The sequence below is a fragment of the Pan paniscus genome, chromosome 20 (assembly GCF_029289425.2).
Source record: "Pan paniscus chromosome 20, NHGRI_mPanPan1-v2.0_pri, whole genome shotgun sequence".
Taxonomy (NCBI): Eukaryota; Metazoa; Chordata; class Mammalia; order Primates; family Hominidae; genus Pan; species Pan paniscus.
The window spans coordinates 12,730,386-12,871,846 of NC_073269.2; the positions used below are offsets into that span (position 1 = coordinate 12,730,386).

The 141,461-nt window shown below is 51.5% G+C and overlaps 2 protein-coding genes across 8 annotated transcripts; one reads left to right on the top strand and one right to left on the bottom strand.

The window, feature by feature from the left end:
• The first annotated feature begins 4,332 nt into the window (after positions 1-4,332).
• Positions 4,333-15,209, top strand: CCL25 (C-C motif chemokine ligand 25). Of its 2 annotated transcripts, none has more exons than XM_008962360.4 (6): positions 4,333-5,178; positions 5,351-5,473; positions 8,637-8,754; positions 8,851-8,984; positions 10,322-10,441; positions 14,591-15,209. In XM_008962360.4, exons 2-6 carry the CDS (start codon positions 5,401-5,403, stop codon positions 14,596-14,598), a joined length of 453 nt encoding a protein of 150 aa, XP_008960608.1. In that variant the 5' UTR covers positions 4,333-5,178; positions 5,351-5,400; the 3' UTR covers positions 14,599-15,209. The 2 variants fall into 2 exon arrangements, with proteins under 2 accessions (XP_008960608.1, XP_057156478.1); XM_057300495.2 differs by having other exon boundaries at positions 10,325-10,441.
• A 333-nt stretch (positions 15,210-15,542) lies between these two features.
• Positions 15,543-101,596, bottom strand: FBN3 (fibrillin 3). Of its 6 annotated transcripts, none has more exons than XM_063599822.1 (65): positions 101,391-101,596; positions 100,948-101,025; positions 99,282-99,465; positions 99,072-99,154; positions 98,087-98,185; positions 97,803-97,898; positions 96,852-96,947; positions 93,908-94,105; positions 93,685-93,810; positions 89,788-89,940; positions 89,517-89,699; positions 88,369-88,512; positions 88,171-88,290; positions 87,945-88,070; positions 84,784-84,906; positions 83,355-83,630; positions 83,036-83,089; positions 81,133-81,258; positions 80,919-81,044; positions 78,609-78,728; positions 78,364-78,501; positions 78,193-78,243; positions 77,795-77,920; positions 75,688-75,912; positions 75,369-75,494; positions 73,137-73,265; positions 71,111-71,236; positions 69,680-69,805; positions 69,383-69,505; positions 68,888-69,013; positions 67,743-67,868; positions 64,181-64,303; positions 63,867-63,989; positions 63,277-63,402; positions 63,064-63,186; positions 61,849-61,971; positions 61,445-61,606; positions 60,383-60,451; positions 58,265-58,390; positions 55,685-55,810; positions 54,845-54,994; positions 53,109-53,180; positions 49,593-49,718; positions 49,185-49,310; positions 48,746-48,871; positions 48,267-48,383; positions 47,678-47,806; positions 46,748-46,867; positions 43,785-43,910; positions 42,417-42,569; positions 42,212-42,277; positions 41,863-41,988; positions 40,385-40,504; positions 40,150-40,272; positions 39,408-39,542; positions 38,540-38,665; positions 37,688-37,894; positions 35,546-35,671; positions 33,669-33,791; positions 33,314-33,430; positions 27,606-27,734; positions 27,394-27,513; positions 25,387-25,621; positions 24,388-24,538; positions 15,543-18,614 (listed from the first exon to the last, which is right to left on the bottom strand). In XM_063599822.1, the coding sequence occupies exons 3-65, from the start codon at positions 99,446-99,448 to the stop codon at positions 18,273-18,275; spliced, it is 8,430 nt and encodes a 2,809-aa protein (XP_063455892.1). In that variant the 5' UTR covers positions 99,449-99,465; positions 100,948-101,025; positions 101,391-101,596; the 3' UTR covers positions 15,543-18,272. The 6 variants fall into 6 exon arrangements, with proteins under 6 accessions (XP_063455892.1, XP_054958785.2, XP_054958784.2 ...); XM_055102810.3 differs by lacking the exon at positions 100,948-101,025 and adding an exon at positions 93,425-93,550 and having other exon boundaries at positions 101,391-101,475; XM_055102809.2 differs by lacking the exon at positions 100,948-101,025 and having other exon boundaries at positions 101,391-101,534.
• Positions 101,597-141,461: the final 39,865 nt, after the last annotated feature.

Below are 141,461 nucleotides of genomic sequence, written 5' to 3' on the forward strand. Positions count from 1 at the left end.
GTGCACAGGGGACATACTCCAGGATAGATCATGTTAGACCACAAAGCAAGCTTGAACAAATGTAAGATTGCCAGGCGCGGTGGCTCACACCTGTAATCCCAGCACTTTGGGAGGCCAAGGCGGGTGGATGACGAGGTCAGGAGATCGAGACCAGCCTGACCAACATGGTGAAACCCCGTCTCTACTAAAAATACAAAAAATTAGCCAGGTGTGGTGGCGGGTGCCTGTAGTCCCAGCTACTTGGGAGGCTGAGGCAGGAGAATGGTGTGAACCTGGGAGGTGGAGCTTGCAGTGAGCCGAGATGGTGCCACTGCACTCCAGCCTGGGCAACAGAGTGAGACTCCGTCTCAACAACAACAACAAAAAACAAATGTAAGATTGCAATTATATCAAGTAGCTTTTCTGACCACAGTGATACGAAACTAGAGATCAATAACAGGAGGAATTCTGGAAAATTCACACGTGAGAAAATTCAACAACACTCTCCTAAACAACCAATGTGTCAAAGAAGAAATTAAAATGAAATTAAAAAACATCTTGAGGCCAGGTGCAGTGGCTCACGCCTGTAATCCCAACACTTTGGTGGCTAAGGCAGGAGGATCACCTGAGGCCAGGAGTTCAAGACCAGCCTGGGCAACATAGTGAGACCCCCCCCCCCCGCCGCATCTCTACAAAAAATAAAAATAATTAGCCAGGCATGGTGATGCTCACCTGTAGTCCCAGTTATTTGGGAGGCTAAGGTGGGAGGAACACTTGAGTTGGAGGCTGCAGTTAGCTACGATTGTGCCACTGCACTCACCCTGGGTGACAGAGGGAGATCTGTTTCTAAAAACAAAATAAAACAAACAGAAACAACAACAACAAAAAACCTGAGACAAACTGAAATGGACATACAATATACCTAAACCAATGAAAGCAGCAAAAGTGGTTCTAAGAGGGAACTTTATAGCAATAAATAAATGCCTACATAAAAAAGAAGAAAGATCTTTCAAATAACCAAATTCTCTTTAAAAAGAGGTAACTGGAGGCTGGGCATGGTGGCTCAAGCCTGTAATCCCAGCACTTTGGGAGGCCAATGCTGGCAGGTCACTTGAGGTCAGGAGTTCGAGACCAGCCTGGGCAACATAGTGAAATGTAGTCTCTACTAAAAATACAAAAATTAGCCAGGCATGGTGGTGGGCGCCTGTAGTCCCAGCTACTTGGGAGGCTGAGGCAGGAGAATCGCTTCAACCCAGGAGGTGGAGGTTGCAGTAAGCCAAGATCGTGCCACTGCACTCCAGCCTGGGCAACAGAGCAAGACTCTGTCTCGAAAAAAAAAAAAAAGAGGCAGCCGTGGGTACAACAGGAGTCCAGGCCTGGCAGATGGGGCTCCTGGGGTGTGGATTGCTCCCTACAAGACTCGTGACCATGCAGGGCGGTGGGGGCTCATCAGAAGCCAAGAGTCTCATTAGGGACCTGGAGGCACCAGAGTTCAGGAGAGCTGCAGGCAGCTGGGGTCTGATATGCAAAAGTGACTACAGGAGGACCCTCACTTCTGCCCATAGTGTTCTCCCAGTGCCCCTGAGCCTTTGCCGATGACCTCCCAGTCATCTGCTCTATGGCGCTTCACCATTGGGGGACTGTCCTTTTCTTCACAGTATTTAAGAAATAAAAATTAGATTTTCCTGGCCAATAAAAAAAGTAAGTAACTTGACTTCTCTGACCCTCAGTCTCCTCCTTTGCACAGTTGGGCCAATGGTGAGCACCCAGGAGCATCCTTCATCCCACTAGAGGTGCCTGCCACTGGGTAGGGCAGATGTGGTGGTGGCTGGTGCAGGCTTCCCAGAACATCTCATCACCCCTGCCCACCACCTGGCCACTGCAACCAACTGGGCTTGTCTAGAAAGACACCTGCCTACCCACCCAACCCTGCAGGCTCTGGGGTATTGGTCTCTGAATTTAGCTAAGCTACAGGATGGAGACCACCCTCAACTGCTCCCATCATCAGAGATGCAGAACAGAAGTCGGTGGGGGGGGGGCACTTGTTCCCCGCAGCTGTGCTGATTTCACACTGGTGGAGAAGAGGACCCTTGCTGATAGCGGACTGCTCTTTTATTTTTTTATGAGATGGAGTTTTGCCCTTGTCGCTCAGGCTGGAGTGCAATGGCAAGATCTTGGCTCACTGCAACTTCCACTTCCTGGGTTCAAGCAATTCTCCCGCCTCAGCCTCCCAAGTAGCTGGGATTACAGGTGCGCACCACCATGCCTGGCTTTTTTTTTTTTTTTTGGTATTTTTAGTAGAGATGGGGTTTCACCATGTTGGCCAGGCTGATCTCGAACTCCTGACCTCAGGTGATCCGCCCGCCTCGGCCTCCCAAAGTGCTGGGATTACAAGTGTGAACCACTGCTCCCGGCCGATAGCGGATTACTCTTAATGCCCCCAGCTGCTGCAGGAGTGGAAGAGGCCAGTCCAGCCCCGACTGTGAAGGTCTGGCCTTTACTCAAAGCAACTGTGGTCCTCAGAACTCCGGGTTTTAACTCGGGGCCTGAACTCCGGGATCATCCCGTTTCTTGCTCCAACCCCTGGGTCCCAGGTCCCCAGCGCGCCCACCCCAGTGCACCTTGCATGCTGGTCCCTGGAGGACCCCCTTACTGGGAACCCCTCCTCCCCGTGAAGGCTGCCGGTGGGACAAACAGTGAGGGGTGACGCAGGGAGGGAGACTCACGTTGGGGACCTCCCCCAAGTCTGGGTAACACCGTCTTGGCCGCGGCCCGCGGGTTGGGAAGGTAGGGGGCAGTGAGCCGTAGCGGAGAGGCTGGCCCCAGCCCGCCACGCCGCTTCCCCACGCTCGCAGCCACGCGGAGCCGCGTCCCGGTCCAGCCTCACCCACCCAGAGCAAGAGGCGGAGGAACTGGAACAGCGCCCGGGCCCGTGGGCTGCCACTGGCCGCAGCAACGGGACGGGTGAGAGCACCTGCCCCCGACGCGTCTTAGCTGCTCTGGTGGGGCGGGGCTGACCGTGCAAGCCCCGCCCCAGTCTAAGCCCCTCCTACAAAGCCCTGTCCCTTACCATAAGCGCCAGCTGACAGGCTCCGCCCACTGTCTTAAATCCCACTCACTCTGCCCTGCCCCTGACTCGGAGCCATATACCAAGCCCCGCCCATAGCCATAAGCCACGCCCACCCAGCCCTGCCCCTGGGCTCTAAGTGTCATTTATCTAGTCACGTCCCCGGCTAGAAGCCACACCCACCAGGCCCGGCCCCAGCTCTAAGCCCCACTCACCCGGCCATGTGGTTTGGGACAGGGAAGTAGGCTAGGGGCCGCCGCCTCTGGGCTCCCAGTGGAAGGCAGAAATGAGAAAGGAGTTTAGGGTGTGATAAATACCCACAGAGGTCAGATGTAGCTATGGATGCAGGCGATAAAAAGTTTAAAGCAATCAGCTGTGCGACCTCTGCAGCGCTCCTTTCGCCCTCCCTAATCTTCACCTCGTGTCTCCCCTAGTCCCTGTCTCCTGGCTGGGTCCTGCTGCCCCAGGGAAAGAAGACATGCCTTCTCCCATCCTGGCTAACACGGTGAAACCCCGTCTCTACTAAAAATACAAAAAATTAGCCGGGCGTGGTGGCGGGCGCCTGTAGTCCCAGCTACTCGGGAGGCTGAGGCAGGAGAATGGCGTGAACCCAGGAGACGGAGCTTGCAGTGAGCCAAGATCGCGCCACCGCACTCCAGCCTGGGCAAAAGAGCGAGACTCCGTCTCAGAAGAAAAAAAAAAAAAGACATGCCTTCTCGGTGAATGTTGCTTTGCTTCCTGAGGGCATGGCTACCCGGGGCTCCTGGCTTTTCTTCCAAAAACAAAACCTTTCTTCCATTTTTTCTTTTTCTTTTCTTTTCTTTTTTTTTTTTTTTGAGACAGAGTTTCACTCTTGTCGCCCAGGCTGGAATGCAATGGCCCAATCTCGGCTCACTGCAACCTCCGCCTCCCGGGTTCCAGCGATTCTCCTGCCTCAGCCTCCTGAGTAGCTGGAATTACAGGTGCCCCCCACCACACTCGGGTAATTAAAGAGATGGGGTTTTGCCATGTTGGCCAGGCTGGTCTCGAACTCCTGACCTCAGAGGATCCGCCCGCCTCGGCCTCCCAAAGTGCTGGTATTACAGGTGTGAGCCACTGTGTCCAGCCACCGGTTTTTTTTCCATTTTTTGAGACAGGGTCTTGCTCTGTTGCCCAGGCTGGAGTGCAGTGGCATGATCACAGCTCACTGCAGCCTCAACCTCCAAGGCTCAAGCAATCCTCACACCTCAGCCTCCTGAGTGGCTGGGACTACAGGTATGCACTACTACGTCGGGCTAATTTTTTAAAAAAATTTTGTAGTGACGCAGGTCTCTCTATATTGCCCGGGGTGGTCTTGAGCTCCTGGGCTCAAGCGATCCTCTGGCCTTGGCCTCCCAAAGTGTTGGGCTTACAGACATGAGCCACCATGCCTGGCCTAGAGAGTTTCTTTCTTGTTGGGGTTGTTCACCGGTGGGAGGTGCACCACTGTGCCGTGCTGACTATATTCATAGAGTTATGTAACCATCACTCTCATCTAATTTCAGAACAAAAGGAAACCCATACCCTCTCACAGTCAGTCCTTCATTCTCCCCTCCCCCCATCCTGTGGCCACCGCTAATTTACTTTCTGTTTCTATGGATTTGCCTGTGATCACAACCAGAGGATTTCTGTGACATGCTAAGTTACCTAACCATGGTGTGGAAGGAGAGAGAAATGGAGTGAAGTCGGGGACCCACCAGGGAACACGTGGCTTGAGGGCGGGGGGAGCGTGAAGGTAAAGGCTTGTTTGGGGGCTCAAGGCAGTCTGAGCCTTGTTCGCAGGCAGCCAGTGTCCACCAGGTGTGTGCAGGTGAGGGAAACAGGGGAAAAAGGGCCCTTTCTGGAGACAGTAGGGGTGCTGGCTGGGAGGCCTGGGATGGGGAGTGGGGAGGCAAGGGGGCCTGTGGGTTGAGGTTGGAGCTTGCTGTAGAAGAGGGAGAATTCCAGAGGCTGAGAGTGCAGGTGGAGAGGAGGAGGAAGGCAGGAGGGCGGGCAGGGGGTGGCTGGGTGGGGCTCCGTCTATAAAGAGTGAAGCTCAGAGTGTTGGTCCTGCAGATGGGACAGCTTGGCCTACAGCCCGGCAGGCATCAGCTCCCTTGACCCAGTGGATATCGGTGAGTCTTTTCCTTGAACATAGATGAACAGCTTGTCCCTCCAGCACAACTTGTTCCTACTTTATACAACCTCCTTCCCTTGCCATATGCCTGGGGCTTAAGAGGGGGGATGTTCCCAGTACCCACTCCCCTCCTCTTCCTCAGTCCTTACCACTTCCCTCCACGACCCCAGGTGGCCCCGTTATTCATCCAGGTGCCCAGGGAGGAGGACCCGCCTGCAGCATGAACCTGTGGCTCCTGGCCTGCCTGGTGGCCGGCTTCCTGGGAGCCTGGGCCCCCGCTGTCCACACCCAAGGTACTGTGTCTGGCAATGCCTACCCGCAAGTGCCCCTCTCCCCATGCCCCTACCCCACCTCTTTTGTCTCTTATCTCCTCTGGAAGTCTCCCCAATCCCATCTCCACTGAATTCTCCTGCTCCTGACATGCAGGAACTCCTGGCGTTTGGTTAGCTCTTGGGATGGGGTCGGGGAGATGGAGAGTCCCCAGTTCCTTCTTTGAGAGCCCCATGGAGTCTTTTGCAAGACTCCCAAAGATGTGAGGGAGCAGAGGGTGGCTTCCAGCTGTGGGCAAAGCCAGTTACTGCCAGGGATGTATTGTAGAATCCTAATCCTGCCGAGCCAGGGGTGGGGTTGGAGATCAGGGCCCTGGAGACTGACAGGAGTGGATTCCCATCCTGTTCCCTCCATGGAGTCCAGCTGAGAGTTAGTTGCTCCTAAACCTTTTTTTTTTTTTTTTTTTTTGAGGCAGAGTCTCACTCTGTCGCCCTGGCTGGAGTGCAGTGGCGCGATCTTGGCTCACTGCAACCTCCGCCTCCTGGGCTCAAGCGATCCTTCTGCCTCAGCCTCCCAAGTAGCTGGGACTACAGGCGTGTGCTACCATGCCCGGCTAATTTTTGTATTTTTTAGTAGAGATGGGGTTTCACTATGTTGGCCAGAGTAGTCTCGATCTCCTGATCTCAGGCGATCCGCCTGCCTCAGCCTCCCAAAGTGCTAGGATTACAGGTATGAGCCACTGTGCCCGGCTTCCTAAACCTTTAGGAGCCTCCGTTTCGTCAGCTGCAAAGTGGGAATCTAAAATTCCCACTGCATGGCTCTGACTTGAGGGTCCAGTGAGCTCATGCCTGCAAAAGACTAGGCCTCATGTCTGGCGGCGGCAATAGTAACTGTTCCTGTTATTAATAGGGAACTCTTTCCTTCTTCCCCACTCCCTACCGCAGAGCAAGCACTTGAGGATTTCAGTCGCCAAAGGACAATTCCTGGGCCTGGGGTGTCCCCACGGGAGCCCTGACACTGGGTCCTACATCCTCTGAGTTTCAGCAGCTGGCCAAAGCAGGGTCCCTGGCTGGGTGGCAGACCCAGGGCCCCACCCTCCTGCCCTGTCTGCCCCCACCTGACCCACCTGCCCCTCGGCTGGGTCTGATGGGTCCAAGTCCTTGGCCTTTGCCCGGGAAGGGGGTTGGGCTGTGGTCTGATTGTTTTGCCATCAGAGCCAGGCCCAGCCCAGCCCTTTGATCCTGGCCTCCAGCCTTGGGAACTACCTGCCTGGCACTGCAGTCAGAGGTTCCAACAGAATGCGCTGCCCCTTGCCCTCAGAGGCCGAGGTGGGGAGACACCTGGAGGGCTCGAGTCCTCCCTTTCCCTGCTCCTGCTGAGCTGGGCTCTGCAGGGACTCAGACTCGGCCTCTGGAGGTTAGTTCTGGCAGAGGTGAGATCGCAGAGAACTCCAAAGGCCATTTAGGCAGAGAATTGCACCCCAGCTTCCTCCACTATCTCATCAGCTCATCCTCGGCTCATTCATTCCACCTGCTCATCCCCCCAGAACTTTCTGGCAGCATCACCTCCTCCTCTGGGCACCTCCCACAGTGCCTGTGCTTCCCCCTTTCTGCAGAGATCAGTTTCCCGGGAGCTCCCTGAAGACAACACTAGGTCTAATTCATCTGTGTGTTTCATCTCTGCTTGTCTAGACAATTGACATTTACTGAGAGCTTTTTACTTTGTATTAAAACAATTTTTTGTTTGTTTGGTTGGTGTTTTGTTTTGTTTCATTGAGACAGAGTTTTGCTATTGTCGCCCAGGCTGGAGTGCAATGGCGCGATCTCGGCTCACTGCAACCTCCACCTCCTGGGTTCAAGTGATTCTCCTGCCTCAGCCTCCAGAGTAGCTGGGATTAAAAGCGCCCACTATCAGCCAGGCACAGTGGCTCACGCCTGTAATCCCAGCACTTTGAGAGGCCAAGGCGGGTGGATCATAAGGTCAAGAGATCAAGACCATCCTGGCCAACATGGTGAAACCCCATCTCTACTAAAAATACAAAAATTAGCTGGTCGTGGTGGCGGGCGCCTGCAATCCCAGCTACTCGGGAGGCTGAGGCAGGAGAATCGCTTGAACCCGGGAGGCAGAGGTTGCAGTGAGCTGAAATTGAGCCACTGCACTCCAGCCTGGGCGACAGAGTGGGACTCTGAAAAAAAAAAAGGCGCCCACGACCATGCCTGGCTAATTTTTTTTTTTTTTTTTTTTTTTTTTTTGAGACGGTGTCTCATTCTGTCGTCCAGGCTGGAGTGCGGTGGCGCGATCTCGGCTCACTGCAAGCTCCGCCTCCCGGGTTCACGCCATTCTCCTGCCTCAGCCTCCCAAGTAGCTGGGACTCCAGACACCCACCACCACGCCCAGCTAATTTTTATATTTTTAGTAGAGACGGGGTTTCACCGTGTTAGCCAGGATGGTCTCAATCTCCTGACCTCATGATCCGCCCACCTTGGCCTCCCAAAGTGCTGGGATTAAAGGCATGAGCCACCGCGCCCGGCCTAATTTTTGTATTTTTTAGTAGAGACGGGGTTTCACCATATTGGCCAGGCTGGTCTCAAACTCCTGACCTCAGGTGATCCACCCACCTCAGCCTCCCAAAGTGCTCAGATTACAGGCGTGAGCCACCGCGCCCAGCCTAATTTTTGTATTTTTTAGTAGAGACGGGTTTTCACCATATTGGCCAGGCTAGTCTCAAACTCCTGACCTCAGGTGATCCACCTACCTCAGACTCCCAAAGTGCTGGGTTTACAGGCATGAGCCACTGTGCTGAGCTGCCAACCAGCTCATTTTTAGGAGGGAGAACTTGGCTGGGGAGGGGTGGTATTGGCCCCTCCTCACAGTGCACCTGCACTCTGAGTCACCCTTTTCCCCAGAGCAGGAGTAGAGGTGGCCTTGGTCCCTTCATTTGCTGGTTCCACACCCTTCCCAGCCGGGACCCAAGGGTCCTCTCCAACCTCTGGCTGTCCCAATATCCAGGGATAAGGGGTGAGCCAGGAGGCTTTTTCTTTCCTAAGGCTGTTCCTCAGCCTCTGCCGGGCCTGGAAGGGTTGTGGTATGAGCAGACAGGTATGCAGACAGGTGCCCTTGCCTGTGGCTGGCCCTGCCAAGTTAACATGCAAGGGTGCGAGTGTCTGGGAGGCTGTGTGGTTGCAGGTGTCTTTGAGGACTGCTGCCTGGCCTACCACTACCCCATTGGGTGGGCTGTGCTCCGGCGCGCCTGGACTTACCGGATCCAGGAGGTGAGCGGGAGCTGCAATCTGCCTGCTGCGATGTGAGTGGGGCCGTGGGGGCTGGGGGGGTGGGGTGCACACACAGCCTTGCTGCCAGCCTACACCCTAACCTGGGCACCCCACTCTGCTCACCACAGATTCTACCTCCCCAAGAGACACAGGAAGGTGTGTGGGAACCCCAAAAGCAGGGAGGTGCAGAAAGCCATGAAGCTCCTGGATGCTCGAAATAAGGTTTTTGCAAAGCTCCGCCACAACACGCAGACCTTCCAAGGTGGGCAAGACCTCTGCTGGGCATCTAGGGGGCCTGCCCTCCCTGCCTGCAAGCCCATGTGTGGTTCAGACCCCGAGGGAGGGAATTGGAGACCAGAATACTGACACCTGCCTGAACCCCAAACAAAGCCAGTTGGTGGTGAGTGGGGCACCAAGTGAATGACCAACGGATTGAGTCATTGTCCAGTTTTTGTTTCTGGAGATGGGGTCTTGCTCTGTTGCCCAGGCTGGAGTGTAGTAGCATGATCATAGCTCACTGCGGCCTCAAACTTGTGGGTTCAAGCAATCCTCCCACTTCAGATTCCCCAAGTAGCTGGGATTACAAGTGTGTGCCACCAGTCCAGCTCTTTTATTATTATTATTATTTTGAGACAGAGTCTTACTGTGTCACCCACGCTGGAGTGCAATGGCGCCATCACAGCTCACTGAAGCCTTGACCTCCCAGGCTCAAGCAATCCTCCTACCTCAGCATCCTGAGTAGCTGGGACTACAGGCATGCTCCACTAATCCAGCGTATTATTATTTTATTTTTTATTTTTATTTTTTGAGATGGAGTCTTGCTGTGTCATCCAGGCTGGAGTGCAGTGGCACGATCTCGGCTCACTGCAACCTCTGCCTCCTGAATTCAAGCGATTCTCCTGCCTCAGCCCCCTAAGTAGCAGGAGCACAGGCTCACGCCACCATGCCTGGCTAATTTTTATATTTTTAGTACAGACGGGGTTTCACCATGTTGGCCAGGCTGGTCTCCAACTCCTGACCTCAGATGATCTGCCTGCCTTGGCCTCCCAAAGTACTGGGATTATAGGCATGAACCACCATGCCTGGCTCCAGCTTATTATTATTATTATTATTATTATTATTATTATTATTATTATTATTATTTTGAGACAGGGTTTTACTCTTATCACCCAGGCTGGAGTGCAGTGGCAAAATCACAACTCACTGCAGCCTTGTGTTCCTGGGCTCAAGCAATCCTCCCACGTCAGCCTCCCAAGTAGCTGGGATTACAGGCACACACCACCATGCCTGGGTAATTTTTTATTTTCATTTTGCAGAGACAGGTTGTGCCATGTTGCCCAGGCTGGACTTGAACCCCTGGACTCAAGCAATCCACCTGCCTTGGCCTCCCAAAGTGCTGGGACTACAGGCATGAGCCACTGCACCCAGCCAGTCCAGCTCTTTTAATCAGGACACTTTCCACTGGTACAGATGGAAAGCTCAAGCACATGGGAGACTCATTGGCTTAAATAACCAGTCAACAGCTTCAGGCTTAGCTGGATCCAGGAGCTCAAAGGATGATGGCAGAGCTCTTGCTTATTTCTCTCTCCATTTCTCCAGCAGGCCCTCATGCTGTAAAGAAGTTGAGTTCTGGAAGCTCCAAGTTATCATCGTCCAAGTTTAGCAATCCCATCAGCAGCAGCAAGAGGAATGTCTCCCTCCTGATATCAGCTAATTCAGGTAAGGACTCTTGGTCATGTGACTGTCTCCCATCCATCACCTTTGCTGAGGGTTGAGGGCTCATGATTGGCTCACACTGGGACAGGAGATTCACCTCCAGGACCAAGGAGGGGTGGTTGTGTGGTCAGTGCCGCAGATTCACAGGGGAGGGTCCTCGGTGGCTGTCCACTGCTGTGACTCAGCCCAAAGACACTACAGCAAGTGAGAAAGTGAAGCCCCAGGGGAGTGGCCCAAGAGCTCCAGGGCCCCCCAAACCCAGCAATTCTCCAGCAGGGACCGGGTGGGTGTCCTGTAATTCTATTGAATTCTGACATTGTGTGTGTGTCTCTCTCTATATATATACATATGAAATATATATAAGTAAATATATAAAATATAAATATATATAATATATAAGTAAATATATAAAATATAAATATATATTATATATAAGTAAATATATAATATATAAATATATATTATATATAAGTAAATATATAATATATAAATATATAAGTAAATATATTATATATAGTATATAAATAATATATAATATATAAATACATATAATATATAAAAATAATATATAATATATAAATATATATAATATATATAAATAATATATAATATAAAGTATATATAATGTATAAATAATATATAATATATAAATATATATATTTATTATTATTTTTTTTTGAGATGGAGTCTTGCTCTGGTGCCCAGGCTGGAGTGCAGTGGCGCAATCTTGGCTCACTGCAAGCTCCACCTCCCGGGTTCACGCCATTCTCCTGCCTCAGCCTCCCGAGTAGCTGGGACTACAGACGCCCGCCACCACGCTGGGCTAATTTTTTGTATTTTTAGTAGAGACGGGGTTTCACCATGTTAGCCAGGATGGTCTCGATCTCCTGACCTCGTGACCCACCCGCCTTGGCCTCCCAAAGTGCTAACATTACAGGCGTGAGCCACTGCGCCCAGCCTAAATATATATGATATATAAATATATAATATAAATATATAAATATATAATATAAATATATGTAATATATAAACATATATGTAATATATAAATAATATATAATATATATAATATATAATATATAAATATATATAATATATAATATATAAATATATATTATATATAATTAATTTTTTTTTATGGCAGGGTCTCACTCTGTTGCTGAGGCTGGAGTGCAGTGGTGCCATCTCGGCTCACTGCAACCTCCGCCTCCAGGGTTCAGGCGATTCTTGTGCCTCAGCCACCCAAGTAGCTGGGATTACAGGCATGCATCACCACGTCTGGCTAATTTTCATATATTTATTAGAGATGGGGTTTCGTCATGTTGCTTAGGCTGGTCTCTAACTTCTGGCCTCAAGCAATTCTCCCACCTCGGCCCCTCAAAGTGCTGGGATTGCAGGCATGAGCCACTGTGTCCAGCTGACATTGTCTATCTGGAGGTAGTGACACAATCCACAGGTTAAGGACTCAGTCCCACAAGACTGCCCCCATTTCAGATGCTGGTTGCAAGTAGCAAGTTGTCACTTTATTTCTGACTGATTGTCTGTAAGTCAGGGCTTCCACCTCTGGTTGGATCATTCACTAGAACAGCTCACAGGACTCACGGAAGCGCTCTACTTGTGTTTACCATTTTATTGTAAAAGATTACAAAGGGGCTGGGCATGGTGGCTCACGCCTGTAATCCTAGCACTTTGAGAGGCTGAGGCAGAAGGATCAATTGAGCCCAGGATGGCCGGGCGCGGTGGCTCATGCCTGTAATCCCAGCACTTTGGGAGGCGGAGGTGGGTGGATCACGAGGTCAGGAGATCCAGACCATCCAGGCTAACATGGTGAAACCCCATCTCTACTAAAAATACAAAAAATTAGCTGGGCCTGGTGGCAGGCATCTGTAGTCCCAGCTACTCTGGGGGCTGAGGCAGGAGAATGGCATGAACCTGGGAGGCGGGCCTTGAAGTAAGCCGAGATCAAGCCACTGTGCTCCAGCCTGGGCAAAAGAGCGAGACTCTGTCTCTAAATAAATAAATAAATAATAAAAAAATTGAGCCCAGGAGTTTGAGACCAGCCTGGGAAACATAGCGGGACCCTGTCTCAAGAAAAAAAAAAAAAATTTAAATTAGCTAGTTGTGGTGGCATGCACCTGTAGTTCCAGCTGCTTGGGAGGCTGAGGTGAGAGGATTACTTGAGCCCAGGAGGTAGAGGTTGCAGTGAGCTATGATCATACCATTGGAACTTCAGCCTGGGGGACAAAATGAAACCCTGTCTCGAAAAAAGAATAAAAAGGTATTACAAAGGATAGGGATGAATAAGCCAGATGGAAGAGATGCTTAGGTAGACAAAGACTGGAAGGGACTCAAGTGTAGGAGCTTCTGTTCCCGTGGAGTTGGGGTACACCATGCCTCCCACACACGGATGTGGTCACAAGACCCTGAACCCCATAGTTCAGGCTTTCTTTTTTTCAGAGATGAGGTCTCACTCTCTCCGCCAGGCTGGAGCGCAGTGGCGCAATCGTAGCTCACTGCCTCATTGAGTAGCTAGGACTACATAGCTCACCGCCTCAGCCTCCCGAGTAGCTGGGACTGCAGGCCAGTACCCTCAGCTTACCAGGGATTTTTTTGTTTGTTTGTTTGTTTTTGAGATGGAGTCTTGCTCTGTCGCCCAGGCTGGAGTGCAGTGGCATGATCTTGGCTCACTGCAAGCTCCGCCTCCCGGGTTCACGCCATTCTCCTGCCTCAGCCTCCGGAGTAGCTGGGACTACAGGTGCCCGCCACCACGCCTGGCTAATTTTTTGTATTTTTAGTAGAGACGGGGTTTCACTGTGTTAGCCAGGATGGTCTCGATCTCCTGACCTCATGATCCACCAGCCTCAGCCTCCCAAAGTGCTGGGATTACAGGTGTGAGCCACCATGCCCGGCCTAATTTTTTTTTTTTTTTTTTTTTGAGACAGAGTCTCACTCTGTCACCCAGGTTGGAGTGCATGGCGCAATCAGCTCACTGCAACCTCCGCCTCCAGGGTGGGTTCAGGTGATTCTCCTATCTCAGCCTCCTGAGTAGCTGGGATTATAGGCATGCACCACCACTGCCAACTAATTTTTGTATTTTTAGTAGAGATGGGATTTTGCCATGTTGGGCAGGCTGGTCTTGAACTCCTGACCTCAAGTGATCCGCCCACCTCAACTGTCCAAAGTGCTGGGATTACAGGCGTGAGCCACCGCGCCTGGCCTTCACCAGGGATTTTTATTTTTTTATTTTTTTTATTTTTAGTAGAGACGGCGTTTCACTATGTTGGCCAGGCTCGTCTCAAACTCCTGACCTTGTGATCCACCTGCCTTGGCCTCCCAAAGTTCTGGGATGACAGGCGTGAGCCACCATGCCCAGCCAACCAGGGAATTTTTTAGAAGCTTCATCACATAGGAGTGAAGGATGATTAACTCCATTGCCAACCTTCTTCCCCTTCCTGGAGAATGGGACCAAAAGCTCCAAGTTTCTAATCAATGGCTTGGTCTTGCTGGTGACCAGTCCCCACCCAGAAGCCGACCAAGAGTCACCTCATTAGAATAAAATATGTCCCCATTACCCAGGACACTCCAAGGGATCCAGAGCTCTGTGTCAGAAACAGAATTCAAAGACCAAATATTAGCACAAAAGGCCAGGTGCGGTGGCTCACACCTGTAATCCCAGCACTTTGGGAGGCTGAGGTGGGCAGATCACAAGGTCAAGAGATCAAGACCATCCTGGCTAACACGGTGAAACCCTGTCTCTAAAATACAAAATTAGCTACTAAAAATACAAAATACGAAAATACTAAAAATACAAAAATACAAAAAATACAAAAATTAGCCGGGCATGGTGGTACGCGCCTGTAGTTGCAGCTACTAGGGAGGCTGAGGCAGGAGAATCGCTTGAAGCCTGGAGGCGGAGGTTGCATTGAGCAGAGATTGTGCCACTGCACTCCAGTCTGGCGACAGAGCGAGACTGTCTCAAAAAAAAAAAAAAAAAAAAAGTTAGCATAAAAGATTCTAGCACTCCTATTACTCAGAAATTCACAAGGGTTTTAGGAGCTGTGTGCTAGGGACTGGAGGTAGAGACAAATGCATATAGTTACTATTATTTTACAGCCATCAATTTTACTTCAGCCTCTCTCATTGCTTCTGCAGGACTGTGAGCCGGCTCATTTCTGGGCTCCATCAGCACAGAAGGGGCCGGATCTTTCTCCGATAAAACCGTCGCCCTACAGACCCAGCTGTCCCCACGCCTCTGTCTTTTGGGTCAAGTCTTAATCCCTGCACCTGAGTTGGTCCTCCCTCTGCACCCCCACCACCTCCTGCCCGTCTGGCAACTGGAAAGAGGGAGTTGGCCTGATTTTAAGCCTTTTGCTGCTCCAGGGACCAGCAGCAATCCTGGGCAGCCAGTGGCTCTTGTAGAGAAGACTTAGGATACCTCTCTCACTTTCTGTTTCTTGCCGTCCACCCCGGGCCATGCCAGTGTGTCCCTCTGGGTCCCTCCAAAACTCTGGTCAGTTCAAGGATGCCCCTCCCAGGCTATGCTTTTCTATAACTTTTAAATAAACCTTGGGGGGTGATGGAGTCATTCCTGCCTGTTACATTTCTTTTTTTTTCTTGCCTGTTACATTTCATGATGAGGTGCAAGTTGCTGCTGCCCTGCCCTGGGGTGAAGCCAATGCGATCTTTGCCACCCCAAGCTCTCCTAACAGACGGCTCTCCAGGGGCCAAGCATTGGCCACTGGTTGCAGAATGCACTTCCCAGCTGGTGACCTTAAACCAATTGCTGACTCTCTGGGTACCTCTCAGCTTGTCTGTAGAATAAGAGTCACTGTGCTTGCTCTACTTAGATTCGAGGGCTGTGGTGAGTCCAGCTGATGGACACAGAAGCCCTCTGCAAGCTCTTATAGGCTGCCTGGAGGCCACTGGTAAGCCAGGACCAGACCAGGGACAGAGCTCTGGTGCCAGGTGCTAGTGACAATTCTGCAGGTGGAGGCCTGAGTCACCACCCGATGATGCTATCTTCGGTCCTTGGCAACCTCAGTTTCCATCACAACAGAGAATGATCTGGATGAAAACCAATGCACACTGGCCGGGCACCGTGGCTCACTCTCATCCCAGCACTTTGGGAGGCCAAGGCGGGTGGATCACCTGAAGTCAGGAGTTCAAGGCCAGCCTGGTCAATATGGTGAAACCCCATCTCTACTAAAAATGCAAAAATTAGTCGGGCGTGATGGCAGGCACCTGTCATCCCAGCTACTCGGGAGGCTGAGGCAGGAGAATTGTTTGAACCCGGGAAGCAGAGGTTGCAGTGAGCCGAGATCACGCCACTGCACTCCAGCCTGGGTGACAGAGCGAGAGTTTGTCTCAAAAAAAAAAAAAAGAAAGAAAACCGAGCACATCATCTCTTAGGGGACACCCTGGTGGTTTGGGATCAGGGACCGGGATGAAGTTGCAGAAGAAATGGGGTCACGTTCAGTGTTCGGGCTCTACCGCGCACTATGTGGGTGACCTGGACAGGTTCCACAAGCTCTCTAAGCCTCAATTTTGCCCCCCCGGAAAATGGGGGTGATAATACAGCCTGCCTCATAGCGCTTTGTTGGAGACCAAATACACTGTGATGTGTGACACGCACAGCACACAGTACATGCTAACTGTGTGTTTATTAACACAATGAGTACCCTGGCCATCGAATTGGAGTCCGCCTGGAACCATGCATGGTGGTGTGGGGGCTGATGGCCTGGGAACATGCCCACCTTTTTTTTTTTTTTTTTGAGACAGAGTCTTGCTGTGTCGCCCAGGCTGGAGTGCAATGGCACAATCTCCGCTCACTGTAACCTCTGCTTCCCGGGTTCAAGTGATTCTCCTGCCTCAGCCTCCTGAGTAACTGGGATTACAGGCACGTACCACCACCCCTGGCTAATTTTGGTATTTTTAGTAGAGATGGGGTTTCACCAAGTTGGCCGGGCTGGTCTTGAACTCCCGACTTCAAGTGATCCAGCCTCCTTGGCCTCTCAAAGCACTGGGGTTATAGGCATGAGCCACTGCACCTGGCTGCCCAACTTCCTCCCCTCCCCTCCTCTTTTTTTTTTTTTTTTTGGTGGAGTCTTGCTCTGTTGCCCAGGCTGGAGTGCAGTGACATGATCTCAGCTCACTGCAACCTCTGCCTCCTAGGTTCAAGCGATTCTCCTGCTTCACCCTCCTGAGTAGCTGGGATTACAGGCGCCCACGACCACGCCTGGCTTTTTTTTTTTTTTTTTTTTTTTTGTATTTTCAGTAGAGATGGGGTTTCGCCATGTTGGCCGGGCTGGTCTCAAACTCCTGACCTCAGGTGATCCGCTCACCTCAGCCTCCCAAAGTGCTGGGATTACAGGTGTGAGCCACCACACCCCGCCAGGCCACCCAACTTTCAACCTGGCCTGACCTTGGCCAAAGTGTTTAACTTCTCTGAGCCTCAGTTTTCCCTGTGAAATGGGGATGGTAATAGCATCTATTCCGTGAGGCTGTAGTGACAATCAAAGTGGTCAATAATGGTAAAATACTTGGATACTAACACCCGTAATTCCAGCACTTTGGGAGGCCAAGGCAGTAAGACCACTTGAGCCCAGGAGCTCAAGATCAGCCTGGGCAGTATAGGGACACCCCCATCTCTAAGAAAAATAAATGTTAGGCCAGGCGTGGTAGCTCATGCCTGTAATCCCGGCACTTTGGGAGGCCGAGGCGGGCCGATCACCTGAGGTCAGGAGTTTGAGACCAGCCTGGACAACATGGTGAAACCCCGTCTCTACTAAAAATACACAAATTAGCCGGGTATGGTGGGACACATCTGTAGTCCCAGCTACTCGAGAGGCTGAGGCACGAGAATCACTTGAACTCGGGAGGCAGAGGTTGCAGTGATCCAAGACAGCGCCACTGCAGTCCAGCCTGGGTGACAGGGTGAGACTCTGTCTCAAAAAGAAAGAGAAAGAAAAAGAAATTTAAAAAAATTAGCTGGGTGTGGTGGCGTGCACCTTTGGTCCCAGCTACTTGGGAGAGGCTGAGGTGGGAGGATTGCTTGAGCCCGGGAAGTGGTGACCACAGGGAGCCACGATCGCGCCACTGCACTCCAACCTAGGCAACAGAGCAAGACCCTGTCTCAGAAAACATAAAAAAAAAAATCGAATGGTGTCTGGTATGTAGTACATGGTCAGGAAGCGTGAGCCGTTAGTACCATTCTGGGGAGCCCATAAGGCCTTCTGCTTCCCCAGGCACAAGATCTGCCTCGCCCAGTCCGAGGGCAGCAACTACTTACTTCAAGAACTTGCCAAGGGGCAGGCAGACTTAACCCAAAATAACTTTATTATCGTCTCCACTTTTGATATAAAAGCATTCTCCAAATGGGGGGCAAATGTGGCAAGTCACTGTGGAGTCTGGGCCCCCTGTACACCCTTCTACTCCAAGGAATAAGCCCTGTGCCCACCCCAGTTGCCCATTGCCATGTCCTGCCAACCCCCTGCCCCCCGCCAGGGCAAGCCACAGTGCAGTACAGAAGTGAAAGCCTGAGATTGGCCAGACACGGTGACCACAGGGCCTCTTCCTGACCTTGGCTGTGGGGGCAGGGGGATTGCACATTGCAGCTTCTTGCTGTCTCCAGGAAAGACTGAGTAAGTGGGGGGCCCCCGGGGCTGGCACAGAGGCCCAGGCAGAGGCCGGGTTTGCCTGAGGTTGTCGTGTAGCATTTCACTCTTCCTGAGTTTCAGGGTTCAATCTGGTCAGCCATCGCTTCTGGGGAACAGTCCTTCCCAGTTCCAGAATCCCCCTTCTCTGGACAGCTGGGGCCCACTGAGGCTCCTCCCAACTAAAGCAACTGCAGCTGCACCTTCAGCCTCAAGGCCTGGCCCCGTGGCCCTGGCTGCCCCTCTGGCTGGACACCCCAGGGTCCTGCCATGTGGCTCACCACCTCCAGCCGGTAGGTTCCAGGCCCCGGCCGCCTCCGCCCCAGCCGCAGGGAGCTGACGCCACGGAGGTGATGCATGCGAAAGAAACCTTGCTCGTTTCCGCGGACGATGACGTAGCGGATCCGGCCCTCTAGACCCTCCAGGGCCGGCCGGAGCTCCAGGATGCGCTCGGCTCGGCCCAGGTGTGAGAGGTTCAGGCCCAAGGTCAGCAGGGCCTCGGAGTCAAGGGTGGCCAGGTTCACCTGGGAAGAAAGGCCAGGTGTGTGGTCAGAGCCCAGGAGAATCGGGATGTGGTGTGGGTAGGGGGTCCTCGGATTGTGGCCAAAGAGGAGATTCTGGCCAATCTCTAAAGTGAAGGAAAGAGCCATAAAAAGGAATGAAATCATGCCATTTGCAGCAACGTGGATGCAGCTGGAGGTCATTATCCTAAGCTAATTAATGCAGAAACAGAAGACCAAATACGGCATGTTCTCAGTTATAAGTGGGAGCTAAAAATTGCATACCCATGGACATAAAGATGGGAAGAACAGACACTAGGACTACTAGAGCAGGGAGAGAGGGAGGGAGACAAGAGTTGGGAGGCCGGGCGCAGTGGCTCACGCCTGTAATCCCAGCACTTTGGGAGGCCGAGGCGGGTGGACCACAAGGTCAGGAGTTCGAGACCATCCTGACCAATATGGTGAAGCCCAGTCTCTACTAAAAATACAAAAATTAGCTGGGCGTGGTGGCGGGCGCCTGTAGTCCCAGCTACTTGGGAGGCTGAGGCAGGAGAATCGCTTGAACCCGGGAGGTGGAGGTTGCAGTGAGCTGAGATCACGCTACTGCACTCCAGCCTGGGCAACAGAGGAAGACTGTCTCAAAACAAATAAATAAATAAATAAAAGGAAAACTACCTATTGGGAACTATGTTCACTGTTTGGATGATGGGATCAGCAGAAGCCCAAACCGCCTCATCATGCAATATATCCATTTATTAATAACAAACCTGTACCCTCTCAATCTAAAAAAATAGGATGGGCACAGGGGCTCATGCCTATAATCCCAGCACTTTTGGAGGCTGTGGCAGGAGGACTGCTTGAGGACAGGATTTCTTTGTTTCTTCTTCTTTTTTTTTTTTTTTTTTGAGATGGAGTCTTGCTGTCGCCCAGGCTGGAGTGCAGTGACACGATCTCGGCTCACTGCAACCTCTGCCTCCTGGGTTCAAGTGATTATCCTGCCTCAGCCTCCCAAATAGCCGGAATTACAGGTGCCTGCCATCATGCCTGGCTAATTTTTGTATCTTCAGTAGAGACAGGGTTTCACTATGTTGGCCAGGCTGGTCTCAAACTCCTGGCCTCAAGTGATCCGCTCACCTCAGCCTCCCAAAGTGCTGGGATTACAGGCGTGAGCCATTGTGCCTGGCCAAGGCCAGGATTTTGAGGCCAGCATGGGCAACATAGTGAGACCTCATCCACCCACAAGAAGTGAAAATATTAGTACTGGTGTGCACCTGTAGTCCCAGCTACTTAGGAGGCTGATGTGGGAGGTCCCAGGAGTTCGAAGCAGCAGTGAGCTGTGATCACACCTCTGCACTCCAGCCTGGGTAACAGACTGAGACCCTGTCTCAAAAATATATATATGTTTATTAGGCACCTACTGAATTCCTGGCAATCTTTGAGGCACTGGGGATTTAGCAATGAGCAGATAAAAATCCTTCCCCTCAGGGAGTTTACCTTCTAGTAAAGCAAAGCAGATAGTAGACAAATAAATGGAAAATGTAAAAGTGACAAGATGTGCTATGAAAAGACATGAAGTTGGCTGAGGGCCAAGGTGGACAGATTGCTTGAGCCCAGGAGTTCGAGACCAGCCTGAGTAACCTGGTGAAACTCTGTCTCTACTAAAAATACAAGAAATTAACCAGGTGTGGTGTTGCACACCTGTAGTCCCAGCTACTAGGGAGGCTGAGGTGGGAGGATCCCTTGAGCCTGGGAGTTCAAGCTGCAGTGAGCTATGATTGCACTGCTGCATTCTAGCCTGGGTGACAGAGTGAGACCCTGCTCCCCGAAAAAAAGAAAATAAATTGATTTTAAAAATCAATAAATAGGCTGGGCGCAGTGGCTCACACCTGTAATCCCAGCACTTTGGGAGGCTCAGGCAGGTGGATCACGAGGTCAGGAGATTGAGACCATCCTGGCTAACAAGGTGAAACCCCATCTCTACTAAAAATACAAAAAAAAAAAAATTAGCTAGGCGTAGTGTCAGGTGCCTGTAGTCCCAGCTACTCCAGAGGCTGAGCCAGGAGAATGGCATGAACCCAGGAGGCGGAGCTTGCAGTGAGTGGAGATCATGCTGCTGCACTCCAGCCTGGGCGACAGAGCAAGACTCCGTCTCAAAAAAAAAAAAAAATCAATAAATAGGGTGGGCACGGTGGCTCATGCCTGTACTCCCAGCACTTTGGGAAGCTGAAGTGGGTGGATCACTTGAGCCCAGGAGTTTGAGACCAGCCTGGGCAACATGGTGAACCCCGTCTCTACAAAAAATACAAAAATTAGCTGGGCAGGTGTGGTGGTACATGTGCCTGTGGTCCCAGCTACTTGGGGGACTGAGGCGGGAGGATTGCTTGAGCCCAGGAGTTCAAGGCTGCAGTGAGCTATGATTGCGCCACTGCATTCCAGCCTGGGTGACAGAGTGAGACCTTGTCTCAAATAAATAAATAAATAATAAATCAATAAAAAAATAAAGTGGAGGAAAATACTGCTTCCCTTGGCATCTCAAGTCTGGTTGTTCATCCGCAAGGTCAGCTGGATCTGTAGACTCAGTGGCATAAGGCTGAGGCTGCTTCTGAGAGAGGCAGGGAAACGGCCACTGTTACACACTACAGACCCCTAGTCCCAGCTGAGGGACCTTGCTCAGACCCCTGCCAGCCTGGGCCAAAGGTATCAAAGATTTGCTCTCAGAGACCCAGCAGCCAGGGGATTATTCAGATGACATTGCGACCCAGAGCCCTAAGGTCACTCAGAAATGTCTTGGGATGGCTGGTGTTAGGAACAAGGGCCTTTCAGCAGAAGCCAGCCCCTAAAAGAATGCCAGAGCTGACAGTGAGAGAAACGGGATGCCAAGCAGGGCTGGAGAGGAGAGCGTAAAGGACCAGACAGAAGAGCCGCCTGATAGCTTCCGCTGTGCTTCCTGCATCTGGCCCTCTTTGAGAGCCCCTTGTGTGCCAATGACAAACCCTTCTTTATTTAAGCTCCTCTGAAGTGCCTTCCTGGTCTTGGCAGCTGGACAGGGCCCTGAATAAGACAGCGAGCCTCAATGGCAGGCTACCCCAGGGCTGGGTGAGGTATCCAACCCCACAGAAGGTCATCTGTGTTTTCTTTGCCTTTGTTTTAGGGAGCACTGTGTTGGTTTGGCTTCATTTACATGCCGATGGAGTGTTTTGCTGTTGCATTCAAGTGAAAGTTATTCCTGTTCCCCAGCCCCTCAGATCTGCAGATCTCAGGCCTTCTTCCCACGGAATGTTGTTAAGACTTATGCTCTTACTGACCCCTGCTGGCAGTCAGTGGGTATTGCAGGCAAAGGCACAATACAGCCCTATTTTTGAGACAGGGTCTGTCTGTCACCCAGGCTGGAGTGCGGAGGTGTGATCACAGCTTACTGCCGCTTTGAACTCCTGGGTTCCAGCAATCCTCCCACCTCAGCCTCCCAAGTAGCTGGGACTACAGGCACATGGCACCACAGCTGGCTAATATTTTTACTTTTTGTAGGTGGAGGGGGTCTCACTATGTTACCCGGGCTGGTCTCAAAATCCTGGCCTTGACTGGGCACAGTGGCTCACACCTGTAATCCCAGCACTCTGGGAGTCTGAGGTGGGCTGATCACTTGAGGCCAGGAGTTTGAGACCAGCCTGGCCAACATGGTGAAACCCCATCTCTACTAAAAATACAAAAATTAGCCCTTCTCTGTCTTGATCTACTTCTGCCCTGGGACCCTGACAACCACTCACTCACTCTTATTGAGTACCAAGGGGTACCAATACAGTAGTAAATCCTACAGACACAGCTCTACCCTTATGAAGTTTACAGAAAATATCAGTAACTATGGGATAATATATACATCCACAGTTTTTCCTAGCAAGGGGGAAAAAATAACTAGAGGGGAAAAAGGGCCTTTCAGTAATACAAAGTAATACACTCACATTTTATCTAATATAGAAAGCCTTTCAAGCCCAATAACCCTATCCCATGTCTCACTTTGTTTTTCCCCATAGCACTTATCATGTATCATATTTGTCATGTGTTATAAAAGATGATATGTTTTACATGTTGATTTCTTGTGTGTCTCCCTTTTAGAATATCAGCCTCACGAGGGCAGGTGTTTTTGTTGTTGTTGTTCACTGTTGCTCCATTACAGTGCCCAGCAGTGGTATTCAGTAAAATCTGTGGAGTGAAGAAGCTTCGACCTAAATGTCTGCAGTGGGGGTGAGTTTGGGGTAATGGTTTCCATGTTCAGTGATAATTGTTTGGGAAACAATGTAAAGTGATGGCTTCGGAAGACAGAGGGGCCCAGAATGGCTGGCCATGGATGCCAAGGCTGCTTGTAAAGAGAAGTCCATGTGCCATATCCATGGAATCTCTGAACCACCACGTTCAAGTTCTGTAACTTGGGCATGTGCCCTAACCTCTCAGAGCCTGAGTTCCTCCATCTGTAAAATAGGGATAATAGTGGCATCTAGGCCGGGTGCAGTGGTTCATGCCTGTAATCCCAGCACTTTGGGAGGTCAAGCCGGGCGGATCACCTGAGGTCAGGAGTTCGAGACCAGCCTGACCAACATGAAGAAACCCCGTCTCTACTAAAAATACAGAATTAGCTGGGCGTGGTGGTGAACGCCTGTAATCCCAGCTACTCGGGAGGCTGAGGCAGGAGAATCGCCTGAACCCAAGAGGCAGAGATTGCGGTCAGCCGAGATCATGCCATTGCATTCCAGCCTGGGCAACAAAAGTGAGACTCCGTCTCAAAAAAAAAAAAAAAAATAGTGGCATCTACACCTCCCAGGGTTGTCATAAACATTGAGAGGCTGTGAACAGAGAGCACTTGGAGTGATACCTGCATACAGCAGGTGTTTAATACATTTTTGGCTTTCAGATCCCTTGGGTGATGGCTGCAGGACTGACCCATAGTCAGGGACTCTTCAGTTGAGGGGCAAGCAGCTGGCATCTGTGGCAAAACTGCCCTCTCTGCACACCTTGATGGGGTGGCCCGAGAGGGAAGGAGGGATGGAGCCATAGGCCTGCCCTACGGCTACTGAGTGGTGTGTTGAAGAGCCCTGAGATTCCTAGAGACAAGGCAGGTTCAGGAACTCCAGGAGCACCTCAGGCACAAGAGGGGTACAGGGCAGATGCTGAGTGGGTATGTCAGGTTGGGGCCCTGGGGCTCCTAAGGGGAGCCTCTGCTGGGGTCCCCAGAGAAAAGACTCACCTCCCCAAGGCTCAGACAGGGAAGGGGCTTGGGCTTAACTTGGCCTAAGGGTTTGTGAGAACAGCCCAGAGGGATGCACAGAAGACTTGAGATGGGCAGAGCTGTGGTACAGAGGCCACTTAGGGCCCCATTGGAACTAAATCCCAAAAGGGTCCCAAGGGAGGCCTTCACCAACCAGGAGGTGAGGGGGTGACAGATTCCAGGGTGCAGGCAGGGTTGGAGGGGCCCAGGTATTTCCCTGCATCCAAGTGCCTTTATAAAAGGGACCCATAGAAAGCATCACAGCCCGGCCAGGGTCTGTATGGAAGATGCCTGACTTGTCACCAGGAGTGAGGCAGAGTGTCCGGGAGATGTGTCCCCCAGAGATCCCCCCAAGAAAAATCCCAGGGCTGAGAAAGCACAAGAAGGCCCTAAGCCAGCACCATGACATGGGGAACCTGTTGGGATCTGGAGCCTGGTGCTCCTTCTTGGGGGGCTGACATGACTAAGTCGGGTCCACAGCCTCTTTCCCACACTCACCCATTCCCTGGCCACCCCTGCCTAGTGCAGCACCCATGTCACCTGGTGGTCCCTGTGGGCACTGCGTCGTGGCCGGTCCCGAGGGGAGAGGCCATTGATCTTGCATTCGTAGCAGGCTTCAGATGAGAGCAGCTCCTCTTTGTCCGGGGTGTCCTGGGGTCCGGGGCTGAAGCCCAGGCCGGAGACACAGTGCCTGGGCCAGGATGGGCAGGGTGGAGGGGTTTCAGAGGTGGGCTGATGGGACCTCCCCAGCCATGCCGCTCCACCCCATACTCCGTTCTGAGTCATGCTGCAAATGCCCACGCACACAAATGCCTCTGAGCATGTGCTGGTGTGGCTCCGTGTACACGAGTGTGTGTGCACCACATAAGGGTGTGCATGTGTGTCCCTTGGTTCATTTGGGCATAGGTGTGAACACAGGAGTGAGAGGACGTGCACAGGCTGGGATGGATGAGTGGACATGAGCATACCCAGGGGCATGTGCGTGTGCCAACCTGTGTGTTCACATGGGGAATAACTCATGCAGGCACATGTGTGCTCGTAGGAATGTGTGAATCTCCCTGAGTGTGCCCGGGGATGTGTGTATAGTGTGAGCACTCACAGATGGCTGACGTGTGCTTCCTCACCTGTGCAAACCAGGATGTAGCAATGGCACTGTGCCCCCAGGGATGTGGGCATGCATGAGCCTGAGTGCACACTGGGACATGCGTGCGCGCACACACACACACACACACACACGTGTGCATGCTGGGATCTGTAAATGCACAAGGGTGCCCACGCATGCTGGTACGGGTGTGTGCCACGTGGACAACTACATGTGAGTGCTGTGAGGATGTGTGTGAATAGATACAGGTGCCACTGTACCTCTGCGTGTCCAGGACTCTGTGCATATGTGGGCAAATGCCTGCATGCACAGGCTGAAGGAGCTCGTCTGGTAAATTCTTGGCATGCACAAAGCCCCGTGTGTGTGTGTGTGTGTGTGTGTGCGTGCATGGACGCTTGCGGGGCATGGAGTCTGCTTGCCCCACTCCAGCCTCTCACCCTTGCCCAGCCCGGAAGTAGCCTTGAGGACAGCCGCACAGGAAGCCACCAGGCGTGTTGGCACAGCTGTAGCTACAGGGGCCACGCCGTCCGGCGCACTCATCCACATCCTGGCAGCCCCCGAGGGCCTGATCAAAGTCAAAGCCAGAGGGGCAGACGCAGCGGAAGCCACCAAGAGTGTTGCGACAGGAGGCGCTCCCGCAGGTGGGGGGCGACAGGGCACACTCGTTCTCATCTGTGGGAGGAAAAGAGGAGGAGAGGGAGGATGCAGAGGTGGGGCAGTGCAGCCTTCACACCCCCAGAGCCCTCCACCTGGAATGCTCTATGTTCAGAGCCCAAGTCCAATGCCAAACTCTCCAGCAAGCTGGCAGTGAGCCCTGAGACTAGATCGGCCCCATAGCCCCGCTGCCCCAAACCCTGTGGTTCTCCTTCACAGCATCTCTCAACACTTCCCCTAAATCCCAAAATGTGGGATGATCTAGAACAAGCTTTCTCACCCTCAGCGCTATTGACACTTGGGGCCAGATCATTCTCTAGGGAGGAGGCCTCCTTGCACTGTGGGACATTGAGCAGCATCCCTGGCTTCCACCCGCTTGACACCAGGAACACCTATCTGCCTCCAATTGTCTGTTTAGAGTTGGGAGTCTCACTCTGTTGCCCAGGCTGGAGTGCAGTGGTGCAACCATAGTGCACTGCAGCCTTGACGTCCTGGGCTCAAGGGATCCTCCTGCCTCAGCCTCCCGAGTAGCTGGGACTACAGGCGTGCACCAACATGCCTGGCTAATCTTTTAACTTTTTGTAGAGATGGGGGTCTTGATATGTTGCCTAGGCTGGTCTTGAACTCCTGGCCTCAAATGATCCTCCTATCTCAATACCCCACAAGAGTGAACTACCATGGTGGATCCCAATTGTGATGATCAAAAATGTCTTGCAGACACTTCAAAATGTACTATGGGGGTAAAATGGTCCTCTGTTGAGAACCTAGTTGGGGGTCTAATTAATCTCTGTTTCCTTTGCTGGACTGAAAAACTCAAGGCAGAAATGGTTTTTCAGCTCACTTCTGCATCTGAGCTCAGGGCCTAGTGAAAGGAAGGTCCTTGGCAAACAGTTGGGGAAAGAATGAATGAGTCAGTACGGGGGGAGGAAACAAGTTGAGGAAGAGTTGCCAGCAAAGGCCAATGGTCTGTGGGATCCCCAAGATCCCCAGGGGACAAGCAGCTTGCCTGGGGGTTGGGGTCGTGTGGTGTGGGAAGCCCAAGAAGAACTTAGCTAAAGACCCACCATGACAGACAAAAGGAGGGGACAAAGAAGGCAGTGCCTGTGAGGCAGTGGGAGAGCAGGGATAGCCACATCACAAAGGCCACAGAAGAGAGTGTCCAGGAGCCTGAAGGGGCAGACTGTGGTGCCCAGAGCAGTGGAGGTAGAGGATGGAGGCCGAGGAGAGGTCTCAGGAGAGAGCAAGTGGGCCTGAAAATGGTAGAGGGTGAAAGCTGCACTGCAGTGGAGGAATGAAAAGAGCAGTGAAAGAGGCTGCTAGGAGGTCCTAGAGCAGCAAGAAGATGGGGGAAGGTTGGGGGGCAGAAGGCTAGCCCCCCAAGTGGAGGGCCTCTGCAACAGCTATGGCAATGATATAGCATGCACACCTCCATTGCCCCTTGCAGCATCCATAGCAGACATCACTAATCACACTCGTGGCAGACATCACTAATCAATCACAGCACTCTTTCCCTGTGATCACAAAATTGCAGACTTCAGGTCTCAGAATCTTTCTCAACTGAGTCCTCCAGGCCACCATGCCCTAAGGAATGAACTCAGACACTTTTTGATGCTTATTCTGCTGCACCTTGACTCCCCAGCAGTGGGAAACTCACTATCTTCTGGGCTGGCCTGTTCAATCTTTAGATAATTGTGCTTGTCACATCATCTTGCAGGGTGGTGTCTGTTAGTCGCCTGCTCTGAGCAGATTCTGGTGGAGGGCCCAGCTTCTTCCCAGCCCTTTCCACTCACCCACACACTGGGCCCACTGGGAGTGCTGGGTGAAACCCTGGGGGCAGCCACAGCGGTAGCCCCCTAGCTGGTTCTGACAGCCGTGCTGGCAGCGGTGGGGCCCATCACATTCATTCACATCTGAGACATAGAGAGAGGGAGAGAGGGTTTACCAGACGGCTCTCAGGACCAACACCCCCAAACACTAGACCCCAGCCAAAGCTGGGCTGTACCTTCACAGCCATGGCCTGAGCTGTCCAGGCTGAAGCCTTGGTGGCATTCACAGCGGAAGCTGCCCGGGGTATTGTGGCAGTGCCCGCGGGCACCACATGGGCCAGGCTGGGCTGAGCACTCATCATTGTCTGCAGAGGAGAGAGATCAGGCAGGGTTGCCTGCTGGTTAAGGAACTCGTGTCAGGTTACACAATGCCAGTCCCACCACTGTGTGGCTTCAGGCAAGTTGCTCACCCTCTCTGTGCCTGTTTCCCACTCTGTGAAATGAGATCTGTAACAGTTCCTGACTCACAGAATAGGCACCAATGTTTGAGATCCTGCACATAAAGAATCTCATCTCCACCGCCTCGAAGCTGTGTGTCCTTGGGCAACTTACCTACCCTCTCTGTGCCTCGATGTCCTCAGCTGTATATGAAGATGATAATGTCTACCTCATTGCATTTTTGTGTGCATGCGAGAGAGAATTAAATTAACCTAATCATGTAAAAGGCTTAGGGCAGTGCCCGGTAAAAGAGTAAAAGATAAACAAAGCCTCTTTTCCTTCTCCCATGGAAAAATGACATAGGGTTGCCTGTTGAGTTTTGTTCTCATGGAAACCTGACAATAGTGTGAGGTCAGCCGGTGCCATGGATTGAATGTTTGTGTCTCTCCAAAATCCTATATTGAAGCCCTAACCCCCAGTGGGCTGGTATTTGGAGATTAGGTCTTTGGGAGGTGATCAGGGTTAGATAAGGTCATGAGGGTAGGGCTTTTATGATGAGAATAGTGCCCTTATAAGAGACACCAGAAAGCTTGCTCTGTCTCTGCCAAGTGAGGACACAGCAAGAAGGTGGCTGTCTGCAAACCAAGAAGAGAGCCCTCACAGAACCAGCCATGCTGCCACCTTGATCTTGAACTGCCCAGCTTCCAGAACAGAAAAAAAAATTAATCTCTGTAGTTTAAGCCACCCAGTGTATGGGTTGTCTGTGTGCGTGCATGTGTGTGTGTATAAGCTATTGTTTTAAACTGAATAGTCTGTGATCATCTTTCTATGTCTTTAAATATTCTTACTATTCTTGGGGGCTGGGTACAGTGGCTCATGCCTGTAATCCCAGTGCTTTGGGAGGCCTAGGGAGCCTCCGGATCACCTGAAGTCAGGAGTTCGAGATCAGCCTGACCAACATGGTGAAGCCCCATCTCTACTAAAAATACAAAACAATTTAGCCAGGTGTGGTGGTACACGCCTGTAGTCCCAGCTACTCGGGAGGCTGAGGCAGAAGAATCGCTTGAACCGGGGAGGCGGAGGTTGCGATGAGCCAAGATTGTTCCACTGCACTCCAGTCTGGGTGACTGACAGAGTGAGATTCCATCTTAAAAATATATATATACACACACACATATATATTTTTTTCTTACTATTCTTATTTGCATAATTTTAAATGGCCACCACATCTTCACTTGGTGTGGATTTGCTCTGCTTCATTTAACCAACTGTTAATTTTGGTTTTTTTAGATAGGATCTCATTCTGTCCCCTGGGCTGGAGTGAAGTGGCACAGTCTCAGCTCACTGCAACCTCCGCCTCCTGGGCTCAGGTGAGCCTCCTACCTTAGGCTCCTGGGTAGCTGTGACTACAGGTGCACAAGACCATGCCTGGCTAATTTTTGTATTTTTAGTGGGGACTGCATTGTCCACTATGTTGCCCAGGCTGGTCGCAAACTCCCGGACACAAGAGATCCTCCCAACTCAGCCTCCCAAAGTGCTGGGATTACAGGTGCAAACCACTGCGCCCGGCCCAGTTTTTGGATCTGAATTTGCTAAATCCCACACTTGCAGTCTATGGCATTTTGTTACGGCAGCCTGAGCTGGCTAAAATGGCCAGGTTGCTACGATGGTAGGAGGGCATTGGTAGAAATGGCCAGAGAGCATTGCTACAATGGTAGGAGCCCATGGCTGGTATATTGCATTTGAACTGGGATTTTGAGGAATGAACAGCAAATTCCTGGTGGAAAATCCTGCTTTTAGCTTCCTTGAGTACAGAGATTCTTGACACTAAGCACATATCTATGGAGATGTAGAGTCTCTCTTGGGGTCGGGCACAGTGGCTTATGCCTGTAATCCCAGCACTTTGGGAGGCCGAGGCGGGCAGATCACCTGAGGCTGGGAGTTCGAGACCAGCCTGACCAGCATAGTGAAACCCCGTCTCTACTAAAAATACAAAAATTAGCTGGATGTGGTGCTGCATGCCTGTAATCCCAGCTACTTGGGAGGCTGAGGTGGGAGAATCGTTTGAACCCAGGAAGCAGAGGTTGCAGTGAGCCACGATCACGCCCCTGCACTCCAGCCTGGGCGACAGAGTGAGACTCTGTCTCAAAAAACAAAAATGAGCAAACAAAAAGTGAATATCTCTTGGGAACAACAGACATGGGAATATGCAGCTTCTAAGTAGGAGTGGCCCCTGCAGCTGCCTGAGCTGTCACTTGAGGGGCCACAGAGAATAGCTCTAGACTCTGGCCAGAAGAAATGTCTGGCACAGCCAGGCACCGTGGCCTGCAATCCCGGCACTTTGGAAGGCCGAGATGGGCAGATTGCTTGAGCCCAGGAGTTTAAGACCAGCCTGGGCAACATGGCAAAACCCCATCTCTACAAAAAATACAAAAATTAGCCGGGCGTGGTGGCACACACCTGTAGTCCTAGCTACTTGGGAAGCTGAGGCAGGAGGATCGCTTGAACCTGGGAGGTGAGATTGCAGTGAGCTGAGATTGCACCATTGCAATCTCCAGCCTGGGCGACAGAGCAAGACTCCATCTTAAAATTAAAAACAGAAATGTCTGCCACCACCCACGATTTCTTTCCTTTACATCTAGCAAAGCAAACCAAGTGTCAGGCTGGCCTACTGTGGTCATGTGAGTTTGCTCTTCTATTAATAGTTTAGTCATCAACAGACAGGAACACCCTGAGACAAAATCCAAGCCACTATCTGTTGTATCAATAAAGTTTTATTGGGACACAGACACGGTCTTTCATTTACGTATCTCTCCAGCTGCTTTGATGCTAGCATGGTAGAGTCCAATCATGGCGACAGAGACCATCTCAACTACAAAGCTGAAAATATTTACTCCTCTTGAGCCCTTTGCAGAAAAAGTTTGTTGACTTTTGATCAAGTTGAGCCTCACACCACCACCTGCCTGGCTGAGAATTTAAACTCATTTCTAGTGAGAGAAGCAGTCACGTGTGACCTTGCTCCACGGATAGTACCCATGTGATGCACGGCCCTGGTCCATGCAGCTGCTCACACGTCCAGTGAAAACCTTACTTTTTTTTTTTAATAGAGATGGGGTCTCACTGTGTTGCCCAGGCTGGTCTCAAACTCCTGAGCTGAAGCAATCCTCCTGCCTCAGCCTCCCAAAATGCTGGGATTACAGGTGTGAGCCATTATGCCTGGCCACAGACTTTAATGTTGCAGAGAAACAGAAATGCCTCTTGTTTCAAGAGTCTTTGTTCAAATGTTCTCTCTCTCTTTTTTTTTTTTTTTTTTTTTTTTTGAGAGTCTTGCTCTGTCCCCTAGGCTGGACTGCAGTGGTATGAACACTGCTCACTGCAGCCTCAACCTCCTGGGTTCAAGAGATCCTCCCACCTCAGCCTCCTAAGTAGCTAAGACTACAGGCAGGTGTCACCACCTCTAGCTAATTTTGTATTTTTTGTAGAGATGGAGTCTTGCCATGTTGCCTGGGCTGGTCTCGAACTCCTGGCCCTAAGCCATCCTCCCAAAGTGCTGGGATTACAGGCATGAGCCACAGTGCCCAGCCAAATGTTCTCTTTTGGTGACACTTGACCTGATCCCTCTCTTAAAACTGAAGCCCTCTCAGGAGGCTGAGGTGGGAGGATCACTTGACACCAGGAGTTTGAGGCTTCAGTGTGCTGTGATCACATTTGTGAATAGCCACTGTACTCCAGCCCGGGCAATAGAGTCATTAAGAGACTCCATCTCTAAGAAACAAAAAACAAAACAAAAAACCCAGATGTGGTGAGCCCGTAGTCCCAAGTACCAGGGAAGCTGAAGTGAGAGAATTGCTTGAGCCCAGGAATTTGAGGTTTCAGTGAGCTGTGATCATATTGCTGTATTCCAGCCTGGGTGACGGAGCAAGACTCCATCTCTAAAACAAACAAACAAACAGACAACATAACCAAAAACAACCACCACCAAACCTCTCCCCACCCTCCAAAACAACCCTGTGGCCCTCTCCTTCTTTCCTGAACTCCTGCTTTTACTTTTTTTTTCTTTCATGACACACATCACCTTTGAACACACTATTCTGTTAATTTTTTGTTTGTTGGTTGGTTTTCGAGACAGAGTCTTGCTGTGTCTGAGTGCAGTGGCACGATCTCGGCTCACTGCAACCTCCACCTCCCAGGTTCAAGTGATTCTCTTGCCTCAGCCTCCCAAGTAGTTGGGATTACAGGTGCCACCACCACACCCGGCTAATTTTTGTATTTTTAGTAGAAATGGGTTTTTGTCATGTTGGCCAGGCTGGTCTCGAATTCCTGGCCTCAAGTGATCTGCCAGCCTCAGCCTCCCAAAGTGATGGGATTACAGGCATGAGCTACCACACCCAACCACACCATTCTGTTAATTTCTTGTTATGTCTGCTTCTAGTCTTGATTCTGTGCTAGAAGGAAAGTTCCATGATGGAAGAGCCCTGCCTTTTATGTTTGTTGCTGTACCCCCAGGGTCTATAACAGGGCCCGACAAACCATTTCTGTTTCTGTAACAGGCTCTGTCCCAAGACTCTTCTCTGCCAATATAGTGCAAAAGCAGCCACAGGTGATTGTAAGCAAGTGGGCTTGGCTGTGTGTCAATAAAACTTTATTAACAAAAGCAAGCAGGGGGCCGGGCTTGGCTGGCAGCCTGGAGTTTGCCACCCTTTGGTCTAGAGCGCTGCCTGGTACACAGTAGGTGCTGTCTGGGCAAATTAGTGGGCACGTGAATGGGGCCACCCTTGATTAGGCTGTGCCTTTGGGGAAGATTGTGTTCCCTGGGGGCCACGAGACACTAAGAAACAATGATGGTAGCAGATGCCCTTGTGGCTTTAGCTGTTGAACTGATTTCCTCTTGGGACTATGTGAGACCTGGGATTTCAGGAGCGCTCTGGGGAGGCTCTGGGAGGGAGATCCAGCAGGGACTTGTCAGGGGGAAGGCAAGATGCCATAAGCCAAGGCCAGAGGGCCTCTCTTCTCCCAAAGGAGAGGAAGGAGGTTCTAGATGCCTCCAGGAAGCGAGCACTAAGGAAGTAACGACTTTGTTCTGATCGCCCCCATGTCCCCAGTGTCCAGTACACACCGGGTGCTTGATACTATTTTTTTTGAGACAGAGTTTCGCTCTTGTTGCCCAGGCTGGAGTGCAGTGGCATGATCTCAGCTCACTGCAACCTCTGCCTCCCGAGTTCAAGCGATTCTCCTGCCTCAGCTTCTCGAGTTGCTGGGATTACAGGCACCTGCCACCATGCCAGGCTAATTTTTTTGTATTTTTAGTAGAGACGGGTTTTCACCATGTTGGCCAGGCTGGTCTTGAACTCCTGACCTCAGATGATCCACCCGCTTCAGCTTTCCAAAGTGCTGGGATTACAGGCATGAGCCATTGCGCCCGGCCAACTTGATATTTTTTTGGTGAGCAAAATAACTAATGCTGGGGTCATGCGTCACCTCCCGGTGAGAGGCAAGGGTCACTCACCGAAGCAGGCCTGGTGGCGCTGGGTGAAGCCGGGCGGACAGCGGCAGGTGAAGGCGCCCACAGTGTTGACACAGAGGAACTGACAGTTGTGCTGCCGGGAGGTGCATTCGTCCAGGTCTGCAGCACGGATGGTCCAGCAGGCTCAGGGCAGGGCCCAGTGGGGGATTAGGGGCTTCCCAGGGGCTGCCCTTGCCACCTCCAGGCAGAGGGGTGACAAGAGAAAGACCCCGGAGATGGTGCTTGACTCCATGCAGATGGGAGGGGGTGAGATTGCAGGGGACATGTCTTGGGCATCCCTTTGGGGCCCTAGACTGCATGCAGTGGTGGGAGTGGGGGAGAGTTGAAAGGACATCACCTTTGCAGGTCCTGCCATCCTCCTCCAGCAGGTAGCCTCGGGGACAGCTGCACAGGAAACTGCCCTTCGTGTTTTTGCAGAGGAAGGTACATGGCTTGGGGACCTGGCTGCACTCATCCATATCTGGGGAAGGACAGCGTGGGTGGTGGGGCGGGGTTAGACAGAGATTCCCTGGGGGTGTTCAGGGACTGAGGTCTCCACCAGACCCCGACCATCTGAAATCTGTGGACTTACACAGGAATGAACACTTCTTTCTGCAAAAAGCCAGATGGGAAATACATTTGGTTGTGCAGGCCACACCATCTCAGATACAACTACTCCATGTGGCCTTTGTACTAGCAAAGCAGCCATTGAGGGTAAGCAGACAAATGTGCATGGCTGTGTGCTAATAAAACTTTATTGACAAGAACAAATGGAGGGCCAGACTTGACCCTCGGGCTAGAGTTTTCTTCCCGCTGACTTAGATGTACGCTTGCTACAAAACACAACTGAAAAATATCAGGATGTGCAAAATAAAAGGAAGAAATAACAGCAGGAAAGTGGCCCAAACAGGGTGGGGGTGGGAGAACGAAAGGATCCTCCCTCCCTCCCTTCCTTGTTTCTCTCTTTCTTTCTTGAGACGGAGTCTCGTTTCATCACCCAGGCTGGAATGCGATGGCGCGATCTCAGCTCACTGCACCCTCCGCCTCCCAGGTTCAAACAATTCTCCTGCCTCAGCCTCCCAAGCAGCTGGGATTACAGGCACATAACACCTGGCTAATTTTTTTTCTTTTTTCTTTTTTTTAGTAGAGACGGTTTCACGATGTTGGCCAGGCTGGTCTCAAACTCCTGGCCTCAAGTGATCCTTCTGCCTCAGCCTCCCAAAGTGTGCTGGGATTACAGGCGTGAGCCACCTCACTTGGCCTTCCTTCCCTTCCTTCCTCTCCCTTTCTCTCTTTCTCCCTCTCTTTCTCTTTCTTTCTTTCTGTTTCTTTCTCTTTCTTTCTGTCTCTCTCTCTTTTTTCTTTCTTTCTCTTCTTTCTTTCTTCTCTTTTTTCTCTTTCTCCCCTTTCTCTTTCTTTGTTTCTTTCTGTCTCTCTCTCTTCCTTCCTTCCCTTCCCTTCCTTCCTTCCTTCCCTTTCTTTCTCTCTTTCTTTCTTGACAGAGTCTCACTCTGTTGTCCAGACTAAACTGCAGTGGCATGATCTCAGCTCACTACAACCTCCACTTCCGGGGTTCAAACGATTCTCCTGCCTCAGCCTCCCACGTAGCTGGGATTATAGGCGTGCACCAGCACGTGCAGCTAATTTTCGTATTTTTAGCAGAGATGGGGTTTCACCATCTTGGCCAGGCTGGTCTTGAAATCCTGGCTTCAAATGATGTGCCCACCTTGGCCTCCCAAAGTGCTGGGATTACAAGCATGAGCTACTGTGCCTGGCCTGTTTCTTTTTTCTTTCTTTCTTTCTTTTCTTTTCTTTTTCATTTTTTAAGAGACAGGGTCTCACTCTGTCACCCAGGCTGGACTGCAGTGGCACAATCATAGCTCACTGCAGCCTCAGACTCCTGAGCTCAAGCAGCCTCCCAAGTAGCTGGGGCTACAGGCGCATGTGGGACTACAGGCCACCATCCTGGCTAATTTTTTTTAGCGATGGGGTCTTGCTATGTTGCTATGGAACTCCTGGTCTCAAGTGATCCTCCCACCTCGACCTCCCAAAATACTGGGATTACAGTAGCGAGCCATCGCACCTGGCCCTCAGTTGTCTGTATGGTTCGGGCACCACTTTGTAAATGAAAGCCTAACATTGCAAACTGGAAAGTCTCAGGGAAGTTGTGCTCAGGGGCTGCACAGAAGGTGGCCAGGCTGGGCCAAGGGTGCAGGTGCAGAGGGCTGGGCTCACCCAGGCAGGTAGTAGCAGTAGCATCCGGTGTGTACCCGGCCCGACAGTGGCAGCGGAAGGAGCCAAGGCTGTTGATGCACTCCCCATGAGCACACAGGTGAGCAAGCATACGGCATTCATCTACATCTGGGAAAAAGTAGGGTGCAAATGGGGCTGGCTGGCTGCCTCGCGCCTCCACCGAGGCATGTCTCCTTCTCTCTGCCCAGCAGCCGTCTCCTCGGAGGAAAGTCCAGCCTCCCTTCCACACTGGCCACTGCACCCCAGCCCACGTGGACCCCATCCTCAGGCTGCAGATGACACCTGAGCCCGCAGGACACGCCCATGAAGCTTCCAGGGAGGGGGACTCACACCCACCCCTCCCCAGCCTCAACAGCGACACCTCCTCAGTGCACCAACATGCACAACAGAGACACACAGTGCATGCAACATGACACACTAGCCACACACCTAGATGCTCCTGCAGAAACACGGGAACACACACCAACACTCAGGCACTCCCGAGTCTCCCCCCAGCCACACCCCCAAAAAGCCATTTCCTCCCCAGTCCTACTATTTTTTCTTTTCTTTTCTTTTTTTTTTTTTGAGACAGAGTCTCGCTCTGTCGCCCAGGCTGGAGTGCAGTGACACGATCTCTGCTCACTGCAAGCTCTGCCTCCCGGGTTCACGCCATTCTCCTGCCTCAGCCTCCCGAGTAGCTGGGATTACAGGCACCTGCCACCACGCCCGGCTAATTTTTTGTATTTTTAATAGAGACGGGGTTTCACCGTGTCAGCCAGGATGGTCTCAATCTCCTGACCTCGTGATCTGCCCGCCTCAGCCTCCCAAAGTGCTGGGATTACAGGCGTGAGCCACCGCGCCCGGCCCTCCCCAGTCCTGTTGATGTCACTGCTGGTCACATGGATAACCCATCTCACTATCAGTGACACACTCAATGAGACGCACTGATGTCCTTATGCTCGCTCACACGCAGACACTCACATACCTGCCCTTGTACACTCACCCAAGTCCACAACACACAGGCCGCTGGCTCCCTCTCACGGCCTTCTACTTCACAGATGAACACGGTGTATACTTCTCACTCAGCTGATGCACACAGACACACACCAGCTCCCACGCAGTCCGGAACGAGCTCTCACTCACAAAGAACACACACTGGGCCGGGCGCGGTGGCTCACGCCTGTAATCCCAGCATTTTGGGAGGCTGAGGTGGGCGGATCACTTGAGGCCAGGAGTTCGAGACCAGCCTGGCCAGCATGGCAAAACCTCATCTTTACTGGCCACGGGAGAGCCAGCCTCTCCCATGGCCCCAGAGAGATCCTTTGGGTCTGTTAAGGCCCTCTTGCTTTTTATTTTTATTTATTTATTTTTTTGAGACAGAGTTTCTCTCTGTTGCCCAGGCTGGAGTGCAATGGCGTGATCTCGTCTCACTGCAACCTCTGCCTCCCAGGTTCAAGGGATTCTCCTGCCTCAGCCTCCCGAGTAACTGGGATTACAGACACACGCCACCAAGTCCAGCTAATTTTTTGTATTTTTAGTAGAGATGAGGTTTCACCATGTTGGCCAGGCTGATCTCAAACTCCTGACCTCAGGTGATCCGCCCACCTTAGCCTCCCAAAGTGCTGGGATTACAAGTGTGAGCCACTGTGCCCGGCCTATTTTTATTGCTTTTGGAGACGAGGTCTTGCTCTGTCACCCAGGCTTGAGTGCAGTGGCACTATCTTAGCTCATCGCAGCCTCAAACTCCTGGGCTTAAGCAATCCTCCTGCTTCAGCCTCCCAAAGTGCTGGGATGACAGGTATGCCACTGGGAGGCAGAGGTTGCAGTGAGCTGAGATTGCACCACTGCACTCCAGCCTGGGTGTCAAAGTGAGACTCTGTCTTAGAACACACACACACACACACACACACACACACACACACTGGCTCACACACCTGCTCCCTCAACCCCCCGAGTTCTTCCACGCATATGGGGCACATGTGCTGGTTCTCATATCTGCTAGCACAAAGACACACACACACACACACACAGACACACACAGTGTGGCTCACACATTCCAGCACCTGCTGCAGTACAGACACATGACCCTGAGCAAACTCCCCTGTTTCTTGCCTCCCTGGGGGTCCTGAGGGCATGGGCACCCACCTCGGCCCTCAGCAGTGTAGCCTGAGCCATGGGGGCACAGCTTCCTGTAGGCAGAGGTGCCGGGCAGGGGACAGAGCTCGCAGCGGGGCCCCCAGCCCCGGCCACCCCCACAGCAGCACTCGGCCCTGGTGACAGCCTCCCTGCTGCTGGACAGAGACCGGCATGTGGTCTGCAGCACCTCGGCAAAGCAGGGCCCCTGCCGGATGTCTGCGGAGAACAACGGGAAAGACAACGGTCACTCCAGGAGGCTGGTTTGGGGGCAAAGACTGAGCTTGCTTTGGGGCAAGCTATATTTTGGGGGTGTTGGGGATAGGGGTGTCCAGGAGGGCGTTGGATACACAGGACAGATGGCACTAGTGGGTCACCGGCTGGGGTTAGCTCCCCAGAAGTAGGAGATCTGGGGAAGGTTGGTTCCAGGGTGTGGCGCCAGTAAGTTGGAGGAGGCATGGAGGGAGCATCCCGCTCTTCTAGTATTTAACAGAAGGGACAGAGGGAAGAGGGGCAGCAGGGGAGCACTGGACATGTGTGTCCGGATTAGCTCAGCAACCCCCTGGGTTGCCCGTCAGTGCCACAGGCCCTGTCCCTGCCTTGGAGGGCTCCCAGACAGTGGGAGGGACAGGCAGTGGGAGGGACAGGCAGTGGGGGGACAGGCAGTGGGAGGGACAGGCAGTGGGGGGAACAGGCAGTGGGGGGAACAGGCAGTGGGAGGGACAGGGAGTGAAGGGGGCAGGCAGTGGGGGGAACAGGCAGTGGGGGGGACAGGCAGTGGGGGGGACAGGCAGTGGGGGGGACAGGCAGTGGGCGCCACATGGTAGGTGGTTGCATCCACTGTGCGCGTCCAGCCACACTCACCGTGGCACTCAGTAAGGGTGGGGCTGGGCTGGAATCCCTCATCACAGTCGCACCGGAAGCTGCCCGCGGTGTTGACACAGCGGCCATTGACACAGAGGTCAGGCTGAGCCTGGCATTCATTGTCATCTGAGATGGGAGGGGTGAGGCAGGTGGGCGGGGAGGCCACAGGCAGCCAGCCTCTCCCACAGCCCCAAAGGGCCCCTTTGGATCTGCCCAGGCCCTCTTGCTTATTTTTATTTTATTTATTTTTATTTTTATTATTATTTTTTGAGACAGAGTCTCGCTCCGTTTCCCAGGCTGGAGTGCAATTGCCTGATCTTGGATCACTGCAACCTCCACCTCCCGGGTTCAAGAAATTCTTCTGCCTCAGCTTCCCAAGTAGCTGGGATTACAGGTGCCCGCCGCCACGCCCAGCTATTTTTTTTTTTTTTTGTATTTTTAGTAGAGACGGGGTTTTGCCGTGTTGTCCACCCTGTTCTCAAACTCCTAACCTCAGATGATCCAACCGCCTTGGTCTCCCAAAGTGCTAGGATTACAGGCGTGAGCCACCGTGCCCGGCCTTATTTTCATTTTTATTGTTTTTGGAGATGGGGTCTCACTCTGTCGTCCAGGCTGGAGTGCAGCGGCACTGTCCTCCCACTGCCTGTCCCCTCCACTACCTGTCCCTCCCACTGCCTGTCCCCCCCACTGCCTGTCCCTCCCATTCATTGAAGCCTCAAATTCCTGGGCTCAAGCGATCCTCTCGCCTCAGCCTCCCAAAGTGCTGGGATGACAGGTATGAGTCACCGTGCCTGGTCCAACCCTCTTGCTTTGACCTCTCCCTTCCACAAGGGGTTCCCTGCACCTCTGAAGCTCCAGTGCCCCATACCTGTGCAGCCCTCCCCAGAGCCAGGCAGGGGCCGCATGCCTGGGGGACAGACGCACGCGAAGGTACCGATGAGGTTCTTGCACTCCATGCTCCGGGCGTGGCAGTCCTGCTGACCATCTGCACACTCGTCCACATCTTCGGATGACCAGAGACAGATGGTCAGTCAAGGCCAGGCACCCTATGGCTGTGGGGACCTGGATTCCACCCTGCGTCAGCCCTGTGGGACCTGAGTGAGTTCCCTGCAGGCCCTGTCAAGTGTCTATCCCTCTTAGGAAGGGAGACCCCAGCTCCTGCCCAGCCCCAGCCTCCAAGAAGCTGAGGGAATCAGGAATTGTCCCCCAAAGCTTGCATCCCCTGCCCATGTCAGGGTCTGTGAGTCTGCTCATGGCCCCTGGAACACTGACCCTGAAACAGCCCCAGAGACACTGAGTCCCAGACCAGGGTCTCCCACGCTTGACACTATGAACATTTGGGATAGGAAAGTTCTTTGTGGTGGGCGGCTGCTCTGTGTGCATTGCAGGATTTTTTTTTTTTTTTTTTTGAGGCAGAGTTTTGCTCTTGTCGCCCGGGCTAGAGTGCAGTGGCATGATCTCGGCTCACTGCGACCTCCGCCTCCCAGGTTCAAGTGATTCTCCTGTCTCTCAGCCTCCCAAGTAGCTGGGATTACAGGCGTGTGCCACCATGCCCAGCTAATTTTGTATTTTTAGTAGAGACAGGGTTTTACCATATTAGTCAGGCCTACCTCGACACATGGCCCCGTCCTCCCGCAGGGTGTAGCCGGCTGGACAGGTGCACAGGTAGGAGCCCTCGGTATTGTGGCAGCGGAAGGCACAGAGCAGCGGGTTCAGGGAGCATTCGTCGATGTCTGGGGAGGCCAGTGGAGGTGCCAGCTGGGTAGGGGCTGAGGGCGGGACCTCCACTCCCTCCCCCAGGCATCTCCGTCACACGGCCCAGGTCCTGGGCAAGCAGAGTTGTACCCTCGCAGGTCATCATGAGGCCAGGCTCAAAGCCGTCAGCACAGGCACATTCGAAGCCCCCGATGACATTGGTGCATGTGCCTTGCCCACAGGGGTGGCCGACAGAGCACTCGTCTGTGTCTGGGTGGGAGTAAGGGGGTGGTCAGCACCTGCAGAGGGTCACCCATCCTCAGTAGCATCCCATCTGCCTGCCTGTTGACCACCACAGATCGGAGGGGGCCAGATCGAATGCACCTCTAGTCTGGCTATGGGGCAGGCAAGCGGTATGTGTTTAGTGAATGAATGAGTGAATGTGTGAGCAAGTGGGCAGGTAAAGGAATGCATGAGTGAGCAAGGGAGTGAGTGAATGAGCAAGAAGTGAATGAATGAGCCAGTGAATGAAGGAGTGATTAAACCAGTAACTGAAACTGAGGCAGGAGGGTCATTTGAGCCCAGGAGTTCCAAAAGAGCCTGGGTAACATAGCAAGACTTCATCTCTAAAAAAACATATAAATGAGTAAGTGAATGAATGGTTAAATGAATAAGGGAATGAGTGAGTAAAGGGGTGAATGAGTGGGTGAATTAGTGAGTGAGTGAATGGAGAAATCAGCAAGGAAGTGAATGAATGAACAAGGGGGCAAATGAGGAAACGAATGAGTGACTGAATGAGTGAAAGCATGAATGAATGAGCAAAGGAACGAGTGAGTAAATGAATAAATGAGTGATTGAATGGGTGAATGAGCAAGGAGACAAATGAAGGAACGAATGAATGAGTGAACAAACAAGCAAGTGAATGAATGAGGGAGCAAACGAGTGAATGAGTAAATGAATGAGTGAGTGAATGAATGAGCCAGTGAATAAATGAGGTGTGAATGAATGAGGGAGTGATTGAATGAACAAGTGAATGAATGAACCAGCGAAGGAATGAGTGAGCAAAGGAGTGAATGAGTGAGTGAATTAGCAAGTGAATGAGTGAGGGGGCAAATGAGTGAATGAGTGAATAAGTGAGTAAATGAATAAGTGAGTGAATGAGCAAGTGAATGAATGATGTGTGAATGAATGAGGGAGTTAGTGAATTAACAAGTGAATGAATGAACAAGTGAAGGAATGAGTGAGCAAAGGAGTGAATGAGTGAGTGAATTGGTAAGTGAATGAGTAAGGGAGTAAATGAGTGAGTGAATAAATGAGTGAATGAATGAGAAAATGAGTGAGTGAGCAAGTGAATGAATAAATGAGTCAGTGAATGAATGAGTCAGTAAATGAATAAGTGAATGAGTAAATGAATAAGTGAGTGAGTGAATGAATGAGCAAGAAAATGAGTGAGCAAGTGAATTAATGAGTGAATGAAGCACAGAGGGAGAAAAAGTGAATGGGGGAGAGAGGCAGTGGTTAAGGACAGGATCTCACCCACTGCCTGGGGGTGTCTTCCCTGCCCTGCTCTGCTCCTTCCTGTCCTGGGAGGGGCCTGGGACAGAGCTGGGGAAGGGCTGGCCACTCACCCACACAGTTGATGCCAGTGAAGTCCAGGCTGTAGCCAAAGGGACACTCACAGCGGAAGGATCCATCGGTGTTGACACAGATGCCGTTAGTGCAGACGCCAGGGTTCTCTGTACACTCATTCACGTCTGCGGATGGCAGGCGTTGCAGACATGGCTTCTGTCACCACGCAATCGCCAGAGCCCTGGCCACACTCAAGGCCCCAAGGGGACAAAAGCCCAAGCCCCAGGCTGGCAGGGTCCAGGGCCACCCAGGCTCTCAGGGGGAGCCTGAAACTCAGAGACCCAGGCAGTGTGGAGATGGATCTGGGTGGCCCAGAAGGGGCTCTTAGCACGTGGGTGAGGGGCTCACCTTCTCGGGAGTCATCCAGGCCTGGGACTGCCCCGTGGCCAAAGGGGCAGAGCTCCTGAAAGGCAGCTGGACGGAGAGGGGGAGGGGAGTCAGAGTCAGGGCCTAGGTGCAGCCCCCAGGTGTGTGCAGGGAAGGATGAGAGAAGAATGAGACAGGAAGGTGAGGGCACATCATCCAGGGAGCCTGGACAGGGGTGGGCACTCACCACTGCCCTCCTGGGGACACAGTTCGCAGGGGTCTCCCCAGCCCTCCCCAGGCCTCTTACTGCAGCAGCAGCGGGTCTTGGTGGTGTTGAACGCTTTGGGCACCGAGCACTTCCCAGCCTCAAAACGGGTGAAGCAGAAACTCTGCCGTGTGTCTGTGGGGTGGGGGCTCCATTACCCTGATTGAAAGCCGCTGGCAGTGCCCACCTGCCCCTGTGACCTCCCGCACCCCAGTCCTGGTGAATGGGTTGTGCTGATCCTGCCAGTGGCCAATCAGAACATGCCATGCCCCTGGTCATGGTGATTGGTTTGAGTATGGACATGTGACCTACTCTGGGCCAATGAGGATCTGCCCTGGGTTTTTAGTTGTTGTTGTTGTTGTTGTTGGTTGGTTTTTTTTTTTTTTTCAGATGGAGTCTTGCTCTGTTGCCCAGGCTGGAGTGCAGTGGCACGATCTCAGCTCACTGCAACCTCTACCTCCCAGGTTCAAGTGATTCTCCTGCCTCAGCCTCCCAAGTAGCTGGGATTACAGGCATGTGCCACCACACCCGGCTAATTTTTGTATTTTTAGTAGAGACGGGGTTTCACCACATTGGCTAGGCTGGTCTCAAACTCCTGACCTCAGGTGATCAGCCTGCCTCAGCCTCCCAAAGTGCTGGTATTACAGGCATGAGCCACCGCCCCCGGCCTGCCCTGGGGTTTTGAGGGGACAGCTGGAATCCCACCCCACTTCATTGCTTTGAGGTGTTCTCATGCCAGGAAGAAAGATCAAACTCGGTGGTTACTCTTGGATCAAAAACCCCTTCCTGGAGAGGCAAAACGACTGATTCCAGAAAGCCCGAGGATCCAAACCCCCAATCCTTGGCTCTGGACACCTATCAAGTCCTCACCAGCAGGCTGGGGTCCCAGCCTCCCAGAACAGCAAATATTCGCTGAGGTGAACTGCAGGCTCTGCTCTCACCCTTATTGCCCCTGACCTGTGAGAGAACAGGCTGGCTCAAGCTGGGTGAGGTTAGCCCACAGTAGACAAGGCTAGCCCAGCTGAAATGGAGCCAGCCCAGAGTAGTCTAGGCTAGCTCAAACTGGACAAAACCAGCCCATTGACAGCCTGCAGTCATGTGACCAATACAAGGAAAACCTAAATAAGCACACACCTAGCTCAGAATGGACCAGGTTAGCCCTCCGTAGACATGACTTCTATAGCCAAGAGGTTGCTGGCACTAGGATAACTCTGCTAATGCAGACAGACACCTCTGCCTGGTCAGAGCTCCCAAAGGGTCATAGAAGAAACCACAGCCCTCTTTTCTGGGCGATCTGACCCTTCCCCGCCCCACTTCCCACCCTCTTCCCTAAGCCCTGTGTGGACTTACCAAAGCAACGGTGCCCATTGTCAGAGAGGACAAAGCCAGGTGGGCAGAGGCACTGGAAGCTCCCAGGGCTGTTGGTACAGGTGCCAGAGAGGCAGAGGTTGGGCTCCTCTGAGCACTCGTCGATATCTGGAAGAGCAGGGACATGAGCTGGGTGGGGGGCAAGTACGACCTCCACCCATGGGGAGAGGACTCAGCTGTGAGAAGGGGCAGATGGAGTGCAGGTCCAGCCAGGGACTGCAGCGGGGCTGGGGTCCTGAGAGCTCAGTATGAGCTTCAGCACGAGGTGGGCATTGTGTGTGCATGTAGGTCCTTCCCGGAAGGCATCTCCAGAGCAAAGGTCATGATCAGGAATAGTTCATGATTGGAGACTGAAACTACACATAGTACAACCTCTATGGAAAACAGTGTGGAGATTCCTTAAAGAACTAAAAGTAAGGCCGGGCGCGGTGGCTCATGCCTGTAATCCCAGCACTTTGGGAGGCGGAGGCGGGTGGATCACAAGGTCAGGAGATTGAGACTATCCTGGCTAACATGGTGAAACCCTGACTCTACTAACAATACAACAAAATTAGCCGGGCGTGGTGGCGGGCGCCGGTAGTCCCAGCTACTCGGGAGGCTGAGGTAGGAGAATGGCATGAACCCAGGAGGCAGAGCTTGCAGTGAGCTGAGCTCATACCACTGCACTTGAGCCTGGGTGACAGAGCGAGACTCTGTCTCAAAAAAAAAAAAAAAAACTAAAAACTAAAAGTAGAACTACCATTCAATCCAGCAATCCTACTACTGGGTATCTACCCAAAGGAAAGTAAGTCATTATATGAAAAAGACACACGCACGTGCATGTTTATAGCAACACAATTCACAATCGCAAAAATCTGGAGCCGTCTTGTTTATAAATGCCCATCAGCCAACGAGTAGATAAGGAAAATGTGGTATATAATACGCCATGGAATACTACTCAGCCACAAAATGGAATGAAATAGTCACAGTGGCTCACACCTGTAATCCCAGCACTTTGGGAGGCCAAGGCTGGTGGATCACTTGAGGTCAGGAGCTGGAGACCAGCTTGGCCAACATGGTGAAACCCTGTCTCTACTGAAAATACAGAAATTAGCTGGGCGTTGTGGTGGTGCGCGCCTGTAATCCCAGCTACCAGGAGGGTGAGGCAGGAGAATCGCTTGAACCCGGGAGGTGGATATTGCAGTGAGCTGAGACTGTACCACTCCAGTCTGGGTGACAGAGTGAGACTTCACCAAAAAAAAAAAAAAAAGGAACAAAATAATGTCCTTTGCAGCAACTTGGATGGGGCTGGAGGCCGTTATTCTAAGTGAAGTAACTCAGGAATGGAAAACCAAATATCGTATGTTCTCACTTATAAGTGGGAGCTAATCTATGAGGATGCAAAGGCATAATAATGATATAAAGGACTTTGGGGACCCCCAGGGAAGGATGGGAGGGGGGTGAGGGATAAAAGACTACATACTGGGTACAGTGTATACTACTTAGGTGACAGGTGCACCAAAATCTCAGAAATCACCACTGAAGAACTTATCCATGTAACCAAAAACCACCTGTTCCCCCATAACTACTGAAATTAAAATAAGAAAAAATAGAAAAAAAAATGTAAACCTTAAAAAAAGAAAATTGCACAAAGCTAACTGAGACTGGATATATTTACCCTACACCAGACAGGGTTAACTCATGTTGTACTAAGCTAGCCCAAATGGAATAGATCAGAATAGGCCGGGCATGGTGACTCATGCCTGCAATCCCAGCAATTTGGTAGGCTGAGGTGGGAGGATCGCTTGAGGTCAGGAGTTTGACACCAGCCTGGCCATCATGGTGAAACCCCGTTTCTACTAAAAATACAAAAATTGGGCCAGACGCAATGGCTCATGCCTGTAATCCCAGCACTTTGGGAGGCCAAGGCGGGCAGATCACGAGGTCAGGAGATCGAGACCATCCTGGCTAACATGGTGAAAGCCCGTCTCTACTAAAAATACAAAAAAATAGCCGGGCATGGTGGCAGGCGCCTGTAGTCCCAGCTATTTGGGAGGTTGAGGCAGGAGAATGGCGTGAACCTGGGAGGCGGAGCTTGCAGTGAGCCGAGATTGTGCCACTGCACTCCAGCCTGGGGGATAGAGTGAGACTCCGTCTCAAAAAAAATAAACAATTAGCCAGGCATGGTGATGAGCGACTGTAATCCCAGCTACTCAGGAGGCTGAGGCAGGAGAATCTCTTGAACCCGGGAGGTGGCGGTTGCAGTGAGCTGAGAGTGAGACTCCTCTCAAAACAAAACAAACAAACAAAACAAAACAACAACAAAAAAAGAATAGATCAGAAGAGGCCAGGCCAGACTGGTCCAGGTTAGCTCAGGTTATATAAGGCTAGCCCAGATGGAAGCCTAGATCAGAGGTATTCAGGCCAGACTGGTTCAGGTTAGCCCAGGCTAGCCCATCTGCTCAAGCCAGACTGGTCCAGGTTAGACCACAGTGAACAAGGCAGCTCATCTGCTCCGCCCAGGCTGGTCCAGGTTAGCCCACACTCTCTGAGGCTAGTCCAAGTGGATAAATGGACCAAAGGAGATTAGGCCAGACTGGTTAGTCCAGACTGCATGAAATCATCTCTATGGGTGATTACACCAGTGAAGCTTAGGCCAGACTGGTCCTTGATCTCCAGTTAGCAAGTGAGGAGCTCTACATTTGGGTGCACTGAGAAACGGTGAGACCCCACACCCATGTCAACTTACAGGATTCATGAGGAAGCCTGTGGGCACTAGAGACAAAGTCCTGAGTGCAGAGTCCAGAAACAATCAGAATGACAATAATAGTTTATGAAGCTGTGTTTGACGCTGCGTTAAGTACATCTCCACCTTCATCACAACCCTAGCTGGTATTCCCATTTTACGGATGGAGAAAGAGAGGCACTCCCTGGTGCCAGAAATGGGAGTGGGGCTGGACACTCACCAATGCAGTGGTCACTCTGCACCTGGAAGCCAGGGGGACAGATGCAGCGGAAGGAGCCCTCGAGGTTCTGGCAAGTGCCTGGTAGGCAGGTTCCTGCAAGGCTGAGGCACTCATTGGTGTCTGTGAAAAGGAGGAAGAAGGGTCATTGTGCCAGCCAGGATGCAGGGGGCTCACTTGGGACTGGGACCAACACCTGCAATCACTGTGTGATCACTGAGGGCCCCAGGACAAGCCCTCCCAGTGGCAATTCTGGCTCCAGGGCAAGGGCTGAGACTCAGAACGACAGGGACAGCTGGGGAAGGATTATCTGACTCTCGTGGGGTTATAGGTGGGGCCAGATGGTGTCCAGTGGAAAGAGGTAGCAAGATTCCTAATCTGGCACCACCAGCAGATTCCTTCCATGGTATCTATTTAGCGCTTCTACTATTCTTTGCTTCTGGAAACTTACATTTTCAAGACAGCCTCACCCTACACAACAAACCCCATACATAGAAACATAGGTTTGATGTGCTGATTTTATAATTATTTAATTTATTTATTTATTTTGAGATAGGATCTTTCCCTGTTGCCCAGGCTGGAATGCAGTGGTGTGATCATAGCTCACTGCATCCTCAAACTCCTGGGCTCAAGTGATTCTCCTGCCCCAGCCTCCTGAGTAGCTAGGACTACAGGTAATAGCCACCACTCCTGGCTAATTTAAATTTCTTTGTAGAGACGAGGACTCACTGTGTTGCCCAGGCTAGTCTCAAACTCCTGGCCTCAAGCAATCCCTCTGCCTCAGCCTCCCAAAGTGCTGGGTATTTTTTTTTTAAATCTTAAAATAAATGCTTGGGTAGTAAATGGATCTATGCTCACCCAGAAGTACCAAACTGTGGTGTACATGGAGCAGGGGCTGGCTGAGATGCCTCCGAGCACCATAGGCAGACTCACCCACACAGTTCTTCCCATCAGCTGTGAGCTCAAAGCCATCCTGGCAGAGGCAGTGGAAGGAACCAGCTGTGTTGAGGCAATGGCCAAATCGGCACACCTGCCCCACCAGGGTAATACACTCGTCAAAATCTGTAGAGGGGAGATGGGCAGGCCAGTTCACCCACAAAACTTGAAGGGATCAAGCCTTCCTTGTACTTCTGTCCACAACTGAGTTGAGCTGATAGCATTGGCTTCAACTTGAGCACTCATGTATAGACCGTGTATATTAGCCTTCCACCTATCTTATGAGGTAGTTGCTGATATTTTCTAATATAACCATGTAATGCTATGAATTTGCCTCTAAGTGCCCCCTTAGCTGCATCCTATGTATTTTCATATCTTATGCTTTCATTTTCATTTTCTTTTACTTCAAAATATTTTCTAATTTTCCTTATGATTTATTTGACCTATGGATTATTTAGGAGTATGTTATTTAATTTCTAAATAATCGGGGACTTTCTGGGCATCTTTCTGTGGCCAATTTTTAGATTCACTTCCTTAGATTCTGAGAACCTACTTTGTGGCCAGCCTGCCACCTGAGCTGACTCACCCACACAATCCCCATTGTGTGTCACCACAAAGCCAGGGAAGCAGAGGCAGTTGTAGGAGCCAATGATGTTCTTGCAGGTCCCATTTCCACAAGGCTGCCGGTCACACTCGTCAATGTCTGCAGAAGCAAAGCCGAGAGCCCAACCCAGCTCACCCAGGGCATTGGGGGACTTGGGGAGTGAGAGGCCAGCTGGACCTAGCACTCCTCCCCTGCACCTAGCCCTGCCTAGATGACTGGGCAGTGACCCCTGGCAGTGATGGCTGGGAAGTACTCCCGGTGTGATATATCACCCCCATTTTACAGATGGGAAAACTGAGGCACAGGGAGGCAGATCAACCATTTACCCAAGATCTTAATCTCAGGACCCAAACTTGGATCTCTTTGTGAACTAGGATGGACAGAAACACCACTTCCATCCCAGGGGAGGTTTAGACCCTAGGCAGCCTGGCTTGAAAGGAGGGGGAAGATAAGGGTCTCACCCATGCACAGGGTCTGGTCTGCAGAGGCCTGGAATCCACGGTGACACAGACACATGTAGCTGCCTTCTGTGTCCATGCAGTCACCATGGCTACAGACATTCGGGATCTCCCGACACTCATTCTGTCCTGGGGGTGCAGACAGCATGGTGTTCCCAGGGCCCCTACCACACAGTGTTTGCCTGAGCTCTCCCTACTGCAATGGGGAAGCCAGAATCTGCCTTGAAGTTCCCCACTCAAACTTCCACCAGGGGCATCAGGCTGTCTGCATTGACCTGAGCTCTCACCTCTATCACATCCTATTAACAGACACTCTCAATACATCCCCCTCCCCGCTAATAGTATAGAAAAGGAGAAAGACCTGGACAGAGCCATACCCCATCTAAGTCCCCACGGGTGACAGAGCCCAGCTCCCTCACCTCCTCCCAGGGACCCTGCTCACCCACACAAGCCCCGCCTGGCGACAGTTTGTACCCTTGGGTGCACTTGCAGTGGTAGCTACCGGGGATGTTGATGCAGTCGGCATTCTGCTGGCAGGGACTCTCCCTGCTGCCACACTCATCGACATCTGGGCAAATACAGCAAATGAGGTGGGGATGACAGAGAAGCCCATCCTGACAGAATCAAACGTGAAACCCAGTCCACTGCTTCGGAGCAGGTGGTTTCTCTGGAAGCAGCCAGAGCTGGAGTAAGGGTGGTTATATGAGATGGAGGCCCTTGGAAAGGTGTTAGCCCATTATACATACAGGGAAATGGAGGCTTACAGAGTTTTAGTTACTCGCCCAGATTGCACAGTGGCGGACATGCATCCCACCCAGGCCCCAGGGCTGGGAACAGGCAGAGGTGGCACCTTCACAAGCCAGCAGGATGCTGTTGTAGTTGAAGCCCGCGGGGCACTCGCAGCGGAAACTCCCGATCTGGTTTATGCAGATGCCATTGGCACAGATGGCGGGGATCTCCCCACACTCATCAATGTCTGCAGAAGGCATCTGCCATCAGGGGCAGCCCGGCCCCCTGGGACTTCCAGCGATGCTGAGCGAAGGGACCCACTAGCCCTGCAATCTGGTTGAGGCTGTTGTGGCCACAAACCAGCACACACTCAAAAAAATCTTGCTGTGACCAAAATACATCCACTCACACCAGAAAGAGATGAGGATGTGGGAGGAAAGACAAGAGCAGAGAGACAGTGTGTGTTTTTCTCAATTAAAAATGCACACTTCCTGTGACCCAGCAACCCTGCTGGAAAGAAATGGCCTTAAGCGTAAGCAGGACAGCGGTATGAGATGCTATTTAGCAAGAAACTGGAAACATCAATTGATGAATGCAGAGCAAAATATGGGATGTCTGTACCATGGAATATTCTTCAGCCTTATTAAGGAGTAAAGCCCTGTAACATGTGACAATGTGGTTGAAACCTAAAATCATTCTGCTAAGAGAAGCCAGACATGAAAGAACAATATTGCATGACTCCATTTAAAGGAAATGTCCAGAAGTAGCAAATCAATAGAGACAGAAAGTCGATTTGTGGTTGCCAGGGGCAGAAGGGAGGGGGTAAAGGGAGTGACTGCTAATAGGCATAGGGTTTACTTTTGTGTGATGAAAATGTTTTAAACTTAGATTGAGGCGATGGTTGTGTAACACTGTGAATGTACTCAAAACCACTAAATAGGGCACTTTAAATGGGTGAAGTGTGTGGTATGTGAATTATATCTCAATAAAGCTGTTAGATATAAACAATCTAAATGTCCATCAGTAGGGGACTGGAAACAACCTAAGTGTCCATCAAAAGGGGACTTGAAAGAACCTAAGTGTCCATCAGTGGGGGACTGAAAACAAACTAAGTTGTCTGCAGAAACAAACTAAGTGTCCATCAATGGGGGACAGGAAACAACCTAAGTGTCAATCAATGGGGGACTGGAAATAACCTAAGTGTCCATCAATAGGGGACGGGAAACAACCTAAATAGGCATCAACGGGGGACTGGAAACAAACTAAGTGTCCATCAGTGGGGGACTGGAAACAAACTAAGTGTCCATCAATGGGGGACTAGAAACAACCTAAATATCCATCAATGGGGGAATGGAAACATACTAAGTGTCCATCAGTGGGGGACTGTGATGAAAATGTTCTTTTTGTGTGATGAAAATGAGTTCTAAACTTATATTGAGGTGATGGTTGCATAACTCTGTGAATGTATTCAAAACCACTAAACAGGGCACTTTAAATGGGTGAAGTGTGTGGTATGTGAATTATCTCTCAATAAAACTGTTATAAACAATATAAGTGTCCATCCAAAGGGGACTGGAAACAATCCAAGTGTCCTTCAAAAGGAGATCTGAAACAACCTAAGTGTCCATCAGTGGGGGACTGGAAACAACCTAAGTTCCCATCACTGGGGGACCTGGGATGTATCTGCACCATGAAACACTTCTAGGCAGGGCAAAGAGAGAGGCTGCACAGCAGATAGTAACCTGGCCGGTTCTTCAAGACACAATTTGGACGAAAAAAGCAAGTTGTAACCAACGTGTCAAGCATTACATCATTTACGTAAAATGCCCCAGAAACCAACGTCATATATTTTCAGTGGAGGACCTATTATGTAATGAAGGAAGAAAAAACTAGAAAGAAATACTCCAGCCATAAAGCATAAGAACGTCCAGAGAGGGAGAAAAGAGACAGAGTTGAGGTGATGAGTGGAGGAGAAGTGGGTTTTATTTGCCATGATTTGATTTTTTTTTTTTTTTTTTTTTTTTGCAACGGAGTCTCGCTCTGTCGCCCAGGCTGGAGTGCAGTGGCGCGATCTCGACTCACTGCAAGCTCCACCTCCCGGGTTCACGCCATTCTCCTGCCTCAGCTTCCCGAGTAGCTGGGACTACAGGCGCCCGCCACCACGCCCGGCTAATTTTTTGTATTTTTAGTAGAGACGGCGTTTCATCTTGTTAGCCAGGATGGTCTCGATCTCCTGACCTCGTGATCTGCCCGCCTCGGCCTCCCAAAGTGCTGGGATTACAGGCGTGAGCCACCACGCCTGGCTGCAATGGTTTGATTTTTTTAAAAAATAAGGAGAATATATTCAGAGGATTAAAACAAATGAAAATGAATTCATCAGTTAAACACTGCATAGTTGAAATTTGGCATGCAGGTGTTAAATTATGCAATACATTGTTAAACTTAAAAAGGGAGTATTCTGGCCAGGCGCAGTGGCTCACACCTGTAATCCCAGCACTTTGGGAGGCTGAGGTGGGCGGATCACCTGAGGTCAGGAGTTCGAGACCAGCCTGACCAACATGGTGAAACCCTGCCTCTATTAAAATACAAAAATTAGCCAGGCGTGGTGGCAGGTGCCTATAATCTCAGCTACTTGGGAGGCTGAGGCAGGAGAATAGCTTGAACCCAGGAGGCAGAGGCTGCAGTGAGTTGAGATAGTGCCATTGCACTCCAGCCTGGGCAACAACAGCAAAACTCCATCTCAAAAAAAAAAAAAAAAAAAAAAGGGCATGGAGCAATTTGACACAAACTGCAACACGGATGCACCTTGAGGACATCATGTTCAGTGAAATAAGCCTGACACAAAACGACAAATCCTGTGTGGTTCCACTCACAGGAGGTCCCTAGAACCATCAGATTCGCAGAGTCAGAAAGTAGAATGGTGGGTGCCAGGGACTGAGGGGGATGGGGAGTGAGAGTTTCATGGGGACAGAGTTTCAGTGGGAGGAGATGAGAAAGTTCTGGATGGTGATAGTTGCAAAACAGTGAAAGTGTACTTAATGCCACTGAACTGCACACTAAAAATGGTTCAAATGATACTTTTCTGGAGACAAAAAAAAAAGTCTCACTCTATCCCTCAGGCTGGAGTGCAATGGCAAGATATCGGGTCACTGCAACCTTTGCCTCCTGGGTTCAAGCGATTCTCATGCCTCAGCCTCCCGAGTAGCTGGGATTACAGGCATGCACCACCACGCCCAGCTAATTTTTGTATTTTTAGTAGAGACCGGGTTTCACCATGTTGGCCAGGCTGGTCTCAAACTCCTGACCTCAGGTGATCCACCCACCTCGGCCTCCCAAAGTGCTGGGATTACAGGCGTGAGCCAGTGTGCATGGCTCGAATGGTAAATTTTATGTTGCATATATTTTACTATCATTTTAAAAAATGGATAATGGTTTAATAAAAATAGTGTCATTCCTTTTTTAAAAAGAAGTGTTTTTGAGGGCAGGATTCCTGGGGAGTTGGAGGTGTGTGGAGCGAGGAGGAGCGGAGGATGGGGGAGTGGATGCAAGGAAAAGAGCTGTTGAGGAGGGGAGGGGTGGGAAGAAGCAGACGCAGGTGGATGGGTGCCCAGGGATAGAGCAGGGACCGCTCACTCACCAAGGGGCTTCCCCGTGTGGATGTCAATGAGGAATCCCGGGGCCTGATTTCCACACAGGATCTGGTAGTCAGCTGCGCAAAGGGGAACAAAGCTGAGTCTGGGGCTGCAGGCCTGACCCCAGCCCACTCCCAATCTGGAGGGGACACCTCATCCCTGGAGCCCAGCCCTCACCTGGCCACCTTGAACTTTTTTTGCTCTCCCCACCCTTTCCCTCCTTCCACTTATTTAATTTAAGTTTTTTGAGACAAAGTCTCGCTCTGTCACCCAGGCTGGAGTGCACTGGTGCAATCACGGCTCACTGCAGCCTTAACCTCCCAGGTTCAGGTGACCCTCCCACCTTAGCCTCCCAAGTAGCTGGGATTACAGGCGTGAGCCACGACGTCTGGTTTTTAAAGCCACCTAGCTTGCACTAATGTTTTGCAGCAGCTCTGGGGAATGAATACAGCTATAAGCCCCTAGAAGTCCCCTTCCCATCACTGTCCCATTCCTGCAGCTCCCCCTGGTGCCTGGGCTGGCTGCTAGATCATTCCAACAGGACTCATTCCTGCTCTCAACACACTCTGCTCAGTCCTGCCTCCAGGCCTTGGCTCCTGCTGTGCCCCTGCCTAGAACACCTTCCCTCATCCTGACCGATGTTCCCATCAGGGTCCCAATCTTGGCTCTGAGCTTCTCCAGGTCTGCCCCTTCCCCAGCCCAGGAGGTCTATGGTATCTCTCACCAGCTGTGCTTTCCTCCCTGGCCTGGGACATTTACCGACCCCCTCCCACCCTACCCCACCCCCAGCTACTCCTGTGAATCTTCAAGGGCCTTCCCCACCAATGAAAACTCCATTGATCCATCCTGAATTCTCGAAATCTGCAAAATGGAAGAAAAGCTGCCTTGCTCACTTTAAAATATTGCCTTCCATACGTGGGGACTGACACAGTTTGGCTGTGTCCCCACCTAAATCTCAACTTGAACTGTAGCTCCCATATCCCCACATGTCACGGGAGGGACCCGGTGGGAGGTAACTGAGTCATGCGGGTGGGTCTTTCCCATGCTATTCTCGTGATAGGGAATAAGTCTCGTGAGATCTGACAGTTTTATAAAGGGCAGTTCCCCTGCACGCGCTCTCTTGCCTGCCACCATGTAAGACGTGCTTTTGCTCCTCCTTCACCTTCTGCCATGATTGTGAGGCCTTCCCAGTTATGTGGAACTGCGAGTCCATTAAAGTCCTCCTTTTTTTAAATTTTTTTTATTTTTTTGAGATGGAGTCTTGCTCTGTAACCCAGGCTGGAGCGCAGTGGCACGATCGCGGCTCACTGCAAACCCCACTTCCCGGGTTCAAGCGATTCTCTTGCCTCAGCCTCCCGAGTAGCTGGGATTACGGGCCTGCGCCACCACACCCAGCTAATTTTTTTGGTATTTTTAGTAGAGACAGGGTTTCACTGTGTTGGCCAGGCTGTTTTCGAACGCCTGACCTCAAGTGATCCACCCGCCTCGGCCTCCCAAAATGCTGGGATTACAGGTGTGAGCCACCACGCCCAGCCAAACCTCTTTTTCTTTATAAATTACCCAGTATCCAGTATTTCTTCATAGCAGTATGAGAATGGACTAATAGAGGGACAAAACTTCAACTCTCTGGCTCTCATCAGAACAAAGAGGATTAATCTAAGAGCCCTAAGGGCACTGTGTTTCCTTAACCATTATGCTAGGAGGGGCCAGGCTGGGAAGAAGGTTGGGGAGGGTTACTCACGACTGGTGGGAGTGGGGCAGGCCTCACAGGGTCTATTCCAGGCCTGGCCAATGTTGTAGGAGCAGCAACACATTTTCCGGGTCACGTTGAAGGCCAGCTCATTTTGACATGTGCCGTTATAGTGCCGGAAGCAGACACTCTTCCTCATATCTGTAGTTGGCACAAAGGAGAAGAATGTGGGTAAGGCTCACGTAAATCAGTGGAAGAGGGAGCCAAAGAGATGGGAACTCCTTAACTGATTCATTTGAAGATTACTGGCTTGTCCGGGCACAGTGGCTCATGCCTGTAATCCCAGCACTTTGGGAGGCTGAGGCGGGCGGATCACTTGAGGTCAGGAGTTTGAGACCAGCCTGGCCAACATGGTGAAACCCTGTCTCTACTAAAATACAAAAATTAGCTGGGTGTGGTGGCACACGCCTGTAATCCCAGCTACTTGGGAGGCTGAGGCAGGAGAATCGCTTGAACCTGGGAGGTGGAGGTTGCAGTGAGCCGATTGTGCCACTGCGCTCCAGCCTGGGTGACAGAGTGAGACTCTATCTCAAAAAAAAAAAAAAAAAAAAAAAAGATTACTGGCTGGCTTGATTGGCTTGATGTCTCTCCCCCAACATACTTGGGGGATCCATTCACTTTTTTCAGCCTTTTTTGAGCAGTGCACAACCTGAGCAACTGTTCATGGCAGCTCTGGGCTCCTGAGTCCTGCAGCTTTGTTTACTGCCACATATCAGCACTTCATATATGCTTACCCTCCCTCTCCATAGGCTTGAAGGCTCCCAGCAGTTCCTCCCATGCCCAGGTGCTGCTTCTGTGACTGCCAGTTCCCTAGGTCATCACGCTTCTTACCCATGCAGTTGTTGCCACCATTGACTTGGAGGTACTCTGCAGGGCAGACACAGGTGTAGCTCCCCAGGGTGTTGTAGCAGGTGCCAGGGCCACAGATGCCGGAGTGTGTGGAGCATTCGTCAATATCTGCAGGGAAAGAAGGGGTGGAGGGGAACAGTGGGCAGCGTCCAGGAATTGTCTGAATAACTCCACTCCAGAGACCCAGCAAGGCCACTTCACCAGGGACCTAAGTTTGGTTTTAAAATCAGTTTAAAACGCACACACATCTTAGTGATGAAGAAAGCTATCATATGGGCCGGGCATGGTGGCTCATGCCTGTAATCTGAGCACTTTGTGATGCTGAGGTGGGAGGATCATTTGAGCCCGGAGTTCGAGACCAGTCTGGGCAACATAGCAAGACCCCATCTCTACTAAAAATTTTTAAAAAATTAGCTGGGCATGGTGGTGCATGCCTGCAGTCCCAGCCACTTGGGAGGATCACTTGAGTCCAGGAGGTTAAGGTTGCAGTGAGCCGTGATCACGCCTCTGCACTCCAGCCTGGGTGCAGAATGAGATCCTGGCTCTAAAAAACAAACAAACGAACAAAAACAATATGACATTAAGTGAAAAAAAAAAAAAAACATTTACAAGCTGGATGCAGTGGCTCATGCCTATCATCCCTGCTTTGGGAGGCCAAGGCAGGAGGATCATTTGAGGCCAAGAGTTTGAGACCAGCCTGGGCAACATAGTGAGGTCCCATCTCTACAAAAAATGAAAATTTAGCTGGGCATGGTGGCACACGCCTGTGGTCCCAGCTACTTGAGAGGCAGAGGTGGGAGGATCACCTGAGTCCAGGAGGTCAAGACTACAGCAAGCTGTGATTACACCACTGCACTCCAGCCTGGACAACAGAGTGAGACACTGGCTCTAAAAAAAAAAAAAAAAATCCTAAAAATAAAGTTGATGATGATACTGCTTCTATTAGGAACAAAATGACCTGAGTTCATGAGTCAGTTTTATAATCACCAAGAAAGGATCATCCATGTCTTCCTAATATGATATGATAGGAATCAAGGACCTTACGGATAAAGTATTCTTGGGGGGAAAAAATTGATTCTCAATCTGGTCATTACTCTAGTCCAGGGGTGGTAAGCTTTTTCTGTAAAGGGCCAGAACATTTTGGTTTTGCGGGCCAAACTACAGCGTGTCATGATTATTCAATCTGCCAATGTAGCAAGAAAGCAGACACAAACAATATGCAAACACACTGTGGCACTGGCTGTGCTCCAAGGAAATTTTATTTGTGGACCCCTGAAATTTGAATTTTATATAACTTTCTTTTCTTTTCTTCTTTCTTCCTTCTTCTCTTTCTTTCTTTCTTCTCTTTCTTTCTCTCTCTTTCTCTCTCTTTCTTTCTTCTCTTTCTTTCTCTCTCTTTCTCTCTCTTTCTTTCTTTAATTTTTTTTGAGACAGTCTCACTCTGTTGCCCAGGCTGGAGTGCAGTGGCCTCATCTTGGCTCACCGCAACCTCCGCCTCCCAGGTTCAAGTGATTCTCCTGCCTCAGCCTCCCAAGTAGCTGGGACTACAGGCGTGTGCCACTATGCCCGGCTAATTTTTGTATTTTTAGTAGAGATGGGGTTTCACTATGTTGGCCAGGCTGGTCTCGAACTCCTGACCTCGTGATCCGCCCACCTCAGCCTCCCAAAGAGCTGGGATTACAAGCATGAGCCACTGTGCCCAGTCTTTTTTTTCTTTTCTTTTCTTTTTAAGACAGGGTCTCGTTCTGTCACCCAGGCTGGAGTACAGTGGCACAATCACGGCTCACTGCAGCCTCGACTTCCGAGGCTCAAGTGATCCTCCTGCCTCAGCCTCCCAAGTAGCTGGGATTACAGGCGTGAGTCACCATGCCCAGCTAATTTTTTAATTTTTTGTAGAGACAAGGTCTTGCCATGTTGCCCAGGTGGGTCTTAAACTCCTGGCCTCAAGCAATCCTCCCACTTCAGCCTCCCAAAGTACTGGGATTACCAGCGTGAGCTGCCACGCACCCAGCCTTGAATTTCATATAATTTTCATGTGTCACAAAATGTTATTCTTCTTTTGGTTTTTTCAACCGTTGAAAAAAGTGTAATAAAGTATTCTTAGCTAGCAGGCAAAAATAGGTAGTGGAATATTAGCATGCTAAGAGTGATGTCACCAAAAATAGCAGAGTAGGGAACTCCAGGGCTCCATTCCTCCACAAAAGCAACTATTGAGCTGGCAAAACAGACAAAAATAAACTTTTGCAGAACTCTGGAATCCAGTCAAAAGCTTACAACATCCAGACAAAGACATGGTGAAGAAGGAAGCTGCTGTACTTCATAAGGGAGTGTTGTGGCATTTTAAAGGGTCTATCTACTATCCCCCACACCACAGATCCACAGCAGCCATGAACATCTTAAAGGCAGCAAGAGAGAACTGACAGATCATGACAAAACAGGAGGCAGGGGGCAGAAGCCTTTCCATGAGGCCTTCCCTCCTCTACCCTTGTGAGGCTTGGCAGGGCAGGAAGGCAGGGAGAGAGCGGAAGAGCCTGACCCACCCCAAAGAGAATCCATGCTCACCCTCACAGATGCGGGTGTGCTCACTGAGGTGGTAGCCAGGTGGGCACTCACACTGGAAACTGCCAAACGTGTTGACGCAGTCACCCCCCTGACACAGCCCTGGCAGCTCTTGGCACTCGTCGATGTCTGTCAGGAAGTAAGGAAGCCAAGCTTGGGAGCTAAACCCATGCAGAGGCCTTAAGGGGCACCCACACCATGCTCTGGGTTCTCCAGGGCCCTCTCGAGGATCCCCAAGTGCTGTCCATGACTGATAGACATTTGAAGGGTCTATCTTGATGGCTGGACACAGATTCTCTTGAGTTAATGTTACCCTAAATTCAACTCCATTCCCTTCATCTGTTAGTCCATTCTCCCATCCACTACATAGTTTCCTCTAGATAGAGAAATAGATAGTTTTCTTCCTCTAGATGGAAAATAGTCTTCTCCAACCTTGTCACTCCCTATAGAAAGGATGGATGGGAGGATGGATGAATGGATGGATGAGTGGATGGATGCATGGACATGAAACAGTAGATGGGTAAATAAGCAAGTGGGTCAATGAATAAGACGATGAGTGAGTGGATGGATAGGAAGGTGGATGGATAGGTGAGTAGATAGGCAAATGAGTGAATGGGTGGATAAGTGGATGGATGGATGGATGAATGGATGAATAGATGGGAGATAGAAGATGGATGGAAGGGTGGATGAGTGGGGGAATAGAAAGGGAGTAGGGAACGGGTGGATGGGAAATGGGTGGATGGATGAGTGGATGGATGGATGTATTGAGGATGGATGGGTGAATGGGGGATAGATGGATGGGTGAATAGATGGATAGAAGAATGAGAGATAGGTGGGTGGGAGATGGATGGATGGGAGAGTGGGAAATAGGTTAATGGATGGATGAATGGGGGCTAGATGAAGGATGGGGGGTGGATGGATGGGTGAATGGATGGATACAAGGATAGCAGAGGGATGAGTGATGAATGGATGAATGGGTGGATGGAGCATGGTTGGATGGAAGGATGGAGGGATGGATGGAAGGATGGATGAATGGAAGGATGGATGAATGGGTAGATAAAGGATAGTTGGATGGAAGGAAGGATAGATGAATGGGTAGATGGAGGATGGTTGGGTGGAAGGATGGATGGATGGAAGGATGGGTGGATGGAAGGATAAATGGACAGAAGGAGGGGGGATGGATGAAAGGATGGAGGATAGATGAAGGATGGGGGATAAATGGGTGAATGGATGGATAGAAGGATAGGAGGGGAATGAGTGGGGGGATGGATGAATGGGTAGATGGAGAATGGTTGGATGGGTGGAAGGATGAATGGATGAAAGGATGAGTGGAAGGATGGATGAATGGATGGATGGTCGGGTGGAAGGATGGATGGATGGATGGATGAGTGGAAGGATGGATGAATGGATGGATGGTCGGGTGGAAGGATGGATGGATGGATGGATGAATGGATGGAAGGATGAGTGGAAGGATAGATGAATGGATGGATGGTCGGGTGGAAGGATGGATGGATGGATGGATGGATGGAGGGATGAATGGACAGAAAGATGGGGCATAGATGAAAGATGGGGAATGAATGGTTGACTAGATGGATGGATAAAAGGATAAGAGAGGGATGAGTGGGGGATGGATGAATGGGTAGATGGAGGATGGTTGAATGGAAGTATGGAAGTATGGAAGGAAGAATGGATGGAGGATGGCTGGATGGAAGGATGTATGGATGTACTGGATGGATGGAAAAAATGGAAGGATGGATGGATGGATGGATAGATGGATGAATGGATGGATGGATGGGTGGAAGGATGGATAGATGGATGAATGGATGGATGGATGGGTGGATGGAAGGATAAATGGACAGAAGGATGAAGGATGAATGGAAGGATGGGGGACAAATGAAAAGATCAATAAACCAACAAGTGGAAGAAATGGCTGAAAGAACAGATAAAAAAAATTAAACACAAACTAAAAGCATAGTGTGGTCCTGCTGCTCAGCCTCCAGGTGGAAAGATCTGCCCCATCCCAGGACAAAACTGCTCAACTCTACACTTTGGTGAGGTGGGGATGAGAGAAAAGTCAGTCTCTAGGCAGACAGACGGATGGATGGTCTGCCAGGAACTCACCTTCCAGAATGACAGTGATGCGGTTAGGCCGGAAGCCCTCACCACCCGGGCACAGGGTTCTGTACTCAGCTGTAAAGGGAAACAGGCTCCTGTGAGGTGGGGTATTGGGGCAAAGCTTAGGGGAAACAGGGGAGCAACAGCAGGAAGCCTGAGTTGAGCAGGAGCTCAAGAGTGGGCTCCCATCCTTCTACTGTACTAACGACATCTCCATATCTCTTTAGCCTCTTAGGGCCAAGAGACTTTGGCCAGTCCTGGGGCTGCTTGCGTGTGTGTGTGCATGTGCGTGTGCGTGTGTGTGTGTGTGTAAATGGGGGGTCCCATTCAACATGTGAGCAGAGTTATGTGGTAGTGGCTGGGGGGAGGAGGGAGAGAAGATTATTCCTTCTGATCCAAAACCATATCCTAGTGTAACTGCAAGTTTTCCCCCTGCAAGGAAGACCTTGGACATTCACACACGCATACACCTGAATAGGTGGACAGGTACCTCCCTGTTTCACACCTGAGGCCTTTGCACATACTGTTCTCACTGCATTGCACATCATTCCCCCTACTCTGCTAGGAAAACTCCTACACATCCTTCAAAACCTCACTCAAGCCTCCTCCCCTGGAAAGCCTTCCCCACAGCTTTCTCTTCCCCACAGCTTTCTCCTGAGCTATGGCTATGCCCCAAAGAAAACCCTTAGGACAGTTCTACTCTCATAGTCCTGAAACTGTTGGTTTAAGGGTGAGGGAGAAGCAGTGTGCAGAGGCTGTGGCTCATCCTTCTCTGAGTCCCCAGTCCCCAGCACATGACACAGAGGAACTTTCAATGTTTGTTGACTGACTGAATGATCAAGTGACTATAAACACAGAGAATTTACAGAAAGCAACCTTGGAGAGAGGCCCAGCCAATGAACTACCAAGAGTACACTGTGTGACCCAGGATGAGCCCCTCTCCTTCCCCAGTTCTTGGTTTTCCTGTCGCCTAAGCCCCCCACCGCCGCCATTAGCAGAGGTGACCCCCTAAGCTCCCGGGCCTCGGTGGCTTAGGTCACGGTGTTCAACTGCCCCGCAGGGACTCACTGGTGTTGGTCATAGGGCACAGCTCACAGGGATTGCCCCAAGCCCGGCCCAGGGAGCAACAGCAGGAAGCTCGGGTGACACCAACTCCGATCTCGGCACTGCAGGAAATGCCACCGTCCCCTCGGTCATGCATCTCCAGGAAACAGTTCCCGGCCCGAGTGTCTGAACAGGCAGAAGGGGATGGTTAGTAGGTGTCAGGGGGAAAGCTGTATGTGTGCGTGTGCATGCATGTGTCTATTTCAACAGGTGACAAGGACAACCACTCTTGCAGGAGACCAGCAGATGTCCCGTTTGTCAGGAGCAGGTAGATTTGAACACGTTGACATCTGAGTTAACCCAGGGGGGCAATCCCACCCACCTCTGCTGACCCCAGAACCCTGATCTGGAGTTGAGCATGGACTCACCCACGCAGCCCACTCCGCTGGGGTTCAGCTCAAAATCCTGGGGGCAACTGCAGAGGTAGCTGCCGGGGGTGTTAATGCACACGCCGTTGATGCAGTTTACTGGGTCTGCACACTCGTTGATGTCTGTAGGGAGGAGGCGCGGTCCTCAGCAGGGAGCCCCTTCCTCGGCCCCCCTCCCTCCTAGCTTCATCCTGGGAAGCTACAGCCCTCGCTCAAGGTCAACTCCTGGGCACCAGATTGTGGGACAATGTCATGTCCTTCCCTGGGAAGAAACCTAAGGGGACAGGAGCCTCCAGTCTGTCCTGTCCCCTCCAACCCCATTCCCTCTCCTGCTCTGTTCTGCCTGGCAGAGTTTTGTTCATTGAACTCTACCTGCCCTGGGTTCCATGCAGTCAACATATGAAAACCATATCTATTTTATTTTCGTAATTTATTGATGTTTAGAGACAGGGTCTTGCTGTGTCGACCAGGCTGGAGTGCAGTTGCACAATCACGTCTCACTGCGGCCTCAAACTCCTGGGCTCAAGCGATCCTTCTGCCTCAGCCCTTGGAGTAGCTGGGACTACAGGTGTGCACCACAATGCCCAGCTAATTTTTTATTTTTACTTTTTAGAGATGAGGTCTCGCTATGTTGCTCAGGCTGGTCTCCAACTCCTGGCCTCGAGTGATCCTCCCACCTCAGCCTCCCAAAGTGCTGAGATTATGGGCATGAGCCACCACTCCCTGCCAAAACCCATATATAGAAAATACTTTCAAACCATGGGTTAGCAAATTCCAACCTGTAAGTCAAATCAGGTCCATCACCTATTTGTGTCAATAAAGTTTTATTGGTACAGGGGCCACATTCATTCATTTACATATTGCCTGTGGCTGCTTTTGAGCTACAATGGCAGAGTTGAATCATTGTGACAGAGACTGACCGTGTGGCCTGCAAAGCCAAAAATATTTACCATCTGCCCATTTCTAAAACACACAGAGGTAGGAGGCCCTTTCAGCAGCTAGCGTGGAGGGGCCACTTCAATCACTGGACTTATTTAGCCGGGGAACAGGAACGGGAAATGATGGGGACATCAGGCAAGGCGCCCCCAACCCCCCCAGCAAGACTGCAGGGGAGGATGCTTGAAAAGATATCTGAGGGCAGTGAGGGAGTGAGCCATGTCCCCTGCCCCAACTCCTGCTCTCTCCTCTCCCCTTCCAGCCCAGATGACCTCACACCTGTGCAGTTGCCACCCCCTCGGTCCAGTTCGTAGCCACCATTGCAGATGCAGCGGAACATTCCAGGCAGGTTCTCACAGCTCCCAAACGCACAGAGGTTCCCTTGCGCACACTCGTCCACATCTGCGGGGACCCTGGGTCAGCCTGCCCCACCCAGAGTCTGCAGCGGGGACCCACCCACACTGTCCTCTGCCCTGCCGGGCCCAACCTTACCCTGGCAGGCCCGGTGGTCCTCGGTGGGGTCAAAGCCCATCTCACATTCACAGCGGTACCCGCCGGGCGCATTGAGGCACTGCCCGTTGTCACAGAGGTCCACGTTCTCGGCACATTCATCCCTGTCTGAGGGGCCCCAAGATTCGGAGGGCTGGAGGCCGGTTTACCAGGACTCACACAGGGTGGGCAGGAGGCCCCAGTCACTGGAACACTTTGCTGTCAGCCAGAGTCCCAGGCAAGTAGCCCTGGGGACTCAGTCCCTGACTTGGGGGTGGGAGGCAAGTGACCGAGGCAGGGACAGGGAGGGGAGAGGTGGTCTGGACTCTTGGACTCCAGAGAGGGGACCCAGTCTCTCCGGATCCAGGGAGGAGGGCAGCCAGGAAGGAAGTGTCTCATGCACTTAAGTGTTCAAGGGAGCCGTGGGCAGGCCGCAGCACCGCCTGGGCCGAGGACACAGCCTCTCCAGCACCCACAGAGCGGCGATTGAGTCAGAAGGAGTCAGGAGGTCGAGTGACCATGGCGGCCACCGTGAATTCAGCCCCCGTGGCTGTCCCTCTAGGGTCCCTGCCCTCCCACACCCCTAATCTCACCTTCGCAGGAGAAGCCATCCCCGGCAAAGCCCTGGCGGCAGGTGCAGCGGTAGGAGCCAGGGACATTGAGACAGTCACCTCTTGGGCTGCACCGGTGCTCCTGGGAGACGCATTCATCCAGGTCTGCAGGAGATGGAGCCCAGACCCCCCACCCCATGGTGTGTGCATTGGGTGGGGGCAGAAGGGAGAAAGACCCATCAACCCTCCAACCCTGACTGCCCCCCTGCAGACACTCCCGGATCCCACCCTCCCACTGCCTTGCCCCCCACCTACCTCTTCTGCTTTGCCCCCACTCCCTGCCCCCAGGTACTCACCGTGACATTCGAAGCCATCCCCCACCCAGCCTGGCAGGCACCTACAGCTGAAACTCCCCGGGATGTTGAGACAGGAGGCGTGACTGTCACAGTTGTGTCCTCCAACCTCGCATTCATCTACATCTAAAGGGAGAGGAGGCACAACGCCGAGACCCAGTCACAGAAGGAAAGACTCGATGCAATAGCAGCGGAAAGGGCAGGGACTCTTCCTCTCTAGGGGAGAGCTGGCCCAGAAAGCCTCCTCCCATTCACCTGGGGAGCTTCCATCTTTACCCAGAGCCCAAGAGGAAAACCCCGAAACCTAACAGACATGACTCTCAGCAGCCCTCAGAAATGGTCTGAAATAGCAGCATGAAAGACTTGGGGTAGATATTAAGAGTGACTGTCCAGCCGGGTGCGGTGGCTCACACCTGTAATCCCAGCACTTTGGGAGGCCGAGGCGGGTGGATCACGAGGTCAGGAGATTGAGACCATCCTGGCTAACGCAGTGAAACCCTGTCTCTACTAAAAATACAAAAATAAATTAGCCAGGCGTGGTGGCAGGTACCTGTAGTCCCAGCTACTCAGGACGCTGAGGCAGGAGAATGGCGTGAACCCGAGAGGCGGAGCTTGCAGTGAGCAGAGATCGTGCCACTGCACTCTAGCCTGGGCGACAGAGTGAGACTCTGTCTCAAAAAAAAAATAAATAAATAAATAAATAAATAAATAAATAAAAAAGTGACTGTCCGTATGAACACGCCCCTTTTCCAAGCCAGGATTTCCCTGTCCACCAGCATTTCCAATCCAGAGTCAATTATGCCTCACCCTTATGATCTCTGCCATGTTAAACCTTGGTGAGCTACTGTTACTAAACATTTCTTTCCCACACTTCTGTTTTCCCTGACATAAATTGTGTTTTAAAAGACAATTTTGGATCAACATCAACAACCTCTAAGAAGTCATGGGCTTGATGCTCTGTTATGTAACATTTGTTTCTAATACACATTAAAATAACCATGTAACTGGAGTGGATAGAATTGTGTCCCCTTAAAAGGTATGTTCAAGTCCTAAACCCTGAAACTGGGGAATGTGACCTTATTTGGAAACAGGGTCTTCGTAGATGTAACTAAGTTAAGATGAGGTCATCCCGGATTACGGTAGGCTCCCATCCAGTGATGAGTGTTCTTCTGAGAAGGCTGTGTAGCCAGATGCAATGGCTTACACCTGTAATCCCAACTACTTGGGAGGCCAAGGTGGGAGGATCACTTGAGGCAAGGAGTTTGAGACGAGGTTGGGCAACATAGTGAGAACCTGTTTCTACAAAAACACTTTTTTTTCCCCCTAAGGCATGGTTTCACTCTGTCACCCAGGCTGGAGTGCAGTGCAATGGTGCAGTCATAGCTCACTGCAGCCTGGATCTCCTGGTCTTAAGCAATCCTCAGCCTCTTGAGTAGCTAAGACTACAGGTGAGCGCCAGCATGCCTGGCTATTTTTTAAAATTTTTGTCTCAAACACCTGAGCTCAAGAATCCTTCTACCTCAAACTCCCAAAGTGCTGGCATTACAGAAATGAGTCACCATGCCTGATCAACAAACACTTTTTAAAAAATTAGCCCAGCTTGGTGGCATGCACCTGTAGTCCCAGATACTCAGGAGGCTGAGGCTGGGAGGATTGCTTGAACCCAGGAATTTAAGGCTATGAACTAGTTCATGAGCTATGATCACACCACTGCACTATAGCCTGGGCGACACAGCCAGACCTCATCTTTACAAATTAGATACTACTGGGTGCAGTGACTCGTGCCTGTAATCCCAACAAAGTGGGAGGCCGAGGCAAGAGGATTACTTGAGTCCAGGAGTTCGAGACCAACCCGGGTGACATAGTAAAACACTATCTCTACCAAAAAAAAAAAAAAAAAAAAATTAGCCGAGTGTGGCGGCACGTGTGGGAGGCTGAGGTGGGAAGATCACCTGAGCCTGGAGAGGTGGAGGCTGCAGTGAGCTATGATTGCGTCACTGCACTCCAGCCTGGGAGACAGAGTGAGACACTATCTCACAGTAAATAAATAAATAAATAAATAAATAAAATGTAAAACATGAAAAATAAAAAAAAAATAGATACACAGAGAGAAGAAGGCCGTGTGAAGATGGAGACAGACACTGGAATGACGCATCTACAAGCTGAGGAACAGCAAGGAGGCATGGAACACTTTCTGCCTCTGAGCCCCCAAGAAGGTACTAACCCTGCAGACACCTTGATTTCAGACTTCTGGCTTCCAGAACTATTATTCTAGAAGGAGAATGAATTTCTTTTTAATTAAAAAAAAAAGTTTGTTTTTTTGAGATGGAGTCTTGCTCTGTGGCCCAAGCTGGAATGCAGTGGTGTGATCTTGGCTCACTGCAACCTCCGCCTCCTGGATTCAAGTGATTCTCCTGCCTCAGCCTCCCAAGCAGCTGGGATTACAGGTGTGCGCCACCGCGCCCAGCTAATTTTGTATTTTTAGTAGTGATGGGGTTTCACCATGTTGGCCAGGCTGGTCTCAAACTCCTGACCTCAGGTAATCCACCCACCTCAGCCCCCAAAGTGCTGGGATTACAGGTGTGAGCTACCCTGCCCAGGCTAATTAAAATTTTTTTTAATATAGATGGGGTTGCTGTCTCTATTAGTGTTGCCATATGGCCATGTTGTGATGTATCCATGTCACCCAGGCTGGTCTCGAACCCATGGGCTCAAGCAGTCCTTCTGCTTTGGCCTCCCAAAGTGCTGGGATTACAAAAGTGTGAGCCACTGCACCAGGTGGAGAATCAGTTTACTTTACTTTTTTTTTTGAGACGGAGTCTGGCTCTGTCACCCAGGCTGGAGTGCAGTGGCTCGACCTCGGCTCACTGCAAGCTTCGCCTCCCGGGTTCACGCCATTCTCCTGCCTCAGCCTCCTGAATTTACTTATTTTCTTTTGAGACGGGGTCTCACTCTGTTGCCCAGGCTAGAATGCAGTGGTGCTATCTTGGCTCACTGCCACCTCTGCCTCCCGGGTTCAAATGATTCTCCTGCCCCAGTCTCCTGAGTAGCTGGGATTACTATGCCTGGCTAATTTTTGTATTTTTAGTAGAGATGGGTTTCACCATGTTGACCAGACTGGTCTCGAACTCCTGACCTCAGGTGATCTGCCCGCCTCGGCCTCCCAAAGTGCTGGGATTACAGGCATGAGCCACCGCGCCCGGCCCAGAGAATCAATTTCTAAGCCACCAATTGTGTGATCATTTGTTACGGCAGCCACAGGGAACTAACACAGTCACTATTCAAATGTTTAAGTGTTCATCCCTGTATCGCATCAAATTATGAGGCATTCACGTTTCAGAAATGCTGCTGCAGACACTTGGGGCTTCCCCTCCTGAGCTGTTCAGGGGACCCCCCAGGGCACTGTATAGGACTCTGTTCTTGCTTTAACACAAGAAGCCATCTGTGGAAATCTACAAGAAAGAATTCTGGCTGTGCTCTGCCCTGGGGGATGGAAACAGACCCCATGATTCCCAAAATGGCCCCGGGGAGTCCCCTCTGCCTGCACCGCTGACCGCCGGCTCACCAGAGCAGCCCGTGGCCCCCTTCCTGACCATGTAGCCCAGCTGACAGTGGCAGACAAAGGAACCCTTCGTGTTCTCGCAGTCCCCATGGAGGCAGATGTGAGGGTTCAGGTCACACTCATCCACATCTGTTGGGGAAGAGAGCATGAGGTCTGAGAACTGGGTGCAGGGGTGACAGGAGAGGAAGTAGGTGAGGGTGGGAGGGAGAGCACCAGCATTCCTGACTGTCCCGCCGCACAGGTCCTCTCTGCTAGGACTCTCTTTCTTTTCTCCAGGGGCGGGGAGCTCCCTCTATGTCCACTACTGGTATTGGGAATGTTCTCTGAGCGTTTCACAGTGTACATTCCAAGGAACACACCAGGAATGTGTTTCCAAAAGTATTTTATGGTCAAATATATTTAGAGAAGGCTGAGATCCACAAAGCTAACCAGGGTTTCCTCCTGCAGGACTTTTCAGAGCCTTTATGCCAATATGCACAGTGGGTCTGCAACAGGGGCATGGAGCAGACCGCATTCCCTAAATGCATTTGTTCACAAGGCCCATCGCTGAAGCGCTTGCTCTCTGAGACTCCTATAAACTGCAACTCTCTAAGCTCTTTAAGCTTCACTCGGTTTCTTGGCCGGGAGTTACATTGTTACTTCCTGGAACTTCCACACTCTGGCCTCAGCTTTGTCCTGATAGGGTATGCAGTACAAGGCCCTAGGACAACCTGTAGCCAGGTGAGGACAGCAGTCGCCACCTTAGAGAACACAGTTCTGACTCTCTTTCCTGCCTTGTCCACTGTCCTCTGCCAGAAACCCCTTTGTCTTCAGTGATCTTAAAGCACAGCCCTTGAACAGGACACAATTCTCTGATAGATGTTGGGTATGTCGTATTAAACAAATGCCATTTAAGAGAGCAAGGTTTGGGGAATTCTGCTTCTGTTATATAAATGGGATCTCATGGGCTTTGGAGAGCAGACTTGGGGTGCTGGGGACCCTTATGTGGAGAAGCAAGTGCTGTTACAAAGCCTCATCTTCCTACCTGCGAATGGCAGGGGTGGGGCCTGGCATTTTTCATGCCTATGTGCCACCTTGTGGAAGACCTGGTGTGTGAATTCTGACACTGCCTCCTCCACCCGCCCCGCCCCACCGTCCCGGCTCCTCACCAACACATGTCCTCATGTCTGGCATGGCCATGAAGCCATCATAGCACAGGCAGCGGTGACCCCCTGGCATGTTGGTGCAGTGGCCTTGGTCACAAACGCGGGGGTTCTCTTCACACTCGTCCACGTCTGGGGGAGCAGGGTTGGGGACTGTGCTTAGCTTTGCCCTGATAGACCACCCAGTATACATCTGCTCCCCAGGCCCCAGGACGACCTGTAGCCAGGTGAGGATAGCGATGGTCACTTGAGTAGTCTGGGGGCGCTCAAGCAGTTCTGAGGTTCTTTTCCACCTTATTCACCCTCCTCTGCAAAAACCCCAGGGGCTCTCCCACAGGGTGAGCAGCCTGCCTGGGGCCAGGACCACAGGCCAGGCAGGGGGTGCCTCGGATCTGGCTGGCTTCACTATGCTGTGCTGGGCTCTGGGCCAGCGTAGGACCCGGCCAACACCTCCTCCTCACCCCCCACACCAGGCAGTGGGAAGAAATTGTGCCCACCTACCTGCACATGCCCTTCCGTCGGGCATCAGCGAGTAGCCCTGCCCACAGCTGCACCGGTAGCTGCCCTCAGTGTTAATACAGTGTACGTCACACCCACCATTCTGGACCCGGCATTCGTTGATGTCTGCAGGATGCAGGGCAGACAGGGGCTGGGGCTGGGGGGTAGGGGGTCCAGCATGGGGAGGGGGCTGGTTTGAGGGTGGGAGCAGAGTGGAGTTGAGGTGAGGACAGGAGGGGCTGCCACTATGGCTGGGGCTGCGGTTGGTGCCCAGGGGCCAGCAGGTGGGCACAGTCTCACCCATGCAGCCCTGGCGGTCAGGTGTGCCCTGGAAGCCAGCATAGCAGGAGCACTGGAAGGCACCGATGACATTGACACACTGGCCGTGGGGACACAGGCCATCCCTCAGGGAGCACTCATCGATGTCTGTGGGGGAGTGCAGGTGAAAGACGGGCCTGTGCCCCATCTGCCGTCTGTGTGACCATGAGACACACTGGGGCACACACGCATGCTAAGGAGCTCACACTGCTGGCATTGGCACAGCCCCGCATGTGCCTATCCATACACTCGCATTCACTCACATGCAAACACACTCACTCTCCCATAAACACAGACACCCATATACACACCCCACGTGCCTACTCACACAGACACAAACACACCCTGGCACCCACTCACATGTGAACACACTCACCCTTGACAGACACACACAGGCACACTCAGATACACACTCACACTCAAGTGCACACTCCTAAATTCACAACACACCTTATATCCACTTGCACACAAATACACTCACCCATGTGTAAATACACATCCACACCCAGGGGCACACTCACACCCATGTGCACACAGAGACACACAAACACCCAATGCACACTCACACATACACACACCCATGTGCACACTCACAGACACACACATAAACACACCCTCAAACATACCTGTCCTTGTGCAAACACACGTCCACACCCAGACACCCACACCCAGAGGTACACCCACACAGACCCACTCACACATTCTCACACCCACTCACACACAAACACACCTCTCTTTATAAACATGCATTTGCATCCAACTACACATCACATTCTCTTGCACACACACACAGACTTACGTACAAACACACCCACTCAGAAATTAGCCAGGCATGGTGGCGCATGCCTGTAGTCCCACCTACTTGGGAGGCTGAGATGGGAGGATCACCTGAGCCCAGGAGGTGGAGGCTGCAGTGAGCTGTGATTGTGCCACTGCACCCCAGCCTGGACAACAGACTGGGACCCTGTCTCAAACAAAACAAAATGAAACACACCTACGCACATGCAAACACACTTGCCCTTGGTAGATACATTCATAGCCAAATACACACTCAAACCCTCTTGTGTGTTCACACAGACGCACACACACACTCACTCCTACTCACATACAAACACTCCCCCTTGTACAGACACACACAGTCACACAAATGCACAAACACTTGCCCTTGTACAGACACACATGTGCATGTTCATCTAGACACACAAACACACTCCCGCCATCTTGCGTATAAACCCACTTACACACACAGATACACACTGACACACACTTGCACGCTCACACATAGGTATGGCCTCAGAAAGACAGATACACATGCCCACCCTCTCACTCATCCAGCCCACATTCACCAGACATCCACTCACTTTCACACACATGGGCTCACACTCACACTTGCACACCCAGATGCACACTCACCCTCACAGGCAGTGCCCTCGGCCGTCAGCTCATGCCCAGGGGGACACTGGCACTTGTAGCTCCCATCCGTGTTGGTGCAAGTGCCTCCCCGGCAGAGCAGCGGGTCCCTTGCACACTCGTCCACGTCTGAAGGTTTGTGTGGAAAGAGAGAGCAGGCATGAAGGTGCTGATGCAGGGAGGGGGCGATGAGGCTCATGCTGGCTTCTCTCCGCCACCTCCCCAGCCCCCTTCACCCCAGCGGGAGCCAGGAGAGCCTGGAGGCTCCGGGTTGGGATGACCCAGGGGAGTGGGGTCTGCACCAGGAGCAGAGACCAGCCAGATGGGGAGGGAGGCTGAGATTCTCAGAAGAACAAAGGCCACGAAGCTGACACTCTTGGGGCCACTAGAAAAGGCACTAAGAAGCCTTCCTCCACTCCCTGCAGGACACACCAGAAGGCTGAGGCTCAGTCCCGCCAGGACTCAGGGCAGGGAGCAGGCAGCCTCGCCATGGCCTCATCACTCTTCAGCCACAGAGGCATCATCCTTCCATCCCTCAGGCCCACCCCAGGGCCTTTGCACATGCTGTTCTCCAGTGTCTTCACCCTTTTCACCCCCACTCCATTCTTTCTTTCTTTCCTTTTGTTGTTGTTGTTGTTTTTGAGATGGAGTCTCGCTCTGTTGCCCAAGCTGGAGTGCAGTGGCACGATCTCGGCTCACTGCAACCTCCGCCTCCTGAGTTCATGCAATTCTCCTGCCTCAGCCTCCCAAGTAGCTGGGATTACAGGTGTGCATCACCAAGCCCAGCTAATTTTTGTATTTTTAGTAGAGACAGCGTTTCACTATGTTGGCCAGGCTGGTCTCAAAATCCTGACCTCAAGTGATTCACCTGCCTCAGCCTCCCAAATTGCCAGGATTACAGGTGTGAGTCACCGAGCCCAGCCTTTTTTTTTTTTGAGACAGATTTTCACACTGTTACCCAGCCTGGAGTGCAGTGACACGATCACAGCTCCCGGCAGCCTCCACCTCCCGGGTTGAAACTATCCTCCCACTTCAGTCTCCTGAGTAGCTGGGACTACAGGCGCATGCCACCACACCCAGCTAATTTTTTGTATTTTAGTAGAGACGGGTTTCACCATGTTGCCCAGGCTGGTTTCAGACTCCTGAACTCAGGCAATCTGCCCACCTCAGCCTCCCAAAGTGCTGGGATTACAGGCATGAGCCATTGTGCCTGGCTTTTTCTTCCTTCCTTCCTTCCTTTCTTCCTTCCTTCCTTCCTTCCTTCCTTCCTTTTTTCTTTAGACAGGGTCTCACTCTGTCACCCAGGCTGGAGTGCAAAAGTGCGATTATGGTTCACTGCAGCCTCAACCTCTTGGGCTCAAGGGATCCTCCCTCCTCAGCCTCCCGAGTAGCACGCGCCACCATGCCTAGCTAATTTTTAAAAAATTTTGTAGTGACAGGGTCTTGTTATGTTGCCCAGGCTGGCCTCGAACTCCTGGACTCAAGCAATCCTACTGCCTCAGCCTCTCAAAGTGTTGGGATTACAGGCGAGGGCCACTGCACCCAGCCCAGTTTTGCATTTCCTCAGCGATTCATGTTATTCATGTCTGTCTTCCTGTTAGGCTGTGAGCTCCAAGGAAATAGGGCTCCCTGGAGCTGGAGCTCCCTGCAGTGCCTCTAGCTCAGAGGATGCATGTGAAATGCTCATCAAATGAATAACGAAGTCAATGATGGGGACGAGAGGCCTCGTAACCGGCAGTGTTTCCCAGGCTTCTCTGAGGGTCCCTGTCCTCTACCCAAGCTACACACCCTCCCTGGGAGACCACACCCCAGTGTGCCGGCCACCCCCAGGTCTCGGCCCCCAGGTCTCTCTCCTAAGGACGAAGCCTCATGGAGCCCAGACTCACTGTACCTCAGCTAATTTGCAGCTCTTCCCTCCTCCTGCCCCCTCCATCCACATCCACACAGCAACAGCCGTCCCCACCCTCCCTCTCCTCAATGCCCTCCCTGCCCAGGGCGCCCACCACACCCCTGCCTGGCAGTCACCGACCCATGCAGTCCTTCATCAGCATGAAGCCACTCTCGTAGCCGGGAAAACACTCGCACTCAAAGCTGCCCGGCGTGTTGACACAGGTGCCCTGGCCGCAGAGGTCAGGGGAGATGCGACACTCGTCGATATCTGTGGGGAGAGGGGGGCAGAGGCTGGAGGCGCCATGTGGGCCGCATCACAGGGCACGAGGCAGGGGGGTCCCTGTCTTTTGATGGAGGTGTGGGCTAGAGGAAGCCCGTCTGCAGACATAAGGAGGCACAGGCCAAGAGGGGAGACATGATGCAGGCATGATGGGGTGCCGTATGGGGTCATCAAATCTGTAGATATGACAGGCAGAACAGAAGCCCCCAAAAGGAGCCAAGGAAATGGAGGGACCCCGAACTAAACATGACAAGGGCAGGCAGTTTTCTCACAGAGGGAGTTCTCCATTTTCTTTATTTTGATGGTAGATTTGTTTGTTTGTTTTATTTTATTTTTATTACTTGTTTATTTATTTATTTTTTTAGAGACAGAGTCTTGCTCTGTCACCCAGGATGGAGTGCAGTGATGCAATCTCGGCTCACTGCAACTTCTGCCTCCCAGGATCAAGCGATTCTCCTGCCTCAGCCTCCCGAGTAGCTGGGATTACAGGCGTGCGCCACCATGCCCGGCTAATTTTGTATTTTTAGTAGAGATGGTGTTTTGCCATGTTGGCCAGGCTGGTCTCAAACTCCTGACCTAAAGCAGTCCACCCGCCTTGGCCTCCCAAATTGCTAGGATTATAGGCGTGAGCCACTGAGCCCGGCCTGTTTGTTTTTTTTAGAGACAGAGTCTTGCTCTGTCACTCAGGCTGGAGTGCAGTGGTGTGATCACAGCTCACTGCAGCCTCAACCTCCCAGGGCCTCAAGGGATCCTTCTACCTCAGCCTCTCGAGTAGCTGGGACTACAGTTAATGCAGTAATAATTTTTTTATTTTTTGCAGAGATGGAGGTCTCGCTGTGTTACCCAGGATAGTCTCAAACTCTTGGGCTCAAGCAATCCTCCCACCTTGGCCTCCAAAAGTGCTGAGATCACAGGCGTGAGCCACCATGCCGGCCCTGGAGGCCTCTAAAGGTCACCTTTGCCAGCCCCTTCTTTTATGTTTTAGTTACTTATTTATATTTGAGACACAGTCTCGTTCTGTCACCCAGGCTGGAGTGCAATGGCACAATCTTGGCTTACTGCAACCTCTGCCTCCTGGGTTCAAGTGATTCTCCTGCCTCAGCCTCCCGAGTAGCTGGGATTACAGGCGCCCGCCACCAGGCCCAGCTAATTTTTGTATTTTTAGTAGTGACAGGGTATTGCCATGTTGGCCAGGCTGGTCTCGAACTCTTGACCTCAAGTGATCCATCCGCCTTGGCCTCCCAAAGTGCTAGGATTACAGGTGTGATCCATCGCACCTGGCCCAGCTCCCTTTTTTTTTTTTTTTTTTGAGATGGAGTCTCGCTCTGTCACCCAGGCTGGAGTGCAGTGGCATGATCTCGGCTCACTGCAAGCTCCGCATCCCGGGTTCACGCCATTCTCCTGCCTCAGCCTCCCGAGTAGCTGGGACTACAGGCACCCACCACCACGCCCGGCTAATTTTTGTATTTTTAGTAGAGACGGGGTTTCACCGTGTTAGCCAGGATGGTCTCGATCTCCTGACCTCGTGATCCGCCCGCCTCAGCCTCCCAGAGTGCTGGGATTACAGACGTGAGCCACCGTGCCCAGCCCAGCCCCTTCTTTTATAGTCAGGGTCCCTGCAGCCCAAGGAGGGCAATCACCGACTCTAGGTCACACAGCACAGAGGCGGACACAAGAAGTGCCCAAAAAACAGGTGTTCACCAGGCGCGGTGGCTCACACCTGTAATCCCAGCACTTTGGGAGGCCAAGGTGGGCGGATCACCTGAGGTCGGGAGTTCAAGTCCAGCCTGACCAACACGGAGAAACCCCATCACTACTGAAAAATACAAAATTAGCCAGGCATGGTGGCACATGCCTGTAATCCCAGCTACTTAGGAGGCTGAGGTAGGAGAGTCACTTGAACCTGGGAGGCGGAGGCTGCAGTGAGCCGAGATTGTGCCATTGCACTGCAGCCTGGATAACAAGAGTAAAACTCCGTCTCGAAAAAAAAAAAAAAGAAGAAAAAGAACAGGTGTTGTCTCTACGTCTTATTTGAGGCCCCTATCCCTGCCAAGGATCACGCTCTCTCCAAGAGGCAGAGGTGGCACCTACCTGTGCAGTTCCGTTCCTGGGCATCCAGGGCAAAGCCCCCCGCACAGGCGCAGTGGAAGCTGCCCACCGTGTTTCTGCAGGTACCGTGCGTGCAGAGGCCAGGGAACACCTTGCATTCATTCACATCTGAAGTACAGGGGCATCAAACCACCCTGACGTCCCCAAGCTCGGGATCCATACACCAAGCCCTCCCTGGGTTCTTAGTGCCTCACCTTACCCACATCCCCTTTTCCCCAAACACACCTCCCATCTCCAGGCTTTTGCCTATGCCGTGCCCCTCCCCATCCTTCCAGGGGCCTGACCCCTTCCCCAACCGCACCTTTATAGAACGGTCGGCCAGACAGGAAGTCCCGGCTGGCAAAGCCCAGCCCCCGCGGGCACAGGCTGGCGAACTCCAGAGACTCGGGATCCGGGCAGGCCTCGCACTCGGCTCCCCACGCGGCCCCGAGGGAGCAGCAGCAGACATCCATCCGGTACTTGCCAGGCAGGGTGACCCCACACTCATCCTCATCCCATCGCAGGAAACATGGTTCCAATCTCACATCTGCACGGGGGGACAGTCACTGCGTCCCCACCCCTGCCACACTGTGCCCGCTGCGGGACAGGCGTGCCGCTCAGTCACTCCCATCGGAAACATTCTCCCGGACGTAGTCAGGTCGAGGGCCAGAGTGGAAAGGGGTGACTTCCTCCAGGCACTGTCTGGGAGGGTACTATGTGTACTGTTCTGTAGCACTGTTCTAAGCCCTTCTATCCATATTTTTTTTACATGATTGATTCATTGGTTGATTGATTTCTTTTGAGACATAGTCTTGCTCTGTCACTCAGGCTGGAGTGCAGTGGCACAATCTCAGCTCACCATAACCTCCACCTCCCAGGTTCAAGCAATTCTCCCGACTCAGCCTCCCGAGGAGCTGGGATTACAGGTGTCTGCCACCACACCCAGCTGACTTTTGTTATTTTTTAGTAGAGACTCGGTTTCACCACGTTGGCCAGGCTGATCTCAAATTCAAGTGATCTGCCCGCCTCGGCCTCCCAAAGTGCTGGGATTACAGGCGTGAGCTACCGTGCCTGGCCAATTTTTTTTTTTTTTTTTTAGACGGAGTCTCGCTCTGTCCCCCAGGCTGTAGTGCAGCGGCACAATCTCAGCTCACTGCAACCTCCGCCTCCCGGGTTCAAGCGATTCTCCTGCCTCAGCCTCCCGAGTAGCTGGGATTACAGACACCGCTACCACGCTCACCTAATTTTTGTATTTTAGTAGAGATGGGGTTTCACCATGTTTACCAGGCTGGTCTTGAACTCCTAACCTCAAGCAATCCACCCGCCTCGGCCTCCCAAAGTGCTGGCATTACAGGCGTGAGCCACCATGCCCGGCCACTAAGGATTTTTAGGGCAGTGAAACTACCCTGTATGACACTACAATGGTGAACATACGTCATTATACGTTCGTCCAAACCCATAGAATGTCCAATACACCAAGGGTAAACCCTAAGGTGCTCTATGGACTTAGAGATGACAATGCTGTACCCGTGCAGTTTCATCCATCGTAACAAATGCACCTTCTAACCCCAGTGCAAGATGTTGATAGTTGGGGAGGCTGTACGTGTGTGGAGGTGGGGGCTATGTGTTCATATTTGCTGTGAACCTAATACTGTCCTCAAAGATAAATCCTGGCTGGACTTCCAGCACTCCGGGGTGCTGAGGTAGGGGGATCCCTTGAGGCCAGGAGTTTGAGACCAGCCTAGGCAAGATAGTGAGACCCTGTCCCTACAAAAATATATATAGATATACCAATAAATAAATAAATTAGCGGGTGTGGTGGTGCACACCTGTAGTCCCAGCTGCTCAGGAGATCAAGGTACAAAAATCAGTTGAACCCAGGAAGTGCAAGTTGTAGTGAGATGAGATTGCGCCACTGCACTCCTGCCTGGGTGACAGAGTGAGACCCTGTCTCAAGAAAAAAGAAAAAAAAACCCACCCAAATGTCTTTCATGATATGTTAGCCAGAGGCAGAGGATCCCAAAGGATGCCTGAAATCTCTCCTGTTCAGGCCGGGTGCGGTGGCTCACGCCTGTAATCCCAACACTTTGGGAGGCCGAGGCGGGCAGATCACCTGAGGTCAGGAGTTCGAGACTATCCTAGCCAACATGGTGAAACCCCATCTCTACTAAAAATACAAAAATTAGCTGGGCTTGGTGGTATGTGCCTGTAATCCCAGCTACTCAGGAGGCTGAGGCAGGAGAATCGCTTGAACCCGGGAGGCGGAAGTTACAGTGAGCCGAGATTGCGCCACTGCACTCCAGCCTGGGCGACAGAGCGAGACTCTGTCTCAAAAAAAAAAAAAAACTCTCCTGTTCCTCAAGTCACTGCGGGTGGAGGGAACAAAGGAAGAACGTGTGGCCCTGTATGCGGACCTCGCCTGGACTCACCCACGCACAGCCGGCCTGAGGCGTCCAGCATCAGGCCCTCTGGACACTCACAGCGGAAAGACCCAGCAGTGTTGATGCAACGCCCGTTGGGACAGACTCCCGGGAAGGACTCACACTCGTTCACATCTGGGTAAGGAGGAGGGAAAGCCGGAGGGTCCAGGGAGGGGAAGGGCACTGGCTGGCCATTCCCCTGGGGTCTCAAGTTGTCCTTGAGGAGGAAGGAAGGGGACGGGGACACGGGGACTCTCAAGAAGGCCTGGGGACCAGGTAGGGAGAACGTCTGTCCCCATCGCAAAAGACTCCAGGGCGGGGCCGGAGGTGGCACCCATGAGGGTGGTGCACCTGGTTGTGTGCGGGCTCTGGAGTAGGGGGTGAGCTGGACACGGGCAGGGAGTTACCATCGCAGGTGACACCTGTCATCCGGGCAAAGCCCCGGGCACAGGCAGGGTCTGCAATTGGGAGAACGAGAGTGAAGAGAGGAGTCATTTTCTCATGCCAGCCCCAGGGGGGACCCGCCCCATGGAGGGCTTTTCCCATGGGCGCCTGGGAGGCCTCAAGGAGGATATTACCGATCTCGCAGCGTTCGCAGGGGCTCCCCCAGGCTGCCCCGAGGGTGGCGCAGCACTCGGACCGCAGGCTGGCTCCCTGAAGGTTCACCTCACAGCGGCTCTCCTGGATCTTCAGCCAGCAGGTGCCCTTGGTGCTGTCTGGGGAGAAGAGGCGGGTCACCTGTCTCACCTGCCGGCCCTACACCTGCACCCTGACCCATAGACGCCCAGCCTCTGGAACGCCGTCGGGCTCCGGGGCCGCTCACCTAGACAGATGGTACCAGAGGGGTCCAGCTGGCTGCCAGGGCCACATTTGCAGGTGTAGGAGCCAGCCAGGTTCTGACAGACGCCATTCACACACGGGCTGGACAGGCATTCGTCGACATCTGCGGGGACGGCCCCCCACCAGGTCCTGAGCTGCAGGAGGAGTTGCCTTACCTGGCCAGGACCCCTCCTCCCCAAGGGGCCGCTGCAACCGGTGGCACGGGGTGCACCCAGATGCACAAGCGTGCAGAGGGCACTGGAATCAAATGTGCGTGCAAGCACATGTGTGTGCTGAGCTGTGTGTGTACATGCTGTAAGAGAAAGGAAATGCCAAACTGTTCTTTTTTTTTTTTTTTTTTTTTGAGACAGAGTCTCGCTCTGTTACCCAGGTTGGAGTGCAGTGGCACCATCCCGGCTGACTGCAACCTCCGTCTCCCGGGTTCAAGCGATTCTCGTGCCTCAGCCTCCCAAGTAGCTGGGACTACAGGCATGTGCCAACATGCCTGACTAATTTTTTTTGTATTTTTAGTAGAGACGGGATTTCATGATGTTGGCCAGGCTGGTCTCAAACTCCCAACCTCAGGTGGTCCACCCGCCTCAGCCTCCCAAAGTGCTGGGATTATAGGTGTGAGTCACTGCACCCAGCCAAAACTGTATTCTTACTCTCACCTTCAACACAACACAGAATACATCAGTGATCAGACGTGGGGTTTTTTGTTTGTTTGCTTTTGCCAAGCTGCCCAATTCTCCGACACCAACAGGGTGCCCTATAATTCAATTCTGACGCTTTCTGCCTGGAGTTAAAGTCTGACTCCACAGGTTGAGGGCTCAGTCCCACAAGACTGTCTTCCACACCAGATGCCAGTTGCAAATCGGGGCCTCCAGAATTTCTGCCTTCTCCTCGGGCTTGATCATCCGCTAGAGGGGCTCACAGGACTCAGGGAAATACTTAACTTACATTTTCTAGTTTATTATAAAGGATATCACAGGCTGGGCGCTGTGGCTCACGCCTGTCATCCCACCTCTTTGGGAGGCAGAGGCGGGTGGATCACTGAGGTCAGGAGTTTGAGACCAGCCTGGCCAACACGATGAAACCCCATCTCTATTAAAAATACAAATTAGCTGGGCGTGATGGCACACGCCTGTAGTCCCAGCTACTTGGGAGGCAGAGACAGGATAATCTCTTAAACGGCGGGAGAATTGCTTGAACCCAGGAGGTGGAGGTTGCAGTGAGCCGAGATCGCCCCATTGCACTCCAGCCTGGGTGACAGAGCGAGACTCTGTCTCAAAAAGATAAAATAAAAAAAAAAGGATATTACAAATGATGAACAGCCAGATGGAAGAGATGCACGGTGCAGGGTATCTGGGAGGAGATGTGGAACTTCCGTGCCTGCTGTCGGCATGCCGCCCTGCCAGCACACAGATATGTCCATCCACCTAGAAGCTCTCCAAACTCTGTAGTTCGAGTAGGACTTCTGGGATGTGTGTATAACTGTGTGCCCCTGAGTGTGTACAACCGTGTGTGACTGGGACTGCAAGTGTGGGAAGTGTGAGAATGAGTGTATGGGCCAGGTGTAGTGGCTCGCGCCTATAATCCCAACACTTTGGGAGGCTGAAGCAGGTGGATCACTTGAGGTCAGGAGTTCGAGACCAGCCTGGCGAACATGGTGAAACCCTGTCTCTACTAAAAATACAAAAATTATCTGGGCTTGGTTATGGACGCCTGTAATCTCAGCTACTTGGGAGGCTGAGGCAGGAGAATCGCTTGAACTAGGAGGCAGAGGTTGCAGTGAGCTGAGATCATGCCACTGCACTCCAGCCTGGGTGATAGAGCAAGACTCTGTCTCAAAAAAAAAAAAAAAAAGAATACGTGTGTATGTAAATGTGAGTATATATGTGTCTTTGAGTGTGTGTGTGTGAATGTAGGTACATATGCAAGTGTCTTTGAGTATGCATGTCTGTGTACACATGCACACAGCATGTCTCAATGTATGTGTCTGTGTGCACACAGCATGTGCAGCATGTCTGGGTGTATGTATGCATGACACATGCAACGTGCATGTCTGAGTGTGGTTGTGCACAGGATGCTTCTGAGCGTGTGCATGTGTGTCTTGTGTACACACCTCATGCAACATGTATCTGAGCGTGTGCATATATGTGTGTGTGCACACTACGTATAGCATGCGTGTGTGAATAGAGGTAACACGTAAGCATCTTTGAGCGTGTGCATGCCTGTGTGTGCACATGCCACATGCCAAGTCTGTTGGAGCATATGTGTGTGTGCAAACCCACGTGAGCCCGGGACCCAGTACCTTTGCAGATCTCCGTGTCCTGCCAGAAGTGGAAGCCGGGGGGGCAGGAGCAGCTGTAGCTGCCAGGGCTATTGTGGCACCACCCGTTGTCACACAGGAGGCTGTTAAGGGCACACTCATCCATGTCTGTGGGGTGGGGGTGAGAGAGAGGGGTGAGGGGTCTGCAGTGGGAGAGGCTGCCCACACATCCTCCCGCCAGGTGGCATGCTCAAACCTGTGCAGTCCTTGCCTGAGGCACCTGCCTCATAACCCAGGTTGCAGACACAGCGGTAGCTGCCCCGAAGGTTCTCGCACACGCCATTGGCACAAACCTCAGGATCCAGAGCACACTCGTTGATGTCTGCGGCAGGAGGAGGGTGTGTCAGCAGCAGCAGAAGGAGGGTGTGTCTGCGGCAGGAGGAGGGTGTGTCGCGGTGCACCAGGGGTCTCTAGAAGTCAGATTCCCCAAGGCCAGAGCTCCAGCCCAGACCTGGCCTCATTCTGCTCTAAACCGAGGTTTCTCAGCCTGGGCACTGCTGACATTTGGGGCCAGATCATTTTTTGCTGCGAGGGGCCATCCCGTGCATTTTAGGATGTTGAGCAGCTCCCGTGGCCTCCACCCATGAGATGTCAGTAGCACCCACCGCCCCAGTATTACTCCAGACATTGTCAAATGACCTCAGTGGGGCAGGGGCCAAACTATCTCCAGTTTGGAAATAGTGGAGCAGACATCCATACAGTGGCACTGTCATAAAAATAAAAGCAATTATAGGCCAGATACGATGGCTGTCACCTGTAATCCCACCACTTTGGGAGGCTGAGGTGGGAGGATTGCTTGAGCCCAGGAGTTTGAGACCAGCCTGGGCAACATAGCAAGACCCATGTCTATAAAAAGCAATTTTTTTATTTTTGAGATAGGGTCTCACTCTGTCACACAGGCTGGAGTGCAGTGGTGCAATCTCGGCTCACTGCAACCTCCACGTCCCTCGTTCAAGTGATTCTCATGACTCAGCCCCCCAAGTAGCTGGGATTACAGCCGTCTGCCACCACGGCTGGCTAATTTTTCTATTTTTAGTAGAGATGGGGTTTCACCATGTTGGCCAGGCTGGTGTGGAACTCCTGACCTCAAGTGATCCACCTCCCTCAGCCTCCCAGAGTGCTGGAATTACAGGCGTGAGCCACCGCATCTGGCCATAAAGTAAATGTTTTAAAAATTGGCTGGGCATGGCAGCTCATGTCTGTAATCACAGCACTTTGGGAGGCCAAGGTGGGTGGATCACTTGAGGCTAGAAGTTTGAGACCAGCCTGGGCAACATGGCAAAATCTCATCTCTACAAAAAAAAAAAAAATACAAAAATTAGCCAGGCATGGAGCTGCATGCCTGTAATCCCAGCTATTTGGGAGGCTGAGGCAGGAGAATCGCTTGAACCCAGGAGGCGGAGGTTGCAGTGAGCCAAGATCACGCCACTGTACTCCAGCCTGGGTAATAGAGCAAGACTCTGTCAAAAAAAAAAAAAAAGAAAGAAAGAAAAGAAAGAGAAAGAAAGAAAGAAAGGAAAGGAAAGAAAGGAAAGGAAAGGAAAGGAAAAGAAAAGAAAAGAAAAGAAAAAAGAAAAGAAAAGGGAAGAAAAACAAATTAGCAGATCATGGTGGTGAGTGCCTGTAGTCCCAGCTACTCAGGTGGTATCACTTGAGCCCAAGAGGTCGAGTTTGCAGTGAGCCGTGATTGCACCACATCACTCGAGCCTGGGCAATAGAGTGAGCTCTCACCTCTAAAAAAGGGTGGGGGGAGTTTTGGACACAGACACGCACACAGGGAGAACACCATGTGAAGATGGAGGCAGAGATGGGGTGACGCCTCTATGAGCCAAGAAATGCCAAAGATTGCTGGAGCCACCACCAGAAGCTGGAGAGAGGTCCGGGACAGATTCTCCCTCAAAGCCTCCAAGGGAACCAGCCCTGCCCGCACCTTGATCTCCGTCCTCTGGCCTCCAGGAGTGTGAGAGAATCAACTTCTGTTGTTGAAGCCGTCTGGTCTGGGGAACCCCGGGCCAACTCCTACAGCCTCCCACCACAGCTCTCCCCACATCTGGTAGGGGCAGGCTGGCTGCTGTTTGGAGGGGCTGGGCTCCACTTACCTCGACCATCCGTGGTAATGCCAAGCCCACTGCCGCACAGTGCCTGGAACTCAGCTGGGGATGGAGGGACAGAGTGAGACGGGTCAGGGAGCTTAGCCATGGCTCGGATTCAGCCACAGGCAAGGATGAGGCCCCCTGGTCTTGGGCAAGAGTTTGGGACTAAGACACAACTCCAACCCCAGGGAGGGAGCAACTCCCTTCAGCCTCTTTTTGGGAAGAGCCCCCACTCCATGGCAGCCATGACCCCCCACCAGAAGCGAGGACCGATGGAGGCATTCAGACCAAGGAGGCGATGGGGACCGGGCAGCCAGATGCTCACCGGAGTTTTTGGCAGGACAAAGCTGGCAGGGCTCCCCAAAACCGTGGTCCGGGTTGGCACAGCAGCACTCGGACTTGGTGACGGTGCCAGGGAAGGGGCGGGCACAGGAGCCCTTCTCGATGGCCCCATAGCAGGTGCTGCGCACGTGGGTGTCCACGCACACACGGCCATCCGTGCCTACCGCCAGCCCCCCCAGGCACTGGCAGCGGAAGGAGCCCTCAGTGTTGGTACAGTGGCCGTTCACGCAGATGCCGGGCGTCTGGCACTCGTCAATGTCTGCAGAAGCAGTGGCGGCACAGGGATGGGTTCCAGCCTGCTCCCTTCCTCTCTCCCCTCCCCATCTCCCAACCTTTCCATCTTCCCAGCCATTCTATTTCTTTCCTTTCCAGTTTCTTGTCTTTCCAGTTTCCTGTTGTCTGTGTCTCTGTCCTCTCCTCCTCTTGTCTCCTTCCTCTTCTCCTCTCCCATTATTCCCCATCTTTCTATCTTTCTCTCCACCTTTAAACAAATTTTTTAAAGGCAGGGTCTGACTTCCAGACTGGAGTGCAGTGGCATGATCATAGCTCACTGCGGCCTCCAACTCCGGGGCTCAAGCGATCCTGCTGCCTCAGCCTCCCGAGTAGGAGGGACTACAGGGGTTCATCTCCATGTTCGGCTAATTTTTAAAAATTTTTTATAGAGACGGAGTCTCATCATGTTGCCCAGGCTGGTCTCAAACTCCTGAGCTCAAGTGATCCTTCTGCCTCAGCCTTCCAAAGTGCTGGGATTACAGGTGCATGCTACCATGCCCAGCTAATTTTTTTTTAGGTAGAAATGGGGTCTGACTATGTTGCTCAGGCTGGTCTCGAACTCCTGTCCTCAAGTGATCCTCTAACCTCAGCCTCCCAAAGTGCTGGGATCACAGATGAACCTGGCCCCTCCCCACCTTATAATGCATCACTTTTTTTTTCTTTTGAGACGGAGTCTCACTCTTGTCACCCAGGCTGGAGTGCAATGGTGCGATCTCGGCTCACTGCAACCTCTACCTCCCAGGATCAAGTAATTCTCCTGCCTCAGCCTCCCAAGTAGCTGGGATTACAGGTGCCCACCACCATACCTGGCTAATTTTTGTATTTTTAGTAGAGATGGGGTTTCACCATTTTGGCCAGGCTGGTCTTGAACTCCTGACTTCAAATGATCCATCTGCCTCGGCCTCCCAAGGTGCTGGGACTACAGGCGTGAGCCACTGCACCTGCCTCTTCTTTTCTTCCTTTTCTTTTTCTTCGCTTCTCCCCTTTTCCCTCCTCCTCCTCTTTTTCTCCCTGCCCCTTCTCTTCTCCTTCTCTCATGCCCGTCCCATCCCCGTCCAGTCCCTCTCCTCTTCCTCGCCGTCCCTCTGCTTCCCCATCTCCCTTCTCCCCTCTGCTGGCCAGTCTGGCTCCAGGCTCACCCATGCAGTAGTGGCCGCCAGGTGCCAGGAGGAAGCCGGGTTTGCAGAGGCAGGAGAAGCTGCCATCCTCGTTGAGACACACGCCGTTGACACACATGGTGCTGGTGGCACACTCGTCGTGGTCTGGGGACAACAGGAGAGGCTGGGTCCAGGCAGGGACCACACTGGGACCCTCTCTCTCCCTCCTCCAGGCTCCAGGGCTGACCCCCCAGGATCCCTCCCTGGGGTGTGGGAGGCAAACAAGCTGTGGTTGTCTGTGACTGTGTGAGCTTGCATATTAGTCCGTCCGCTGGGACGTGAGTTCCCCGGGGCACAACCCCTGTCTTACTCAGGCTGCAATACAGTAGGTGGTGCATAAATATTTGCTCAAAGCTGAATAAAGGTGGTGGTTTTTGCACAACATTGGAAATTTATTAAATATCAGTGAATTGTTCATTTTAAAATGTTTAAATATTTTTTAAAAGACAACATTTTTTTTTTTTTTTGAGACAGAGTCTCGCTCTGTCGCCCAGGCTGGAGCACAGTGGTGTGATCTCAGCTCCCTGCAACCTCCGCCTCGCGGGTTCAAGCGATTCTCCTGCTTCAGCCTCCTGAGTAGCTGGGATTACAGGCATGTACCACCACGCCCGGCTAATTGTTTTTGTATTTTTAGTAGAGACGGGGTTTCACCATGTTGGCCAGGCTAGTCTTGAACTCCTGACCTCGTGATAAGCCCGCCTCGGCCTCCCAAAGTGCTGGGATTACAGGTGTGAGCCACTGCGTCCAACCTCTTGTTCACTTTTAAATGATTAAATTTAGGTTGTGTGAATCTTACTTCAATTTCATAAAAAGGAAACGGAAATAAAGTTAGTAAGACCATGGTCTAATTTAATGGAAGGTGGCAAGGGCAGAGATGAGTTGTTTTCCAAAATGTCAGTTTTAAACAATAAAGGACTGAACATACATTTAAAAAAAAAAAAAAATGTGGCTGGGCGCGGTGGTTCACACCTGTAATCCCAGCACTTTGGGAGGCCGAGATGGGCAGATCACGAGGTCAGGAGATCGAGACCATCCTGGCTAACATGGTGAAACCACATCTCTACTAAAAATACAAAAAAAAAGAAAAAAAAATCAGCCGGGCGTGGCGGCGGGTGCCTGTGGTCCCAGTTACTCGGGAGGCTGAGGCAGGGGAATGACGTGAACCCGGGAGGTGGAGCTTGCAGTGAGCCAGGATCACACCACTGCACTCCAGCCTGGGTGACAGAGTGAGACTCCATCTCAAAATAAATAAATAAATAAATAAATAAAATAAAATAAATAAATGCATGAAATGCCACCACAAAAATATGCACATGAGCATTCATAGAAGCATTATGCCTAACAGCAAAAAGTGAAAACGAACCAGTGTCCTACTGAATGGATCAACACACTGTGGTCTATTCATGTAATGGAACATTATTCGGCCATGAAAAAGAATGAAGAAGCCAGGTATGCTGGCTCATGCCTGTAGTCCCAGCTACTCAAGTGGCTGAGGCGGGGACATTGCTTGAGCCCCCCAGGACCCCTCCCTGGGGTGTGGGAGGCAAAGAAGCTGTGGTTGTCTGTGGCTGTGTTTGCTTGCATATTAGTCTGTCTGCTGGGATATGAGTTAAAGTCCAGCCTAGGCAACACAGTGAGACCCAATCACAAAAAAATAAATACATGGCCGGGCGCAATGGCTCACGCCTGTAATCCCAGCACTTTGGGAGGCCAAGGCGGGCGGATCACCTGAGGTCAGGAGTTCAAGACCAGCCTGGCCAACATGGTGAAACCCCATCTCTACTAAAAATACAAACATTAGCCGGGCACAGTGGCGCACACCTGTAATCCCAGCTACTCAGGAGGCTGAGGCAGGAGAATCACTTGAACCCGGGCAGCAGAGGTTGCAGTGAGCCAAGATGGCACCACTGCACTCCAGCCTGGGAGATAGAGAGAGACTCAAAATGAATAAATGAATAAATATATAAATAAATATAAATATATATATTTTACATATATATATATAATCACTTGAACCCGGGCAGCAGAGGTTGCAGTGAGCCAAGATGGCACCACTGCACTCCAGCCTGGGAGATAGAGAGAGACTCAAAATGAATAAATGAATAAATATATAAATAAATATAAATATATATATTTTACATATATATATATTTTTTTTTTGAAACAAGGTCTAGGTCTGTCACCTAGGCTAGAGTGCAGTGATGCAATCACAGCTCACTGCAGCCCCGAACTCCTGGGCTCAAGTGATCCTCCTGCCTCAACCTCCTGAGTAGCTGGGACTACAGGCACCTGCCACCATGCCAGGCTAATTTTTGGGTTTTCTGTAGAGACAGGGTCTTGCTATGTTGCTCAGGCTGATCTTGAACTCCTGGCCTCAAGCGATCCTCCTGCCTTCCAAAGTACTGGGATTACAGTTGTGAGCCACCAAGCTTGGCATAAAAAAAATTTTTTTTTTTTTTTTTGAGACTGAGTCTCTCTCTGTCACCCACACTGGAGTGCAGTGGTGTGATCTTGGCTCATTGCAGCCTCCGTCTCCTGGGTTCAGGCAAGTCTCCCGCCTCAGCCTCCCAAGTAGCTGGGATTACAGGTGTCTGCCACCACCCCCAGCTAATTTTTTTGTATTTAGTAGAGATGGGGTTTCACCGTGTTGGTCAAGCTGGTCTCGAACTCCTGACCTCAGGTGATCCACCCACCTCGGCCTCCCAAAGTGCTGGGATTACAGGCGTGATCCACTACACTCGGACTTTTTTTTTTTTAGGAGATGGAGTCTCGCTCTATCAGCCAGGCTGGAGTGCAGGGGCACGATCACAGCTCACTGCAGCCTCAACCTTTTCAGCTCAAGAGATTCTCCTGCCTCAGCCCTGCAAAGTGCTGGGATTACAGGCATAAGGCACCAAGACTGGCTCCAAAATGTCCTTTTTTGTGATTCACGGAATAAATTCAGGAAGGAGGAAATGAAGGGGAGAGTCAGGGTGGTCAGGGGATAAGAAGGGTCTAAGGTGAGCTGCTGGGTTCAGAGGTGAGCAGAGGAGACATCGTAGGGAGGGAGGTGGGTTTTGGGGCAGAGTGAAGATTTGAGGTGGCTGTAAAAGGCAGCTAGTGGGGCCCGGAAGCCCCTGCCCACCCACCCACCCCCAACTCACCCACACAGTTCTTGCCGTCAGGGCTGAGCTCGAAGCCTGCATTGCAGACACACTGGAAGCTGCCCTCTGTGTTGACACAGCGGCCCAGGTGACAAAGGCCACCACTGACAATGCACTCGTCCACATCTGCGGGGAAGGCAGGCGGGCAGTCAAGAGGTGCTCCCCACCCTCCAAGCCTGGGCCAGACCCCCCAACATCACCCCCACTCTCGGACGGACAGCCGTACCCACGCATGCCTGCCTGGTGGGCGTGGCCTGGAAGCCCGGGTAGCACCGGCAGTGGTAGGTGCCGGGGATGTTGACACAGTCACCGTGGTGGCAGGGGCTGCTGGTGCATTCGTCTACATCTGAGGGGAGAGGACCCTGAGCCCTAGCACAAGCAGGGCAGTGAGAACCGCCCCCCCTTCCACCTGGCCGCGGCTCACCAATGCACTCGCCGCGCACGTCCTGGGTGTAGCCCACGTTACACTCGCAGCGGTAGCTGGAAGGCGTGGGCAGGCAGCGGCCATTCAGACACAGGTTGGTGAAGTGTCGGCAGATGTCAATGGTCTGGTTCAGGGTAGCAGTGCCTACGGGTGGGGCCGGCAGAGGCATCTGAGCAGTGGCTGGCCCCGCCCCAGTCTGGAGCCTGGGCTTCACCTCTCTAGGCCCAGATACCCCCTCTAAGGCTGGGACCCTGCCCTGGCTCAGATCCTGCCCTCTTTCTCATGGAGAGTCCTGCCTTAGATTCAGAACTCCAACCTGGGACCTAGATCCCTCCAACCTGGAGCCTAGATCCCTCCAACCTGGGGCCTTAGATCCCTCCAACCTGAAGCCTAGATCCCTCCAACCTGGGGCCTAGATCCCTCCAAAATGGAGCCTTAGATCCCTTCAATCTGGAGCCTAGATCCCTCTAACCTGGTCCCAGAGATGCCCAGACTCCCACTCTGGGCCCAAATCCTCATTATGGGGCAAGAACCCACCCCAGGCCTAAATCCTACATGACAGACCCCCACACCAGGCCCAAACTCCCCACCCAAAGCCCGAACTCTGACTTATTTATTTATTTATTTATTTATTTATTTATTTGTTTATTTGTAGAGACAGGGTCTCACTCTGTCACCCAGGTTGGAGGGCAGTGACACAATCACAGCTCACTGCAGCTTCCAACTCCTGGGCTCCAGCAATCCTCCTGCCTCATCCTCCTGAGTGGCAGGGACTACTGGTGCACATCACCACACCTAGCTAATTTTCAATTTGCTGTAGAGACAGGGTCTTGCTATGTCACCCAGGCTGGTCTCGAACTCCTGGCCTCAAGTGATCCTTCCACCTCGGCCTCCCAAAGTACTGGGATTATAGGCATGAGTCGCTGTGTCCAGCCCAAACCCTAACTCTGAGGAGCAGATTCTCCAGTTACCTCCATCCCCATCCACTACTAGCACTGTCATCCCTACTAGCCAGGCCAGCAGTTCCCCCTCCAAAGCCCTAACCCTCTCTCTGAGGCCTGGACACCCTCCCCTGTTCGGAGCTCTCTCCCCAGATCCAGGACCATCCTTCAAGTCTTGGAATGTTCCTCCCAAGCCCCAGGCCTCACCAATATTAGAGTTGCCAGGGCCCAGGCTGGGGATCCCACGCGCATCAGAGCCATGGGGGTTGAGTCGCGCTGGCCCAAGAGGGGGACCCATGCCATTGGATCCGAAGCCCAGGAGGCCAGGGAAGAGGCCAGGGTGGCCGGGTAGCAGCGGCAGCCGCTGGGCGCACAGTTGCTGGAATTCATCTGCAAGGAAGCAGGGTTGAGGCCAGGCCCTTGGCCCTCCCCTGTCCCCTCCTCCCCCACAGCCCTGCAGGCTGCAGCTCTTACTCACTGGAGCCCCGAGGAGGACACAGCTCAGGGACCGGGCCAGCCGCCCAGCACCTGCCCCTGTCACAGCAGCACTGCCTGCGAGTGTAGTGGCCGGCGAGGTCTCCAGTACAGTGGCCCCCGAAAAGCACTGAGAAGCAGGTGCCGGCCCGGTAGTCTGCAAAAGATCAGAGGGTGAGCCCATGAGCACAGGACATCAGTGACCAGACCTGGATCCAAATTCCAGCTGTAGCAGCACTGCCTGTAGGACGAGTCTGTTTGCCACTCTGTGCCTCAGTTTCCTCTCCATAAAATAGGGATGCTTGGAGCACCCACCTCACCCGGGAAAAGTATTACCTGGATGAAAAGTCTGACATAGTCCAGATGCAGTAGCTCACACCTGTAATCCCAGCACTTTGGGAGGCTGGGGCGGGAGGATCTCTTAAGGTCAGGAGTGCAAGACCAGCCTGACCAACATGGCGAAACCTCATGTCTACTAAAAATACAAAAATTAGCCAAGGGTGGTGGCAGGCACTTGTAATCACAGCTACTTGGGAGGCTGAGGCAGGAGAATCACTAATTGCTTGAACCCAGGAGACAAAGATTGCAGTGAGCTGAGATCATGCCACTGCACTCCAGCCTGGGCAACAGAGCGAGACTCCATCTCAAAAAAAATAAAGGGCCGGGCGCAGTGGCTCACGCCTGTAATCTCAGCACTTTGGGAGGCTGAGGCGGGTAGATCACGAGGTCAGGAGTTCAAGAAGAGCCTGGCCAACATGACGAAACCCAGTCTCTACTAAAAATACAAAAATTAGCCAGGTGCAGTGGTGCACACCTGTAATCCCAGCTACTTGGGAGGCTGAGGCAGGAGAATCACTTCAACCTGGGAGGCAGAGGTTGTAGTGAGCCAAGATTGTGCCACTGCACTCCAGCCTGGGCCACAGACCAAGATTCTGCCTCAAAAATAAATAAATAAATAAATAGAAAAGTTTGACATGTGGCCAATGCTTGCTCAGTGCCATCTCTTGTTACCAAGATTCCAAGTTATCGCACAGAGGTAGTGAGCTCCCCGTCGCTGCAGGCATCCAACCACACTGAGGAAGACCCATTGGCGGGGAAGGACTACCCCGGTGGGATACCAGGCAGGGACACTGAGATCTGCAGCTGTGTGTCTTTGCTTGCTGGCTTCAGGCATTATGCAGAAGCCTACGAGACTGTGAATTTCAGAGAGGGGCCCCAAGGAGTCGAGGGGTGGATTGACGGCTACAGCCCCCGGGGTGACTGAGGCAGACAGGCTCCCCAGGTATGAGAACCACCAACACTCTTCCACTTCCCACTGCGCCCTCAAGGTCAATGGCTTTATGCAGCGATCAGATTTCTCAGGCTCTGGCTTAAAGAGCATATTTTTAGGCTTAAAAATGCACAAACCTTGGCTGGTGGCCCACAGTTTAAAAAACTCCTCCCAGCAGCTGGGAGGGCCACTGAGAGCCACCCCTGACCTGCCCCAAGCTGGGAAAACATGCAAATGTTTCTACCTCCCTGGTCCCCGCCCCTTGCACCTGGGGGCCCCCCAGGTACGTGCGTGGGAGTCAGGGTTTTTCATTCTCAGCCTTATCATAGCCCCTCAAAGGGGACTGGGCCTGCCCAGACGAGGAGAGATCAACAGACTCCTCCAAAGTCACACAGCTGCAAAAGCAAGAGGAGGATGGGAAACTCGATTTCCCAATCTCAGGGGACCCAACAGGCAACAGTCCCTCAAGCAAGAGAGACAGAATATAAGAATTTTAACAAAAATGCTCAGCCACAGTGGCTCATGCCTGTAATCCCAGCACTTTGAGAGGCTGAGGTGGGTGGATCACCTGAGGTCAAGAGTTTGAGACCAGCCTGGCCAACACAGTGAAACCCCGTCTCTACTAAAAATGCAAAAATTAGCCGGGCATGGTGGTGGGTGCCTGTAATCCCAGCTACTGGGGAGGCTGAGGCAGGAGAATCACTTGAACCCCGGAGGCGGAGGTTGCAGTGAGCCGAGATTGTGCCATTGCACTCCAGCCTGGGGGGCAGAGTAAGACTGTGTTAAAAGAATTTTAACAAAAATGATCCTGTCATTGCTGTAAGTACATACTGTGAGCTAAGTGGCCACAGCCCCAACATTACCTGGTGTCCATGAATGTGTATTAAGTATCCTGTAGGTACCAGCCCTCTGCAAATTACTCCCCAAATGATATCTTACTCAATCTTCATTGAGCTAGGTACTGCTATTATCTACCATTTTACAGATGGGGAAACTGAGGCACAGAGCGGTTAAGTCACTTGCCCAAGGCCACAGGGTCTGTGAGCAGCTCTGGGTGGGAGCCCCGGACTGATTCCAAAGCCTATGTTCAGAGGCTGGTTTGTCCAATCCAAGGACTGGTCTTTAGCAGCTGAGAGAGGACCCCCCCCTGCAGTCCAGGGGATGTATCCACAGCTACCCCCAATGCCAGCTGTGATGGCCCCCAGTGGTGGAGACCTAGAAAGTCTGGAGTTGGCCAGCTGGGAGCGTTGGCTCACGCCTGTAATCCCAGCACTTTGGGAGGCCGAGGCAGGCGGATCACCTGAGGTCGGGAGTTCGAGACCAGCCTGACCAATATAGAGAAACCCCGTCTCTACTAAAAATACAAAATTAGCCAGGCGGGGTGGCACATGCCTGTAATCCCAGCTACTTGGGAGGCTGAGGCGGGAGAATCGCTTGAACCCGGAAGGCAGAGGTTGCGGTGAGCCAAGATCGTACCATTGCACTCCAACCTGGGCAACAAGAGCGAAACTCCATCTCAAAAAAATAAATAAATAAATAAAGTCTGGAGTTGGCCACAGCATGCTGGCTGAACTCCAAACACAATATTCTCAGCTCTGCCTGGTAGTGGCCTAGCCTGAGGGGACCAGGGTGACACTGGAAAACCTCCAAGCCCCCTCCTGTCTCCCGAAACCAGGACACTGCCCATCCTCCGCCACCAGCATTCATGTTCCTGGCCAGCCCTGTTGGCCACAGGCAACTTCCAGGGCCTGACATTCAGCTCATCAAGACAGCAAAAGGAGGGAGAGGCCTAAGCGCAGTGGGGTGTTGGGGGGTTCCCACTTGGCCAGACCAAGTGTCTGGGGGTTGCTGAACCATGGGCCTCCAGGGGGAGCCACAGCCCAAGGGACCGCCACCCGGGCAGGAGGTCTGGGGAGTTGAGTGTGTTCTGGACTTGTTGACTGGACTCAAGCAAACCTCCTTTCTGGGCCTCAGTTTCCCCATCCCAAAAATGAAGGTGGGGCCGGGCGAGGTGGCTCACGCCTGTAGTCCCAGCACTTTGGGAGGCCGAGGAGGGTGGATCACTTGAGGCCAGGAGTTCAAGACCAGCCTGGCCAACATGGAGAAACCCCATCTCTAGTAAAAATACAAAAATTAGCTAGGCGTGGTGGCATGCGCCTGTACTCCCAGCTACTTGGGAGGCTGAGGCAGGAGGATCTCTTGAACTGGGAGGCGGAGGTTGCAGTGAGCTGAGATCACACCACTGCACTCCAGCCTGGGTAACAGAGTAAGACTCTGTCTCAAAAAAAAAAAAAAAAAAAGAGAGAGACAGACAGCTGAACAAGGGGTCTCTCTCCTACCCACTCTCTCCTGCTCCAGCCCCTCGGTTCACTCAGGCAGTGGGTGCCATCCAGGCTGCTGGCAAAACCTTGGGAACAGGTGCACACATAGCTCCCGACAGTGTTGGTGCAGTCACCCCCAGAACAGAGGCCGGACAGTCTGAGACACTCATTCACATCTACATAAACAGGGACAAGGTCAGAACTGGGCACCTCACCAGCCTGACCCCTCTGCCTTCCTGCAGGGGAGCCTGAGCCCCCCAGGTCATGAGTCACAGAGGAGGTCTCAGGTTGTCCCCCTCCAGTCACCCACCTTCACATGCAGCGCTGCTGTCACTGAGCCGGTGTCCAACTGGACAGCGGCAATGGAAGGAGCCCACCATGTTGACGCAGCTGCCTCCCTGGCAGAGGCCTGGCACAGCCTGGCACTCATCCACATCTGCAAGGACAAAGCCCGGCAAGGGAGTGAGAGGCCCATCGGAGGGAAGACCCAAGGCAGCTAAGGCCTCCCACTCAGCCCTGACCCCACTATTCACCTTGGCAGGCCCCCGTGTGGATATTGGGGATGAAGCCGCGGCGGCAGGGGTGTGGCTGTGCAGGGCAAAGTTCACATGGAAGGCCCCAGGCACGGCCCACAGTGGCACAGCAAAGTGCCTTGGTGCACACGAGGCCCGTCAGCTGATGCTGGCACCCCTCGGGGCCTACTTGGCCAAAGCAGGGTCCCGTCCGGTAATCTGCAGGGCAGACAGATGTGGGTACCTGGCTGAGGGCTGCCCCTGTCTAGAGATCTCTGCGTCTCTAACACCTTCTCAGCGGCCCCTGCACCCACAGACCAGGCTTTACTTATGCTGCTCCCTTACTAAATAGAATATCTTTCCTCCCCTTTCCCTACCTAACGAACTCCTATTCACCCTTCAAAACCCTTTTTCTTCAAAGCATTTCCTGACCAACTTCCAAGAGACCAGCACCTCCAAGCCAATAAAGCTCAGGGCCTGTGTGAACACCCTGTCTGAACTGATGGGACTCCTTCCCCAGGCCTATCCTCCCTTCAGGCCTGGGCAGGGACCCACGGATGCCCAGCTAAAAAGCATGTCTAGTCCTTGAGCACACGCCTGGCCCTGCCATATCGCCCAGATTTGGGGAAGGATCTGTTATCTGCCTAAATTCTCTGGACCCCCAACATCACATCCCCAATCCCCATCAGGCCCAGCCCAAGGCGACTGCATTGGTTCCCCCAACCCTAGTACATGAGCCCAGATGTGACTTCTTGGCTCTCTTCTCCCAGATGTTTCCAATAAAGGAGTTAGCTCTCAAACAAGGGCAGCCCCTCCCAAGAGAAGAAGCCAAACTCACCCCCAACTCAGGCCCCGTAAGGAGGAGGGGCTTCACAGAGACCTCCACCCCCCGGCTGTCCTGATGCCCCAAGCCAAAACGTAATTCTTGGCAGCTCCCCCACTCCCCCTCCCCCTCACTTTTCTGCCACCCAGAGCTTGGCCCGCCTCCAACAGCCCATGTTCTAATTCTGCAGTTTCCAGAAGCCCACCCTCAAACCCAGGTCACTTCCCCAGCCCCTCCAGCTTCTAGTCCCCGGGTCCTGCCCATCCTCACCTTCCTGGGCTGAAACACAACATCAGGCACTCAGATGCCTCCTGCATCTGAAAATCTCACAAGCCTGGATGTCCCTGACGCCACCCTCTCCGGTTCCCTTTCTCTTTCTCAGCCTCCTGTGGGCTCTGTTTTTTCTGTCCGGGCTTAAATGCCCAGGTGGCTGTCTCTGCTGGCCCTTCCTTCTCTCACGGGGATCCTCAGCTGCACCCTGGGCTTCAGTCCCCATGGATGGAGCAGCCCACGCCGCCGTCTCAGCCCCAGGCCTGAGTGTCCAGCTGCTTCCCGGACAACTTGCAAGTCCCTCGGTCAACACTGAGCTCAGAGTCCTCCTCCTCCCTGCCAGGGTGCAGCACTACCTTCCCTCCAGTTTTCACCAGGCCCTGGGTTCATCCTGACTCCCTCCTTCTTCTCTCCCCGTCCCTGCCACACCTCACTGCTCACAAGAAAGACATCACTGTGTCCGTTCTCCTTTTTTCTTTTCTTTTCTTTTTTTTTTTTTTTTTTTTTGAGACAGGGTCTCGCTCTGTCTTCCAGGCTGGAGTACAGTGGTGTGATCTTGGCTCACTGCCTCCCAGGTTCAAAAAATTCTCATGCCTCAGCCTTCCAAGTAGCTGGGACTACAGGCACGCGCTACCACACCCGGTTACATTTTCGTGTGTATTTTTAGTAGAGGTGGCTTTTGCCATGTTGGCCATGGCTGGTCTCAAACTCCTGGCCTCAAGTGATCTGCCTGTCTCGGCCTCCCAAAATGCTGGAATTGCAGGCATGAGCCACAGTGCCTGGCCTCTTTTCTTTCTTTCTTTCTTTCTTTTCTTTTTCTTTTTTTTTTTTAAGAGAGATAGGGTCTGGTTCTGTCACCCAGGCTGGAATGCAGTGGCACCACCACGGCTCACTGCAGCCTCGAACTCCTGGGCTCATGCAATCCTCCCACTTCAGCCTGAGACTACAGATATGCACCACCATGCCAGGCTAATTTTTTACTTTTTTTAGAGAGGGGGGGTCTCACTATGCTACCCAGGCTGATCTCAAACTCCTGGTACATCCACCCTCTTAATTTTGGTAACATCCTCTCAGCAGGTGACCCCACCTATCTTAGCCGTCTTAAAAATGGGATCATTTTTAAGAGTTAGGGTGACCGGGTGTGGTGGCTCATTTTGGGAGGCTGAGACAGGCAGATCACTTGAGGCCAGGAGTTCGAGGCCAGCCTGGCCAACATGGCAAAACCTCATCTCTACTAAAATTACAAAAATTAGCTGAGCATGGGGATGCCTGTAATCCCAGCTACTCGGGAGGCTGAAGCGGGAGAATTGGTTGAACCTGGGAGGCAGAGGTTGCAGTGAGCCGAGATCATACCACTGCACTCTAGCCCGAAAGAGCAAAACTTTGTCTCAAAATAAAAAAAAAAAAGAGAGAATTAGGGTGCAATAAAGAGGGGGTTTGCCCATCTCATGAAGTCCAATCCACCCTACCAGATCCAGCTGAGGGGTCCCCTCCTCCAGGAAGCCCTCCCTGACTCCCTTCTGTGGAGCAGATGGTTTCTCTGTCCTTCACATGCTCCAGGGCTGCCCCAACCCTTGTCTTAGCCTTGACACTCCCAGATAAGAATCTTCTGCTTGCAGTTTCTCCTCCCTGCCCCTCAGACTGGCACATCCTCTGTCTTTCCTACCAGACTCCAACACAGGTGCTCGCTCAGAGCCAGTGAATAGCAGATGTTTTGGAGAACAGATGAGCAAATGAAAGAAATATCCTCAGACTGCCCCAGCTGCGGGAAGGAGGCCAGCTGGGTCCTTTCAAGGCTCTCAGGGACTTCCAGGAAACCCCCTTTCCTCCATCGAGTCCCCTGTCTACCTCCCACCCGCGCGTGCTTGGTACCTCTCTCACACTGAGGTCCCATGAAGCCGTACACACAGGCGCAGCGGTTGGGCCCAATGCAGCGACCCCCATTGTGGCAGCCGCGGTCACAGATGGCTGTGGAGGAGAGAGGGTGATGGCTGGAGGTCCCCCAGCAGCAGAGAGAGCTGGGGTTCACAGCAAGCCCGTTTTCACCCAGGAATCCCCAGGATCTGGCCCAGGTTGAATAAGACTGAGGCCGGGCTCAGTGGCTCGCGCCTGTAATCCGAGCACTTTGGGAGGCCAAGGCAGGTGTATCACCTGAGGTCAGGGGTTCGAGACCAGCCTGTCCAATATGGTGAAACCCAATCTTTACTAAAAATACAAAAATTAGCCAGGCATGGTGGCCGGCTCTTGTAATCCCAGCTACTCGGGAGGCTGACACAGGAGAATTACTCAAACCTGGGAGGCGGAGGTTGCAGTGAGCTGAGATGGTGCCACTGCATTCCAGCCTGGGCAACAGAGCAAAACTCCATCTCAAAAAAAAAAAAAAAAAAAGGCCAGGCACGGTAGCTCACGCCTGTAATCCCAGCACTTTGGGAGGCTGAGGCGGGTGGATCACGAGGTCAGGAGATCAAGACCATCCTGGCTAACACAGTGAAACCCCATCTCTACTAAAAACACAAAAAATTAGCCAGGCAAGGTGGCAGGCACCTGTAGTCCCAGCTACTCGGGAGGCTGAGGCAGGAGAATGGCGTGAACCTGGGAGGCGGAGCTTGCAGTAAGCCGAGATCACGCCACTGCACTCCAGCCTGGGCGACACAGCGAGACTCTGTCTCAAAAAAAAAAAAGAGACTGTGACAATAAACGTCCCCTGCAATCTCCAGTCCAGGAAGAAGGAACCCTGGGCAGTGGGCAGGTGGCAGCAAAGACTAATACTCTGGGATCACAGTCCCAGGTGTGCAAGGAGGGGAGTCCCATGGGGATACTCACGCTGCCCACACACGGTGCCTGTGTAGCCCTTCTGACACAGACAGGATGCCCCCCGGCAGGTGCCCCCATTCATACAGCTCACACTGCACCCTGACCCTGGGGACAGGAAGGCAGGACGTATAGTAATGTGGAGATGGGCCCCGAGATGCCCTCCTAGGAAGGCTGCAGGACTAGGCATGCTCAGCCCCACTCCTGTCCTTCAACAAAAGCAGCCCAATCTCCTCGTGGCAACCAGAACCCTGTGACCTTCTTCTCCCTCCCGCAAGAGGCCACTTCCCGCTCACCTTGGCTCACCCCGCAGCTGGGAGCCAGCGTCCCATCCGCACAGGTGCACAGGTTGGGCTGGGAGCAGAAGCCTTCACCGCAGGCACGCCTACAGATGGCTGGATGGGTGCAGCGGGTGGCAGTCAAGACCAGGACCGAGCCTGGGCCATCCCTGCTCCATCGGTGTCCGGGCTGGCCAGAACACCTCGGTGGACGGTGCTGGTCATCTGCATCCCCGGCTCTGCTCATAGCACACCCCACCCCTGTTTTCATGGGATGTCCCCCCCACTCTCGGGCTGGGCTGGGCAGGGGGTGTGACCCAGGCTGTGGGTTGGGGACCCTGCTAGAGCCATTGGGAGAGAACGCTCTTTGGGCCAGAGCTGCTGAGCTGTGAGGACAGAGCTGGAGGTGCTGGGGTCCTGGATACTGAGGTTGGGTGTCTCCTGGGAAGTGGAGTCAGATTCCAGAGACAGAAACAGAAAGAGAGGGTGAGGCCAGAGAGAGACAGAGAGAGACTCAGAGAGACAGAGAGAGAGAGAATCAGTTAGATAGAGAGACAGTAACCAACAGAGAGAGGCCAGGTGCAGTGGCTCACACCTGGAATCCTAGCACTTTGGGAGGCTGAGGGGAGGCTGAGATGGGAAAATCGCTTGAGGCCAGAGTTTGAGACCAGCCTGAGCAACACAGAGACCCCCATCTTTAAAAATAATAATAATAAAGAAAAGAAACCAACAGAGAGAGACACGAGCAGAGATGAATAGAGAGAGGCAGAGACAAAGCAAGGGAACCAGAGAGACAGACAGACACAAGGAGGTTGTAGGGCAAAGGAAATGAACATGGCAGGTTGGCCTGGAACCCTGAGGACAGACACAGATGCAAGGGCCATTCCTGTGGTTCAGCCAGAGGTCCCTGGCTAAGTCCCCGTGTAAACAGAGCTGAACCTGCAGGCAGGTAAGAGTGTCCCCGGCCTGTGCCCCCCCACCTCCAGACGTCAGTAGCACTCACGCACGACACACTGGCTCCTGCCAGGGAATGTCCTCCAGCCTGGACAGCAGTAGGCATGGAACCGGGAGCCGCACACGTTCGGCCTTCGGGTACAGCGAGATGGGTCTGGTGAGCCCCTGCCCGTGTGGACATCGCCCCGGGTATTCCGCTTGCCCCGGGACGGCCCAATCCACACCGAAGGGGTCTCCCAGCATCCCAGGTACCACACACCCCTGCAAGATGCCTGGGCTGCCCCGCCTCCGCACACGTCCAGGACCTGCAGCCTGCAAGGCCCCGTCCCAGCGGCCTTGGCCACCTGCCATGCACAACAGGGCCGACCAGGCCAGCAGGAGCCGGGCCAGGGGGCCCCTTGCCAAATACAGACCCTCCAGAGTCATGGCGTGTCCCCTGGAGGCTGCGGAGAGGAAGCAGAGTCAGCCCTAGAAGAGCCCCCCACCCTGGCCATGGGGGACCCAACACAATGAGGAGGGCAGGGTGGTTGCCAAATGGGGCAGCCCCGGGGCCTCTGGGAGCCCAAGGAGGCATCCAGCCCCAACCGGGAAGCGGTGAACAGTCAGAGGAGGCTTCCTGGAGGAGGTGTGATGTTAGAGAAGGGTCTTGGGGCTGAGGGTGCACAGCCCAGGCAAGACGGGAGTGGGATGTGGAAGGGAGGGGAGAGAGGGCCAGGTGGGGCCAGGCGTTGCAGGAGTGGGCATAGCAGTGTCATGCAGCTTTTGCTCATTCGTCAAGGACAATGAAGAGCCCTTGAAAAGCTTTGGGTGGGAGGAGCAAGGTCAGAAATGCATGTTAGGTGGTGTGGGGAAGGGCAGCAGGGTCCCGGGGGGAAACAGGGTGTCAGAAGGCTGGGGGCTGTCCAGATGGGAGAGAGAGGAGAGGAATGGGAGGCTCATGTCGTGGGAGGTGGAGGGCATTGAGGAGATTCCCGAAGTTCTAGCTGGGACGGTGGAGCCCAGAGAGCGCCCAGGGTAGGAGGAAGATGGTAAGTCGTGGGAAGCAACAACCCCACTGTCCCTCTGTGACACAGATACCCCCACTCCTGCAATGCCTGGCCCCACCTGGCCCTGTGTCCCCTTGCCTCCACATCCCACGCCGGTCTTGCCTGGGCTGTGCACCCTTAGCCACAAGACCCTTCTCTAACATCACGCCTCCTCCAGGAAGCCCCCTCTGACTGTTCACTGCTCCCAGGTCAGGGCTGGATGCCTCCCTGGGCAGGGGGCCCAGGCAGGGGCTGGAACTTCCCAATGCAGAGAGTAACCCTGTGCCCAGCAGGGAAGGTACCGCTTCTGTGCCCATTTCACAGATGCACAAACTAAGGCCATCACACCATGAGTGAGGGGCTAAGCCGGAGCTTAAGCCCACGAAGAGAAGAAGGAGGGGGAGAAGATCAGGAACGGAACTCGCTCCTGCCCCCCTTGGCTGGGTCTTTCCTGGGCCATGAAGGACGGGAGGGAGAAGACCGGGACAGGAGACGACCGTTTGGAGGGTGGAGGCAAAATACTTGAGGGAGAGAAGCCAGACCAAGTGGCCTTCCTGTTCCATTCAGGTTCCAGGGAGGAAAGGAACCCGCCCTAGGTGGAGAATGGGCGGGGAGCCCTGCCGTGTGGTCTTGGCCACGCCCCGGTTGTCCAAAGGCCCCGGAGAAGGGAGAGACCCCTGTCAACGTTGGAGGGTTGGCTGGCTGGAGAGGGGCGCCCTCTTTTTCTTCTCAGTTGTCCGGGTCAGTCCGCACTCTGAGGCTCTGTGGACTCCAAGCAGCCTCGGGGCCTGCAAGCCCTCCTCCCCCACTCCCTCCGCCCCAGCCCCCTGCCTCGGGTCGGGTGGGGGAATTAGGTGGGGGGAGTCTCTGGCCTGATTTGCCTCGGTCCCCCCTACACACCGCTGCTTCTGCGAGCCACACCCTGGAGTTTGTGGAATGAATGAGCAGAGAAGGCGCGCCCGGCACGGGGTGTGGAGGCTGAGGGCCAAACAGCGAGGGATACCAAGCTTCGCCGACGGGGAGGGGGCGCCCCCGGAGCCCGCGGGGCGCGATCTCCACCTGGCAGGGCCCCCGGCCGCGACCACGCTTGGCTCCGCCCTCACCTGTGGGGTCAGGGGCCCCGCGCCCCGGCCGAGCCCCTCCCGCCGGGTCCCCGCGCCCCCACTCCCCACTGCGGCGGGCGCCACTAGAAGGCGGAGAGGGGAGGGGGCTGGGCCTGGGGCTGCCCGGCTGCGAACAAAGGAATCCTCTCCCCCTCCCCCTGCCGGCCCCCCCGCCCCCGCCTTCTCCACCCTTCAGCGCCCGCGATCTCGCCCCGCCGCTGTCCCCGCGCCTTCACCTACCTGCGAGGCGGCGCGCGTGGAGGCGGGCACGGCAGGCGGACGCGCGGGACTCAGCGCTGCAGGGCGGGCTCCTGCGGCGCCGGGGACCCGGGGCGGGAACGCAAAGCCGAGAGGCCGACCCCGCCGCGTTCCCAGCCCAGAGCTGCCACTCGGGGGGGAGTTGGGGGCGGGAGGAGTTGGAGGAGGGCGCGTTTGCACCTCTTAGCTCCCGGGGCGGGGACGGGGGGCTCCGATCCGGGGCGGGGAGAGAGGCTGCGGCTCGGGGGAGGGTCCGGGGCTCCGAGTGAAAAACTCCGATGGACTGGAGAGATGTGAGGGCGGGCGGGGGGCTCAGGGCTGGGGGCGCCTAGTAGGGGCTGCCGGGGCCGCGTTTTCGGATCGAGATTGAGGTGGAGGTGGGGCTCTGACTTTTGGGGGGCCTGGACGACAGCCTGGGCAGAGAAGTCCCGGGACTCACCTGGGCGGCCCTCTCAGGGCCTCCCAAGCCGCCGCCCCCTCCCTCGAGCAAGGAGAATTGCGAGAGTGACGTTGGAAACTCACCTGGCTCTTGGAGCCTGGATTCTTAACTAGGCTGAGATCAGGGGCCCCTAAATATGTTGACAAAACATTGGGCAAAGCTGTATTTCCCAGGGAGAAGGGCCCAGGTTTTTCATCTGGTTCTCAAAATGAAGAGGTTAACAATTCAAACGGTGTAAACTTTCAAATCTCTTTGAACCTGTTTCTCCACCTACCAAAGGGACCAGACAAGAATTTCGGCTCCCTATCTGTTGTCAGTACTCCAAACAAAAATTTCTAGGCTTTTCCACCACCTTCATACCTTTGAGAATAGACCCTTAACATGGGGATCTGTCAGAAGCTGTGCGTTGGGCCTGAAGCTGTTACTCCATCCAGCAAACTCCTACGCATCTGTCAAAGTCCAGTTCAAAAATTCCCTCCCTATCTGCAAATTGTGAGTTTACTCTATTGAACTCCCAAAGCTGATTGTGCTGAATATGCCCCCACCACAGTACTTCCAGAATGTAATAAATAAGTAAGCCCAGTGGGCTTGAAACCAGGAGTTGGAGACTAACCTGGGTAACATAGTGAGACCCCATCTCTTAAAAAAAAAAAAAAATTAAAAAGAATTAGCCAGGCCTGGTGGCATGCATCTATAGTCCCAGCTACTCAGGAGGCTGAGGCAGGAGGATTGCTTCAGCCTAGGAGGTTGAGGCTGCAGTGAGTTATGATTGTGCCACTGCACTCCAGCCTGGGCAACTGAGCAAGACCCTGTCTCCAAAAATTGGAGACCCTGTCTCCATTCCGGAAGTGCTATGGTGGGAGTATATTCAGCAAGTCAGCTTTGGGAGTTCAATAGGGTAAACTCACAATTTGCAGGGAGGGAGAGGATTTTGTTTTTTGTTTTGTTTTGCTTTGTTTTGTTTTTTGAGACAAAGTCTTGCCCTGTCACCCAGGCTGGAGTGCAATGGCGCGATCTTGGCTCACTACAACCTCCACCTCCCAGGTTCAAGCAATTCTCCTGCTTCAGCCTTCCGAGTAGCTGGGATTACAGGCTTGTGCCACCATGCCCGGTTAATTTTTTGTATCTTTAGTAGAGACAGGGATTCACCATGTTGGCCAGGCTGGTCTCAAACTCCTAACCTCGTGATCCACCTGCCTCGGCCTCCCAACGTGCTGAGATTACAGGCATGAGCCACCGAGTCTGGCCCAGAAGGGGATTTTTGAAGTAGGTTTTGACAGTTGCATAGGAGTTTGCTGGAGGAAACAGAACAGGCAAAGGCCTGGAGAAGGAGAGAACTTAGAACAAACATGCCTGGATGGAGTGAGGTTGGAACTTTAGGAGAGAGGAGAAGGGGAGGGAGCAAGAGGAAAGCAGGCAACATAAGAAGAGGCTAGAAGCACCCAGGAGCCGTCAGCAGGCTCCCCCCCGCCTCTGAGGGGAGACACGGTGGACTCACAGAAAGGGGAGGTTCTCCCAAGGCTCCACTTCCAGGTCTTAGACTGTGTCTGGGGAGCATTGAGGGCCCCAGGGCTGGGCTCAGGGAGCATGGGACAGACACCGACTTCAGGGACAAGATCCAGTCATCCTGGCCAAGGCAGGGGCCCGTGGACCCTGTGAGAAGGGTCAGGTGGGGTGCTGGGGCATGGGGAGGGTGGACTGGGGAGGGAACCCCAGGATCGAGGTGGCCCAGCAGAGACGGGGGGTGGGGTTCCTGTTGGAGGGTGGGCCCAGGGGCTATTGTGGACAAACCAGTTTCCCTGGCCACCTTGGACACCTCTTTCCAGGCTCCTCTGCCAAGGTCCACCCAGATTTGTTCTGCAACAAATGAATCTTACATGGGCACGGGGACAAGCACCGGGTGCCCTAGAAGCAACCCAGCATAGGTGCAAAAGGTGGGGAGAGATTGTCCCATCCCAGGAACACTGCACGGCCACTGTTGCCATGGCTAAGTCTGGAGGAGGGCTTTCCTGGAAGAACTGTGGCCAGGGAGCGACTCAGTCCTAGAAGTCTCCCTACCTGCCCTCCAGAAGAGAGGGGAGAAGGAAGCCGGAGGGTGTGGCAAGACCAGGATGTGGAGCTGTTGGAAGTCCCTGTACCTGAAGTGCTCAATGACGGCAGAGAGTGGGCATTGGTTGTTCACAGCCCCCCACCCAAGCTACTGTCCACACCACGTGCTGTGGTTTCAGACTTCCCATGGTGCCACCCTGGTCTGTTATGTTATTGCCAGTTATTGATGTGGTATCACAGACAGTGTCACCCCCCACTGTACCCTTATTACATCACACTGTTAAGAAGGGACATTTAGGCTGGGCATGGTGGCTCACGCCTGTAATCCCAACGCTTTGGGAGGCCGAGTTGGGCGGATCACGAGGTCAGGAGATCGAGACCATCCTGGCTAACACAGTGAAACCCCATCTCTACTAAAAATATAAAAAAATTGCCGGGCGCGGTGGGTCACACCTGTAATCCCAGCACTTTGGGAGGCTGAGGCGGGCAGATCACGAGCTCAGGAGATCAAAACCATCCTGGCTAACATGGTGAAACCCCGTCTCTACTAAAAATACAAAAAGTTAGCTGGGCATGGTGGTGGGCGCCTGTAGTTCCAGCTACTCGGGAGGCTGAGGCAGGAGAATGGTGTGAACCTGGGAGGTGGAGCTTGCAGTGAGCCGAGATGGTGCCACTGCACTCCAGTATGGGCGACAGAGCGAGACTCCATCTCAAAAAAAAATAAAATAAAATAAAAATAAATAAAAAAATTAGCCAGGCACGGGGGCACACACCTGTAGTTCCAGCTACTTCGGAGGCTGAGGCAGGAGAATTGCTTGAACCTGGGAGGCAGAGGCTGCAATGAGCCAAGATCACGCCACTGCACTCCAGCCTAGGCGACAGAACGAGACTCCATCTCAAAAAAAAAAAAAAAAGGGACATTTAGGCTTTAAATCCTACCACATATCACGGTCCCCCCACCCAGGACTGTACAAAACACATGCATGGTCTCTCCGTCAAAACTGCATCATCAGCCAGGTGCGGTGCCTCACGCCTGTAATGTCAACACTTTGGGAGGCCAAGGTGGAGGATCCTTTGAGGCCAAGAGTTCAAGGCAAGCCTGGGCAACATAGCAAGACCCCATCTCTACAGAAAAATAGAAAAATTAGCTGGGCATGGTGGCATGTACCTGTAGTCCCAGCTACTTGGGAGGCTGAGGTGGGAGGAGTGCTTGAACCCAGGAGTTTGAGGCTGCAGTGAGCTATGATGTTGCCACTGGACTCCAGCCTGGATAACAGATCATGAACCTGTCTCTAAATATGTATGTATATCATCATCATCACCATGTTCCTATTCTACAGTCACTTGTCCCTATGACCCTGTCTCATTGTCACCTGTCCATGTGACACCCTGCTCTTTTCTGGTTGCTCCGCTACCTGGGACATGCATGTCTCCTGTCACCTTTACACCTTCACCTTTCTGCTGTGACACAGTCCCCGGCTCATGATCATACCATTACCCAGAATGTCAGGGTTCTTAACATCACAATCCCCTGGCATCAGCAACAACCGGGCTCAGCAGAAAGAGTGACCAGCGTCGTGGTGCCACAGCCAACCACATTCACACACATCACACGCAGATCGGGCCCCAGGAAGACACCATTCATTACCATCTGGCACCCTAAGCCCTGATGCTGCTCAATGATCCGAGATGCTGGCACCAGTTCCCCCCACCCTCAGCAAAATGAGGTCCATGGGGGCTCCAATGGGGATCTGGTGTTTTAAAGTTTTTTTTTTTTTTTTGACAGAATCTTGCTCTGTCGCCCAGGCAGGAGTGCAGTGGTGCAATCTCAGCTCACTGCAACCTCCGCCTCCCAGGTTCAAGCCATTCTCCTGCTTCAGCCTCCCAAGTAGCTGGGACTACAGGCACGCATCACCATCTAGTTTTTTTTTTTCTTTTTCTTTTTCCTTTTTTTTTTTTTTTGAGATGGAGTCTTGCTCTGTCTCCCAGGCTGGAGTGCAGTGGTGCCATCTCGGCTCACTGCAACCTCCTCCTCCTGGGTTCAAGGAATTCTCCTGCCTCAGCCTCCTAAGTAGCTGGGATTACAGACGTGTGCCACCACACCCGGCTATTTTGTTGTTGTTGTTGTATTTTAATAGAGATGGGGTTTCACCATGTTGGTCAGGCTGGTCTTGAATTCCTGACCTCATGATCTGTCCGCCTTGGCCTCCCAAAGTGCTGGGATTACAGGTGTGAGCCACTGCACCTGGCCCCTAGTGGGTTTTAAAATTACAGTGTCACCTGTTGCTGTCACCTGTTGCCTTCCCATCATTCCCAGTTCCTGTGACGTTGTCACCTGTTGCTGTCACATTGTCACACTATTAATGTCCCCCAGAACTGTCCCCCCCCTGCTGCTGCCACTGTCATCCCGTTAAGGTCACTGTGAGTCACGCCAGCCCCACCCTCCGTTTGACTTTCTGAGCAGCCATGGAGCCCCCCCTCATAGGCGGGACTTGACTGTGTGCACCCAGAGCCAGCAGACCCCAGATGTTCATTAGCATGAGCTCGAGGAAGGCATGGAGACAGGAGTGGGCAGGGTGTGCCCAGGAGCACAGGGTCAGGGCTGGGGACAAGGAGATGGGAGGAGGGACGGGGAGATGCCTGCAGTCTATGGTGTGTGGAGTGCACTGGGCCAGCCTAGGCCAGGGTGGCTTGGGGACAGAGCCCTCTTTGTATAAGCACAGGAAGCAGCTGGGAGTCAAAGCATTGCGTACAACGCCAGGAGTTTGGCCACGTGCCCAGGAATGAGGCTTGGAGCGGGGAGGGAGGCCGCAGAGGACCCAGGAAAGCTCCGAGGAAGAGATCAGGCTGGATCCTCACAAGAGACCCTGAAGACAGGCTCTGATATCATCCCATTACACAGATGAGGAAACTGAGGCACAGAGCCACCAGATCGCCCACTGGGACCCCACCACCAGCAAAGAATAAAGGCAAATCTGAACCCAGGCCACAAAGCTGGAACCTTCCCCATGGCCTTGGGCCCCCAGCCACACCCTCACCCCATTGCCTTGATGTTCTAGCCGGGGGACCTGTCTAGGGTCCATATACAATATATTATTTCTCTTTCTAATAAACACACATGTTTGCACCTTTATACATTGTTCTGTATTTGCCCTATTTCCTCTTTGTAAAAATAATTAAAAACAAACAAACAAACAAAAAAACAGGGTCTCCCTCTGTCACCCAGGCTAAAGTGCAGTGGGGAAGATAACAGCTCACTGCAGCCTCGAATTGGGCTTAAGCAATCCTCCCACCTCAGCCTCCAGAGTAGCTAGGACTACAGGCACATACTGCCTGTCTAATTTTTAAATTTTTTTTTTGTAGAGATAGAGTCTCACTATGTTGCCCAGGCTGGTCTCGAACTCTGGGATCAAGTGATCCTCCCAACTCATCCTCCCAAAGTGCTGAGATTACAGGCATGAGCCGTCACACCTGGCCTCTTTCTCTTTCTTTCTTTCTTTCTTTTTTTTCTTTTTTTGTTCAGACAGAGTCTCGCTCTGTCGCCCAGGCTGGAGTGCAGTGGTACACTCTCAGCTCACTGCAACCTCCACCTCCCAAGTTTAAGCGATTCTCCTGCCTCTGCCTCCCGAGTAGCTGGGAGTACAGACGCCCACCCCACACCCTAATTTTTGTAGTTTTAATAGAGACGGGGTTTCACCATATTGGCCAGGCTGGTCTCGAACTCCTGACCATGTGATCTGCCCGCCTCTGCCTCCCAAAGTGCTGGGATTACAGGCGTGAGCCATGGTGCCTGGCCTCTTTCTCTTTCTAATAAACACAAATGTTAGCACCTTTGTATCTTGTTCTGTATTTGCTTTTTCTCATCTTTGTAAAAAAAAATATTTTTTTCTTGCAAACTAAATCAATCCCTCTCAATTACCATCTTCTTTTTACTGTTTTCTTTTACTGAGATCAATTTCACACAACATAGCACTTACTATGTTCAAGTGTACAATTCAGTAGCATTCAGTACACGCAGTATGTGCAGCCACCCCCTCTATCTAGTTCCAAAACGTACTCATCACCCCAGAATGAAATCCTGTCCCCATTAGCAGTTGCTTCCCATTCCTCATACCCCAGTCCCTGGCAAACACTAATCCACTTTCTATTCTCTGTGGATTTGCCTGTTCCGGACATTGCATGTACTTTTTTATTATTTTATTTTATTTTATTTTATTTTATTTTAGATGAAGTCTCCCTCTGTCACCCAGGCTGGAGTGCAGTAGTATGATCTTGGCTTACTGCAACCTCCACCTCCCAGGTTCGAATGTTTCCCTGCCTCAGCCTCCCGAGTAGCAGGGATTACAGGTGCACACGGCACCACGTCTGGCTATTTTTTTTTTTTGGTATTTTTAGCAGAAACGGAGTTTCATCATGTTAGCCAGGCTGGTCTTGAACTCTTGGCCTCAAGTGATCCATTTGCCTTGACCTCCCAAAGTGCTGGGATTACAGGCATGAGCCACCGTGCCTGGCCTAGACGTTTCACGTAAATGGAATCACACACTAGGTGGCCCTTTATTTTATTTTACTTTTTTTTTGTTTGTTTTATTTTGTGACAGAGTTTCTCTCTGTCACCCAGGCTGCAGTGCAGTGGCGCGATCTCGGCTCACTGCAACCTCCGCCTCCCGTGTTCAAGCAGTTCCCCTGCCTCAGCCTCCCAAGTAGCTGGGACTACAGGCACACGCCACCACACCTGGCAATTTTTTTTTTTTTTTTAATAGAGACGGGGTTTCACCATGTTGGCCAAGATGGTCTCTATCTCCTGACCTCATGATCTGCCTGCCTCGGTCTCCGAAAGTGCCGGGATCACAGGCGTGAGCCACCACGCCCAGCCTCTTTTAACTTCTTATTACATCTTGGCAATATTTCCATGTCGAGCCGGGAGCGGGGGATCACACCTGTAATCCCAGCACTTTGGGAGGCCAAGGCAGGCAGATCCCTTGAGCGCAAGAGTTAGAGACCAGCTGGGGCAACATGGCAAGCTCCGTCTCTACTAACAACACAAAGATTAGCCGGGCATGGTGGCATGAGTCTGTAGTCCCAGCTACTCAGGAGACTGAGATGAGATCACTTGAGCCCCAGATGTCTGGGAGCCCCAGATGTCACTGTAGAGGCTACAGTGAGCCGAGATCACATCACTGCACTCCGGACTGGGAGACAGAGCAAGACCCTTTCAAATAAAAAGAAAGACAGAGAGATAGAGAAAGAGAGAGAAGAAAAAGGAAGAAAGAGGAGAGGAGAGAAGATGCGCAGTGGCCCACGTCTGTAATCCCAGCACTTTGGGAGGCCGAGGCAGGTGGATCATGAGGTCAGGAGTTCAAGACCAGCCTGGCCAAGATGGTGAAACCCCATCTCTACTAAAAATACAAAAAAAATTAGCTAGGCGTGGTGGTGGGCACCTGTAATCCCAGTTACTTGGGAGGCTGAAGAAGAGAATTGCTTGAACCCGGGAGGCGGAGGTTGCAGTGAGCAGAGATTGTGCCACTGCACTCCAGCCTGGGCGACAGAGTGAGACTCTGTCAAAAGAATGGAGAAAGAGAGAGAGAGAGGAGAAAGAGAGGAAGGAAGGAAGGAAGGAAGGAAGGAAGGAAGGAAGGAAGGAAGGAAGGAAGGAAGGAAGGAAGGAAAGAAGGGAGGGAGGGAGGGAGGGAAAGAGAGCAAGAGAGGCCGGGGTGCAGTGGCTCAAGCCTGTAATCCTGGTATTTTGAGATGCCAAGGTGGGCTTTGAGGTCAGACTTCAACTGGATTAGGATTAGCCCTGCTGGGAGAAGAGAGGACTCTGGCACCCACTGCCAGTTCTGCCATCTGCACCCATTTATCTGGGGCCGCAATGCCCGCCCAGCCTCTCTCCCTCTGGTCTCATCCTTGAGGGCTAAGGGTGCACTTGCAGCTTTCCACCCTGCCCCCTGAAACCTTAAGGGTGCCATTAGTTAAGTCAGACAAGAAGACTGACACTCAAAAATAAAATTGGTTAAGTGCAAATTGTCAGACCCAGAAACCTGAACACCACTGATCTTCAGAAAACGCACATGTGCCAGGGCCTTCATTGGCACTCAATAAACGCTGAATCGATGGATCAGTAAATGAATGAATGGTGAGCAAATCTGATATGACCGGAAGGAGTGGAAGTTTCTTGTGGAGAGATGAGCAGGACTCAGATTGAAAGGAGTCTTGAAAACCAGGAGCGTGGACATGACCTGGCGGCAGCAGGGAGCCACGGTGGGTTCTAGGCAGGGAGCCACGCCATCTGATTTACCTTTGAGGACCTCATTGCCAAGAGGAAGTTAAACAAATCTGTCACTAGGGGGCACTCAAGTCTTCCCAGAGATTGTTAGGTGGCCACTGGTCACAGGGAGCTTTTGAGCATTTGAACCAGTTCTATGGAGATATAAATGTGAAATCCACACGGAATCGCAAGCACTTCATACAAGAGAAAGAATGTAAGATGACTCAAATAGCAATGACGGGGTGAAATGCTGATATTTTGGGTACACTGGACTAAGTAAATTATATTATTAAAATTTCATCTGTTTCTTTTTACTTTTTAAAATGTGGGTTCTAGGCCACTCGGTGGCTCACGCCTGTAATCCCAGCACTTTGGGAGGCCCAGGTGGGCGGATCATGAGGTTAGGAGTTTGAAACCAGCCTGGCCAACATGGTGAAACCCCATCTCTACTAAAAATACAAAAAATTAGCTGGGCATAGTGGCAGGCACCTGAAATCCCAGCTATTCGGGAGGCTGAGGCAGGAGAATCGCTTGAAACTGGGAGGCGGAGGTTGCAGTGAACTAAGATCGTACCACTGCTCTCTAGCCTAGGCAACAGAGTGAGACTCTGTCTCAAAAATATATATATAAATAAGTAAATATATATAAGATAAAATGTGGGTTCTAAAAGAGTTAAGATTGTCTATGTTGGTTGCATTAGTTTTTATTTTATTTCTTTTTTATTAGGCAAGATCGCGTTCTGTTGCCCAGGCTGGAATGCAGTGGTGTGATCATGGCTCACTACAGCCTCAACCTCCCAGGCTCAAGCAGTCCTCCTGCCTCAGCCTCCCGAGTAGGTGGGATTACAAGTGCACGCCACCACACCTGGCTAACTTTTGTATGTTTTGTAAACACAAGGTTTCATCATGTTGTCCCAGCTGATCTCGAACTCCTGGGCCCAAGCGATCCTCCTGCCTCAGCCTCCCAAAGTGCTAGGATTATGGACATGAGTCACTGAGCCTGATCTTGCATTTATATTTCTATTGGACAGCACTGGTTTAGAAAAAGAAGTTACTATTTTTTTCAACAGTCATCAGGGGTTGAACTACCCTCTCTTTTTCTCTTATTTCCTCTTACTTTGGTCATTCTTCAAGTTAACAATCTACCAGGTTGTTCTCTTTGTTCATTAAACGAAGGTAGATATTCATAAATACATAGACCAAAAAGAGAAGATGGGGTCATTGTTTCATAAATATGGAATCATATTGAACATACTTTTTTATTCACAGGACTTTCTGGAAACTTCTTAGACCACCTACTAAAATCTGAATTCATTCTTTTTAATTGCTTGATAATCATCTATGGTGTGGATGAACCTTCATTTATTCAACCACATCCCCACTGATGAGTTTTCACTTGGTTAACAGGTTTTATTCCCCACCACTACCAAAAAGTAAGCAAAAAATGCTGCAACAAGAATTTTTTGGCTGAGTGCAGTGGCTCTCACCTGTAATCCCAGCACTTTCGGAGGCCAAAGGCAGGGGGATCGCTTCAGACCAGTTCAAGACTAGCCTGGACAATGTAATGAGACTCCTGTCTCTACAAAAAAAATTTTAAAAACTAGCCGAACATGATGGCATCTGTAGTCCCAACTACTTGGAAGTCTGAGGTGAGAGGATCACTTGAGCCTGGGAGGTTGAGGCTGCAGTGAGCCATGATCACGCCACTGCACTCCAGCCTGGGCATTAGAGCGAGGCCCTGTCTCTACAAAAATTAATTTTTATACCTATGCCCATACGTGCTGATGATTTTCTTTCCAAGGGAAAGATTTCTAGCAATGAGGTTGCTGGGTGAAGGATCTCTCTCTCTCTCTCTCTCTCTCTCTCTCTCTCTCTCTCTCTCTCTATATATATATATATATATATTTTTTTTTTTTTTTTTGAGACAGAGTCTTGCTCTGTCACCAGGCTGGAGTGCAGTGGTGCAATATTGGCTCACTGCAACCTCCTCCTCCCAGGTTCAAGCAGTTCTCTGCCTCAGCCTCCCAAGTAGCTGGGACTACAGGCGTGTGGCACCACGCCCAGCTAATTTTTGTATTTTTAGTGGAGACGGGGTTTCATCATGTTGGCCAAGATGATCTCGATCTCTTGACCTCGTGATCTGCCTGCCTCAGCCTCCCAAAGTGCTGGGATTACAGGGGTGAGCCACCGTGCCCGGCCTATATTTTTAACTTTAATAGATGTTGCCAGGTTGTAGATATTGACAAACTGATCCTAAAATTGATACAGAAAGACAAAGACTGAGAGTAGCCTACAAAATATCAAAGAAGAACCAAGTTGGAGGACTGTCACTACCCAATATCAAGACGTTCTGGAAATCTGCAATAACCAAGACAGTATTGGCAAAAGAAGACACACAGATCAACAGAACAGAAAGTCCAGAAATAAATCCACACCAATATAATCAATTGATCTTTGACAAAAGCTCACAGGCAATTCAACGGAGAAAGGACAGTCTTTTTGCTGTCTATGCAATCAATGTGCTCCCTGCCCAATGCACATACAGGCCAATACATGGCACCAGCTTTTCAGAAAATAAAAGCTTTATTGCAAGTCGACTGCACGGAGACAGGAGGAAACATTCAAATCTGTCTCCGGGAGCTGCAGGCTGGGGCAGCTTTTATAAGCATAGGGTAATGAGGCGTGTTCTGATTGGATCTTGCACTGAGGTGATGCGGGCAGGCATGATCTGATTGGATCCGGCCATGGGATGATGCCAGGGCTCACTCTGATTGGATCCTGGGTCCTGTCATGCAGTGTCTGCTTCTTAATTCAGTCTCCACCCCTCTCTCCTCAGTGGGAGCACTTAGGTTCTGCCTGTGGTTACACACTTGTTCCCCTGGACATGCTCAGGTTATGCGACCTTCTACCTGGGGGTCTGTGGCAACTGAAAAACAACTCACAACTCTGCTACATAAAAGTTGAACTGACCGGGTGTGGTGGCTCACGCCTGTAATTCCAGCACTTTGGGAGGCTGAGGCGGGCGGATCACCTGAGGTCAGGAGTTCAAGACCAGCCTGACCAACATGGAGAAACTCCGTCTCTACTAAAACTACAAAATTAGCTGGGCGTGGTGGCACATGCCTATAATCCCAGCAACTAGGGAGGTTGAGGCAGGAGAATCGCTTGAACCTGGGAGGCGGAGGTTGTGGTGAGCCGAGATCCTGCCATTGCACTCCAGCCTGGGCAACAAGAGTGAAACTCCTTCTTGAAAAAAAATAAAAAGTTGAACCATTGGGACCGGGCGTGGTGGCTCACACCTGTAATTCCAGCACATTGGGAGTCCGAGGCGGGCAGATCACGAGGTCAGGAGATCGAGACTAGCCAAGACCATCCTGGCTAACATGGTGAAACCCCGTCTCTACTAAAAATACAAAAACAAAATTAGCCGGGTGTGGTGGCGGGCGCCTGTAGGCCCAGCTACTCCAGAGGCTGAGGCAGGAGAATGGCGTGAACACGGGAGGCGGAGCTTACGGTGAGCAGAGATCACGCCACTGCACTTCATCCTGGGTGACAGAGCGAGACTCCAAAAAAAAAAAAATTGAACCATTGGGAGGCTGAGGCGGGCGGATCACCTGAGGTCAGGAGTTCGAGACCAGCCTGTCCAATATAGTGAAACCTCATCTCTACTAAAAATACAAAAATTAGCCAGGTGTGGTGGTGCTCACCTGTAATCCCAGCTACTCAGGAGGCTGAGACAGGAGGATCACTTGAACTCAGGAAGCAGAGGCTGCTGTGAGCTGAGACTGTGCCACTGGGCTCCAGCCTCGGCGACAGAGTGAGACTCTGTCTTCAAGAAAAAAAAAAAAAGGTGAACCAGATTGGTCTGGTGTGGTTACATTTTCCACAGATGGTGCTAGAACAATCAGATGTCCATATGCAAAAAATAGGCACAGACTTTACACCTTTCATAAAAAATGAATGCAGCCAGGTGCAGTGGCTCACGCCTGTAATCCCAGCACTTTTGGGGGCTGAAACAGGAGAATTGCTTGAGCCCAAGAGTTCGAGACCGGCCTTGAACAAGTGAGAACCCCTCTCTACAAAAAAATTTTAATACTTTTTAAAAATCTAAAAGCAAAACAAAACAAAAATGAACACAGACCAGGCACAGTGGCTCACACCTGTAATCCCAGCACTTTAGAAGGCCAAGATGGGTAGATCACCTGAGGTCAGGGGTTCAAGACCAGCTTGGCCAAGATGGTGAAACCCCGTCTCTACTAAAAATACAAAAATTAGCCAGGAGTGGTAGTGGGCACCTGTAATCCCAGCTACTTGGGAGGCTGAGGCAGGAGAATCACTTGAACCCGGGAGGTGGAGGTTGCAGTGAGTCAAGATCGAGCCACTGCACTCCAACCTGGGTGACAGAGTGAGACTCAAAAAAAACAAAAAAATGAACACAAAAGGGAGCATAGTGAGGTACCTGGAATTGGAAAATTCACAGAGACAGAAACTAGAATGGAGATTACCAGGGGCTGGGGGAAGAGGGATGAAGTGTTATTATTATCATTATTATTATTATTTTGAGACAGTGTCTCACTCTGTCACCAGGCTGTAGTGCAGTGGCATGATCTTGGTTCACTTCAATCTCCGCCTCCCAGGTTCAAGAGATTCTCCTGCCTCAGCCTCCTGAGTAGCTGGGACTACAGGCATGCGCTACCATGCCTGGCTAATTTTTTTGTATTTTTAGTAGAGACGGGGTTTCACCATGTTGGCCAGGATGGTCTCGATCTCTTGACCTCGTGATCCACCCGCCTCGGCCTCCCAAAGTGCTGGGATTACAGGTGTGAGCCACAGCGCCTGGCCAGTGCTATTATTTAATAGGTACAGATTTCCCGTTTGGAAAAAGTTCTGGAGATGGATGGTGAAGATGTTATGGGAAAGGGCTCCCAGTTCAGACTCCAAGAGAGGGTTCTTAGATCTCGCACAAGAAAGAATTCAGGACAAGTCCATAAAGTGAAAGCAAGTTTATTAGGAAAGTAAAGGAATAAAAGAATGGCTACTCCATAGACAGAGCAGCCCCGAGGGCTGCTGGTTGCCCATTTTTATGGTTATTTCTTGATGATATGCTAAACAAGGGGTGGATTATTCATGCCTCCCCTTTTCAGAGCATAGAGGGTAGCTTCCTGATGTTGCCATGACATCTGTAAACCGTCATGGCGCTGGTGAGAGTGCAGCAGTGAGGACAACCAGAGGTCACTCATGTCGTCATCTTGGTCTTGGTGGGTTTCAGCTGGCTTCCTTATTGCAATCTGTTTTATCAGCAAGGTCTTTACAACCTGTATCTTGTGCTGACCTCCTGTCTCATCCTGTGACTTAGAATGACTTAAGCACCTGGGAATTCAGCCCAGTAGGTCTCAGGCTGATTTCACCCAGCCCTAATTCAAGACAGAGTCGCTCTGGTTTACATACTTCTGACAGTGATGGTTGCAAAACAACGCGAATGTACTTAATACCACTGAGTTGCATACTTAAAAATGGTTTGAGAACTAAGCTCCGATATTTTTTATCTTGCCCAGATTCCTATCTAAGGGGCCTGGGTCTGCCCCACAAACCATAAATCCTCATCAGATGGGTTTTATTTAATCCTATATATCGTCACTTACTTTCCAACCTGACTCTGCCATAACATTATGTGGCAAAGAAGAAAATAAAAGTATTTTACCCCAAAACATGTTTCTTTACCATATTTTGAAATGGCCTTGGGCCAGGTGTGGTGGCTCACGCCTGTAATCCCAGCACTTTGGGAGGCGGAGGCAGGCAGATCACCTGAGGTCAGGAGTTCGAGACTAGCCTGACCAACACGGAGAAACCCCATCTCTACTAAAAATACAAAATTAGTCTGGCATGGTGGCCCATTCCTCTAATCCCAGCTACTCAGGAGGCTGAGGCAGGAGAATTGCTTGAACCCGGGAGGCCGAGGTTGCAGTGAGCCAATATCGTGCCATTGCACTCCAACCTGGGCAACAAGAGCGAAACTCTGTCTCAAAACAAACAAACAAACCTTGGTCTCCATAATCTTTTATCTGAACCTGAACATTTCCTTTCTATTAATCCCAGGTCTTTATTTTGTTTGTTTGTTTGTTTATTTATTTATTTAGAGACAGAGTCTCACTCTGTTGCCTAGCCTAGAGCACAGTGACATGATCTCGACTCACTGAAACCTCCATCTCCCGGGTTCAAGAGATTTTCCTGCCTCAGCCTCCAGAGTAGCTGGGATTATAGGCACCTGCCACCATGCCCGGCTAATTTTTTTGTATTTTTGATAGAAACAGGGTTTCATCATGTTGGCCAGGCTGGACTCCAACTCCTGACCTCAAGTGATCCACCCACTTCAGCCTCCAGAAGTGCTGGGATTACAGAGGTGAGCCACCATGCCCAGCTTAATCCCAGGCGTTTAGACAAACTCAACCAATTGTCCACCAGAAAATGTTCAAATTTACCTATAGCCTGGAAGACCCGCCACCTCCTTTGAATTGTCCCACCTTTCTGTACCAAACCAGCGTATTTCTCAGATGTGTTTGATTGATGTCTCATGCCTCCCTAAAATGTATCAAACCAAGCTGCTCCCGAACCACCTTGGGCATATGTTCCCAGGACCTCCTGAGAGCTATGTCATGGGCTATGATCACTCATATTTGGCTCAGAATAAATCTCTTCGAATATTTTAAAGTTTGACTCTTTGTGTTGACAGGTTAAAATGGTAAATTGTGGCTGGGCGCGGTGGCTCATGCCTATAATCCCAGCACTTTGGGAGGCCAAGGCGGTCGGATGACTTGAGGTCAGGAATTCGAGACTACCCTTGCCAACATGGCCAAACACCATCTCTACCAAAAATACAAAAATTAACTGGGCGTGGTGGCGCCCGCACCTGTATTCCCAGCTGTTCGGGAGGCTGAGGCAGAAGAATCGCTTGAACCCAGGAGGCGGAGGTTGCAGTGAGCCGAGATTGTGCCACCGCACTCCAGCCTGGGCGACAGAGCAAGACTCTGTCTCAAAAAAAAAAAAAAAAAAAAAGTCTCATTGGTCCTTTGGTTGTATAGGGAGCTGCTGCTATTTTCTTTTCTTTTCTTTGAGATGGAGTTTCACTCTTGTTGCCCAGGCTGGAGTGCAATGGCGTGATCTCGGCTCACTGCAACCTCCACCTCCCAGGTTCAATTCTCCTGCCTCAGCCTCCCAAGTAGCTGGGATTATAGGCACCCACCACCATGCCCAGCTAATTTTTTGTAATTTTAGTAGAGCTGGGAAGTCACCATGTTGGCCAGGCTGGCCTTGAACTCCTGACCTCAGGTGATCCACTGGCCTCAGCCTTCCAAAGTGCTGGGACTACAGGTGTGAGCCACTGTGCCCGGCCAGCTTAGATCTTCTAATACGATTTTTATTCTTTATATATATTTTGTATTTTATATGTGTATCTATATGTGTTTAGAGATGGGGTCTCGCTGTTTTTTTTCGTTTTTTTTTTTTGAGACGGAGTTTCGCTCTTGTTGCCCAGGCTGGGGTGCAATGGCACGATCTCAGCTCACTGCAACCTCCACCTCCCAGCTTCCAGTGATTCTCCTGCCTCAGCCTCCTGAGTAGCTAGGATTACAGGCATGCACCAACACGCCTGGCTAATTTTGCATTTTTAGTAGAGACGGGGTTTCTCCATGTTGGTCAGGCTGGTCTCGAACTCCCGACCTCAGGTGATATGCCCACCTCAGCCTCCCAAAATGCTGGGATTACAGGTGTGAGCCACCGCGCCCAGCCGGGTCTTGCTCTTTTGCCCAGGCTGGAGTACAATGGCATGATCACAGCTCACTGAAGTCTAGACCTCTAGGGCTCAAGCCAACCTCCCACCTCAGCCTCCTGAGTAGCCAACACCAAAGGTGCATGCCACCACACCTGACTAATTTTGTTTACCTTTTGTAGAGACAAGGACTCACTATGTTGCTCAGGCTGGTCTCGAACTCCTGGGCTCAAGCAATCCTCCCACCTTAGCCTCCTGGGGACCTGGCAATCACAGATGTGTGCCAGTGTGTCTGGGCACAGGATTCACTTGCTTTCCAGCAAATTGCAACAGGAGGTCACAGAGCAACAGAACCGAGATCTGATCCAAGTGTCTGTGGAGCGTGCAGCTGCCAGACCCTGTGGCGAGGTCAAATGTGCAGGTGGGTGGCTAACTTGGGTTCTGTCCCTTAGCCCTAGTAACACATGAAGGGGGAAACCCCTTTCCCTTGCTGCTTGGCCAGCTCTCTGGGGACACAGGAGCCAGGTAGGGCAGGGGAACAGACCCTAGGGAAAGCAAGGTGAAAGGGAAAAGGCTGGACTAGTGGCACACACCTGTAAGTCCCAGCCACTCGGGAGGCTGAGGTGGGAGGATTGCTTGAGCCCAGGAGTTCAAGCCTGCATTGAGCTATGGTTGCACCACTGCACTGCAGCCTGGGCACAGAGTGAGACCCTGACCCAAATAATAATACATAAAAATACAGAAAGAGAAAGAAATGACAGCATGTGGAAGAGCCTACAGAGAAGAGAAACAATAAAGTGCTTCCTAGTTTGGGGGTCGTCAGAAGACGGGGCGCCACAGGAGGGGACTGGTCTTTCTGTGAGGTTCACTTGAGGCCAGGAGTTTCTTTGTTTCCTGATGTTTTGGCATCTTGGGCCTTGCTAATGCCGGAGAGACAGCTTCTCCCAGGGTTTGCCGATTTCTTCAGGGTTAGCTAATTTGTTGGAGAGTTTGCAAACAACTGGCTTGTCCAAGAGCACACGGTTCCTATGGAAAGCTCACACCCCACAACCACCTTTTTTGCAGAGCTGTGATAATCCAAGCCTGTTGCCCTGACCTGATTACTTTAGGGCCACGTGCCAGGCAATTAGGGACAGCACGTATGCCCCAGAGCCTGGAGAAATTATTCAAAATAGCCCGTGGCAAATTTCATCTGCCTCACTGTGCCTGTCCCATGGAAACTATGATAAAGGCTCTTACCCACATTTTCTCCTGCTCTCTCCGCCTCCTTTTTTTTTTTTTTGAGACGGAGTCTGCTTCTGTTGCCCAAGCTGGAGTGCAGTGGTGCAATGTCAGCTCACTGCCACCTCCGCCTCCCAGATTCAGCGATTCTCCTGTCTCAGCCTCCTGAGTAGCTGGGATTACAGGCAGCCGCCACCATGCCCGGCTAATTTTTGTATTTTTAGTAGAGATGGGGTTTCACCATGTTGGCCAGGCTGGTCTCAAACGCCTGACCTCAGGTGATCCGCCTGCGTCGGCCTCCCAAAGTGCTGGGATTACAGGCGTGAACCACTGGCCCAGGTCTCTCTCTCTCTCTTTTTTTTTTTTTTTTTGGAGAACAGGGTCTTGCTCTGTTGCCCAAGCTGGTATGCAGTGGTGCAATCACAACTCACTGCGACCTTGACTTCCTGGGCCCAAGCAATCCTCTCACCTCAGCCTCCCAAGTAGCTGGGACCATGGGTCATACACCATCATGGCCAGCGTGTAAAAATGGGGTCTTGCTATGTTGCCCAGGCTGGTCTCGAACTCCTGGCCTCAAGCAATTCTCCCGCCTTGGCCCCCCACAGTGTTGGGATTACAGGTGAGAGCCACTGTGTCTGGCCTCCTGCTACATTTTAAAATAAGAAGCAGGGGCCGGGCGTGGTGGCTCACGCCTGTAATCCCAGCACTTTGGGAGGCCGAGGCGGGCGGATCACGACGTCGGGAGATCGAGACCATCCTGGCTAATGCGGTGAAACCCCGCCTCTACTAAAAATACAGAAAAATTAGCCGGGCGTGGTGGTGGGCGTCTGTAGTACCAGCTACTGGGGAGGCTGAGGCGGGAGAATGGCGTGAACCCGAAAGGCGGAGCTTGCAGTGAGCCGAATCGTGCCATCCACTCCAGCCTGACGAGACTCTGTCTCAAAATAAATAAATAAATAAATAAATATAAAATAAAATAAGAAGCAGGTCAGGCACAGTGGCTCATGCCTGTAATCCTAGCACTTTGGGAGGCTGAGGCAGGCAGATCACCTGAGGTCAGGAGTTTGAGACCAGCCTGGCCAACATGACGAAACCCTGTCTCTACTAAAAATACAAAAAATTAGCTGGGCATGGTGGCAGGTGCCTGTAATCCCAGCTACTCAGGAGGCTGAGGCAGGAGAATCGCTTGAACCCAGGAGGTGGAGGTCGCAGTGAGCTGAGATTGTGCCACTGCACTCCAGCCTGGATGACCAAGCAAGATTCCATTTTAAAAAAAGGCTGCTGGTTGAGGTGGCTCACGTCTGTAATCATGTCACTTTGAGAAGCTGAGGAGGGAGGATCGCTTGAGGCCAGGAGTTTGAGACCAGCCTGGGTGGCATAGCAAGACTCCATCTCTAAATATAAGGTTTTTTTCAGCCAGATGTGGTGGCTCATTCCTGTAATCCCAGCGCTTTGAGAGGCTGAGGTGGGTGGATTACCTGATGTTAGGAGTTCAAGAGCAACCTGGCCATCTCCAGCCTGGGCAACAAGAGCGAGACTCCATCTCAAAAAAACAAAACAAAAAAAGACTTTTTTCTAAGAGACAGTGTCACCTAGGCTGGAGTGTCACCCGGGCTGTGTCACCCAGGCTGGAGTGCAGTGGCATGATTTCAGCTCACTGCAGCCTCAACCTCCTGAGCTCAATCAATCCTCCCACCTGAGCCTCCTGAGCAGCTGGGACCGAAGGCATGCACCACCACACCCGGCTAACTTTTGTGTTTTTTGTAGATGCTGGGTTTCGCCATTTTGCCCGGACTGGTCTCGAACTCCAGAGCTCAAGACATCCTCCTGCCTTGGCCTCCCAAAGTGCCAGGACTACAGGTGTGAGCTACTGAACCCAGCTGGCTAAATAAACTTCCTAAATTGATTGAGACCTGACTCAGATACTTTGAGTTTACACAGCTCAATTCATATCTGTTGATGCATTAAATGAATGGATTTTCTTTTTCTTTTCTTTTTTTTTTTTTTTTGAGATGGAGTCTCGCTCTGTTGTCCAGGCTGGAGTACAGTGGCACTATCTCGGCTCACTGCAACCTCTGCCTCCCAGGTTCAAGTGATTCTCCTGCCTCAGCCTCCCGAGCAGCTGGGATTACAGGCATGTGCCACCATGCCCAGCTAATGTTTGTATTTCTAGTAGAGATGGGTTTTCACCATGTTGGCCAGGCTGGTCTCAAACTCCTGACCTTAAGTGATCTGCCCACCTCAGCTTCCCGAAGTGCTAGGATTACAGGCATGAGCCACGGCGCCCAGACTTTTTTTTTTTTTTTTTTGAGACAGAGTTTTGCTCTTTTTGCCCAGGCTGGAGTGCAATGGCACGATCTCAGCTCACTGCAACCTCCACTTCCCAGGTTCAAGTCATTCTACTGCCTCACCCTCCCGAGTAGCTAGGATTACAGGCACCCGCCACCATATCTGGCTAATTTTTGTATTTTTAGTAGAGAAAGGGTTTCACCATGTTGGCCAGGCTGGTCTTGAACTCCTTGACCTCCAGTAATCCACCCGCCTCGGCCTCCCAAAGTGCTGGGATTATAGGCATGAGCCACTGCACCCGGCCTAAATGAATGGATTTTCTGCTCCTGTTCAGGGGCTTGGGTAAAGCTGTCATGAGGATAAAAGGATCAGAGAGATGAAGGAGCTATAGAAGTGGGAGTAGTGCCAGGCACGGTGGCTCAAGCCTGTAATCCCAGCCCTTTGTGAGGCTGAAGCAGTCAGATCACTTGAAGCCAGGAGTTCAAAACTAACCTGACCAACATGGTGAAACCCCATCTCTACAAAAATACAAAAATTAGCCAGGTGTGGTGGCAGGCGCCTGTAATCCCAGCTACTCAGAAGGCTGAAGCAGGAGAATTGCTTGAACCTGGGAGGTGGAGGTTGCAGTGAGCTGAGATCGTGCCATTGCACTCCAGCCTGCACAACAGAGAGAGACTCTGTTTCAAAAGACAAGAAAAGAAAAGACAAGGCTGGGCGCGGTGGCTCACACCTGTAATCCCAGCACTTTGGGAGGCCGAGGCGGGCGGATCATAAGGTCAGGAGATCGAGACCATCCTGGCTAGCACGGTGAAACCCCGTCTCTACTAAAAATACAAAAAATTTGCCAGGCTTGGTTGCAGGTGCCTGTAGTCCCAGCTACTCAGGAGGCTGAGGCACGAGAATTGCTTGAACCTGGGAGGCGGAGGTTGCAGTGAGCCGAGATGGTGCCATTGCACTCCAGCCTGCACAACAGAGCGAGACTCTGTTTCAAAAGAAAAGAGAAGAAAAGAAAAGACAGTAGTTACAGGTCATAGGGAGTGGGATTCTGGGCGTGGGCTATGCCATATTTCACAGGGGTGTCAGCGGGGTTGGGATCTCCGGGAATTGCCCTCAAGTCACAGGTTCCTGCTTTGTGGGTCCTGAGGCTTCCCTCTGCCAAGGAAAATTCGGGATTTCTTTCTGCTAATGTCTGGGATCATTGGCCACGGCCCAGGCTGCCTCAGTTTCCCCTGGGAGACCAAAAACACAAGGGTGGGGGAAGCCACAGAGCACAGGGTTTGCAGCACCTTTCTCAGGCAGGTCAGGGGCCTCTTGTGACTGGATGAGGCTATTTTGCCTACCCTGAATTCACACTAGGAGAAAATCGTGCCTTTCCCGGAGTATTTACCCACCAAAGAGGAGTAGGGCTGTGAACAGCGTCCGGAGTGAGGTGTCCAGGTATGAATTATGTCTCTGGCCACATGACACTAGACAAATTTAGAGATTCCCCCTAAGCCTCAGTTTTCTCATCTGTGACATGAGAGAAATAATACTAGGTTGGTGCAAAAATAATTGCGTTTTTTGCCATTACCTTTTTTTTTTAAAGACAGAGTTTCGCTCTGTTGCCAGGCTGGAGTGCAGTGGCATGATCTTGGCTCACTGCAACCTCCGCCTCCCGGGTTCGAGCGATTCTCCTGCCTCAGCCTCCCGAGTAGCTGGGATTACAGGTGCGTGCCACCACACCCAGCTAATTTTGTATTTTTAGTAGAGATGGGGTTTCACCGTGTTGGTCAGGCTGATCTTGAACTCCTGACCTTGTGATCCACCTGCCTCAGCCTCCCAAAATGCTGGGATTACAGGTGTGAGCCACTGTGCCCAGCTTTGCCTTTACTTTTAATTGCAAAAACCGCAATAACTTTTGCACCAATGCAATATTTGCTTCTGGAGAGGATGGTGTAGGTTAAATGAGATGTTGGTGGATAACCCTTAGCAGAGGGGTTGGCATGATCCATTGTGGACCCTATAAATAGCCTAGAAAATTAGAAGAGAAGCTGGACGCAATGGCTGATGCCTATAATCCAAGCAATTTGGGAGGCCGAGACGGGAGGATCACTTGAGGCCAGGAGTTTGAGACCAGCCCGGGCAACATAGTGAGACCCCATCTCTAAAAATAATCTTTAAAAATTAGCCAAGATGGCCGGGCACGGTGGCTGACGTCTGTAATCCCAGCACTTTGGGAGGCCAAGGCAGGTGGATCACCTGAGGTCAGGAGTTCAAGACCAGCCTGGCCAACATGGTGAAACCCTGTCTCTACAAAAATACAGAAAAAAAATTAGCCGGGCATGATGGCAAGTGCCTGTAATCCCAGCTACTCGGGAGGCTGAGGCAGGAGAATAGCTTGAATCTGGGAGGCAGAGGTTGCAGTGAGCCATGATCCCGCCATTGCACTCCAGCCTGGGCGACAGAGAGAGACTCTGTCTCAAAAAAAAAAGAAAAAAAAATTAGCCAGCCATGGTGGCATGCACCTATAGTCCCAGCTACTTGGGAGGCTGAGGTGGGAAGATCGCTTCAGCCCAGGAGTTCAAAGCTGCATTGAGCTATGATTGGGCCACTGCACTCCAGCCTGGGCAACAGAGTGAGACCCTGTCTTAATAATAAAAATACAGAAAGAAAAAGAAATGACAGCGTGTGGAGGAGCTCATAGAGGAGAGAAACAATGAAGTGCTTCCTAGTTTCCGGGGTCTTCGGAAGATGGCGCCCCATGGGAGGGGACTGGTCTTTGAGTTGTTGAGGTAATTTAATTCATGTTCTTTCGTGAGCTAATTGTATGTGGAAATTTATGTAAATCTTTGGTCATCATCCTTTGAGGAATCTGCTGCTATCAAGAAAGAAAAAGTCAGTGTCAACCAGCAAAAAAATGGAAAAAATCAAATAGTGATTGCTTTTTTTTTTTTTTTGAGACGGAGTCTTGCTCTTTCGCCCAGGCTGGAGTACAGTGGCGCTATCTCAGCTTACTGCAAGTTCTGCCTCCTGGGTTCATGCCATTCTCCTGCCTCAGCCTCCCAAGTAGCTGGGACTACAGGCACCCGCCACCATGCCCAGCTAATTTTTTTTATTTTTAGTAGAGACAGGGTTTCACCGTGTTAGCCAGGATGATGGTCTCGATCTCCTGACCTCGTGATCCGTCTGCCTCGGCCTCCCAAAGTGCTGGGATTACAGGCGTGAGCCACCACGCCCGGCGTTTTTTTTTTTTTAGAGTGTCTCACTCTGTCACCCAGGCTGCAGTGCAGTGGCATGATCTCAGCTCACTGCAACCGCCACATCCTGGGTTCAAGTGATTCTCCTGCCTCAGCCTCCTGAGTAGCTGGGAGTACAGGCATGCGCCACCGTGTCTGGCTAATTTTTGTTTTGTTTTTTTTTTTTTGTAGAGATGGGGATTCACCATGTTGACCAGGCTGGTCTTGAACTCCTGACCTCAAGCCATCTACCCACCTCAGCCTCCCAAAATGCTGGGATTACAGGCATGAGCCACCGCGTCTGGCCTATTTGAATTTTTTTAATCCATACTGCAATGCTAGTGGAGAAGGAGAATGAGTTTTATGGTGTGGTTTCAAGAGCCCTGCAGAAAAAGTAAGTATCTTGAAGCAGGTTGTTATTATTATTATTACTATTATTATTATTATTATTATTATTATTATTTTCTGGAGACAGTCTCGCTGTGTTGCCCATGCTGGAGTGCAGTGGTGCAATCTCAGGTCACTGCAACCTCCGCCTCCTGGGTTCAAGCAATTCTCCTGTCTCAGGCTCCCAAGTAGCTGGGATTACAGGCCCACGCCTCCACGCCCGGCTAATTTTTGTATTTTTGGTAGAGACAGGGTTTCATCATGTTGGCCAGGCTGGTCTTGAACTCCTGATCTCAAGTGATCCACCCACCTCAGCCTCCCAAAGTGGTGAGATTAAAGGTATGAGCCACTGCACACAGCCTATGTTGTTTGTTTGTTTGTTCGTTTGTTTATTTCTGAGACAGAGTCTCACTCTGTCGCCCAGGCTAGAGTGCAGTGGCACCATCACAGCTCACTGCAGCCTCGACTTCCTGGGCCAAAGTGATCTTCCCACCTCAGCCTTCCAAGTAGCTGAGACTACAGGCATGGGCTCAAAATGTTGAATAAAATAACACAGCCTTCGTTACCAGGAATCCTCAGTAAAGCAAAGCTCATCTACTACTATTTAGTTTTTGGTTTATTTGTGGACTCTTCGGTTCTTGCAGTGATGTATGTACTCATGATGAATTCTTCTTGGACACTGAACCATATCCTCTCACTGTGGAAAGCTGGGAATTACGCTAGCATTGTTCATCCACCACATGGTATGTGGGCATTTCTGAACATTCCCTGACTTCAGAAAAAGATGACCCCAGGACATTTGGTAGTTTCTGTTGGCCAGTTCAGACCTGAAATTAATCTTCCTTTGCAGATCAGAGCTTTTGAGAAATCGTTAAACAAGATGATTGAGGCCAGGCGCGGTGGCTCATGCCCGTAATCCCAGCACTTTCGGAGGCTGAGGCAGGTGGGTTACCTGAAGCCAGGAGTTCAAGACCAGCCTGGCCGACATGGTGAAACCATGTTACTACTAAAAATACAAAAAACATTAACCAGGCATGGTGGCATGTGCCCGTAATCCCAGCTTCTTGGGAGGCTGAGGCATGAGAATTGCTTGAACCCAGGAGGCGGGGTTGCAGCGAGCTGAGATCGTGCCACTGCACTCCAGCCTGGGTGATAGAGCAAGACTCTATCTCAAAAACAAGACGGTGATTGAGTCACCTCCTTTATTGAAACCTGTTCTCATTAGAGATTGTTGTAACAAAGATGATGAGACTTCAGATGAACCAACTAAGAAAGCTGTCTGAGGATTTAGGAATTTAAAAAGGTGTGGAATTTCAAAGAAATATTCCATTTTGATGAAGTAAAGATTAAAGAAGTGCTTGTCTGAAGAGACAGTTGATCTGCATACCACGCGGAACAAGTATTTTGGGATGGGTGTTGTGAAAGTTTTGGCCAACACAATTTTTTTTTTTTTTTTTTTTTGAGACAGAATCTTGCTCTGTCATCCAGGCTGGAGTGCAATAGCATGATCTCGGCTCACTGCAAGCTCCACCTCCCAGGTTCAAGCGATTCTCCTGCCTCAGCCTCCTGGGTAGCTGGGACTACAGGCAGGTGCCACTATGCCCGGCTAATATTTTGCATTCTTAGTAGAGACTGGGTTTCACAGTCTTAGCCAGGATGGTCTTGATCTCCTGACCTCGTGATCTGCCCACCTCAGCCTCCCAAACTGCTGGGATTACAGGCCCGAGCCACCATGCCGGCCTTTTTTTTTTTTTTTTTTTAAGAGATAGGGTCGGTCCAGGCCAGGTGCGGTGGCTCACCCCTGTAATCCTAGCACTTTGGGAGGCCGAGGCAGACAGATTGCCTGAGCTCAGAAGTGTGAGACCACACTGGGTAACATGGTGAAACCCCGTCTCTACTGAAATACAAAAAATTAGCCAGATGTAGTGGTGTACGCCTGTAGTCCCAGCTACTCGGGAGGATAAGGCAGGAGAATTGCTTGAACCCGGGAGATGGAGGTTGCAATGAGCTGAGATCACGCCAGTGCACTCCAGCCCGGGTGACAGAGTGAGACTCCATCCCCCAAAAATATATATATAAATAAATCCAATAAGTAAATAAATGAGATAGGGTCAGTTGGGCATAGTGGCTCACACCTGTGATCCCAGCACTTTGGGAGGCCGAGGCGGGTGGATCACCTGAGGTCAAGAGTTCGTGACCACCCTGGCCAACATGGTGAAACTCCGTCTCTACTAAAAATACAAAAATTAGCCAGGCGTGGTGGCGCATGTCTGTAATCGCAGCTACTCGGGAGGCTGAGGCAGGGAATTGCTTGAACCCGGGAGGCGGAGGTTGTAGTGAGCCAAGATCGTGCCACTGCCCTCCAGCCTGGGCAACAGAGCAAGACTCCATCAAAAAAAAAAAAGACCGGGTCTTTCTGTCACCCAGGCTGGAGTGCAGTGACATGATTATAGCTCACTGCAACCTCGACCACTGGGGCTCATGTGATCCTCCTGCATCAACCTCCTGAGTAGCTGGGACTACAGGTGCACACAACCACACCCAGTTAATTTTTAAAGTTTTTGTAGAGATGAGGTCTCAATATGTTGCCAGAGCTGGTCTCAAACTCCTGGGCTCAAGGAGTTCAAAAGTTACGAAAATTATAAGTTACCTTTTTGAGAGAGAGAGAAACTCTTGCTATGTTGCCCAGGCTGGAGTGCGGTGGTTATTCACAGACAGGATCATAGCACACTACAGCCTTGAACTCCTGGGCTCAAATGGTCCTCCTGCCTCAGCCTCCCAAGTAACTGAGAATACAGGTGCATGCCCAGCTAAAAGTTACTTTAATTAAAGGTAACTATCTAGGCCGGGCACAGTGGCTCACGCCTGTAATCCCAGCACTTTCGGAGGCCGAGGCGGGTGAATCACGAGGTCAGGAGATCGAGACCATCCTGGCTAAGACAGTGAAACCCCGTCTCTACTAAAAATACAAAAAATTAGCCGGGCGTGGTGGCAGGCGCCTCTAGTCCCAGCTACTCGGGAGGCTGAGGCAGGAGAATGACGTGAACCTGGGAGGCAGAGCTTGCAGTGACCCGAGATCACGCCACTGCACTCCAGCCTGGGCAACAGAGCGAGACTCCATCTCAAAAAAAAAAAAAAAAAAAAAAGGTAACAACCTAGGCAGGGTGCGGTGGCTCATGCCTGTAATTTCAGAACTTTGGGAGGCTGAGGCAGGCAGATCACGAGGTCAGGAGATCAAGACCAGCCTGGCCAACACGGCAAAACCCCATCTCTACTAAAAATACAAAAATTAGCTGGGCGTGGTGGCACCTGCCTGTAATCCCAGCTACTCAGGAGGCTGAGGCAGGAGAATCGCTGGAACCCGGGAGGCAGAGGTTGCAGTGAGCTGAGATCGTGCCATTGCACTCCAGCCTGGGTGACAGGACAAGACTCCGTCTCAAAAAAAAAAAAAAAAAAAACAATCTATAGTAAATGCCTTCTAAAACCGTATCTTTATCACTGCCCTATAACTCTATATAGATTCTTGGCTACTAAGCCAATAGCTGGGATGATATAAATGTAATGCAGCTGCTATCTGAATAACAAGCATGGAAAAGTGAATATGTGTGTGTGCAGATAATGCTCTACAAACATACAACTTATGACATTTTCTGTAACCATAATCAATTTCTTGTAGTTCAGTGAGTTGACCCCCTTCATGATCAGTGTTAGGGGCATGTGAAAGAGGTGATTGGTTGATTGATTGATTGATTGATTGATTTAGAGACAGAGTCTCTGTCACCCAGGCTGGAGTGCAAAGGTGTGATCTTGGCTCGCTGAAACCTCCGCCTCCTGGCTGCAAGCAATTCTGCTGCCTCAGCCTCCCGATTAGCTGGAAATACAGGCACCTGCCACCACGCCCAGCTAATTTTTGTATTTATATTGAAGATGGGATTTCACCATGTTGGCCAGGCTGGTCTCAAACTCCTGAACTCAAGTGATCCACCCACCTCGGCCTCCCAAAGTGCTGGGATTACAGGCATGAGCCACCACACCTGACCAAAGAGGTGTATTATTCTTTTGCAATTTCCTTTTAACCAGCTGGTTTTGTTATCTACTTCTGATTATGTCGCTGATACAGGCCATTTTCTGTTATCAGATCAAAAAGCAGCAAAGCCAGGCATAGTAGTGCACACCTATAGTCTCAGCTACTCAGGAGCCTGATGGGAGAATTGCTTGAGCCCAGATTGAGGCCACATTGAGCTGAGATGGCACTACCATACTCTAGCCTGGGTGACAGAGCGAGACCCTGTCTCAATTAAAAAAAGAAAAGAAAAGAAACAGGCCAGGCGCGGTGGCTCACACCTGGAATCCCAGAACTTTAGGAGGCCGAGGCGGGTGGATCATTTGAGGTCAGGAGTTTGAGACCAGCCTGGCCAACATGGTGAAACCCTGTCTGTACTAAAAATACAAAAATTAGCCAGATATGGTGGCAGGCGCCTGTAATCCCAGCTACACAGGTTGCTGAGGCAGGAGAATCGCTTGAACCCAGGAGGCAGACAGAGGTTGCAGTGAGCCGAGATTGCGCCATTGCACTCCAGCCTAGGTGACAGTGAGACTCCATCTCAAAAAACAAACAAACAAAGAAAACACAAAACTTTTATGGAATTCCAGAATCCTTTCTTCCTTCACTACTTCCTCTACTTTTGCTCTATTTCAAATTATTTATTTTTGACCCCATAATTTTTTGTGTGTGGATGCGTAGGCAGAATGAATTAACAGTACAAATCTTACCTCAAAGACTAGCTATAAAATAAGAAAAAGCGCCAAGCCAGAGTTTGAACTTCCAGGTTATAATACTGATTCTGTCATCAAACAGCTTTGTGACACCAAAGGAGTTTACTAAGTTCTTTGGATTTATTTATTATTATGTTAGATGGAGTGTCACTCTATTGCCCAGGCTGGAGTGCAGTGGCACAATCTCGGCTCACTGCAACATCTGCCTCCTGGGTTCAAGCGATTCTCCTGCCTCAGCCTCCCGAGTAGCTGGGATTACAGGCATGTGCCACCTTGCCCAGCTAATTTTTGTCTTTTTAGTAGAGATGGGGTTTCACCATGTTGGCCAGGCTGGTCTCAAACTCCTGGCCTCTAGTGATCTGCCTGCCTTGGCCTCTCACAGTACTGAGATTACAGACGTGAGCCACTGTGCCCAGCTGGAAATGGATTTTAAATCTCTGAGATGTGAAAGCATTTTCTAAGCTTAAGAGCAGAGGGCAAAATGGTCAAGCAATGTACTGAGTTGTCTCTCTTTAAAACTTAAAGAGGAATTCTTAGCCAGGTGCTGTGGCTCATGCCTGTAATCTCAGCACTTTGGGAGGCCGAGGTGAGAGAATCACTTGAGCCCAGGAGTTTGAGACCGACTTGGGCAATGTAGTGAGACCACATCTCTGCAAAAAATAAAAATTAGCTGGGTATGGTCGCACATGCCTGTAATCCCACCTACTTGGGAAGCTGAGGTGGGAGGATCACTTGAACCCAGGAGGCTGAGGCTTCTGTGAGCTATGATAGTTCCACTGCACCCCAGCCTGGGCAACACAGTAAGACTCTATCTCTAAAAAAGAAAAGAGAATGAGACATCTTTTGTCTATTTTAATCTAACCTTTTTTTTTTTTTTTTTCCTGAAGACTCTTACCCCAGCTTGCAGCTTTTTTTTTTTTTTTTTTTTTTTTTTTTTTTTTGACAGAGTTTTGCTTTGTCGTCCAGGCTGGAGTGCAGTGGCGTAATTTCGGCTCACTGCAACCTCTGCCTCCCAGGTTCAAGTGATTCTCCTGTCTCAGCCTCCCTAGTAGCCAGGATTACAGACACACACCACCATGCCCAGCTCATTTTTGTATTTTTAGTAGAGATGGGGTTTTGCCATGTTGGCCAGGCTGGTCTCAAACTCCTGGCCTCAGGTGATCCACCCTCCTCAGCCTCCCAAAGTGCTGGGATTACAGGCATGAGCGACTGTGCCCGGCCAGCTTGCTGCTTTTAGCATAAATTTCAGGCTTCTGGTGAGCTCTTGGCAACATGTACCAAGAATCATAACGTGTTTGCCTTTTTCCAGCCAGTATTTCCACTGCTGGGAATCCATGAGAAAGAAATATGAGAAATAGGCAAATATTTACATATAACAATGCTTCTGTTATTGTTATTTTAATATTCAGTTAGTGCAAAGCCTGAGGTATCTGGTACACTGTGTACAATCACGTGATAAGGTCCAATATGCAGTTATGAAAAATGTTTGTAGATCTTCTTTAACAATATTTAAAATGTTTTCATACTATTTTTAAAGAAAAAAGCAGGATATTGGGAGGTCAAAGCAGGCGGATCACTTGAGGCAAGGTGTTCAAGGCCAGCCTGGCCAACATGGTGAAACCCCATATCTACTAAAAATACAAAAAATTAGCAGAGTGTGGTGGCACAAGCCTGTAATCCCAGCTATTTGGGAGGCTGAGGCAGGAGAATTGCTTGAACCTGGGAGGCAGAGGTTGCAGTGAGCCGAGATGGCACCATTGCACTCCAGCCTGGGTGACAGAGTGAGACTCCATCTCAACAAAAAAAAAAAAAAGAAAAAGAAAAATGCAGGATATAGGATAAAACATTTTTTTCTAGATGTTGCCGTAATTAAAAATTTTGTTGCCTATATGGCCAGGAGTGGTGGCTCACGCCTGTAATCCCAGCACTTTGCGAGCCGAGGTGGGTGGATCACTTGAGGCCAGGAGTTCGAGATCAGCCTGGGCAACATGATGAAACCCCATCTCTACTAAAAATACAAAAATTAGCCGGGCGTGGTGGTGCATGCCTGTAATGCCAGCTACTCGGGAGGGTGAGGCATGAAAAGTGCTTGAGTCCGGGAAGTGGAGGTTGCAATAAGCTGAGATTACACCGCTGTGCTCCACCCTGGGTGACAAAGCAAGACTGACTCAAAAAAAAGATGTTTCCTATATAGCAACAGGAAATCTCACTCTTTGCTGAGAGAAACGCAAAACAGTAGAGCCACTCTAGAAGACAGTGTGACAGCTTCTTACAAAACTAAACATACTCTTACCATATAACCAACTAAAACTCCTAGATATTTACCCAAATGAGTTGAAAGCTCATGTCTACAAGAAAACCTGCACATGGGCCAGGTGCAGTGGCTCATACCTTTAATCCCAACACTTTGGGAGACCGAGGCGGGCAGATCACGAGGTCAGGAGTTCAAGACCAGCCTGGCCAATATGGTGAAACCCTGTCTCTACTAAAAATACAAAAATTAGCTGGGCGTGATGGCATGTGCCTGTAGTCCCAGCTACTCAGGAGGCTGAGGCAGGAGAATTACTTGAACCCATGAGGCAGAGGTTGCAGTGAGCTGAGATCACACCACTGCACTCCAGCCTGGGAGACACAGGGAGACTCCGACTCGAAAAAAAAAAAAACAAACTGGCCGGGCGCGGTGGCTCACGCCTGTAATCCCAGCACTTTGGGAGGCCGAGGCGGGAGGATCACGAAGTCAGGAGATTGAGACCATCCTGGCTAACACGGTGAAACCCCGTCTCTACTAAATATACAAAAAACTAGCCGGGCATGGTGGCAGGTGCCTGTAGTCCCAGCTACTCGGGAGGCTGAGGCAGGAGAATGGCGTGAACCCAGGAGGCAGAGCTTGCAGTGAGCCGAGATCGTGCCACTGCACTCCAGCCTGGGCGACAGAGTGAGACTCTGTCTCAAAAACAAAAAAAAAAAACAAAACAAAACCTGCACATGGATGTTTACAGCAGTGTTATTCATAATTGCATAAAACTTGGAAGCAACCAAGATGCCCTTCGGGAGTTGAATGAATAAATAAACAGTGGTACTTTCAGACAATGGGAACTCATTAATTAAAATAAATGAGCTCTTGCTGGGCACAGTGGCACAAGCCTGTGGTCCCAGATACTCAGGAGGCTGAAGTGGAAGGATTGCTTGAGCCTAGGAGTTCCAGGTCAGACTGGGGGACAGAGAAAGACCATGTCTCTAAATAAATTAATTTAAATTACATTATATTTTTTCTTTTCTTTTCTTCGAACACAGAATCTCACTCTGTCACCCAGGCTGGAGTGCAGTAGTGCTATCTTAGCTCAGTGCAGCCTCCGCTTCCCAGGTTCAAGCAATTCTTCTGCCTCAGCCTCCTGAGTAGCTGGGACTACAAGTGCGTGCCACCACGCCCGGCTAATTTTTGAATTTTTAGTAGAAACAGGGTTCCAACAAGTTTGCCAGGCTGGTCTCGAACTCCTGACCTCAAGTGATCTGCCCACCTTGGCCTCCCAAAGTGCTGGAATTACAGGTGTAAGCCACTGTGACCAGCATAAAATTTTTTTAATTATCCAGGCATGATGGTGCACCTGTAATCCCAGCTACTCAGGGAGGCTGAGGCAGGGGGATGGCTTGAGCTGGAGCGGTCGACACTGCAGTGAACTGTAATGGTGCCACTGCACTCCAGCCTGGATGACAGAGAAAGAGCCTGGCTAAAAAAACATATAACTAGCCGAGCAAAACTCCTTCTCAAAAAAAAAAAAAGTGAGCCCTAATGTAGGCTGTGGACTCGGGGTGATGAGGACGGGTCCCTGGAGATTCATCGAGTATAACCAATGCACCACTCTAGTGGCGGACATTGATAAGGAGGAGGCTGGGCTTGGGGAGCAGGGTAGATATATGGGAAATCTCTGTACTTTCCACTCAATTTTGCTGCAAACCTGAACTGCTATAAATCAGAACGTTTATGGGCTGGGTGCAGTGGTTCACGCCTGTCATCCCAGCACTTTGGGAGGCCAAGGCAGGAGGATCGCTTGAGCCCAGGAGTTTGAGACCACCCTGAGCAACATAGCAAGGCCCCATCTCTACAAAAAAAAAAAAAAAAGAAAGAAAATACAAAAATTAGCCAGGTGTGGTGGTGTGCCTCTGTAGTCCCAGCTACTCGGGAGGCTGAGGCAGAAGGATGGCTTGAGCCTGGGAGGTGGAGTTGGCACTGAGCTGTGATTGCATCACTGCACTCCAGCCTCAGTGACAGAGCCAGACCTTGTCTTAAAAAAAAAAAGCCCATGGGAAAAAAATTACTGTTTTCCTCTGCTTGAGTGAAACAAGCCAGTCTCGCTGGGCGCGGTGGCTCACGCCTGTAATCCCAGCACTTCGGGAGGCCGAGGTGGGCGGATCACCTGAGGTCGGGGGTTCGAGACCAGCCTGGCCAACATGGAGAAACCCCGTCTCTACTAAAAATACAAAGTTAGCTGGGCATGGTGGCGCATGCCTGTAATCCCAGCTACTCGGGAGGCTAAGGCAGGAGAATTGCTTGAACCCAGGAGGTGGAGGTTGCAGTGAGCCGAGATCGTGCCATTGCACTCCAGCCTGAGCAACAAGAATGAAACTCCATCCAAAAAAAAAAAAGAAGGAAAAGAAAGAAGGAAGCCAGTCTCACAAGGCTACCCAGTGTGTGACTGATTCCATTTATACGACAGTCTCGGAAAGGCTAAATTATGGCGACAGAGAGCAGATAAGTGGTTGTCAAGGAGAAGGAAGGAAGGATGTGACTCCTAACGGGCAGTGTAAGGGAATTTTACGCGGTGATGAAGTTGTTCTTTTTCTTTCTTTCTTTCTTTTTTATTCGAGACAGAGTCTCGCCCTGTCGCCCAAGCTGGAGAGCAGTGGATCTCGGCTCACTGCAACCTCTATCCCCTGGGTTCAAGCAATTCTCCTGCCTCAGCCTCCCGAGAACCTGGAACCACAGGTGTGCGCCACCGTGCCCAGCTAATTTTTGTATTTTTAGTAGAGACGGGGTTTCACCACATTGGCCAGGCTGGTCTCAAACTCCTGACCTCAGGTGATCCACCTGCATCAGACTCCAAAAGTTCTGGGATTACAGGCATGAGCCACCCCATCCAGCATTTTCTTTTTCTTTTTTTTTTTTTCTTTTCTTTTTTTTTTTTTTTTTTGAGACAGTCTTGCTCTGTCGCCCAGGCTGGAATGCAGTAGTGTGATCTCAGCTCACTGCAACCTCTGCCTCCCAGATTCAAGTGATTCTTACGCCTCAGCCTCCCAAGTAGCTGGTATTACAGGCATGCACCACCACACCTAGGTCATTTTTGTATTTTTGGTAGAGATGGGGTTTCACCACGTTGGCCAGGCTGCTCTTGAACTCCTGACCTTATGTGATCCACTGGACTCGGCCTCTCAAAGTGCTGGCGTTACAGGCATGAGCCACAGCGCCCAGCCAGATTTAAAAAAAAATTTTTTATAGATAGGGTCTCACTACGTTGCCCAGGCTGGACTCCAACTCCTAGGTTCAAGCAATCCCGCCTCGGCCTCCCAAAGTGCTGAGATTACAGGTATGAGGTGCTGCATCCAGCCTAAAAAATTGATTTAATGCAAAAAAAAGAAAATCCTGGTGCCTGACCCCTGGCTGTCCTCTGCTGGCCCATAAGACCCTGATGACTTTTGAGCTCTGAATCAAGGGTTGGCGTGTCTAGACCTGCTGCAAGCTACAGATACTCAGAACCATGCACGAGGTTGCAAATCCTACATATGATTTCCAGAATCCACATCCCATCTGCACTCTTTCTGGTAGAGCACACCTTGTTCCTGGGGGCCCAGGACAAATGGCTGCATCAAAGCTAACTTCCGGCCCTGGGCAGTGGCTCACGCCTGTAATCCCAGCACTTTGGGAGGACGAGGCAAGAGGATCACCTGAGGTCAGGAGTTCAAGACCAGCCTGGCCAACATGGTGAAACCCCATCTCTACTAAAAATACAAAAATTAGCTGGATACGGTGGCCCATGCCTGTAATTCCAGCTACTCAGGAGGCTGAGGCAAAAGAATCGCTTGAACCTGGGAGGCGGAGGTTGCAGTGAGCTGAGCTCATGCCACTGCACTCTAGCCTTGGAGACAAAGTGAGATTCTGGCAAAAGAAAAGAAAAGAAAAGAAAAGAAAAGAAAAAGCTACCTTCCACCAGCCACAATGGCTCACGCCTGTAATCCCAACATTTTGGGAGCCCAGGAGTTTGAGACCAGCCTGCAGCCTGGGCAACATAGCAGGAAACTCTCTCTAAAAAGGAAGAAAAGAAAAATTAGCCAGGCATGGTGGCGCACACCTGTAGTCCCAGCTACTTGGAAGGCTGAGGTGGGTAGCTGGCTTGAGCCTGGGAAATTGAGGCTGCAGTGAGCTATGATCATGCCACTACACTCCAGCCTGGGCAACAGAGTGGGATCTTGTCTCAAAAGAAAAATAAAAAGTCTACCTTCTACGTGGTCTCTCTGGCTACCTCAGTCATATTGATCCCTTGGCTATACTGATCATTCAGTCACATCCCACTCTGACCCCTGGACTCCCCTGGCCACTGACCTATAGTGACTTGCTCTCTTTGGTCCCTGCAGGGAGACACATTTGAAACCTACAAGTACCCAGGGGGGAAAAAAAAAAAAAAGGCCATTACTTCCTTAATCTGTATCTGTTTTTAAGTGGAATTGTATCCATAAGCAACCCAGAGTGCTATTATGTTTCAAATTTATATAAACAGTATCACACTAAACTAACATTGCACAACTTGAATTTCTTTTTGAAACAGCACCACATTAAGATACATTTATATTGACATAGAGTAGAGCTGGAGAGAGTGAGAGTGAGAGCAAGGCAAGAGAGAGAAAGTTAGAGAGACACAGAGACAGGGAGAGTTACTTATTCCTTTTCACTCCTGTTTAATATTCCATTACATTTCATTCTCCTTTCATTTCTCTACTCCCTCATTGATGGACGTTCTGATAGTTTCTTTTTTTATTTTCTTTTTTTTTTTTTTTTTTTTTTTTGAGGCAGAGTTTTGTTCTTGCTGCCCAGGCTGGAGTGCAATGGCGCAATCTTGGCTCACTGCAACCTCCACCACCTGGGTTCAAGTGATTCTCCTGCCTTGGCCTCCCAAGTTACTGGTATTACAGGCATGCGCCACCACGCCTGGCTAATTTTGTATTTTTAGTAGAGATAGGGTTTCTCCATGTTGGTCAGGCTGGTCTCCAACTCCCGGCTTCAGGTGATCTGCCCGCCTCGGCCTCCCAAAGTGCTAGGGATTACAGGTGTGAGCCACTGCGCCCAGCCTTTTTTGTTTTTGTTTTTGTTTTGTTAGAGATGGGGTTTTATCCTGTCACTTAGGCTGGAATGCAGTGGTGTAAACATGGCTGACTGCAGCCTCGACTTCCTGGGCTCAGGTGATCTTCCCACCTCAGGCTCTTGAGTAGCTGGGACCACAGGTATGCACCACCATAGCCAGCTAATTTTTAGTTTTTTTAGAGATGGAGTCTTGCTATGTTGTCCAGGCTGGTATTGAACTCCTGGACTCAAGCATTCCTCCTGCCTCAGCCTCCCAAAGTGCTGGGATGACAGGTGTGAACCACCGAGCCCAGCCTAGTAGTTAAGTTTTGAGGGAGTCAAAAGTTATATGTGAGGGGCTGGGCACAGTGGCCTGTCATCCCAGCACTTTGGGAGGTGGAGGTTGGCAGATCACTTGAGGTCAGGAGTTCAAGAACAGCCTGACCAACATGGCAAAACCCTGTCTCTACTAAAAATACAAAAATTAGCCAGATGTGGTGGCACGCACCTGTGGTCCAGCTATTCTGGAGGCTGAGGCATGACAATCCCTTGAACCCAGGAGGCAGAGGTTGTAGTGAGCCAGGATTGTGCCATTGCACTCCAGCCTGGATGACAGAGTGAGACTGTCTCAAAAAAAGAAAAAAGAAAAAAAGTTATATGTGGGTTCAGGTGGGGTGACTCATGACTGTCATCCCAGCACTTTGGGAGGCCAAGGTGGGAGGATCACTTGAGTCCAGGAGTTCAAGACCAGCCTGGAAAACATAGCAAGACTCCTGTCTCTACAAAAAATTAGCTGGACATGGTGGCAGGTGCCTGTAGTCCCATCAACTCGAGAGGCTGAGGCAAGAAGATCACTTGAGCCCAGGAGGTCAAGGCTGCAGTGAGCTATGATTGCACCACTGCACTCCAGCCTGGGTGACAGAGAGAGAGAGAGAGAGAGAGAGACAGAGAGAGAGAGAAAGGGAAAGGGAAGGAAGGAAGGAAGGAAGGAAGGAAGGAAGGAAGGAAGGAAGGAAGGAAGGAAAGAAGGAAGGAAAGAAGGAAGGAAAGAGATAAATGAAAAGGAGGCCAGGCACAGTGGCTCATGCCTGTAATCCCAGCACTTTGGGAGGCCGAGGAAGGTGGATCCTCTGAGGTCAGGACTTGGCGACCAGCCTGGCCAACATGGTGAAACCCCGTCTCTACTAAAAACACAAAAACTAGCTGTGCATGGTGGTGGGCGCCTGTAATCCCAGCTACTTGGGAGGCTGAGGCAGGAGCATCACTTGAACCTAGGAGCCGGAGGTTGCAGTGTGCTGAGATTGTGCCACTGCACTCCAGTCTGGGCAACAAGAGTGAAACTCTGTCAAATAAAAGAAAAAAGAGAAGGAAAGAAAGAAAGGAAGGAAGGGAGGAAGGAAGGAAGGAAGACAAAGAGAAAGGAAGGAAGAGGAAGAGAGAAAGGGAGGGTAGGGAGGGAAGGAAGGAAAGAAAGAAAATGAAAAGGACAAAAACTCCAAAGGACAAATGAGTCTTTCACAAAAGGTGATCTCCAAATGGCTGATAAATGAAAGAGGGCTGACCTCATGAGTCATCAGAGAAATGCACATGAAACCCAAAATGCTAGCGGGGCGTGGTGGCTCATGCCTGTAATCCCAGCACTTTGGGATGCCAAGGCCGGTGGATCATGAGGTCAGGAGTTTGAGACCAGCCTGGCCAAGATGGTGCAACCCCGTCTCTACTAAAAAATACAAAAATTAGCCGGGCGCGGTGGCGGGTGCCTGTAATTCCAGCTACTCGGGAGGCTGAGGCAGGAGAATCACTTGAACCCAGGAGGCGGAGTCTGCAGTGAGCCGAGATCACGCCACTGCACTCTAGCCTGGGCGACAGAGCAAGACTCCATCTCAAAAAAAAAGAAAAAGAAAAAAGAAAAGTTAATACCAAGTTATACTCCCACACTCTGGAGAGCGTGTGAAATGGTACAACCGCTTTGGAAAACCGTGGCAATATCCAGAAAGCTGAACAAACACCTACACAATATGAATCAGCATTTCTACTCCTAAGTATAAACTTAAAGAATATACATTGTTGCATTCATCCAGAAACTGGCCAGAATGTTCACAGCACCTCTGCTTATCACAGCCAGAAATTGGAAACAACCCAAATGCCTAAAAAAGTTTAGGTAAATAAACTGTGGTAAGTTCACAAAAGGGAAGACAGCGGTTCTCAACCGGGTGGTGATTTTTTTTTTTTTTTTTTTTGAGACGGAGTTTCACTCTTGTTGCCCGGGCTGGAGTGCAATGGCGTGATCTCAGCTCACCGCAACCTCCGCCTCCTGAATTCAAGCGATTCTCCCGCCTAAGCCTTCTGAGTAGCTGGGATTACAGGCATGCGCCACCGCGCCTGGCTAATGTTTGTGTTTTTAGTAGAGATGGGGTTTCTCCATGTTGGTCAGGCTGGGCTCGAACTCCCGACCTCAGGTGATCCACCTGCCTCGGCCTCCCAAAGTGCTGGGATTACAGGCGTGAGCCACCACGCCTAGTCGACTGGGTGGTGATCTTATCGCTTCTAAGGGAATATTTGGCAATGTCAAGCGATGTTTTGTGTTGTCAGAACCAAAGGGAGGAGTGCTACTGTCACGCTGTGAGTAGACGCCTGGGATGCCACTAAATACGTACAATGTGTAGGAACATAGATTATTCAGCTCCAAATGTCAACAGCAGTTGAGAAACCTTGCTATACCAAATGGCAACGGGCTGGACGTGGTGTCTCACGCCTGTAATCCCAGCACTTTGGGAGGCCAAGGCGGGAGGATCACTTGAGGTCAGGAATTTGAGACCAGCCTGGCCAGCATGGTGAAACCCTGTCTCTACTAAAAATACAAAAATCAGCCGGGCGTGGTGACACAGTCCTGTGGTCCCAGCTATTTGGGAGGCTGAGGCAGGAGAATCACTTGAACGTGGGAGGCAGAGGTTGCAGTGAGCTGAGATGGTACTTCAGCTTGGGTGACAGAGCGAGACTGTCTGAAAACAAAACAAACAAACAAACAAAAAAAGGCAAGGAACAATAACTGTAACCTACAAAAATATGGATGAACCACACAAACCTGGTGTTACACAAAAGAAACCAAACATAAAGGAAACATCCTGCTTGTCTTCATTTATATAATGTTCAAATAGCAGACAGAGTGATTCTAGACTGTTAAAAATCAAGATAAGGGCTGGGCATGGTTGCTCACGCCTATAATCCCAGCATTTTAGGAGGCTAAGGCATGAGGATTGCTTGAGGCCAGGAGTTCCAACCCAGCCTGGGCAACATAGTGAAACCCATCCCTACAAAAAAATGCAAAAATTTGCTGGGCGTGATGGCGTGTGTGCCTATAGTCCCAGCTACTTAGGGGGCTGAGGTGGGAGGATCACTTGAGCCTGGGAGGTCGAGGCTGCAGTGAGCCATGATCACACCACTGCACTACAGCCTGGGTGACACAGCAAGACCCTATCTCTTAAAAAAAAAATGGGGTTACCCTTTGTGGAGAGTAGCAGGGCAGGGTACAATGGGGGACTTCTAGGGGCTGGTGATGTTCTGTTCTTTTTTTTTCTTTTTTGAGATGGAGTCTCGCTCTGTTGGCCAGGCTGGAGTGCAGTGGCATGATCTCCACTCACTGCAAGCTCCACCTCCTGGGTTCACACCATTCTCCTGCCTCAGCCTCCCGAGTAACTGGGACTACAGTTGCCCGCCACCACGCCCGGCTAATTTTTTTTGTATTTTTAGTAGAGACGGGGTTTCACCGTGTTCGCCAGGATGGTCTTGATCTCCTGACCTTGTGATCCACCCGCCTCAGCCTCCCAAAGTGCTGGGATTACAGGCGAGAGCCACCGCGCCTGGATTGTTGTTTTTTCTTTTTTTTTTTTTTTGGTTTTTTTTTTTTGAGACAGAGTCTCACTCTGTCGCCCAGGCTGGAGTGCAGTGGCTTGATCTCAGCTTACTGCAAGGTTCGCCTCCCGGGTTCACACCATTCTCCTGCCTCAGCCTACCAAGTAGGTGGGACTACAGGAGCCCACCATGTCCAGCCAATTTTTTTGTATTTTTAGTAGAGACGGGATTTCACTGTGTTCGCCAGGATGGTCTCAATCTCCTGACCTCGTGATCCACCTGCCTTGGCTTCCCAAAGTGCTAGGATTACAAGCGTGAGCCACTGTGCCCGGCCTTTTTTTTTTTTTTTTTTTTTTTGAGACAGAGTCTCACTCTGTCACCCAAGCTGGAGTGCAGTGGTACAATCTCGGCTCACTGCAACCTCTGCCTCCTAGGTTCAAGTGATTCTCCTGCCTCAGTCTCCCAA

Excerpts from the sequence above, each read along its gene's own strand:
- FBN3 (XM_055102810.3), bottom strand. The coding sequence starts at position 99,448 with ATGACTCTGGAGGGTCTGTATTTGGCAAGGGGCCCCCTGGCCCGGCTC. Across the intron at positions 49,719-53,108 it reads CCACACGGGGAAGCCCCTTG|ACATTGATGAGTGTGGGGAG; the intron begins GTGAGTGAGCGG and ends TGCCTTCTGCAG. Across the intron at positions 38,666-39,407 it reads CTCTGGGGAGGGCTGCACAG|ATGACAATGAATGCCAGGCT; the intron begins GTATGGGGCACT and ends CTCCCATCTCAG.
- CCL25 (XM_008962360.4), top strand. The coding sequence starts at position 5,401 with ATGAACCTGTGGCTCCTGGCCTGCCTGGTGGCCGGCTTCCTGGGAGCC. Across the intron at positions 5,474-8,636 it reads CCCCGCTGTCCACACCCAAG|GTGTCTTTGAGGACTGCTGC; the intron begins GTACTGTGTCTG and ends GTGTGGTTGCAG. Across the intron at positions 8,755-8,850 it reads TGCAATCTGCCTGCTGCGAT|ATTCTACCTCCCCAAGAGAC; the intron begins GTGAGTGGGGCC and ends TGCTCACCACAG.